Source organism: Ptychodera flava (genome assembly GCF_041260155.1).
Source record: "Ptychodera flava strain L36383 chromosome 3 unlocalized genomic scaffold, AS_Pfla_20210202 Scaffold_26__1_contigs__length_13983176_pilon, whole genome shotgun sequence".
In the NCBI taxonomy this organism is placed as follows: domain Eukaryota; kingdom Metazoa; phylum Hemichordata; class Enteropneusta; family Ptychoderidae; genus Ptychodera; species Ptychodera flava.
The window spans coordinates 12,239,347-12,367,681 of NW_027248280.1; the positions used below are offsets into that span (position 1 = coordinate 12,239,347).

General features: G+C 37.6%; 2 protein-coding genes and 1 long non-coding RNA gene across 4 annotated transcripts; all 3 read right to left on the reverse strand.

Annotated features, from left to right (window-relative positions):
* Positions 1-37,606: 37,606 nt before the first annotated feature.
* On the reverse strand, positions 37,607-42,430 carry LOC139125819 (uncharacterized). 2 transcript variants are annotated; one of them, XR_011550364.1, is made up of 5 exons: positions 42,030-42,430; positions 40,747-40,983; positions 40,152-40,293; positions 39,749-39,832; positions 37,607-37,850 (listed from the first exon to the last, which is right to left on the reverse strand). XR_011550364.1 is itself a non-coding variant. In XM_070691923.1 (4 exons), exons 1-4 carry the CDS (start codon positions 42,326-42,328, stop codon positions 37,746-37,748), a joined length of 783 nt encoding a protein of 260 aa, XP_070548024.1. In that variant the 5' UTR covers positions 42,329-42,430; the 3' UTR covers positions 37,607-37,745. The 2 variants fall into 2 exon arrangements, 1 of the variants encoding a protein (XP_070548024.1); XM_070691923.1 differs by lacking the exon at positions 39,749-39,832.
* Positions 42,431-58,105: 15,675 nt separating this feature from the next.
* LOC139126102 (uncharacterized) lies at positions 58,106-59,415 on the reverse strand. The gene is made up of 3 exons (XR_011550469.1): positions 59,277-59,415; positions 58,326-58,450; positions 58,106-58,173 (listed from the first exon to the last, which is right to left on the reverse strand). It is a non-coding gene; the product is annotated as an uncharacterized lncRNA (long non-coding RNA).
* A 3,353-nt stretch (positions 59,416-62,768) lies between these two features.
* LOC139125968 (uncharacterized) lies at positions 62,769-121,560 on the reverse strand. Its single transcript, XM_070692042.1, has 8 exons — positions 121,280-121,560; positions 119,353-119,636; positions 103,415-104,691; positions 103,016-103,093; positions 102,455-102,841; positions 101,812-101,994; positions 63,278-63,556; positions 62,769-62,977 (listed from the first exon to the last, which is right to left on the reverse strand). Exons 2-8 carry the CDS (start codon positions 119,490-119,492, stop codon positions 62,769-62,771), a joined length of 2,553 nt encoding a protein of 850 aa, XP_070548143.1. The 5' UTR covers positions 119,493-119,636; positions 121,280-121,560.
* Positions 121,561-128,335: the final 6,775 nt, after the last annotated feature.

Genomic DNA, 128,335 nt, shown 5'->3' on the forward strand with positions numbered 1-128,335 from the left:
GACTCAGTGATAACACATACAAGACGCGCTTCGCTAATCACATGCAACCGTTCCGTAATGAAAGATATCGGCACTGTACCGAGCTCTCCAAGTACGTCTGGTCCCTCAAAAAAAGAACCAGGTCTTTGACATTTCATGGTCAATTATTGACAAAGCATCAAGTTACTCTAATGTAATCTTTTTATATCGAAAAACTACACATTATCAGTGCTGACAAATCTGCGCTGTTAAACAAACGCTCGGAGTCGCCACAAGAACAAATATTATTTATCAACTTTTAACACCAACTACAAATAGAGTGGTACGCTCCAATCATAGATATATAAGACTGTCGAGCTAAGAATCTTTTCACTACTTATTCTGTCTGATGATTGCTGGGTGCATGAAACTTAAGTATATGTTATCGTGTGTGCATTCCTATATCTCAAAATCTTTTATCTATTGCCCAATCAAACACGAACAAGCAAACCATGAACTTGTTATTGATTGAAATGTTTTGTCCTACCCAATTGAAATGAATCATTTGTCCTTGGAATTTCCTTCTGTTTAATATCCCAAGCTTTAAGCAGCAGTTCCTCAGCCTTGTCGAGATCGCGATTTTCCTCTTGGATGAGATAGTTCCTGGCTAGGTTTGTGCAGCTGATAGCGATATCAACATGTACATTGGTGCCGTATTTTCTTTGCCAGTACCTTTCGCGCATATTTAAACTGTTTCGCAAGTACTTGTACGCTTTTTGAAAGTCCTGTGTATCCTGGTAAAAACGGCCGAGTTGGTGGAGAGCTGTATGGAAAGACAAGGTTAAAGTTATTGAAACGTGTTTTAAGTTTCAGCCTTATCGCACTTAATACTCTTTTGTCTATGGATGAGCGATGTTGCCAAACGTTGACTGTGCCAATATCTATGATGTTGAAAATCACCTAGTGTAAGGGTCTTAAACTTGGTTACGATGGGTAAGATCTACCAGTAGTAACTTATTATTGCTTTTTAAACACAGTGAAATTTTCCTACCTTGCGCAACACTGTAGTGATCGCTGGTGTTACCATACTTGAAGAAATCTTTTTTGACGTGTAACGTATCCATTAGTAACTTTTCAATCTTCTTCCGCTTTTCATCGTCTTGCATGTAGCTTTTATTGTTTTGTTGAACTCTGCCTATGCCCTGCATAGCTGCAATAATCAAAGAAACACAGACTTCATGACTAGAAGAATTAAAGGTTCTGAATCAAGGCGGGGATACCGGTATGTTTGTAATTTTCAAGTGCCACACGGGATACAGTCTTAGAAATTCATGAACATGTGCAAAACCTTAAAGAATTAAATACGAAAAAAAAATTACCGAAGGCTATTCTTATGTCATTGGGACCGTACAACTCCTTATATAAAGCAAGACATTCTTTAAAGCATTCTTCTGCCTCAGTAAGTTCCCCCAATTCAAAGTTTACTTTTGCCAAATAACGCAGCTCTGAAATACAAAGAAAATTAATTGTCAATGATAACATAAATAAGAACAACTTTGAAATATCTTCGCGTGTATTTGTTGTAATACGCTACGTAAAGCGCTGTTCAAATATTTTACTGGAATACCTATCACGTTTGTTCATGGAACGCCTACTAAATATCTTTAAGCGAGCTTCCTTCAGCTCCATCTTCGCACTAAACATGGCTATAATGTGTCTTATGAAATATAGGCCTACAGTAAATCTATTTACATTAAATCATAAATGGCATATTGTTACTATATAATTAGAGAATGCTTGGCAAACTGACATATTTACCGAGCTGGACAACCTACCATCGGCAAGATTGTACTTTGATCCCTTTCTCCTCCATCTGCTGAGTCGGACCATCAATTTGTATAAGAGTCGAGCATCCTTAGTACGCCCAAGCCGTCTTAAGTATGTGCCAACAGAAGAGAACAGCCTTCCAGTATTGTTTAGATCCTCTATATCATCTATTTCCAGGGATTCAATTTGTCGCCCAAGAGCTAAGGTATGGATCGCTAATATCAGATGTCGGTCACGAATGGGTTCACTGAAAAGAACTTCAAAGTTGTCAGCGGCTGCCTGCTGCACCTTTGGGAACATACCTTCCAGCATGCGCATGGCGTTGTTAAGACTTCTGATTTTATCCTCGCGGGTGACGAATTTGAGGAATACAACCTGTTGGACCAGATGGTGAACTGTGAAGGCACCGAATCTCGTCAGCTTATTATCATGATTGTGCCATTCTTCCGGATGTCCGACAACCATCGTTGCTAGAGAAACTTGCTTCAATTTCTCTATAAGTTGATGAACTTTCTGACAGACTTCGATTCCACTTCCTGACTGATAACTCGCATGTGGTACTCTTAGGTGACGCCAAAGAGCACTATGGATCAGGTATTTAGCGCCATCAACGAAAAGGGCAAGTTGTATTCGAGAAGCAAAGCAGGAACATAGAAGAATGAACTCTTTTGTTGCTGCATCTTCGCTCAGCTTGTCATAGTTCAGTTTCCAAGTAGTAAGGAAGTTCTCTTTAGTCGGGTCAAGCATCAGGGCAAAGAAATTTACATCAGTGTCTTTCTGGGCTTTAAGAAAGGAGGCAACATCATTCTCCTCCATGAGGATCGGGTGGCTTTGTAGCTGCTTCCTTGTGATATTCTTCAATTTGAGCGTGTTATTCTGCACGATCTCTCGCAAACGGAAAGCATAGTCAGGTTTTAGACCATTTGCTTTCAGCCAGGCAGCTAACGGATCGGTTTCGGCGGCGTGTTTGAAAATATCGAGGCGGCATGTCTCATATAGTTCTTTGTACTGAGTGAAAGTACATTTATATCGAGTGATATACCTACTCGCTTGTCCGAGTGCCAGAGGGAGACCGTGCAGACCACCTACATCACCGAGCCAGATGAGAGCTTCGTATTCTTCTTTGTTTGAACGTTTGATCAGTTCTAACTGCCTTTCAGCATCTTTCACGGAAACAGATCCATTGTTTCCCGACATCTTTTGTCGCAGCAGATATATTGCGGCGTCGGTACCACTCATGAGGTTGACTTCCAATAAGCAGCTGTCTTTATACCAATCATCCCAACCTACACTTACCCTGGACGTTAATAAGATGTGACCCTCACGTAATGGTGGCGTGCTAGGAAAAGCTGTCGTAATTAGTGCAACATCATCGGCGTCATCGATGATCAGGAGCCAGTTCTTATTTTTGTGTAACCATTTAAGGGCCAACCGTCGTATGTTATCAGGTGTTACATTTTCATCATGTAAGCAGACGTTCACCGTCTAGATTTGAAAAAAGTTGCAGAGAGCTTACAATATGCTCATGTTATGTACATGTTCAGATATGTTACTTTTAAAAAACAATATGATCACATTATATGCTTTGATTATGCAGTGAATTGCTCTTCTAATTTAAAAGGGATGAAAAGAAGCATTAAGTTTTTCCAAGTTAATAATTTATAACCATTTATTATGTAACAAAAAGACTCTAACCACTGTAAAATCAAATATCCCGATACATAAAATGTTTTTGGGTACTTAGATTCACCTTTTATACCGCTACTTCCATTCAAAATTCTTTTACTCCCTTTCCACCAAAAATAGTTTAAAATGTATGTGTACAACACACACTAAATGTGGCGAATACGAAGTGATAGCAGCACAATATCAGCAATATGTAAAAGATGTGTACCCTGAGGAATTGGTAGAAATACATTATTGCATGATATCACTCGGACTGTGCAATGACTTGCATGTTCTTGATAACATGGTCCCCGCTTAATAATCATTTTCACCGGCAACTTCTGATCATGGTTTTGATGTTACGGACTGGACATAAATACAGGGGGTGGGGATGGGCCGGTGTTTTTGGGGGAAGGGTCGCCATTTGTCGCTCAAGCACTTTTGAAGGGTCATAACATTTTGTGCAAGCCTATGGGGGAGGGTCACCTTTTTTCATGCATCAAAGCTGGAATTGCATGTGCACGTATTGAAGAATATGGAATACTGAAAAAAGAAAAAACACCTCCTGGCACTTTCATTTTCTGTCATTTCCATTTTTGGCGCGCCCTTCGGGCTCAAGCTTAAGGGTATAATAAACAATGTATTGATGATCCAAGCAGCCACATTGATTTAAGTTGTCATGATTTCTACTTATCCAACTCCTCTATTGTGCATAACTGTCCCCTATAATGACTCTTTCAATAACAATTTGGGAGATCACTTATTTGATATCATTCTCCCATTGACAATACATTGGGTATAGGTCGGTGTCAAACGTTCATGTCGCTGTATGTACATTTTTTATTTTTTGAGGACATTGACAGGATATTAACTATTCAGAATAGTGCATAGTGTCATCAATAACAACTGGAAGCTTCAGGTCGAACAACTTTTGAATAACAATTTAGGATCAGAAAACCTATGAGTTATTTGTAGTTTCCTCATAGCCTACAATGTATAGTGAATCGACATTTCAGTAATATGCCAAAATCAAATTTCTTGCACAACCATAGACTTGAAACCACTCTAGTCTAATCATGGACATTAATACTAGTAATAAAGGGGCACATAAATGCACAGATTTACCTAGTTTTGTATTGGAAAAAGTATTCATAGTTTCATCATAATGAATCACCGTTTCGGTGAAATTCCAAAATCAAATTTCTTCCACATACATGGACTTGTAACCACTCTAGTCTAATCAAGAAGATAAGTATCAATAATCAAGCATACATAAATACACAGATTTGCCAAGTTTTGCATTTTAAAAAAATCATTCATAGTTTCGTTATAGACTACAATGTATAATGGATCAACATTTTACGCGAAATTCCTAAAACAAAGTTCTGTGCTACACAGATGCACGTGTTACCACCCTCTTCTAATCAAGTACAATTATGTCAATTATTCAGGGTCCATATATGCACAAATAGTGCATATTTGTAATTGTGAAAAAAAAATACAGTTTTGTCATAGACTCCAATGTATAGTGGATCACCATTTTGAGTGAAATTCCAAAATCAAATATCTTGTTCACATGTGCACTTGTAAACAACCCATGCTAATCAAGTACATTTATATCAGTTATTAAACATCTATAGATGAACAGATATTGCTAGTTTTATATTGGCAAATACATGTTCATAGTTTTCTTATAGTCGACTACCATGTATAGTGAATCAACATTATCGATGAAATCTAAAAATTACATTTTTTGTACACGCATGCACTTTTTACCTGCCACTTCAAGCAAAGTACATTTACATGAATTATCACAAACGTATGATTTGATATTTTTTAGACAAAGCGTTGTATCGGTCACATTTTGCCTTCCTTATGGGAGGGGGACTTCAAAAGTAAAGCAAGTCAGAAGGGGGTCTTGAACACATTGCGGGTTTGTTTTGGGGGGAGGGGTATTGAGGAACAGGGGAGGGTCACTTATTTTCATGCACGGATAAGGGGGAGGGTCACTAATTTTGTGAATGAACTTTGGAAGGGTCACTATTTTTTATGCAGCCGTGATTCGAAAAACACCGGTCCACCCTCTGTAATTTATATCCAGTCCCTTAAAAGTTCTTTTTCTATGATTGACGAAACTTTATACTGTACGTTGTTGGAAGCGATAGTAAAAGTCACCCTAAGCTTATAGTTTGATGATGTTTGGCCAATTTCGTTTTTACATGCAGACGCTTTAAGTACGCATACCACAATCAGGCCTGTGATAGACTAAAAACCAAAGTCAGTGTATTTTATGATAAATCGATGATTTCACAACAAGTTGAAAAATTGTAATAAAATTATCACCAACAGTGTCAATATGCACATAAGCTCACTTGTGATATGACAGTATAGCTGTGCAAAATTTGAATGAATCTGATCAATTACATCCTGGTACTTGGATGTGAAAAAATATTTTAACAAAATGGCTGTTCGGCAGCCCTATTAAAAAGAGATGCACACATTCATGGAAGCTATAAGAAGTTGTCAATATACCAAATTTTAATGTGGTCTGTTAGGGTATGCCTGCATTATGGCTTTGGAACACAGTTGCTTGTGATTAATTACAGAGCATACGTCCCTTGTTAGCACAGAAGAGGGGAAGTTCGAAAACAAAATTTCAGCGATACACACATTGTCGGCAATTGTGGACACTGTTTATCGCACATAAGAAAGTTTGTTAAAATAAACAAGCATTTATGGCTTCCAATATTATCTAAATCAATACCTGCTAGCCACTTTGCCGCAAAATGGATTTCCTATGCATTTTGGGGTACCATTACAAGGCGGACATACACTCTTGATACGAAACAACCGCTTTCAGGCCGTATACCCACACACTCGTAGGCACAATCAGCATGTTTCAACTGATCGCGCCCAACAGTAGATAGCCACCACTCATTAGACCATGCCCCAAAGTGCATATAAAACCGATTTTGATCAAAAGGGGAGAGCAAGTATGAATTCAGATATCAATGAAAAGCCTCCGTGCTATTTATTTATTAAATAAATTGTTACAGTTTGTGTAGGAACTCAGACTCCAAACTCTGCAATTCTTGTGTATTTTGGCGATTTGTTTCCCGCTACTTCCTAGGCCTCCTTTCCTATCCTCACATAGACCTTTGTCCTGTTTTGTAAGTGTGCCTTTGACAATACAAAAACAACCAAATAGTTTACAAATTTAGCTGTCTTGTGGCTATATTTGATTGTATTGCAATACAAACTAACGAGAATATATTTGTCAAAATGTATTTGTTTCACTCATCAGATAGACAGCTCCAAACGCACGCACCGACAGACGGACGGATAGACCGTTTGAGTCGGTGAGAAGTTGAAATTTCAAAATCATGAAATAAGACATGCATGTGTCACACTAAAGCCGTAAATGTGGGACGGATATTAACAGAATGATACTGCAATAATAATAGGGTGAGATACATGTAATATCAAACACCAACTTACCATCAGCAATTTCTTCAAACCGAAATCAATTGACGCGTTCGAGTGTCCACTTATGAAGAAAACTCCACCAGTATACTTTCTCCATTCTTGAAACACATATTGTGTTGCTATTTCGGTCTTTCCACATCCTCCAAGGCCATTCAAAATCTTAAGTAAACCGTGAAAAATTAAAGGAAAACAAGGAATCATTATTCTTATCACATACATAGACCCAGTTATCCCTATACAATAGATATATGCCTACGATGAATCCATATTCCACATGTGGTGGATATGGAACCCGGACTACTTTCAAACGTACTTTTCAACAAACAAAATCAGCTCATTCAGAACATGCTGAACACTGCTTTCAAATTCCCGAAATGCAAAGAGTGGGAGGGTATTGAAGTATAGGGAAAAACGGGGTATTAAAAACAATTTAGTAAAATATAAAATACGGCTGTTTCAAAATTGTCATGAATTTATGTGCGGGCAGGAACAACTGAAGTCTGCTGTCACTTTTCGACGATCGGGTGGACAACACAAAATGTTGGCAACGGAGTAGCGTCACGTAGATATCAGTGGTAAAGAAATTGACCTATTCACCGCAAATAAACGACGAAAAAACACAATTAAAGCCACAAACACATCAGTCAAGTAGTTCGTAGACCTTTTGCGGGCTACCGAGTGCAGTCAAGTTGAATTTCATGTGTTGCCACCAGAAATTCTGAAACAACACCTTGCGAAGTGTTCGATCCGAGCCCGACAGAGTGATGGCATTGAGTACGAACCCGATACTTTAACCAGCTACCAACAAGGCATCGATCGTTACCTGTCAGAGAAAGGCTACCGTTACTCCATCTGTAGGGATACAGTTTTTAAGATGTCTCAAGATGCACTCAGAGCGAAGCGTTGCGATCTTAAGTTGAAGGGCAAAGGAAATAAATCTCGAGCCGCCGAGCCACTGACTGACGATTACATTAAACTTATGCAAGTACAGAAAATACTTGGTAAACTACAATCGAGAATCGGTCTTATACACGTTGTGGTGGAATAACACCAAGCTCCTTAAAACAACTACAGCGGGTCGCGAGTATCTGGAGTTTTCCCAACGTGACAACAAAACCAGGAGCGGTCAATATGGTAACGTTCGTCCGTACGCACCGAAAATGTTTGCTGTGGAAGACAAGAGTATCGTTCCCGATGAAACCTACAAGACCATCGCCCAGATGACATGTTTGAATTAAATTATTCGTTCTACCTGGCAAGAAATTATAACCCAACCACCCAGATATGATACAAACGAAAACCAATGGGCAAAACAGATAAGAGAGTATCGTGAAATTCATCACCGAACGAGCTGGATATAGGGACTTATGTTAATCACAATACACGAAAGACTTCACTCCAGAAACTAAGTGAGCAAGGTATTCCTCAAACCCAAATAATGCAACTTTCCGGTCACAGAAATGTCCAGTCTATCAATTCGTACGCCGTAAACTCTTTGAATCAACAAGAAGTAATGTCAGATATTTAACCGGCGCCGAAAATCCCAGAAATCAACTGAATGCCAATGCCGCGACGATCGTCTCCTTCTAACTTCGAGCCTCTGTCGACGTCCACCAACAACAGGATAAGAAGCGTCGACGATGACCCAAGACAGAGTACCGTGACAGCTGCAGCTGCAGGGATGTTTTTCTGGAGCAACCTTGACATGTTGAAAATTTAACATCAACATCAACATTGCTAGAGCATCTAGCAACAGTCAACGAGTCCAGGAAGGAAGCGAAGAGCGTTCGTCAGTTCAGACAGTGACGATACTTCTCCTGACTACAGACGTATCAGAAGAAACGCTGTTTTGTTCCCTCAGAGATACGATAGTTTGCAGGATTTTCAGGGAAGGTGAAGATTCAATTTATGGTATTTTGTATTTATTGTATTTTGCATTGCATGATAGTATGCGTAAATTTCCAAAATTACCTTGTCATTGTGTTGAAAATCTCCCATCCTTGTTTTTTGTATTGGTTGTTGTTTAGACCAAAACTTAATTTTGTTTATTGTTGTTTATCGTGTTTATCATGTTTCCAGAAATTTGGCAAAATAGTATGTACAACAGTTGATGTTCTGACCACTTACTGCGCATGACGTAAAAACTTTGCTCAACGGAGACTTTTCTAGAATTTGGACAGCTTTGAGAACCTTTGTGCAGGCGACGGCTGAACTTTGACCCAAATGCACATTTTCAGTACACTCATCACTGTGCATGTACTATTATTTATTTACTGTGTTAACATTGACATGTTTGTTACAAATTTTTAAGCAACAGTTTGCTTCACAATTGAATTTATTCGTGTTACTTTGTTGGGATTCTGGGGTTAAAATCTCATTACTACCAGATTGCCCATCATGCTTTTTGAAACCTGTAATGGCTACACACATGCGGCGTGCTGCTCTGTACCGTGAGTTTAAACGTAATAAACCAATGTTTTTGTTGATCGAGAACTGTGAGTTTCTCCAGTGTCACTGGGAATGATCGGCGGCCAATATTTCTATACAGTAAATATCCCCCACAATTGAAGTACTTTTGAGCGCCCGGACACTTGCAGTACTGAGTTTTTAATTCGAGCTGCTAACCGTTCTGAATAACATTTAAACTAGCTAGCTTTTATCCGTAAAATATACAATTGCTAATTTCGTGAAACAAAATTTTCAAAAGTTCATACAAAGTTTAGAAAGCTGTGTTCTTTAAATGATGTGCAAATATCGACGACACATTTTGAAATACACATTCTCGCAGTCGATAGCAATCTGTTTTCGGTGACAATGTGAAAGAGTAATGGTGCTGTCCCGCTTCACTCGCACGTCATCGCGATTATGCTTTTGATCGATGAATTTTCACTGACATTGATGTTATGGTATAAATCGGGGGATACAGCCGCGACACGGGGAATCACTCGTCCGCGACACAGCCTCACTTGTTAGGAATACTGAGGGATTATATATAAATGTCTTAGAATTGTATAGGGGATTAGGTGTCCGAAAAACACGTGTCACAGACACATGCACACAGAGACGCACTCGCTCTATGTCTCATATGCTTATACGTAGTGGTCGACTGAATCTTGTGTTCGTATATTAAGGAAAATCGCGATTACCTTAACCCATCTTGATGTAGTACTCTTTTTATTTGATGTTGTATATGATGTACTAGAGTATTTATCAATGTGAGCGGTCTTATTGAAAGCTACCACACTGTGTTGTTGTCAAAATTGCGAGAAGTTAGTTAGATTGTTCAATCTCTTTATAAGGGTATTTCGCCAAGTGTATTTTATCACTGACGTCCTCCCTAGGTGAGTACGTAGTGAATTAGATACAGAAATCGATACTTGTTAAACTCAATTCTACTTATCAATATTTGAAATACACCGCAAAAATATAGAACAAGTGACCTAATTTTCTTTCATCGTGGTGTTATCTCTGTTGTCTAAGTCGACAAATGTCCACTTGGTTATTTGTGGTATCTCAATATGTTTTGTTTCAAAATGTGTTGAACGAGGTGCATCGACTTATAAAAGTGTTGAGAAAGATGAACGCAGTGTAGATTCACAAGTAATTGGATATCGAAGGGTTGTTTCAATGAGTAATGGACGCTAACTCACCTGTACTAGCACTTCACCTCGTTTTGCATATCGACGGCAATGTTCCTTGTACTGATTGCATATCTTTTTCAAACATTCCTCATGCGCTTCACCGCCAAAAATTCTGACAGGCTGTCGCAGTTCCACTGGTAAACCTAGAGAGATTTGGCCTATGGAACATTACACTTCTGTAAGAATGTATCAATAGTTTTATGTACTGTGTTAACTGAACTCACACAAGCTGAGATTCAAAGTGAATTTTCTCATTTTCCGAATTCGCTTAGTTTTCTTTATCCATCCAATAATACCAATCTTACTTTCGAGATGGGTACAATCTGAAATTGCTATGTGCACGATGTCAATACAACGTAATCATTTTCGCTTACTATAGTACACACTCAGTGTGGATCGCCTGTATTCACTGCAGTTGTTTGTTTACTGGACTTTACCACAGAGTAAGATACACAGAGTGGCAACACCTATTGTTTAAGGCGTGAAGCGGTTACGTAAGCAATCCATGTTTGCCTCGCCTCACGAAGCTCTTGGCTCTCTTTTCCGAAGAGTGCCGACCATGCACCCTTCGGTAATTTTCGGATTTTCACCAATTGTTAAGCGAAAGTATGTTCGACAAAGTTTGTGTTGTTGTTGTCGTGTGGTGCTGATCGGAATTGATGTGCTGGCAAAAACGGGAATGTTTTGAGCTTCAGGAAAGTGGGTTTTACCGTTTTAAAAATTCCTCTCATATTTTTATGAATATATAATGAGTGTGTTTGAACCAAATTTGAAAGTCTTTTATCGATACTGTCTGGTTTTACTCAATGGCTTACGGTCAGTCATACCGTCTTTTACACGTGCGTCAAGAAAGGCATGTTTATGAAACTGCTGGCGTGTTATGTTTTGATTGGCGTGAAGCAGTGTTTCTGGCCTGAGAGCTCACAAAGTAACTATGGTTGCTACGCGACTGGCAGTACGATGCCATCTCGTCGTATGTTTCGCATAATCTCGTGTAATTATCAACCACAAACAAAGCATCCAAAAAGTTTAACACCTTTGAAGCTCATTTTAATATGAAAAGCCAATAGTCTACCGAGACGACCATGGAACAAAAGGCATGCAAGTGTTGCCACTCTGTGTATGATACTCTGTGACTTTACCTCGTAATGGATCCCCCTCAGAGGTTGCTGCGATCACAATCATTGTGAAGAGTGAGATGACAAAAATACAACAGCTAATATTTCTAATCAGTGGACCGACTTCTCCAAGGTTGCTAACTTGTGGTACGATTATGGATAACATCATGACAAGGAAAGATACCACGAGAACACCAATGCTCCATGACCAGTGCACCAGTGCTCCAGTGCCCCAAAAGGACTGTCCCGTGGTGAAGTGAAATCTCTCTGGTTGACTGTCCGGCAATGGCGAAGGAGTAGGCAATGGTTCCTGGTACCTCTGTTTCTCAGGAATTCCACCAACTGTCTCAGCTTTCGGCTTTTGGTCACCTATGGTTCCTTTTCTTTCTCGTTCTTGCATCGCCATGTCACGCGCTGTACCTATGCCAGCTTCCCCTGTTTCTTCCGTGGAGGAAGGAAAGGTGCGCTTGGCATCTGTGAAGAGTAAGAGAATAAGAAAACTGACTACACTTGTTTTTCTATTGATTTCAGATACGTTTTTCTGCCCTATATAATGTCATGTCATGTACATCTGACAAGTTTGTAAGAAGAAAAGGTGGAGAAGGGAAACAACAATAGTGTGTTGAAAAATATAAAGCTTAACTGATGAAGGGTATTGGAAAGTAAAGATATAAATCGCTGCTAAAGTCATTGCTGTTATATATACACATTCTGTCATCTGCACTTATACTGTAATTTTCTAGAATCTTGATTTTATGTCAATTTGGTCACAGGCCTGTAATCTACATTTTTATCATTTTAACTCTTTTGTGATCAATGAGCTCATCGAATATATTCTCTATTTGTCGGTGAAACCTGAACGCACTGAAAACATACGAAGACTATTGTGAGTGCAAAATTGTATCCATCTATTTGATAATATTTGATTTACCTTTTAAGAAGGCCTCGGCCGCAATGTGGAGACCAACACGTCGCAAACAGTTAGCAAACAAATAGTCAGCATTAGCCTCATTATCAGTGTTCTGAAACCACTTCCAGAGGATCTGATATTTGACTTCATTGACACCCACATCACGATAGTCGAATTCGATATTCTCTGGCTCACAGTGGTTAGCTAGGAGATATCGACCAAACTCTTTGATAGAGCGAGGGGGTAGGTTCTCTGCTGCATCGATGTATTTCTCAGGTAGGAACGAACATCCGTGCAATGATTCTGGTAAAAAAATACAAAGCACATGCTAGGACCGTAAATGTTGGTAGATGAGATGGCAGGCAGGGTTGTTCGAACTTAGAGAAAATTTGTTACAGCAGTCATTGTCATTCGTCGAGCAAAGATTAAATTTCAGCCCGTCTTAAAGTTCTGTCCCTGGTTGCGACCGGAAAGGAAATGCGAAAAGATCAGCTTAGGCTGATTTATCGAGTAGGTTAAATAGTAGGTGCTAGTACAATTCGTCCAATGATAAAGGAATTGGAGTACAGTGAAGCAAACGTAACAGCCTGTACTAAAAATTGTCTAACATTAAGGGAATGAAGAGGACCCAAATTTTAAAATATTCTACCTAAAATGAAGTGATAAGACTTTGCTTTATTGCTTTGTGTAAAAAATAGTGGAAATACTTAAAACGTCCGATTCATCGCATCGCATCGCATCGCAAGAGCAACGACAATGTCGAATGCCTTGAATAATAATTTTGATTTCGAACGCCCTTATCATTCGTAAATGAATGCTTGCCATCCTAAAATGCATAAGTGGATCGGCATGTGTTGAATTATAAATAAAGTCGAAAAGATTAATGATTATTCAAAGATCTTTATTGAAGTCCCTTATTTCGGAAAACACAAACAATTATTACATTCCATTATAAAGCATCATCAATATTATGTTCAACGTTAGGGTTATATGCAAACTTTGGTGGTACAAAATAATAAGTGACGTGAAAACGATTCTCACTTTTTAAATGTCTTTTTTTTAAGTCAACACCACTGTTTACTTGACCACCCGCAAATTTGATCTTTGAAACTTATAATTTGAAACATAAAACAAACCAGTATTTTGTTGACCCTTCTTAAGTGTTGTTGCTTTAAACTTACCAGGCGATAGCAAGTAGAGAACGACATGAACCGATGTATATTGAAGTCCGAGTGACGGAAATGGCGTTGCATAAAAGTGCTGCATATCGCGAGACAAACTACTGTGCTATTGTTTATCCATTGCACTGTAACCACTAGTCATGTTTTAAAAAGGAAACCCGTTGTTGAATCTGTTCGATCAATAGAGTCACTAAAATATAGCATTGGCCTGACTTTATTGCATCTGAGAGTCTTTAGTCGATGCTCACAAAATGTGTTGGCTGTGGTGATTTCGATAACACAGCGCCGCTGTTACTTAGAAACAACTGATATGTCAGCTGTGTTTTATATTGTGGTTGCTGCTTACTTGACAAAACACCACTAGATTTTACTACTCTTTACATTCATAAAACATGTTACTTATTAACACCTTAAGTCAACATCACATTTATGTTCGCAATCATATATTATGGTAAGGAGATGCCCTACTAAAGCCCCGTTTCTAACATGTTCCTATGCTGGATGCGACCTCCATATGACCCTATGCGATTACAAAGGTGAGGGATACACGTGCTATTTGCATAGAAGTGGCATCTGTATACAAGGCATTGCGTTTCCAGAGTAGTCCGGCCTCGAGGTTATGATTTACTTTTTTCGGGGTTACAACGGATTGAGATAACTGTAAATGGAAAATTTTAATGATGGTTAGGCCTACTAAAGAATTGCCGTAATTAATAAGTGATCATACTGCATCGTGTACGCTAATAGGTTGCTTCATTATTTTAGGGCCCGCATCAGCATAGCAAAACACTTTTCCCTGCTCCTGCAGCAACTAATAGAATTGCTAAAAATCCGTCTATAAAGTAATTTCAAGGTTTATTTAAAGATATTTTGGATATGTGTTAGAACACCACACCCACAAGTTCGATCAACTCTTTTCCCCCGGTAAAAAATCATCTTTTGGAAACTCCCCTTGAACTGTTAGTTATTTTGGCATGTCCTTTGATAAACTTCTTCTTAGCTAATAGGCGCCTTATTACATCTGAATCACTGGAACAGAAACTTTTGTTCCAATTTCGTGCTTTGCCGTTGCCAACCAGGTTGTAATTTATATACACCGGCCATTAGGGAATAAAAACACCTTCTGTACCATAATTTACTGCACTTGTCCTACTGCTTGTTTACATAAAACATTTAAGTGCCCAGTCTTAATCAGACAGGTCATCAGCTCATTGTCTTTACCATGCAGAGACAAAGACGCAAAGACCCATGAGCATAAATAGAATACAGATTGCCCATTACTACATGCCTCGATGTGAGAGCAAAGTCAGTAAATTGATTTGCACGGGAACAATTTACTGATTTGAATAGGAACGATGTACTGACCGGTTTCCATAGTTACGCGGTCCGGTGAAGTCCTTCCTCGTTTTCGACGTCAAAGTAGACGCTTAACGCTAGATGTAAAATATCCATGCGCGGACTGCTATTTTGACTGTCGTTAAAATATGTTTGATGCTGCTCGATATATGTTAAAATTGTTTGAAAATGTCCTGCATGTAACGAAATGTCATACAGCGTCACCGTGAAGGAGACAAGGTCAGTAAGTTGCAAACTGTCGTCGGGCAAATTGTCACCTGCTCTCGGGCACACAAACCCATGTATTGAGGTACAAATATGTAATATAGCCGAGATTGCAATCACTCAAGAAGAAATTTCTAAAAATTGGCAAAACGATGTATTTTCTTTGTTCATTTTGGCTGTCAGTTCTCATGCATAAATGGTTATTGGACTTAATTTCGCATTAGATATTGTCCTAATTAAACGATTACTGTGGTGAGTGTTATTTGTTGTGAGCTAATACTTGTATTAAACTGTTTCAAACTAAATTTGCACTTCAGTGTAATGTGAGATGACTAAGCAAGGGCACAATGCAAGCCAATCTTGGATAATGTGACTGCAATTTACTGACCTTGCGAACAACTTATTGTTGAAACTGCTTAATGTAAGTGATTTCATTGCTATTTTGACATAGCCCTTCGATTGTTTGGTATTAAATCATTTTAATTTAACTGACAATGACTCTGGCCGACATTTTGTGGAGTGACCGTGATTAACCCTACACGTGATACATCGTGAGAATGCTCTCCCCTTGTTGATTTACCGGACTTTTGAAGTAACCGTTGATCCTGTTTTAGCAAACCTACTGCTTAAGTCATTAGCATTGACCGGACGCTATGTTGACAGAAGTAGAGATGGGACGATCTTCCTGCATTCACATCTGCCGACTGTTTTTAGTTCATTATAGATCCATATCAAAGTCATGACAATATACAGATTTAGAGACACTTTCTGTTGTACACTTTCCAGACAGAGAAACAATTCACTTCTTGACGCATTCCTGTACGGAGATGTAGACGCTCTGAGACTGACATACCGACTTCAGTGAGAAGCCCAGTCTGTTTGACTGTGGTGGACCACGTCTTTGTAGACGATCGACCTTTCTTGATATTGTAATCATGTAAATGTATCATGATTAAAGCAAGCGAACCATGATGTACCACTCGCCTGTATGTGCGTTATTACCGGCCCCGTACACGAGTAATCGGAATAGCACCGACCACCACGAACAATATACGTACCGGAACGATTTTACCCAAACTACAACTCGACCAAGCCACGTCATACTATTATTGTGAATGACTTTTCGGTCTCACAGTGAAAATTCTATGTTGCTTTGTAAATCTCTTTCCGATTCGCCAGTTGTTCAGGCCGATACGTGGGATCTTCTGTGCAAATGATTTACAATAGTGAGATAACTCTGAGCTTACGAAAACGGTCAGATCAAGCGAAAGTTAAAACGTTGCCATCTCTACATCTGATTAAGCTACCTGCTACTTGAATTGTAAATAACACAGTACACGTAACTAAGAACAGGCTCGATGGTTACACACTGCACATTACACGACATTACATTGATCGACTTTGTAAGAAATACAGGAACAATAATTTGTGTTGCTTCTTCATCGATGAGTGTATTTTAACTGTTCATTGCGCATATAAATGGTATAAACGGATACTTCCCACCGACAAATGTTTTTAACTGTATATTAAGCTTATAAACTATATTGACAGTAAAATGTGAAACCACACAGGTTCCTCCAGTACGCCCCCTCGGACCGAATACATTTATGAGCCTTTACGATATATATATTTAAACTTGCAACGACCGATATGTTTCTGTTGCTAACGAACCAAAATACCGTTGTAAATAAATCACAACGTTGACTATTGCTTTCCCTTTTAGCTTCTACGGGCTTAATTTTTGATGTATTTTGTTACTGTTCTTGTCGTTTCTTGCAATCTATATTTTCTTCTAAAAATGCGAAACTGTTCAACTTGTCGACACGCCATACATATGTGTAGTGGCAAGTGTTATTTTTGATGACGGGGCTATCATGATCTGTGTTCACGTGTACCGAAGGAAGTCATTTTGCGATATGATTGCATAGCGTACGTATACACAGTGCCAACATGGCTAAAAACTTGAAATTTAATGTACTTTTTTCGAATAGAAGGAAAAAATCTGAAAATCGATTTGTTGTACAGACCAAATAGAGTGATTATATGTTCTCAGTATTACAGCTATAATCCCTATTGCAATATTGTGTTTTAATCGCTACAAAACCATCACTCACCTGGCGCTGGCGTCTTAACATCATCTCGGTATGTTTCTTTGGTTGGCATTCTGACTGCTATTATTGTCCTGTTGAGAACACTCTCCTTTGATTGTCTTGCTATTGCACAAACAGGTAGATTAAGTACCTGATGCTCAGTTCTGCGAACACAAGGCTTCCGCAACACCGTTACTCTTGCTAATTTGTTTAGGTTTCAGTTCCAAAAAGGTACTATTTTAACTAAATACAATCTATCACTTTTCCTGGAGTGTGACAGAAATATACAAACGACACACAGGCTGTCACAAATTGAAATAGAAAAATCTAAGTTTATGTTATTTTTAAGTCCCTGGGCTTGTTTACAACACTAAGTCCCTGGGCGTTGTTTACAACACTTATGTCGTCTCTCAGAGAGACGAAGTCCTTGTATGGAAATGAAGGGCGTGTTTGAAACTCATATGTTGCATTCGGTCGCGCCAGGAGTTTATTTGCAATGTAAATATCAACTAGCCTTTAATTGGTTATTGTGCTATGATGTTGACATGCTTGAGGCACTGATTACTTTACGACAAATCCCCAGGGTAATAGAAAATTCCAACTTTTAGCCCATGTTTTCAGTTCGCGTGTGAGCTATTGGTGTAGTGATTTCCGTCTGTGTGTCTGTGTGTCTATCTGTCTGTTAGCAGGTTATCTAAGGAATGGCTGATTGGATTTTACTCTAACTAGGTGCATGGACTCGTTGTTTGGAAATACGAATTTTTTCAGGACGCCAATTCTGTGAAAAAACGCAGTGAAAATTATTAAAACTGGTTTGATTCGTTACTGTATCTCATAAAAGCACGGTTTCTGTATAATTTTCCCAGGTCCCCTTTTTCACGACATCCTGCATAATTTTCCCTGGTTCATTACGCAAGCACAGCTTTTGAGACTACTGTGCCCTGAGAGATCCTCTACCGTCTCCCAAATACAAAAAGAACAAATTAGTAGTCTGTACATCTCCAACGACAGCCAAAGAGTGGCTAAGCAGTGTCACGTGACCCGCACTGATTTAGTTTCTTCGCGCACGTCATACACAATACTCGATTCGCAGTACCCTGTGTACTCTGGGGTAATGTTTGAAAATGTTTTTCTACTAATTATAAAAATGGTGAGCTAGTTTATACTTGCAAAAGGTTTGAACTAGGAGCACGATGAATCTGAGAGGTGGATATTAATCAGGTAACCAAGACAGGCCGGAAGAACAACAGGCAATAGCAACATGATGATAAACAGCTTTGCCTTAATTCAAGTGCAGTACAGCTGCTTTAGCACCTGCAATCAACCCTGAATGATGTAGAAAAGAAAGTTGACCAAAAACTGTTTACCCAACAACATTATTTAATAAACGTTGGGGATAAGTGTGTAAGAAATAAAGAAGACATACACAATCATATTCTATATTCACCAAATCGATGGTTGTAGTGTTTGTTCAAACGTAAATTTTAACTTAATCCGGTCCGACCTAGTTTCAGACTCTCGACCTAGCAAGCAGGTGATATTTTATGGACACGACAACAAAACGAAATTCTTGAGTGGGCTGTACCAGGTCTTTCTAATTTATACGACAGGTAGAACACGCGGTATGACTGAGGTAATATACGTCCACTTGTGTTGGTTTTTTATGACCCATCGTGAACTAATTCAATAAATTATACACTGTGATATAGGTGCTAAGGTTGACAAAGCAATCTATGGTTGTAAACTGAGGTTAATACTATCGTTGCCAAGTTTAAAGAGTCCTATCGTGACGCCATCGCACTCATAGTTTCATTAATAGAAGTCGTGCTCGTCGGACGTTCCAGTCTGTGGAATAATGTGCAAAGCAAATAACATGCATATGCGCACAGTAACTCGTTACGAAGTAAAGGCCATCATGGCGACATATTCCTATTCAGGTTCTTGTCGTTTCTCTCAATGCATATGAGCTTAAATCTGTGATAACTTGGTGTGAATGCCAATATGTTCGCACTAATTTTGAACTAGACACCAAGACTAAGCATGGTCATTGATGGCTAAATAGGCTGTTCCAACTATCACCTCAACAGCTCAATGCTCTTTATAAGACAGTTGGGATTTCGAATATAGCAAGACAAATCTGTTGGTTTTCACTAATTTCCCTACAATTACAACACTACCAGTCTTCGGACTGAGCGCGATTCCTATTGTCACAATACTGCAAAGCATGCTGGGAAATTCCTGCTCTAACGACGTAGTGTCATGGTGGCCAAGAATCAAGTGTACGTGTATAAAATACAGTTTTTATTTTTCTCAGTGTTTTCAGAGCCGATAACGGTCTTTGTTAACATTGTTAAGATCACTTGAATATATCAATAAATGAATAAAAGAAACGAATTCGAAGGGTCACGCTACAAATGAAAAACATTGAGTCACCTCTGACCCCAATTTAAGCATTCCTAAGGCATACAAGACTTTGATTTTTTGTGCATTTTCACCCAAGAAGCATTTGGGCGAGAAAAGTCTTTCTTTACACTGTACACCACAAGAACTACATGCGAAATGGCCATATTTGATGACCAGCGGCATCTTTACATAATTAAGGTTCTAAAATACAAGTTGTTATTTTAGGGATTTTGTGACAAATTGCCATATTTTGCCATGTCATACATTGCAAACTCCTGGCAAACATATCATGATTAGGGTGTCTTTACTTCATTTATCATTTGTTAAATAGAATTATTTTCCCAAAACATCTCATCTGTAAATCTTGTAAAAAATGCCAAGGTTTTCTGAACATACGCTAATTTTGGTGAAAATACACTGACATGTTTTATTTTTTGTGCATTTTCATCCAATTAGTAAAAACTATTCAAACTCGGATTTCTGAGTTTATTTATATCTTGTTTGTTAACATGAATTCCGTCTTTGGGTAAGTATGGCAAATAAAAAATTAAACAGTTTACATGAAACAGTATACATGAAACAGAGTGAAAGTGGATTTTTTGAGATTTTTCCGTTACCTAGCTTACTGACCCACCTGTCAACAATATGCGTATACAAATCTTCTTAGTGTCCGAAATATTGACGGTATGACGCTATCTTTTCGTATGCACACTTTTGGCCTGCCACTACTATCACTAGCGCGACAGATCGTTTGCTTCAAGTTATGGTTGTTTGAATTAAGATCAACTTCAGTGGAAAGTTTCACTGAAATGTGACTCAGAACTCAGGTCTAGACTGAGTAAAACGATAAATCATGTACACAGATGTAGGTACTTCTTTATATTTTAGTAACAGATCGCGAATAGAGGTACGGGCTAGCTGCTCCGAACGACAGGCAGATTTGTGTACGTGAAGTACGATGCCGAAGTCACTCTCTAACTCACAGAGATTGACGCCATATTTATGACATTCAAACAGGATGACAACGTCATTGATCGATGCATGATAGAAATACAAATTCTTGACATTCCTTAATATAAATATTCAGATATTTTTGACAGCGAGGTAAGAGGTTGCCAGTTAAATTTAAGCAAAAGCTCGGACGACCCATCCTTCCTGGCAGGAGATTGGCACATGTTATTATGTTGTCAAGGGGCAAATGACATAGTAACTCCTATTTAGCATATCACGTGCACTGAATCAAGCCTAGAGCCAAGACTGGCGCATACAAAAGGTCAAATGACATTATTCATATGCAGGTCACATTTGCCTGAGATCACTCGATGTGTTAGTGGTGCATGGTCCGCTATTTGCATTGCATGCTGCACGTGTGCGATATTTCACAAAACATTTTACAGCGACTGCGATCTTACAAAAATCGACTGTTTCTTTGTCATAACCATTTGCAGGGTAAGATCTTCGCAGGATTGCAAAAGTTTCATTTTTCACCGCGTAGAAATTCTGTTTATGTGGGATTTTGTTTTACAAGAGTCTGTCGTTCGGACATGATCATGTTGCTAAACTTAACGCAGGAAATATTGAGTGGCTGAAGTACTGACAGTCTTGGCCACAGCTGCTAACATCCTTGTTTTGATTGTCGATCGACACGCAGAGGTCCGGGATCGATGTGTGAGGCCAAAAATCGAAGGTCATATGTTAGTACCATTAAAATACCGAGTAAAGGCCTTAGGCCTCATACTTCGATCCCGGGCCTCAGATCGACCATCCAAGCAATGTTGCAAGAACATTTGGTGTTGGCAAGCTAGCAACTCAAGTAGTTCACAATCTTTCTCAGCCACTACTGTAACAACTGAACACATGCCTGTCCCACTTAGAAACTTTGCCGATAACCAAAGATATTTATGTATAGCACACGACACACCACAATGTTGAGTACAGGGTCGGTTATTTTGAATGTATAATGATGATAAGGGAGCATTCGTTTTTCACAGGGAGGGGGTGGTGGTCATGATCGATGGTGGTCATGATCGGTCATGATCGGGTTGGTGGTCATGATCGAAATACTGATGATGCCCCTCGCCTACGGCTCGGGCATCATCATATTTCGATCATGACCACCATCCCTTGGGCAAGCAATAAATCGTGATATTTTCCCTCGCTTTCCATGTGTTATTATTTAATTAATCACAACATCAGAACTGTTAGGTCTTTGCTAATATATACAATGGTTGCGGACAGACATGTTGTTACTTTATCATTAAAGGTTAAAGGTCACAGGGATGTCAAAGCGATCGAGGACCGACACACATACACCGGCATACTTATGCCAATAATACAGTGTTTCTGCTTACGGAAGGAAAAGCACTGCGGCTCCTCCGACGGATATTGCCTAAGGGAGCCTTCAGTAATTACAGAGGGGTGGGCCGGGGGAATTGGGGAGGTCACTTTTTAGAAAACAGTTCAAGGGGGAGGGTCACTTTTTATAAACCTATCTTGGGGGAGGGTCACTTTTGACAGAAGCTGATATTATGGCCAAACTTTGATTGTCCGTGTGATATTTCCTGAATAGGAATCACCAACAAAATACCACAACACTTATAGACCGCCATGCATAGTAAATTGACATTTGGTGAGATTCCAAAATCAAATTTCTTACACAACCATAGACTTGTAACCACTCTAGTCTAATCAAGAACAATAATCTTAATAATCAAGCATACATAAATGCACAGATTTATCTAATTTTGTACTGAAAAAAATTATTCATAGTTTCATCATAGACCCCTATGCATAGTGATCGACATTTCAGTGAAATTCCAAAATCAAATTTCTTGCACAACCATGGACTTGTAACCATTCTAGTCTTATCAAGAACAATAATGTGAATAATCAAGCATACATAAATGCACAGATTTATCTAATTTTGTACTGAAAAAAATTATTCATAGTTTCATCATAGACCCCAATGCATAGTGAATCGACATTTCAGGTGAAATTCCAAAATCAAATTTCTTGCACAACCATGGACTTGTTACCACTCTGTCTTATCAAGAACAATAATGTGAATAATCAAGCATGCATAAATGCACAGATTTATCTAATTTTGTACTGAAAACAATTATTCATAGTTTCGTCATAGACCCCAATGCATAGTGAATCGACATTTAGTGAAATTCCAAAATCAAATTTGTTACACAACCATGGACTTGTAACCACTGTATCTAATCAAGAACAATAATCTAAATAATCAAGCATGCATAAATGCACAGATTTATCTAATTTTGTACTGAAAAAAATTATTCATAGTTTCATCATAGACCCCAATGCATAGTGTATTGAATGACATTTGGTGAAATTCCAAAATCAAATTTCTTACACAACCATAGACTTGTAACCACTCTAGTCTAATCAAGAAAATTAATATCAATAATCAAGAGTACAGAAATGCAAAGATTTACCTATTTTTGTATTGTAAAAAAACTATTCATAATTTCATCATAAACACCATGGATAGTGAACCGACTTTTTAGATGAAATTCAGAAATCAATTTCTTGTACACAAATGTTCATTTTACTTCCCTATTCAGCAAAGTACATTTAAATACATTATCAAACATATATAAAATACAGATATAGCATGTTTTGTGGGGGAAAATTGTCAATAATTTGCCTGATAGACTCCATGTATTATGATTTGATATTTTTGGATGAAGCACTAAATCAGCTACATCTTGCCTTCTTATAGTTGCACAAAACATGGTGACCCTCCCTAAACTGTATGAAATACCATATCTCTTCAAAAATTCTTGCGTGATAAATTGCGACTGTCCCTCCAAAAACACCAGCCCTCCCCTCTGTAATTTGTCCCTAACATAACATTGAACCAATTGTTATGTAAATTAGCTGATACTGTTTTATTTCTTCCCGGGGAGAATACTGCAGTGATGGGGGGGGGGGGTCAAGCTTTAGAATGTCGGACAAGGGGGAGGGTCACATTTTAGACAGGAGGATTGGGGGAGGGTCACATTTTACGGTACAGGTGTTCGCGAAATTCCCCCGGCCCACCCCCCCCTGTAATTACTGAAGGCTCCTTAAGTATAGGGCCCGCAACCTTTATATTCATTGGCACAATGACGGCAATGATCATATAAGCAGGATTTGTTAGTTCTGATCCTATGAGTGAGAACACGCCATATTATTTGACAGCACTGTGTCATTCTGAAGACATAATAACATAGTCGATACCAGTAGAGGAGGCATCATCGATATTGCCTGAAGTGCCACATGCCTATAGACAACTGATATTTTTTATGTTAATGTTGATTTCAGGGAAAGCCTTTCCAAATTTGTTTTACACACTGATCTTTACAACTTTAGGGCACACGAAAACTCGAATATCCAATGTGAAGGAATGAAGTCTCAATATTATTATACTCGTTTGAGTATGTTGAAGATGTTGCTAGCATCTTTCTTCACTCAATATATATCCCAATTCTACTCAGATGTTAAGTTACGTGCTCTCTCTCTCTCTCTCTCTCTCTCTCTCTCTCTCTCTCTCTCATACAACATGAACATTATAACAATCAAGTGCTCAAGAAAACTGAGAGTTTTATTTATAGCAATTGTTGACACTGTTTCCTCATTTGACTCTTGATATATTCTAGCTCCTAAGTAATATTCGCAGAATGAGAATGCGACTATTTTCACACTGTTAAAGTTATCAAAGAGTCATCAATTAAACACAAAAACAAATTGAATACCAAACACAACAAACAATCAATTGTTCATAAACTATTTAGATGAAACAAAATTAGCGATATTGAAATTCCAAGCCACTCAATGAAAAGGCACAATATATGAAAACACCTGAATATAATGCCACTAAAACACCATCAAACAATCACACCTTTCGACAAAGGAAGAGGAATAATAGTTTGAATACAAACAAAAAACAAAAAAAACAGGAATACAACAAGCAAGCTTAAAAAACTTTACAGGTCGTCTCAGAATCAGCAAGTTCATGATTAAACATGTAAATTTTAAGATTAGTACATGACGACATTACCTTACACAAATTTCTGTTCATGCTACTAACTGGTAATCTGTTTATGTATGGGTTTCTTTAAATATACTCTAACTAATAGGTAAATTACAATACCGGAAAACGGCAGATAAAAAACCCTAGCTGTAGAGGATTCAAAACAGACATTTCGGGTACAACCCTTCGTCATTGACTAAAAGACACACTGGGTGTCAAGAGCTAAAGTAAAAAGCATTACGAATACTCTAAAAAAAACGACTCAAAAGAACATAAAAACCCGATAAGACGCTGAAATTAAACATATGGACACATTAAAACGAGGCAAGGACAGAGAGCCAGTCGAGGGATAGCCACAGGAAACGCATCAACTGGGCATTGATAACAGCTGGGCACTTTGTACCAGCTGGGTATGCTCAATACAGTCTGTTCATCTATATCAGCTACACCTGCAAACCATTGATACGAAATTGAGATTTTATCGATGACAATAATATTTCCTCCTCCTAGTTTTTTTTAATAGATAAATAGGTGACGGAGAAATATAATCTAAGCATGTACATCGACAAACATCAAAGTGGACAAAGCAAAATGTACAGTAGAACTAGGCATACAATAAGAAGTATAAGGAACAAAGAATGCCATTTTCTCATGAAACTGAAGAATCGAGAGCACATCGAAACAAAGATTACCTGTTTACAAGTATACTTCTTCTTGGATATCCAGGAAAGAAAGATGCTAACTCAATGATACATTTACGCACATTATATAACCGGGATAATAACCAAATCAAGCAACTGGCAAAGAGATCAAAATTAGTCTCGAAAACGTTGCCATTGCCCGTATATTAAATGTTTTCTAAACAGTAGGTCCAAGCCCTTCTCACCATACTTTTATATGCGACACATATTAGCATACATGAAAACGACTAAACACAAAACAAACATCCAAGGCGAGTGTTGTCCCTGGCACCCTTTTTGTCAGGGAAGCAGCCTTCATGTAGACAAAATATACGTAAAATTTTGATGGATTACAATACAGTTCGTTCTAATAGAAAGGAACAAGTTTGAATGACTGACAAAAATAATTTTAACACATAAAAGGTAGATCGCGACCCATTTGGATCTGAAAACGTCATGTGGCGTCTACAATAATTTATTTTAATCTCTGATACTGTTTTAAATTTTGCAACAGCCCATATCGTAGAAAAGGTAAAAGGCTCTCCTACCGAGGGAATGTCCCGGATACAGCGACTTCACGACTGAATTGCTTCACTCTTTACAGCCATATTGTCTTCTCGGGTGGAAAAACTGAGGGGAAGAAAACGGTTATGAGAAAAATATGCAGTCAATTTATTAATAACGATGATAACTCAAATTGCGTGAAGTAGCTGCAGACTTGCAATATGATTGTAATTAGAGACATTAAGACTAAACACATGTTATTCATGAAAAAATCGCCTGTATCTAAAAAATAATAAAACTAAAACAATCTACCGTCAGTGTACTCCATCGTCGTAGCCGCTGTCTTTTCTAAAAGATCAATATGTTCAAGGAATTCCATCTCATTTCGGTATTCCTGCCACTTCTTATCATTCTTCTTTTCCCGATAGAGAGCAGCCAAATAGTACAAGCCTTAAAATATGAAAAGGATAATGGTCAATTAGTCCTGGATATTAAAATTGGTGATATTCATGAGCTTTATGAAATCCAAGACATACCAAATATGTGTTTTTGCATTCAAAGTACAATAGAAGACCAATTTTTCATTATTAACTTAAACTGAAAATAATAATACCACTTCGCTTTAACTTACATAGCAATATTATGTTAACATATGCAAAAGGTGAAGACAAAAGACGCAAGCACACACGAATGTATGTATGTATGTATGTATGTATGTATATGTATGTATGTATTGTATGTATGTAATGTATTACGTATCTATCTATCTATCTATTTATCAATCAATCTATCTATCTATCCATCTATCAATCAATCCATCCTTCCATCCCTCCATCCCTCCATCCATCCATCCATCCATCCACATAAGTGTGTTTCTTACCCAATTGAAATGAATCATTTGTCTTTGGGGTTTCTTCAGTTTGATCTCCCAAGCTTTAAGCAGCAGTTCTTCCGCCTTGTCGAGATCCCGATTGTCTTCTTGGATGAGATAGTTCCTGGCAAGGTTTGTACAGCTGATAGCGATATCAACATGTACATTGGTGCCACACTTTCTTTCCCAATACCTTTCTCGCATATCTAGGCTGCCTTGTAGGTAGTCAAAGGCTTTATCAAAGTCCTTTATGTCCTGGTAAAAACGGCCAAGTTGGTGGAGTGCTACATAGAAAGGTAATTGTACGTGTTTTCAAACAAGAACATTTTACCACATCAAATACAAGTTTGTAATCTTTTGAGAAAAATAATCGATGTACCTTATGGTCGTTCTATGTTATACCAACCCGTCTATATCATAAAAACGGTACGTCAGAATTTATTTTGCACCGATCTTGATGTACTCGTCAATGTATTTCTAAACAAGCTAAATGGCGGCAGTTTTTCTCCAAAAAAAAAAATATTTGTTTGACGTGAAAATTTTGTTAAAGTCTATCATAAACATCAGAGTCTGACAAAATAAATATTGACAAATTATGAGTCCTTGTATTCAACTTTGTTGCCCGTTACTTTATTTGCACACGCATGAGCGTACTTAATGCGTATGCATACTTTCCTGTGCAACAATGATGTCAAGTGCTGTACTAAGGCCGCATGTTGAGCCTTAAAAGCCGTGTCACGAAATCAATATTTCTTAGACAATGGCAATAATGATTTGAACAATGAAAACACAAGAAAAATGTAACGCCTGTACAGTCCAAAGGGATTATTGCGCAGTGCTAGGCTTTTTTAACTTGGTCAATCGATACTTCACGTATGAATAAATTCGTCCTCTCTCGACTGGAGCAATGAGTACTTAGGATTGAAGAACTCTATACAACTCATTGGACTGGCATATTATCAAGTTATAATAAACATACATTTACACGGGCAAATATACTAACAGTTGTTCTGCTCTATATATTTTGGGCAGTTTATCGTTTGATATTCACAGGTCCTTCGGAATACTTGTATTGAAGAGAGTATGGTTGTTAGGAAAGTATTCTGTCTTTATATTGCGTAGTTTATTTAAATTCCAAGACATCAAATTCCGTGCTTGTAAAGTTGGTGACATTACTTGCCTTGTGCAACACTGTAGTGATCACTAGTGTTATCGTACTTGAAGAACTGATTTTTGATCCGCAGGGTTCCTTAAGTAAATTTTCTATCTCCTTCCTTTTATTTTCATCTTGCATATAAGTTTTGTTGTTTTGTTGCACTCTGCCAATGCCCTGCATAGCTGAAATTCAAAGAAAAACCAAAAGGTCATGATTCGCAGACATTTTCAGTCATCTGGGAATATGTTTGATAGCTGTATTGAGTGTAATATTAAATTTACCAGACATTTATTGAAATTTTAAAATTGTGCAAATTATTGAATTGAAAAGAAGTAATAGCTTTACCGAAAGCGATTCGTATGTCGTGCACTCCATACAACTTCTTATATAATTCCAGACAGTCTTTAAAACATTCTTCCGCCTCATCGAGCCACCCCAATTCAAAGTTTACTTTTCCTAAGTATCGCAACTCTGAAAAGAACAAACAAACAAACAACAGACAAACAGGCAGACAGAACAAGAGACAGACAGACAGAGGAGTAAAGATTATTTTGCGCAAAGCAGATCATTTACCGTAATGCAAGTGTTTCTTGGCTCCTTTTTTACACTGTGAATGCCTATTATGGGTTCTAGGACAGTTACCACCCAGACAAATACCCTCTGGACAATCACCACCAGACATTTACCCCGGCTAATTACCACCAACCATTTACCACCGAGACATTTACCCTAAAGACATTTACCACCGGGATATTTACCCCCTAATACCTTTTATAATGACAATATAACTTTGTCGAAAATGATGTCAAATCGGAAATGATGAAAACAGAAGATTGCCTAACAATCGCGAAGACTGCCTTTGAATCTTTTCTAATTCTGTCTTTTGTTGGGTGCCACAAGAACTACCTTTTGCTATGCCTGGCAAGTGCTACCATACATGCTAATTTTACCCTTCTAAATTTTACTCTATGCCTATCAGGGAAGCGAAACCGGACGCCTGATACTAGAGACCCTATCTCTAACCACTACACCACGCGGAGTTGTCTGCAGCTCTCAGTTGAATGTTAATCTTGAACTTGACACTATGTCTAACCATGCATAATATAATAAATAAATACTATAAACTACACATTTAAATCGATAATAAAAATACCAGCAAACAAGAACAAGAAACGTAAAGTGTATGAATATCAAATTATGTATAAAATGTACATGGTTTAAAATAATGAAAATTTTCTGCAGAGTAAAACAGTCAAAAGTAAAAAAATGATTAAAATTCTACAGAGTAAGCATCAGTAAAACGTTAAAATAAATCAAGCATCAACGGCAACTGAAAAATGGTGACCCTTCCAATTCATTAGGAATAGTGCTTTAAATAGGTGGGTCTTTAAATCGCGCTTATGAAGGTATTAAAATAACAACTCCATGGTGTTACCTGACTAAAATGATATCTCTATACGAATCATTTATTGCCTTACCCTAAACCTAAGCTTGACCCTAACACTTGGCAACTAATAATATCTGTCTGTTTTTCCACTTTTGTCTTTTCTAGTCAAAACCGGGTTGCATCGAAAGTTACACACATCTTAAGTTTCATGTTTTACGGGTAGAATGTATGTTAGAGGTTTCATAACACATTTTTTACAAATTCCTTCATCACCAACATATAAAATATACTCCATTAGGCTGTTTGAATAATATACAGTGCCTTTGCTTTGTGTCAAAACAAAGTTCAAACTGTTTTGAAAATAAGATAATGAATCAGATATCCTTTAAATTGATTTTTAAGAGAGGGGGTAATTGTCCGGGCGGTAAATGTCTTATGTGGTAAGTGTCGGAGAGGTATGTGTCAGGTGGTAAATAGCCGGGGGCAAATGGTAGGTGGCAAATGTCCCAGGACTAAATGTCCGGAGGGTAGCTGTCCTGTTACCCTATTATGCTGCGTTACTTTGCTACAGTAAATATATATTGACCTATTTAATTCATACATCTGGAGTATTTTGGCACATGACAACTGCATTGACATAAATGTGGCAAAATGTTAATATATCTGAACAACCCACCTTCGGCAAGAGCGTATTCCGAGCCATCAGTTCTCCATCTACTGAGTCGCGCCATCAACTTGTATAGGAGTCGCGCATCCTCTGTGCGCCCAAGCCGCCTTAAGTACGTGCCAACAGAAGAGAACAGCGTCCCGGTATCGTTGAGGTCTTCTATGTCATCTTTTTCCAGGGACTCAATTTGTCTTCCAAGGGCCAGGGTGTGAATCGCTATTATCAGGTGTCGGTCACGAATGGGTTCACTGAAAAGAACTTCGAAGTTATCAGCGGCAACCTGCTGCACCTTTGGGAACATACCCTCCAGAATACGCATGGCGTTGTTAAGGCTTCTTATTTTATCCTCACGGGTGACGAATTTTAAGAATACAACCTGTTGGACTAGACTGTGAACTGTGAAGGCCCCAAATCTTGTCAGCTCATTATCACTGTGCTTTCTTCAGGATGTCCGACGACCATCGTAGCCATCGAAACTTGCTTGAGTTTCTTATGAGTAGATGAACTCTCTGACGTATTTGCATCCCATTGTCGGAATCTCCATTACCATGCTTCACTTTCAGTAATCCCAAAGGGCATCATGGACCAGGTATTTAGCACCATCAACGAGAAAGGCAATTTGTATTCAAGATGCAAAGCAGGAACACAAAAGAATGAATTCTTTGGTAGCATCATCTTCACACAGCTTGTCATAGTTCAATTTCCAAGTTGTCAGGAAGTTCTCTCGACTTGGGTCAAGCATCAGGGCGAAGAAATTCGCGTCGGTGTCTCTCTGAGCTTTAAGGAAGGAGACAATATCATTTTCCTCCATTTGGATTGGAGCCTTTTCGAGCTGACCACTGGTGAAACTCTTCAACTTGAGAGTGTTGTTTTTTACGACCTCTCGAAACCCTGTAGCGTAATCAGGTTTTAAACCATTTGCAATCAACCAGGCAGCTAAAGGATCAGTTTCAGCAGCATGTTTGAAAATATCGAGGCGGCATGTCTAATATATCTCCTGTAATGGCTGAAAGTTACGTTATATTTGGTGATATATCTGCTTGCTTGTCTTAGTGCCAGGGGGAGGCCTTGCAAACCACCAACATCGCTGAGCCAGATGAGAGCTTCATATTCTTCTTGGTTTGAACGTTTCATCAATTCTAAGTATCTTTGGCATCTTCCAAGGAAACAACTGTAGCATTTCCAGACATCTTTTCTCGCAGTAGATAGATTGCCGAGTCCCTCCACTCATCAAGTTCACTTCAATAAGCGGCTGTTTCTATACCAATTATTCCAACCTATGCTAACCCTAGACTCAACAAGATGTGACCGTCACGCAACGGCGGTGTGCTGGTAACACAGCTGTAATAATGGCCTACATCATCGGCGTCATCAATGACCAGGAGCCAGTCCTTATGATTGCGTAACCATTCCAAGGCCATTCGTCGTATGTTACCAGTGTGACATTTTCATCATGTAGGAAACGTTCACCGTCTGGGAGTGAATAAGTTGATGAAAGCTTAACAATTGGACATCGTCTTTTCGTCTGATATAATGTCACGTTTGTTGTAAAAATAACAACGAATGTCACATTTTAATGATACAATCATTTGTTCTTCTAATTTTAATCCATTTAAAAAGCAAGTAAATACAGTGCATATCCAAAAATATAAGAGAAACTGACGAAAAATAGTATTTTCGTCAATTATGTAAAAGCAAGTGACCAGTGCAAATATAATCAGACATGATAAGCATATATAATGCTTTTCGGGACTTGGCTTCACTTTCTTAACTACTTCCAGGATCATTCCTCTCAGAAAGTGGCCTGTTCAACAGGCATAAGAAAAATACCATACTAAATGTTGGGGAATACTTAGTATGGCAAGACAAATTTCAGGCAATAACGAACACATTTGCCTCTTGAAGAATTGGTTATAAAAGGGCATATGCAGGACATGTCATTGGCCTGCAATATGTGGCTCTTCAGTAAGTCATTTTGGATTACATCGCTCCTACCAATCAACAGTTTATAAAGAGCCCGAAAACCAAACTACGCTTCACGTGGTAACGCTTTCTGGTCAGATTACACTGTGTGCTCTAGTGCACAGATGCGTTTTCACGGTTTGGTTTGAAAGCTTCCGAGCTGGTTTGATTCTGATGTCAAGTAGAATGATTGAGTTCCATATATTAGATTTAGAGAAAGAAATGTACGATATTCATAGGCGATGCAGTTATAGGTTGTTGCTGTCAACAATTACTTATTTCAACGCCTTAATGAACGAGTAGGTGTATAACAATGGAGCAGATCATAAATGCACATGAGTGTCTGATTGTCCATAGCTTTAAAGTTAAGAACATAATTTTGTAGTCAATACTGAAATAATTTGGTATGGCTAATAGAACTAGATAAAAACTGTCTAAAGTTTCGGAGTAAATTTAAGCTAGAATGGTAAAAGGGTTTTGAGAGAGAGAGAGAGAGAGAGAGAGAGAGAGAGAGAGAGAGAGAGAGAGAGAGAGAGAGAGAGAGAGAGAGAGAGAGAGAGACAGACAGACAGATAGACGAGAGAGAGAGAGAGAGAGAGAGAGAGAGAGAGAAGAGGAGAGAGAGAGAGAGAGAGCTTGCCGACGATACACTTCCAACCCAACTTTAAAAATATAAGCAAACATCATTATCTTTACTTAAAGGTAAGAGATACTGCATTTGTAATTTCAGAATCCGTTTCCCCCAATTGTAGACGCATGCATTAATGCTGACAGTATTGGTTGATTGTCCAAATATTTCATCGATGATTCCTATGTTATGGTTTTTCGTGTGCTCTTGTTAATATTTAACCAAATGGTGTTGTCTGTTCGAAATTATAACGAATACGCTATATCAAGCACCGTGTTTCTTCCGTACAACATCTTTAGAAACTGCGGTGTTTGGCACTAAAATGTGTTGGCAGTAACACACAGTGGACATGACCTTGCAATGGTCGAGATGGTCTGGTTCGTGTATGCACACAGTCACTCTTCTGTGTGCCTTCATCGGTGAGAATGAGAACTGTGTATTGCAATCATAATGATTTTTCAAGTGATGTTATTTTCCTGTTTTCTTTTATCTGCATTTTCCAGAACAGATACGCTTGCAAAATGTCAGCTGTTGGTAGTACCTGTACTGCCACTAGGTTACAATAATTGGGAGATGTCAGTCTTATACACATTGCAATTTGCCCACCTAATGGAAATGCCTTGCCAGTACATTCGGAATAACATTGGGTAAAAGTTCACAGTTATCATTTGTGCATTTCATAGCAAACTCCAAAATAAAAGAAAATAACAGAAATAACCACAGATATCATGTTTTTTCCTACACTTGTTGAATAATTCCTGTAACGTTTTCAGCGATGTTTCCCATACAGTTAGTACGCTCTTCATTGGATGTGCATCACATTAGAAGTTAGGTTTGTCGATGCAAAGTAATTCTAGTAATCCTCATATTTACTTGTGTTCCCAAAAACAACCTATTCATAGTCAGGAGTGTGCTTGTTAACATGAAATGTACACATTTGGAATTATTACATGCAAAGTGTTGTGTTTCAATATTGGCACGGTTCGAAGTATGTAGTCACAGCACCACAATTACCACAAGATGTTGGAAGAAAAGTGGAAAATGGGTAAAGCATCAAGATTCATTGGTAAACTAAAAGTATTCACACTCAAGAGAAAATAATTCTGGATTGCCTATGCTGGGGTGATGATGGTTACTTTTATGGATTCTACTTTATCATTATAAGTATTCATCAAATATCAAATAACTTACCTTTAGCATTTCTTTAAACCAAAATCAATTCATGAATTAGATTGCCCATTTATGAAGAAAACTCCGCTACTGTACTTTCTCCATTCTTGATAGACATAACGTGTTGCGATTTCGGTTTTTCCACACCCTCCTAGCCCATTCAAAATCTAAAGGAGATAATGTAATATTACAGGGAAACAATTCATAGTTCCACTGCTGTCAATCAAACTGAACTCTTAGCCAATCAGAATACAGAAAAGTACTGCCACCGCCCAGCCGCCATCTTGTCCCACATTGATTACGCTGCGTCACATAGGCAACTGTATGATCTGAGAGACAGGTGAGGTTTTATTTCCGTGAAAGTTACATCTGTGCGATTGTAAATACCAGCTGAAATGGTGAAGAGGTGCGCGTGGGGCACTTGTAAGTCGGATGAAAGATACCTTGACCCAGCATCAAGCGTATTTTTCATACCATTTCCTAAACCAAAAACGCAGAAGGAGAAGTGTCTTCGGTGGATTAGAGCTTGTGGCCGACCACATTATCAACTCAATGTTGAAAATATCAACAAACACAAGTATGTTTGCTCAAAGGTAAGAAATCGTCCATTGTGTTCATTTTTATGTATTTTTTGCTTACCGTGTTTCGTCTGACAGTAAAGTATTCCCTTCCGATGCCTCGATATTGCCGCGCCCGTACCCCTATCTAGTTACGTCATTGCCACCGTGACTACAAAGGCCCGGGTGTCGTCTGCTCATTCTCATTATTTCCCCAAATCTGACTTGACTTGTTTGGATGGAACCGTATTTCTCCATTTCTTGAATGGAATTTATTATACTAAAGGCTAGCCGTGGCTGTCTGCGGCCGTCGATTTACGGTCATATATTCATGGAAATGATAGTTTGTGGATCTTTTGGTTTTGAGTGTGTTGACCCGTGCACATCACATTTAAAACAAGTGATTTGGTGACAATTCTTACTCCGAGGTCATGCAGACATTTGAGAACGCTGATAAAGATTAAATGAATGCCGAAGACCGCCATGATGTCAGTTGTAACTGTTTTACCTATAAATGTGATTGACGTTCCTGTTTCTTCATTAGCACTTTCCGGTCGCCGAGGGGCCAACGCAGGGATATCCCGACCCATTACCAGCTGATGGCAGTACCTATACACCCACAAGGTTACCACCCAAGAGGTCGCAATCTGCCAAACGTGATCATTTACCGCCTAAAAGAAAGTGCCTTGCCAGTTTGTTCCAGAATGAGACGAGGTAAGTGAGGTGGTTGCTACGTTTCAGAAAAAAGAAGTACAAGATTTGAGAATATAATACATGATGGCCATGATTTCCATACTTTGTTCTCATAGTGCCCCCCCCCTCCCATTTGATTTATTTCAAGTTTTGGTGTAAAATAATTGTTAATCCTCTTGGCATTTTCGTGCAATGGAAGCTGGAGAGTTCACTGTTGATCAGTGTTAAAGCTCCACCAGTGTTCACTGTCTTCAGTATTCCGTTTGTTGTCGTTGTTGTTTTTTGTTTTGTTTGTTTTTTGGGGGTATTTTTTGTCCTGTGATAAACTGCAGTTTCTGCTACAAATCTTTGAAGCGTGATTAAAGACAGCCTATATTTTTTGTCAATATTGTTACTGTTGAAAAACTGAGTTCAAGGTTGGACTAGAATTTACTTAGCATTTCAGCATACTGTGTAAGAAGAAGAACGATGAACTGTGGTGATACAGAACTAGACTGCTGAACAAAATAAATAAAAAATTACAACTAATTTCCTTTTGACAGCTCATACATGTATCTCTTTTATATTTCAAACTTTTACCTTTAGATATTTTCATGGAGAAACATTACTATGGTATGCATTATTTTTAATTATAGCATCCAACGTACAGATGTGGGAAGGAAAGAAGATAATGAAATCATGACCATACAATCAGCATCTAGTAGACTAAGTGTAGGCACACAAACAGAACATGCATGTAAGTAGAGTGTAATTTAATGTTATCGAGTGATATGGGGACAAAGTTACATCGCTTTATTTTTCAATCATTTGTTCATTCATGCAAGAACAAAAATATTTGTTTCCAGGAAGATGCTGGCACAACAGTCAAAGCTCTAACATTTAGTTTGCCTTTGTACTACTACGGGTACTCTGATGATTAAAAATCCAGCATGCATCAGGGAGTAGAATAACTGAGTAACTCAATAATGTGAAATTCAAATGCAAAGTATTTATTATAGTAGATTGCATATTCTACAACTAATTGTGTCATAAGTTTGATTAATGGAACAGTTCTCAGGGTAAAAGCATTAATGCAAGGTTCGAAATACTCGGTGGTCATGCGTCAAAAGACCACCAATTATCTCATTTGGACCACCAGATTCTATTTTTGGTGGTCAATCTTGACCACCAAGTTTTTGGAGGTCACAATAGTGCACTGCAGAGCTGTAAATCTTACATTCCTCTCAGTTTATTGCTAGGAGTATCCAGAAACAATATATTGTCCTTGGAGATAGATATTTTAGCAGTTATGTAGTACACGTCTTGTCAATTCAATCACAGTCCCTCCACTGTGGTTCAATGTCAGTCCTTCAACCCCACTCCACTACTCAACTGAGTGTTCCTTTGGATAGATAATGTCTCTCTTTGTTTTACTGTTTACTGCTATGATTATTGTGATAAAGTCTGCAAACGTTGAATAACATCTCCAAGCAAATTTCGTCTTGTCGTGACACAGATCAATGTACAAAATGCTTACAAAACTTCATAATAGTCCAAAAAATGCAATAATTGTCATGTTATCAGCAGTAATTGTCATTTCTTTATTACACAGTAATTCTGTAAATATTTAAAGTCTGTAACTCAAGTCCTTTGCATGCAGTAGTCAAGTTGATCTGTAAATGAAAATTTTCCAGTGGATTTACTGGGCATCCATCATACATGTAAACCAACTTAACACATGTAACAGCATGGTGAAAGGGTTCCAAAACATGTACAGCCCACTATTCACCCCATGGACCCCAACCTCCACAAGAATTACACTCTGATATGGCTAATTTTTTGACCACCAAATTTTGCAATTGACCACCAAAATTTGAATCTGGTGGTCGAACTTGACCATCAAACAAAAAAATAAATTTCGAACCCTGTTATGTATTTAAAATATGAATCAAAGTTTAGACAGGTATGGTTTTGCATGATTTTGGAAAAAAAGGGAAAGCTTAGTTAACATATTCTGCATATATACAATATCTGGAAAAATACGTTGTATGAACAAATCATTTTGTGTGAAGACAACAAAATCACAGAATTCTGCACCTGACACCATTAACTGACCCTGTACTTGAGAAAAATATGAGTGATTTTTGTCCAAGAGTTTATTACCATCAGATCCATACTTGAGCATGAAATGGGGAAGTTTGTTGATAGCCTCATCAATAGTCAAATTTCGCGCACTATAAGGACACTTACACTCAATCACTCCACACCTACCATTATCACATACTCTACCATCTGGTGTTGCACCCAAAAATCCAAACTCTTTATTTACAATCAGACCACATTCATGTATGTGTCTATTTTTGAATACATCCAAATACTTAGATTTTGCTTTGATTCATTGCGTTTACCATATTCAAGAGAAATAGCTGAGATTGATTTTCTTTCAAACAAACTATCTAGAATTTATCTGATGGGACTGATTTCCGATTTAAAATTCTGCCAAAATTTGAAGCAGTCACTCGACAAGCTCTTGCATTTTGCCAACTGTTAAACCCAGCTTCACCCCTAGTCTGTAGTTCAAGGTTTTCTGGGTCGACTTGCTCAAAGGCTTCATTCAGGCTTTGAAATTCTGTTGGAAGCTTGACAGGTGCTGTATTGGAAAAAGTGATGGTCCACATTCACAACCGTTCAATGGCTTCGTGGTCTTCATATTTTTCATCTACAAGAAAAAATTAATTATACTGGGATAAATTTGAAGTACATTATATATGTAAAAGAATCTCACACCCTAAAGGATCTGGGATAAGATTTCTCTCATGACTTGGAGATATTTTATCACATACGAGCCACAGACATATGTGAGAAAAATATCATCAGTTCGTATGAGAAATCTTATCCCAAGTCCATAGTGTGTGAGATTCTTTTTTTCACATGACCAATATGTGTTAACTCATTGAATTAGTGAAACATTGACCCTATAGCAAGGTCACTTCACTATTGAAAGTCAAAGTTTTTGTAGTACACACCATGACATTGGATATTGTTTCATGCGCTAGTCATGGAACATTTATTATATCCATCAGCGCTCTTGTCACATAATCTTGAAGACATCTCAGACTGGAGTATGGGTAAATTGTTCTCACATTCCTGGTGGTTCACAGGGAGTGTGGGGCACATCAATCCCACACTCTGAGATATCTCTTAGATCATGTGACAAAAGCACTGAATGGATACTAAATGTTTCATGACCAGCAAGATGAGCAAATTACTATCCAATGTGTACTACATGTGACTTTCAAGTGACTTAGACAACACTGCTGTATTCAGTGTTTCACTCATTCAATCTTTCCAGTATGAGATATGAGCATTTTTAGTTATGTGAGTAAAAGACTCTCACATCTCATGGACTAGGAATAAGATTTCTCACATAAGTTGGTATATTTTGTCTCACATAAGCAGCAAGAAAATGTGAGACCAAATATCCAACTCATTTGAGAAATCTTATCCCAAGTCCATTGAGATGTGAGAGTCTTTTTAATCCCACACACTCTGTTTCACACTCCCAGGAACCAGGAATGTGAAAAACTAATTTTCCCTCTTTTCTTTTTTTTCAGGGATATCACCTCTTGATTTGCTAGCCCAGAGTTCTGAGATATCCAGATTGGAACAGAAACTCCAGGAGAAAGATGACATCATCAATCAACTCAATTCCAGGCTGTCAGACAAAAATAAGAAAACTGAAAAACAAGTGATCTCTAATAATAGTAAATTTGGTGTATCAGTCATACTTACGCAACAGAAGAAACTTAAAGGACTTTTCAAGTATTACACTGGACTCACTTATGTTAGATTTATTGCATTACTTACATTTCTTTTACCAAAAAATTCAGTATTAAATTATAAGAAAAAAAGAATTGATATAAGAAGCCTAACCAATAGAGATTGTCTGCTTCTGTGTCTCTGTCGTCTTCGACATAATTTTGGATTGCGAGACTTGGCAGTTAGGTTTCAGATTGGATTGCAGTCAGCTGGGGATATTTTCAACACATGGATTGATCATATGTACTGGAAGTTTGGTCAACTCAGTATTTGGCCACATAGAGATTTAATTATAAAAAATATGCCAGTAGATTTTAAGAAAGATTTTAGTTCCACAATTGTCATAGTTGATTGCACCGAGTTGAAAACACAAGCGCCAAATGCATTAGTTCTCCAAAGTCAGTTGTACAGTGACTATAAATCTAACACTACATTGAAAAGTTTAATTGGATGTGATCCTAGTGGATCATTAGTTTTTGTTTCAGAATTATTTACTGGGAGCATTTCTGATGTCCAGATTTCTACAGATAGTGGTTTCATTAATTTGTTAAAACAATTATTAGATTATGAATATTTGAAAAGGGGGGATGCCGTCATGGCAGATAAGGGATTTACAATTCATAGAGAGCTAGCTGAACTTGGATTACAGTTAAATATTCCACCTTTCATATTATCCAATTCTCATATGACTATTAGAGAAACACAAGTTACAGAGGAAATAGCCAAGCACAGAATTCACATTGAGAGACTGATAGCTAAAGTGAAAACTTTTAAAATTGTTGCTGAAACAATACCAACCTCTCTTTTTCAAAAGATTAATTCCATTTGGACTGTTTGTAGCTATTTAACTCTATTTCAGGATGTGTTTGTAAAAGGAAAAACCTGAAATAAAACATGTATTTTTTTGTTTATAATATGGTTGTCTTTTCATGTCACTAGATATGGTGTCACTACAATCTCATAATATATTATTAGGTTTTATAAATTGTGTGTTTCATGTAACAGGTCCCCCAAAAAGGGAGTGCGAGTGGGTAGGGAGAAAAAGTTTTTTTTCCTTTGTCCAAAATGCCTTTGTTTTTGTACATTTCTAAAATCTCATTGGACTTGCTTGAAAGCCATAAGTTAAGAGTCAAAGTCAAGTAGGTAAAGTTATCGGAAACACAAAATGGGAGAAATGGGGGTGAATTGACAAGTTACTTACCTGGTAGGACAAGATGGATCCCAGCTGTACTTCACCAAAAGGAGATTGAGTTACAGGTGCATCTTGTGATAGTGTGTATTCTAAGGGAGTGCCTTTGATTCCCTGCAAAACTCCAATGTCCTCTGGTGTTACATTTGGCAACCTGGAAACAAATTTTATTATCAGAATTCATTTTTTCTTAGTATATTATACTGCATAATGCATGTTCATATAATTTATCAATATGGACACAGTGTAGTCCATTCTAGAAAATGTCAACCAAATCTAATGACATATAATAAATGAACAGTACATTAATACTGTGCACTCCCTGCCTGGGCACTAAAATAAAAAAGAGTCAACAAAGGCTTGTCAGAAATCTCAAATTTTAGTCACTTTCTGTTTCACTGCTGACATCCTGTGGAAATCAGATTGAATCATGGGAAACTTAGACATACCTACATCAAGGCTGAGCTTGTGGAAAAATTCTGAGTACAAAGAGTGTGGTGACCATCAAAATTTGCTTATATGTTATTCGAAGCTCCATCACACTATTTAAAATTATCACTATCATTTATACTCCCAGTTATTGCAAGGTGTATTTATATAAACTTACTTTCTGTCAGGATCAATGTGGCACACTATAGGTCGCCGTCTCCTTGACTGTGCTACCTGCCTAGCTACAACAACATGGTTCAAGGGGACTGGTTTTATTTTTGGCCCCCTTGGAACATGCCATTGCTGTGGTATACTAGTACAACTGAGTTGGGTTGGTACTGAAGTAAAGTTGTGCAGCTTTAAACCTTGTAATGATTTCAGTAGCCCAATAACATGCGAACAGTGACCACTTAAACTAGAAAATAAGAAAAAGGACAAGATTGTTTTAAAAATTGTGTAAAAAAATACAAAAAGGTATGGTATCACATACCAAAAGATTCTTTGTGAAAACTCGAGAAACGGGTTAAACACTGATGGAATAAATCTACCCACCACAAAATATCTATTGAGAAGTGATGACTAAACACTTTTATGATAAACTGCCCTTGAAATGACCAGAGCTCCTGCAAAAATCTTATTTATTTGTATCCTTTCCCGTATTGTATGCACAAAAAAACAATCCTGCTGTAATAAAATTGGACTAATATTTCAATACTTTCAAGCCCTCGCTTTTTCCCCTACAGACTGAAATAAATCATAAACATGATGAAATATGGACGATCTAAGGGAATTTGCAGGACAGAAACTTCCTTGGGAAAAGTTTTTATTCCAATTGTTTTCTATTATTATGAACAGGGCTACAGTATACTTGACAATAAATGTGTTGCCCGCTACCCAAATAAACAACTTCCAAGTTCTGACACACTGAGGATATACTAAGCATAAATGTTTCAAATTCACGAAAGCAAAAACCGTGACTGTGCACATCAAGCTTAATTTGAGTTTGTTTGGACGACAAGGGTGATAGATAAAGGTATTACTAGCAAATGACATTGAGTGACACAAATCGGGTCACAGTGCAGTTGTCGATGCCAGCACCGGCGGTCCGGCTATGTATGAACACCGCGTCTGTCATCGATGTCGTCAACAATGCTCGTGCGAGACACATCCGTTTCTGGAATGAAGAGCTGATATCTTCTACGATAAACAGCGATTTCTTTTGTGTAAAACAAGTATCTTCTACGCAAATTACGACATCGAACCCGAAGGCCGGGCCTCACTTTGTTCATGTAGGAGTAGGCCCTCATCTCATAATATACACTGACGTGCAGCAGACGAGATACTATTAGACGTACGCGCCTTTTGTCAACTGACAGACGACACCGAGCAAAATTTGAATTTCATTTTTTTTTCGTGGAAATATGAAAAGTTTAAATAGAATGAATAAATAAAACAACTCACCCTGCTTTGCAGCTACAGTTGGCATTCGCCAGTTTCCTTTCCGCCGTCGAAATGGAGATATCGATGTTGTGCGGAAGCTCTGATTTTCTCATCGATCTCCAGCACCGCGCAATAATGTTTACTTCAGTTGCGTTATGATCGTTTATCTTAATGTCATGGACATAACCTTGAGAAAAGTAATTTAGACCCTTTTCCTGTGACTTCTTGGAAAGGTTTTGAAAATTTGGTAGATAACAGACTGAGATGTCGTCAGGAACATTGCGCAGGCTGTCGCTGAACAAATCTCGTTTCACGGCCATGTTTATTTACATTCTGTGAGGTCAACCTCCCACAAGCTCAAAGCTTGTGGGGCGTAGCAACAGTAACCAAGAGGGGCGTGGCTTATTACGGGCAGTGGAACTATGAATGAGCCATGTCCGAGAAAGTTAAAAACCACTCTCTCTCCTCTCTCTCTCTCGCTCTCTCTCCTTCTCTCTCTCTCTCTCTCTCTCTCTTGCTCTCCTGTTATCAATTGAATCCTGCGGGCATTTATTTAACCATGTTTGGCTATTTATTCAGCGCTTTATTAAAAGTTATGCGGACATATGCTGTGCTCATACATTTGTCTGTACTTGATATATACAGCTATGTGGACCAGTTAACCATTGCCGTGAAAACTTGCATTACTTGAAGTCTGTTTTCGGTTTTTGAAACGATGCTTTAGGAGGGGTTTCACCGAGCATTTGTATAACTTCTGTTTTTTTCAGTTCTTTGCCAGGTAAGTAGGTAGAGTAGGTTGTTTGTTTGAATCCATTAGGGAATAAGGGATTCTTTCACTCTAAATTTATATTAAACAACGGTTATATCTCCCGCAAGCACACAAAAGGGCGGACCTTTGCGTCTTTCATCGTAATTTAATCTCTGTTATCCGAGTCTGCATATTCTTGGGTCTTTTTGGTTTGCATTGCTGTTGTAACAGTATTTGTTCTTTCTAAGGGTCACTTGCAGTGTTTTAAGGTCACTTGGAGCATTAACCTACCTGCACTAGCACTTCTCTCGGTTCTGCATGTGTATGATGATATCCTTGTACTGGCTGCGTATCTTTACCAAACACTCTTTATGCCCTTTACCGCCAAAGATTCTGACAGGCTGCCGCAATTCACCGGTAACCTAAAGTGATTTGACCTATGGAACATTAGCACTTCCATATAGTTTATGTGTAAACTGTTGTGCAATTCTTAAACAAATTAACAACATTTATTATTCGAAGCGATTCGGGCACCAATGTTCGAATTCGTTTGCACTCATAATATCCATGCTTTTGAGATGCAAATAGAAAAGTGTCGCATTATGGTACGCCTATTTCCACCGCACGTGCTTGTTTACTGAACTTACCTCGTAATGGATCCCGCCAAAGGTTTTAATGATTACAATTAAGAAAAGACCAAGACGACAAAAATACCATAGGTGTATTTTTATCAGTAGAACAATTTCGCCACGGTTGCTAACTAGTGGCATCAGCAAAGATAATACCGCTATAAGCAAAATATATCACAAGAACCCCAGTACTCTCATCTCCAAAAGGGTTTGTCTTGTGCATAAGGGAAATCCTTCAGGTAGATTGCCAGGCAACGGCAAAGAAGTTTGCAATGGTTCCTTGTATCCACGTCTCTCAGGAACGCTATCTACTGTCCGGATTCCGGCTCGACGTCACCTGTTGTTGTCGGCTTTCTCTTCTCTGTTCTTGCATTGTTGTTGCATGGCACTGGGCCTATGCCCGCTTCTCCTGTTTCTTCCATGGAGGGAGGAAAGGTGAACCGGGTATCTGTGAAGTGTAATATGTACCGACAGCACATGTTTCCCATTGTCATTATTTTGTGTATATTTATACCTGTTGTGTATATGTGTTACATTTGTCTCTTAGTAAATGAGGTCTCATACGACTGATGAAATTTACCAAAAACTAAGGTACATAATGGTGACGAAAGTTATTCGTGTCATATACATACATGTAAGGTATGCATCTGTCGTTACATGTGCGATTTCACTGTTTATTAAGTAGCATTCTGGGCCAATATATTTGGTCACTTTGTAATACAAGCTAGTGGTAATTTCTCTCTATTTTTGGAGTCGACGATCTCATATTACGTAATTCATTGTTTGAATAATGCCCTGAACACAATGACAAAGTTCAGCGACATGACTCCTAAGAGTGGATCGTAAGATTGAATCGAATAATTTAAGTACAATCGACATACCCGATAGGAAGGACCTGGCTGCGGTGCGCAGGCCAACACGTCGTAAAGCGTTTGCAAACCAATAGTCAGCAGTAGCATCATCTTTAATGCGTTTAAACAACTCCAGATGATCTGATATCTGATTTCATTGACACCATTGATAGAATAGTCATATTCGATTCTCTCCAGTTCAGTTTGGCTAGAAAGGAGGTGCCGACCGAACTCTCTGATGCTTCTAGGGGATAAGGTCCTCTGTCGCATCGATGTACTTCGCCGGTACTTCTGAACACCCGTGCATGGTCTCTGCAGCAAAAACAATTGAAAATCATGCTCTTCAAATCTTGGTCACAAAGATCGCAACTGAGCTAAGAAAGCAAAACGACCTTAAGCAGTAAATGAGTGTTACAAAGGAATCTTTCAGCAGGTAATGTCACTTTTCTTTGAAATGATTTAATTCCAGTGATCTGAAGGTTCCTCTTTTGATTGCAACCGAAGAACACCTTAAGAAATTCAGAAAAAATACTTTCCAATGTTTCCCATACTCATTTCTACTTGGTGGATGTGCCACATTTAGGCCAGGTCAAACGCTTTGAGATTGGACGCATAGCAAACACCAGTGTCTGCAAACGCATTGTATAAAATGCTAATAGGATTTTGTTATTCCAAGAAATTGCACACGCCTCGTGTAATTCATGAACTAAAAGATGAGAAGAGATTGGATTATTAATGGGTCAGCTATTCTTTACTAAACAAAACAAAGTTGAAAAACATTCCCACTGCAGAAAACTGAGTGTAATCACAAAGTAGATCAATCCACACTTTATGAAGCCAACTACTTGGTGTTCTGATAATCTTGGTGTGGAGCATTTCACACACAAGCGGTGTGGTACTTGAGAAAAAAACCAAAAAAATATCTGTGTTGCTTATGTATACAAAGAGACGAGCAGCATGAAGTGAAAAGCGGTCAATAATATAAAAAAAATGTGAGAAGTAGCCATTTATGACTTCCGCAACCTACCGAGAAAATTCTTAATTAATTCACTATGGAGACGGATTATATGTGTGAATGCTACCATGTTTCGATTATAAGCGCGTGTGTTGTGAACGCTGTGTTCCTTGTCTTTAGATTTATTTTACCCGGCTTCTTAGTGTAATATAAACACCGATTATTTTCGTTTGGCTCTACCAGTTGAAATTACTTTGTCTTCCGTTTGATTTTTTTTTTGTTGTGTGATTACCTGTCCAAACGATACGTTAGCATAGAATAACTTCTAAGAATATTTTTGTTAATGAGAAGTGTAGTTTTGTCAAAAGATGTTCGACAATCTGTAATAGTCAGACTACATGTATACGTGTCGCTATGTGTACATACTTATACAAAAGTTATTAGGCGATTTAATAGAATATGGTTTCTTTTTGTAATATGCTCTTTCCAGATCAGCTGCGCAACATGACAAAGTGCGGTTAGCTCATTTTAAGTAGTTTTATACAGGAAACGAAATACGAGCTAATACTTTCATTATTACAAATATCAAACTATTGTTGAGATAATATTTTCACCAAAGGATTTTGAAATAAACCATATTTATTGTTATTTGGTAACAATCAAGAAAGACTCACTAGGGAAAATAGTTTGTGGACTTTCTTACCGTGTTGCATTTCAGTTGTACCCTTATTCGCTTACAACACATAAACCGTGATAACAAACAAGTTCCTCAAATACGCCGATTGGAACTAGGTTGAAATATTGTTAAATATGGTAACAACATCACATTTATGAGCATTTATGAGCAATCAACATGTATACGTATCCATGACCGTTGCATTTCTGTTGCTAACCAAAATACCACCTTGACTATAAACACATTAGAGCTTTTGAATAGGGTGTTCCTTTTTCTAATCTTTACGCTCCGTAATCCACATATTTTTGCATTTTTATTTCCAACAACTAACATCCATTCTTCTGGGATTGTTGGATTCCTACAATTAAACCTTGTTAGCCTTGAAAACGATACTTTTTCAGGGCTCGCTGACGGATCAATCACCATGTATCCGTATGACTAGCACGACCTTGTACTTCTTTTCCTAACCAAAAATACCACAATCACACCCACGATGACTTTGGTTATTGGTTTTACGAATCATCACACTGATGAAAATCACCAAATTGCTGCTATTTTCCATATAAAATCACGAAATACTAACGCCTAAGCTGACGCTCATCTGGCGTCAGCCATAAAAAGAGGGTATCGCGGCCTGTCTTCTCTTTAGTCGGCGTATTTAACAAATACACTGTTCCGAACAAATTAATTTCTTCATCTCTTTGCTTGGCCACGAACGTTCTGACCTCAACACTACATGACAACACCGTATATAGTTCACACACGCCGGTACTGTGGCTGCAATCTCCAAGTTTTTGTTTCAAATAAGCTATTTTCACCAATTTTATCCAGATCCGATTGTTTGTTTAATCGAATACTCAATTTTACATCGTACAGCGAGAATTCAGCCTTTTGACTTCTGCAAAACTACCAAGAATTTCTAATTAATTCACTATGGAGACGATTTAATTGTGTGATGTTATGAGACTTCCATTATAAGTGAGTGTATATTTACGATGTGATCTTCACATTCGGATTAAGTTTACCTTCTTTATGAGGTAAAACATAATAAACACTGCTCTCATTGCTTGGCTCTAACCAGGAGGGGTAAGTTTGACTTCCCCTTGGTTTAAACCGAAATGAACGTTACCATCGACGTAGTGTGAGTATTACTGTATGAAATTGTTACAGGTTGGAGACTCGTTGCAGTTACTTGTGCATCGCAATTCACAATGGTACATTAAACTGGTCCAATATCATTTCCATCAAGGTAATACTTACCAGGTCCATTGGACATTTGAGATTTACAAATTGAAGTAGGACCATAATGAACCATGGATAGTTAGTGGTGGTACCAGGTGTCCGGATTAGGTGAGAGTACTCAAAAATACGTCATCATTAGAATAACTCTCAATGTTTATGCACGTGGTGAGACATTGATGTTATAATGTCACACAGTCGGATTTCTCGGTCAAGATGATTATCACAATAACTTGATTTCTGACAATTCGAACAGTCCGTCGAAACTTTGGTCAATTATGAAAATGCTTGTTAACAGTAAACTCCTCGCTACCAATTAAAACTTAAAAAGTTGGTTTCCACTTCATTCTAAAACCCATCGACATTGCAAATAGATTAAACGATTTTTACCTCAATCGGACATTTTCTGGCAAAGAATTTAGTGTTTCAGAAAATTCACGTATTCCGCACTTTACATGCTCGACATTATTCAAACTAGTTTCTCATTTGCCGGACATCTCCATTGAGTATATGTTGAAATTACACTGCATAAAAACCCCTATAATACTTACTGTATTAACATGGATTATTGCCTGTATTTTAGCTGAAGGGTGCATATACAGATGAATACAGTCAAGAATCCATTTTTTGTATTCAGCAAGTCTGTTTCATGTGGATTCATGTGAATTCACGTGTATTATACTATAATACAGGCAACTCATTAATGTGAATTTATCTGATTATTGGGTTTTCATGCAGTGTTAGTCACGTAATCTTCAAACAAGTAAATCACCTATAATCAGGCTTTAATTAGAGGTATATAGGTATAGGGATGTCTCAAAACAGGGAGTGCTACTATGTAAAAGTGCCAGTTGCACTTCCAAGAAAACAACTTTCATTTTGAGACTACTAGCACTTTCATTCTACGAGAAAAAACAACACTTTGATCCTGCTGCAGTAGTGTATTCCGTCGTCACGTAAAAACGCTTCTGTGCGAAAACTTTGCTCGAATAGTCTACAATGAGATCTCAAACAGTATTTTAAGTAATCTGCTTTAGAAAAGACGCAATTTAACCAAATTAAAGCCATGCCGTCTTTCATCGACCACTGTAAAACGGGCACATCGACTGCGATATTACGGGCGCGAGTACCTTAAGTGAAACCAGCCATCAGCCATCAGCCATCTCGTACTGCAATAACTTCGCTTATCACTTCATCGACCTATTTTTTTAAAAACCCATTAAACAATGTCATGAACGTATGGTTACCCATGTTCTTTTGACAAAACAAACCGAAACGCAGCGTTACAAAGTGCCATCTCACACATAGGAAAAATAATTTCCATGACCAGCTCAATATAGGAACAAACTGCGAGACTGGAGCGAGAAGTGACGCTTTCGCGCTCGTGGTGAGAATAGCATTTTTATAATCAGCGCTATTTCTGTGAATTTATTTTATTCTCACCGTATGTACTCCTCGGAGAGAATCAAGTATGATAAGAGCTTATCACCAGTGAGACTGAAAATTCTCACCGATTTGCGAACAAAAATGCAAATGAAGGTGTCAATTTTTTCATTCTGACCGATCAACAATCATGAAAGTTGTTGGCAATAAATAGAAAAGCAATAAACTGAGTTCTTTGCAAAATGAGATCAAGTTGAGAATGTTGAAAGGATGACCATCTTGATATTTTCGCAATCATGCGACATTCTCATCTCGTCGACTCTGATAAAACTCTAGCGACTGCGTTCGGTCTCACAGGTCTGTATTAGATTCTGGAGAGCTCATCTCCCCTTTTCAAATTAGTTTGTCAGGACAGACATCAAACAATGACACCGCGTGGTGGGACGATCCGTTCGACCAACAATTTGCCTTGTTTGAAAAGGAAATATAATGTTATTGGTATAACATTTCTTCAATTTTATTAGATTTCTATTGCCAATGAAATATTGTCTTAGTTATTTTTTATGATAAGGAAAGAATCACAAGGTTTGGGTTTGTAACATAGTTTTGAAGAATTTCCTTTCAATTTTGTTTGTTTTATTCAGATCTGACTATTACTGCACCTATTTATGACTTCTTCAACCAGCTGAGAAATTTCTTAATTAATTGACTACAGAGACTGGTTCACTCGCATGCATGTGGTAAGACTTCAATTATAAATACCTTTGTTACGTACGATGTATCCTCACATTGGATTAAATTTACAGCCGTCATAAGATTTATCGCTAATAAACAGGACTGTTGTCACGTAGAAGGAATTAGTTTCACTTCCGTTTGCTTTAAACCGATATTAATCTTTACCATCGACGAAGTATTAGTATTACTATGTGAAATTGTTATAGGTTGGACACACGTTGTGGTTATTTGTGCACTGAAAATGTCGAAAGAATGCGTCAACTTAGAATGGTTTTTTGCTAATGAGAATCGTTGTTTTACGAAAGTTTAGAAGATATAACGAGCATTGTTTTTATAGTTTTGCAATGTAAAGTTGCCGCTATGAGTAAAAACTTACATGAAAGTCATCGGGACAATTGTATATGGTTCATTTTTGAATATTCTCCTTCAGAAGCATCAGGCGCAAAGGGGCCAGGACGTTTGCCGATTAGTCTGTTTTTATATGACAAACGAATGCATTCATTATAAGAATTTAAACATTTGTTGAACTACTAGTGATAATAATACAAAACGTTGACTTTTTTCCAACAAAACCATATTCTCACTAATGTAATCAGCATTAAATAATGAAGATAAAAACACAAGGAAAAATAGTTCATGAATTTTCTTACCAGTGTTGTACTCAAATTGTACATTGGGGTTAACTTACATACACACAAACACATTGACCACACACATTGAAGTATTGCTAAATATTGCAATAACATCATATTTATGAGAATTTTATGAACAGTTCAAATGCATACGTGTACCTTCCACAACCTTTAAACCATTTGCATTTCTTTTGATAACCATATGGGCACATTGCAGCTTTGGTTCTTTCTTTTTCTGAATCTTAACGGCCCGTTACCAGCATATTTTTCTTTTCTATTTCCTCAACCTAATATCTAGTCCCCTGGGATTTGTTTTGAGTTCCACTATTAAACCTATAATTGTCCTTGAAAACGATACCTTTTCAGGGCTTGGTGATGGAGTTAATCGATTGTGCACATTTACTCCTTTCTCTCCATCGGCAGTCACACAGCACTGCTTTACACATGACGTAAGAATAGAAAATCATTAAATTTTACTAATTAATATCTGGTACCATGATCAAAAGATTGCCGAATATTGTAACAAAATCGCAATTTTTACTATTAACACTATTGGAAATAATTTGGGATAATTGGATGGTGAACTATTGTCGGCTTAATCAGCAAATGTAAGCCCATCTGTTTTTCTGTTGAAGCAATGCACTTTTTTATGAGTAATGGACAATATTGCGATACCCAGCTATATAGCATCCAACACTTTTAAGAATTAAGAAAATTATAAAGATCCAATTCTCCGAAATTAGTTCCAATCTTTTTATACTAGTATATGGGCAATCAACATGTAGACATGTACGTAAAACTCCGACGACTTTGTATTTCTGTTGCTAACCAAAATACTACTGTAATTACACAACCTTGCTGATTGCTGTTACAGAGTAACCACACTTAATATATCATCAAAATTACAGTCATTATTATTCTTATACAAATTTTGACTTAAGACTAAACTAGGGCTTACCTGGCTCAGCCGACATAACGGTATCACGGTCTGTCTCTACAGCAAGCTTTTAGAATGATCGCACTGCTGCTTGGGCACTAACGGCCTGACTTATCGCTAGCTGCCAACGAGTTCTTGTAAACACAAGTCCTCCACAATGTTACTGTGTCTGAACGCTTCTCAGGTTTTCGTTCCAAATAAGCTTTTCCTGACGTAAGTACGATCTTTTGTGCGGCCGGGGGGTCTGTTATGAAATGATGCTCGTTACGATAAAGAAGTAGTAAAACCACAAACAGAGAGTCGAGAAGGCAAATACAAGTATTTGGGCAAAAGTTCCTTTTTTGACATCCTGGATATTGTTAAAACATATCATTGCTTGAACAGACGTTTCCCATGGAAATTGTACTATTGCGCGGGCGGTGCTTTAAACGTCTGATGAAACCCGCCATTACGGTATCAAGGTCTGTCATTTTAGTCGGCTTTTTGCACTTTTACAAACGGATCTCCTTGCCTGTATGCAAACGTTCTGACCTATCGCTAACTGACAACCAGTTCTTCCAGTTCAACCAGTTCTGAAAACAAGATCTAGCACACTGTTACTGTGGTTGAAAGTCTCTTAGGTTTTAGTTCAAATGGCTTAAGATCTTTCGCCCCAACGGATGTTTGTAACTTTAAATGGAAGCTTCTTTATGAAATAGAATTCGCAACAAAACCACGCAGGATGTCGAAACCCCAAAATATAAGTATCGAAGCAATGATTCCCGTTTTGAGTGCCACACAGTATGTCGGACAGACAAAATACAAGTATTGAATCACTGGTTCCCTTTTTTAGTGCCTGGGTGTTGTTTACAGAGTTTATATCATAGCTTGGAAACAAAGTATTTTTAGAAAGTGAATCATTGGTGCTGTTGGTACTTAAATCGTGCATTGCAAATTATTCCATGATGAACCGTCCTAATTTGCAATGCAAAAATCAAATACTAACCTTTGATTGGTTAATATGCCATAATTGTGTGAGGTTTTTTGATAATAGGCTTTTCGAGAAAAGTGATTGCATTGAGGTGAATACCTTTTATTGTAGTTTAGAAACAGTAATTTGTTCATCAGAACTTTGTTATTGCTTTGTCAGTGAAGCGCACATATTCGTTTGTGTTTGTTTCAATCTCCGTATATTTTCTTTATGTAGAAACTACAAATATTTACACACGCGCATATAATTGCTCTCTCTCTGTCTTTTCTCTGTCTCTCTCTCTCATTATTTCAAACTTCGTAACTTGATGAAGAAGCCGAGTCGAAGTCAAATAACAAAACTTAGAAAATTTTATTACCTACTATTAAGAATTACAATATTATTCGTGACATCATTTGGTCACAAATTCCTCTGTTTACTCTCTACATATTTTAACACAGCAAATAAAAAACAACAAAAACAGCAAAAACCAAAACCAAAAACAAACAAACAAACAAACAAACAAACAAACAAAAAACAAAAACAAAAAAAAACTACAGGCAGATTCCAGTGCACGCCTGTAACAGAGTCTCATCAGTACCTACAACAGACCCTAAGAAATAACCTACGGTACTGCACCGGTAAATTTATCAGGTATCAGTGAGTGTACGAACAGGTCTACACCAGGCTTGGTATTGAAGAAATGTATATTGTGATGTAAGATCTGAGTTTATCCAGAGCTGTGACCACATGACTGGTGTATAAACAGTGATGTGTCAGTTTTAATTTGTAGGGCCTGTTACAGGGGTTGAAATTTTTTTCAGATTTCAGGGGTGTATATTTTTAGAAAATTGGGCCAATTTTGATTACAGAAATGAATACAGGCATAATTGTGTACACATTTAATAAACAAATTATTGACCCTGTTCCAGGTCTGTATTCGTATTTCTGTGTACAGTGCTCTAAATACAGTGATGGAACGGGCAGAAATTTCAGGCATTGTCGCATCACTGTGTCTACAGCACTGCACATAGTCCATGTCATCACACACTGGCCACAGACCTGTACATCAGCCCCTGCCACAGCAAAGGGACATCTATGCTAACTCAAACCTGTACCACAGGATTGTTTCAGGGTCTGTGCAGGGCCTGTTAGAGGGGCAAGACTTAATGTTTTGCTGTGATATAAAGTGATGTAAGTCTTAGTATCTGTTTATTTTACCTCTGATAGATGCAAAGCAAGCATAATGTTGAAGGCGGCGTCAATTATGTCAGTTGAATACTTAATCCCGTGTGTTTCATCCCTTATTTTGGCGTCCATGATTAAGAGTTGTCAACGAGAAGTTTCTAACTAGCAAATCGATTTCAAGTATTTAATTTTGGCCTTTCTTTGCCCAATAATTTTATGTTGATACATTTCTAGATCCGCTGAACACAAATAACATGTTCTAAGTTAAACGAATCTTGAACAGAATTCAATTCTGAGGAGGACAACCGGAGTTTTTTGCAAAAAACGATTCCGTCACTATTTGAAGTGCGGAGTGACCAAATAGACAAATATTGTTCGAAATACTCTTTCAAGAACCCGACCTTAAGCCTTTCAGGTTCAACATGGACTCCACACAGGAAAACTACCGTTTCACATTTACGGTCGCAAGGCCATGCCACATCAAATAACAGAACGAGGTAAATCCACAAATCTAAGGAAATTGTACATTCACACATTATGGAAGGAGAAACTACAAACGCATAAACCTTAAAACAGCACATAAAACCCACACACAAACGAAGAAATAAAAGGTAATCTCCAGAAATTTAAAATTCTTCAAAACTCTCTAAGTTCGGGAATACACACTATATATCGATCTACAAGATATATGAATAACTGTACTTGGAAAAGAATTGATATTTATCCCATCACCAAAACGCCGAGTATATCATAAAAGAGGTCTTGAAAGACACAAATGACTACATTCATACAATGTCGATGCGACTCACCACACAGAAACTGACAGAATATATTGGCATCATAACATTGTCAAATATTGACAAAACAAGTATCTAACCTTTCGCCTAAGGAGTGAAGTAGCGATATAGAAAACAAGGATAACTAATTACAGCACAGAGTGAAAGAGAAACGTAAGCACAATAATCTGATAAAGCAACTAAGATTTATAAAGTACACAAATTTGCCACATTGATGTACAAAAAAGCAAATAGACATTAAACTTAAAAAAATTCTCCATTTCCTTAATACAATTTCGCTACTTCAAAGTATTATACGACAGCTGTTACAAGTTAATCTAAAAATCTGATTCATACACACTGTTTCATAATTCGGTCGTCTACAAACACATTAAAGACACCTGCTTTAATCAATAAGTTTGGTACTGTTCAAATACAAATAAGTAACGTCTAGCAATATAAGTTTTATAATTACATACTAACACTCTAGCAATCAGATAAAAATGTAGTCATTAATATCAGTACAAAGTATTAGAACCATGAGCTCATGACATAAAACGCTTACTAGTGGACTTCGACGGTAATGTCTGTAAAACATACGGTAGCAGTATGGTTCACGAGCATTACCTGAAAACGCTGGCATTAAAAGTACACCTTCAAAATAGATTACAGAGTTACATAAACCAAAATACAAGATTTGTAACAAATATGAATTACATGGAATCTTCAAATATTCATAAAAGACAGCTAGAATACTGGATATCGTACCTTGATCTTCTTACAACAAAATGTCAAAGTTTCTAAACAGATAAAAGTAGGATAGAGCTATGTAAAATAATATAACATATACCGCCAGACACATTTAAGGTTCCAAGACAGAATTGACCATTTTAAACTAACAATTCTCTAGTGTTTAATAAGCTCAGAACCCCCGTAAATTATATATTTTCAGAAAGCGTAGATATAGGGGAACATTTTGAGTACCATAGTGTCACCATTGTTGACATAGATATCACGTGACAGTAATTTGCATAACCTTTCAAAATCGGTTTTCCCTGTGTTTTGTTTCAATGCTTTGAGATATGTGGCTGAAATTTGTGTGAGTGCAAGCTGTTCTAAGGGTCTTTAAAAGTGTGTCTCAGAATATTTTTAAACCTTCTAAAACAGTTTTATGCCAGAAAAACTTCCAGAGCAGTGAATTAACCGTAGTTGATTTCTTTAAAATTGTGCTCCAAACAAACTAGCAAGATATAAAAATCTGAGACACACTTTGGAAGAGCGTTGTGACAGCTTGCATTCCAGCAAGTTTGAGTAAGATATTTTGAAAGTATTGAGACAAAACATAGGGAAAACCGATTTTGAAAGGTTATGCAAAATTACCTTGTCACGTGATAGTTATGTAAACAATGGTGACACTGTGGTTACCAAAATGTTCCCGTATATCTAGGCTTTCAGAAAATGTATACATTAGGGGGGTTCTGAGCTTATTAACTGTTAGAGAATTGTTAGATTAAAAAGGTCAAATTTCTTGTCTTGGAACCTTAAATACATTTTGTATACCTAATGCTGCCTAAAACACGTTTCTATGCCTCATCAAAGTTAGCTTCTTAATCTCAGAACATACTTTAGTCAGAATTTCACAACTTAATCATAATTCTTTATACGAAAGCTACAAGAAAGAGGCTGAAAAAGTAGCGAGTCGCCTGATAGGTATATAATATTAAGCGAGAAACCTGTCTTTAAACTATATCAGAAACAATTAAGAACAATACAAAATAGTTTACAACATCTAATGCAGTCTATTCCTTGTGTAACGATAAATTGGTCAATAAAAGAGAATGAAGTTCAAACAAAACGATAGAAAAGACACTAAAAAAGCAAGGGACAGAATCAGGTAAAAGGAACGCATGATGGATATTATCTTTAAAAAAGCAAGAGAACCAAAAACACAACCGTACAGAGCTTAACGTTATTGGAGTACATTAAATCTTATCTCTACAGTATAAGACAAGAAAACAGCAAAAACCGATGTATATTATTAATAAAACTAGGACAATATGAAAATTCACGAACTATTGCAGACAGCATATTCAGAGTCCCGAAAGGGTCGCAAAATTGCTAACAATCAACAATTTTTATACAAAATAGGTCTATTGACTTATCACCGTAGTATATCAAATATCGATATCTTGATGATGCAAATACAATTGGTCGAGACGTGAAAAGAACCGTTTTATATTGACGATATTGCACGGTTGGCACATATGCAAGCTCTTGGCAAGAGCAGAAATCATTTTTGACGCTCCAGGCCAGAATTTCGATATACTGCTATGATATACTAGCAATAAATCACACCAAGCGACGGTATACTATCCGGTTTTGAACAGTTCACTTCATATTCTGCATTCGCTATCGGTCCTGAATATATGTCGTAAGCTGGTCAAAAACTTGTGGTATGCAGTCGCTGGTGTCGTTTATTGCTTACTGCACAGATACGTCGAAACAAACACTTTAACACTTAAATTGATGTGTAAAATGAGAATATAAATGAACACAAAGGTAGTTTTTTGAGTTGTTGCCTCCCTATACTCAACGAAAACGAAAAGCACATAGTGTATAATATGATTCACAGTAAGGTATAATTTTGAAACAAATGATTTAACTAATAAAAAATATACCAATGATGGATGGTTGGGTACAAGTCGAGTTGTCTGAAAGTGCCTTTTTGATAGTTTTAAAGCATAACATTATTTCAAAGATTTTTTTCCTTTAAAATTAAACGCAAAGAAACTGCATCGTCTAATTACAACTCTAATGGACAGTAAAATGCTCTCTGGACTTGCAGAGTGTATCTCCAGATTAATGTGCCACAACCGTCACTTTACGATAGACTGTCTTCGCAAATTACATCCAAATCGTTTTCTCTGGCGGAAAAACTAAGAAAAAAAGCAATGTTAGTGAGAAGAATATGCAGAAAATCCAATATACAGTTGACAAAATCTCAAATTACACGAACAGGTGCCAGTATTACATTTTGTTTGATCCGACAATGTGCTCTCAAATAAGTATATTGTCGTTCTAAAAACGCTGGACCTTAATTATGCTGAAACAAACTACCTTCAGTATAGTCCTCCTGCTGATTATGAGTCTGTTTCACATGTCAATATGCTCATGAAACTGTATCTGATCTTCATATTTTCGATATTTTTCTTCATTGTTCTTTTCCCGGTAGAGGCAGCCAAATAGTACAAACCTGAAATGAGAATTTGAAAAGGTAAGAATGATTTTGTAGGAGATATTTAAAAATGCGGTGACATAATAAACTTTATAAAATTGAAAGGGACTACGATTTAAGGATTAGGCAGGTATAAATGCTCGTATCGATGCATATATGTAACAAACTTTGATTTGTGCCTGTGTGCACGTTTTATGCATTTATGGGCGTTTTCATGCATGATCTTAAATGCATGCATGCGCACGTCAATGACGTCCAACCTTTTTATTAGTTAGTTGATTCGATAAAAAACGAAAGATCCTAATATATTTCTTACCCAATTGAAATGAATCATTTGTCGGTGGGATTACTTTCTCTTTAATATCCAAAGCTTTAAGCAGCAACTTCTCAGCTTTGTCGAGATCCCGATTGTCCTCTTGGATGAGATAGTTCCTTGCCAGGTTTGTGCAGCTGATGGCGATGTCAATGTGAACGTTGGTACCGTACTTACTATCCCAATACTTCTGTCGCATATCTAGACTTTTCGTAGATACTCAAAGGCTTTATCAAAGTCCTTTGTATCTTGGTAAAAGCGGCCGAGTTGATGGAGCGCTACAAGGAGAGTTAATGCCATGGCTTATGAAATGATGCCTTACAAGTCTGATAAATCATACAAAGTACTCACAGGACGAGAAATGATATTTTTGTCAATATTTGTCATGACAGCCCAATAGAAGCAGTGCAAGAGTATTTATCTTGGCTATGCTGGCTAAGAATATAACGCAGTGATTAATAATTCACGTCAGAATTTGTCTACCATACTTGGTTTAAGTACAGATTAATATGATCTAGCTTTAAACCAGTAACAGTAACTGAAACCAAAACGAAATTTAAAACGCTAACCATTAGTCTAATGGATGTGATTTTTAATTAATGATTTGGCATTCCGTATTTCCTTGGCCATTTGCATAATTTCCTGAAGGAGTATGACTGATGGGTAGCTGATGGATCATAACACTGGTTTTTGTGTACATCGGCAAGCTGCCTTGCAGTCAAAATTTAGCAGCATTCTTTAAACCAAGTGACATGTACTTACAATGCGCAATACAGTGCTGGCCATTGTTAGTATCATCTTTGTATGTTCCCTTTTAATCTCAAGGGTTTCCAGCAGCAATTTTCAATCTTCTGCCTCTTTTCCTTGTCTTGCATATACCTTGGATTGTTTTGTTGGGCTCTGCCTACGCCTTGCATGGCTGCAAGGCCGAAGAATAAACAAATGAGTTATAACAAGGAGACGTTTAGAATGAGTCTCCTTATCGAGTGTGGGTAAGTTCATATCTAAGAACTTTTTGAATATTTGAGACATTGCAAATTGATGGAATAGTAATAGTAATAGTAGGTTTACCGAAGGCGATTCTCATGTCAGTTGGATCACACAATCTCTTATACACATCGAGACATTCTTCAAAGCATTCCTCGGCCTCGGGAATCTCTCCAACTCAAAGTTGACCTTTCCCAAGAAACGCAACTCTGAAGGAAAAAAACATGAGAAATGAGTGTTAAGAGATGATTATAACTGAAATTTTTATTATAAATATTCCATTCAGGTAGGGACATACCAATGAGTAACGAAGTATCATCCAAATCTGTTCGTGTTCACGTAGACGTGCAAGAACGCACCCTTGTAGTATTTTCATTTACGTGAAGACTTGGGATTAGACTTCAATTCGAAAATTATATTCAAAAAGCGGTGTAAAGTGCTTGATTTCCAGACAAAAGGACAAGATTATTACTTTCTATATAAAGTCCTTTTTCTGTATATATTTATTGATATAATTAATTGCGCACAATAAATGAAAAAAAAGAAAACAATGCGTTACTTTATTGCAATTTTTAGTGTATGTATTTGAAATTAGAATAAAATGAATATAATAAGCCTGCTTATAACAGAAAAACCTTGGGTAGAGGTACTTCAGGACCATGCATCTAACTCAAAAGTTGTTTGTTTTAATTTTTGTTATTACTATAGTCATTTATCGGAGCAAAACATAACACATCTTAAAAAATATGGCAATTTATAGTTCATTTCAACAAGCCAATAACAATAACATAAAATTTTGTAAGAAATTACGTAAGATGAACATGAAATGTTATGACTACATGATACGATAATTAATGTGACTTTCGGCAATGCCAATCTACCTTTATGTCTTTCCGTAACTTCTGTTATAAAGGATGTATTTTGACATATTATGATGTCTTACAATTGACGTATTTCAACGCTAAGTGATTCTCACCTCTATGAACATTACTGAGAAAATAGCGACAAATTTAGAATAATATTGGAACAACGTACCATCGGCAAGTTCGCACTCTGGAATATTAGTTCTCCATCTGCTGAGTCTGACCATCAAACTGTATAAGAGTCGAGCATCCTTCGGGCGTCCAAGCCGTCTTAAGTACGTACCAACAGACGAGAATAGCCCCGCAGTATTATCGAGATCTCCGACTTCGTTCTTTTCAAGGGACTCAATTTCGTCCCAGAGCCAGGGTATGGATCGCTATTATCAAATGTCGGTCGTGAGTAGGTTCGTTGAAAAGAACTTCATAGTTGTCTGTGGCTTCCTGCTTCACCTTAGGGAACATACCTTCCAGTATACGCATGGCGTTATTGAGCGTGATGATTCTGTCCTTGAGGGTAAACGAATTTCAGGAATACAACCTGTTGGCACAAGATGGTAAACCGCAAATGTGCCAAGTCTTGCCAGTTCATTATCACCGTGTTCTTCTTCAGGAATGCCCAACAACCGTTGTAGCCAGAGAAACTTGCTTGAGTTTTTCTATGAGTTGATGAACTCTCTGACATATTTAATTTCACTCCAGAATCTCCACCGATATGCTGCACTTTCAGGAAATCCCTCAGAGCACCATGAAGCAGGTATTGTGCGCCATCTACCAGAAGTGCAATTTGTATTCGAGATGCAAAACAAGAACACAGAAGAATGAATTCTTTTGTAGCATCGTCTTCGGACAGCCTGTCATAGTTCAGTTTCCATGTCGTAAGGAAGTTCTCTCTACTGGGGTCAAGCATCAAGGCGAAGAAATTCGCGTCAGTGTCTCTCTGAGCTTTAAGGAAGGATACAATATCACTTTCAGCCATGAGGATCGGAGCCTTTTCAAGTTCATCTCTTGTGAACTCTTCAACTTGAGAGTGTTAGATTGTACGACCTCTCGAACCGGGAAGCATAATCCGGATTTAGACCGCTTGCTTTCAGCCAGGCGAGCCAGCGGATCAGTTTGAGCAGCGTGTTTGAAAATATCGAGGCGGCATGTCTCATATAATTTTCTGTACTGAGTGAAAGTTATGTTGTATTGAGTGATGTATCTGCTTGCTTGTCTTAGTGCCAGAGGTAGGCCACCCAAACCACCAACATCACCGAGCCAGACGAGCGCTTCGTATTCGCCTCTATTTGAACGTTCAATATGTTCTAACTCCCGTTCAGCATCTTCTAGGGAAACACTTTCATCATTACCAAACATCTTTTCTCGCAGTAGATAGATTGCCGAGTCCCTACCACTCATGAGGTTGACTTCCATTAAACGGCTGCTCCTATACCAACTATCCCAGCCTATGCTAACTCTGGATGTTATCAAGATGTGACCATCATGAAATGGTTGCGTACTAGGAAAAACCGCTGCGATGAGTGCGACATCATCGGCATCATCGATAACCAGAAGCCAGTCCTTATTATTGTGCAACCACTGCCAGAGCCAACCGTCGTATGTTACCAGGTGTAACATTATCACTAGGTAAGCGACCGTTCACCGTCTGGATTAAATGTAATTAGAGCTAATTAAGAGCTCACAATCGTGGCTGGTTGAGCGCTTGTCATAAATGTTTATCAAGTCTATTTTAGATACAAGTTTTAGAGCGACATCAAGGTACTAAAAATAAATATCATATTTCCAGGAACTAGTTTTTGTTCTCGTAATATAAATGCATTAAAGTCCACTGAGTTTCGTACATATCAGATAAAAGAAGCGACGACGAAAAATGTTTCAAATTAATTATTATCTATTATCATGTAATGTACAACAAGACACTCTTGTCAACGGAAAAATATAATTAACGTTATGGTTCAATTCATCGACCCATTATTTCAATGACAAAGTATTTATCCCTTTTGCCGAAAGTACAACAGGCATGTGTAAAATCGAAATATAAACAATGTCGAGTACTGAGTGATAGGCAGACATAAAGTAACATTACATTTCAAAACCCTAAAGAAGTGCTGTTGATAAAAGTTTACATATTTCAACTTATATTTATCATTAATTACCTGTAACACAATAGCATCGAATTGCAGTATGGTATTTACATAATAATTTGACGTAAAAGAAAGGATTCACCAATCAGTGGGCATTGTAAAAGGAAACATTCCTTAAACGCATAGACGTACATGTTTACACACATATACAGTGGTGAAAGAGTTTTGACAATTGACAGATGAAGTTAGTAGTGAGATAATTATCAAACCACGACGTACCATAAGCAATTTCTTCAAACCCAAATCAACTGACAAGTTAGACTTCCCACTAATGTAGAAAACACCCTCAGTATACTTTTTCCATCCTTGATATATATAATGCGTTGCTGTTTCTGTTTTTCCACATCCGCCGAGACCATGTAAAATCTTAAGGAAAGTGTTAAGTAAAATTACAGATTATGATTCCTGTATAAACATTAGTAAGGGTAACCAAATATCTAGATTAATATTCTCTCTCCACTCTGTCTTTCTGTCTGTCTGTCTGTCTGTCTGTCTGTCTGTCTGTCTGTCCGTTTGTTCGCTCTCTTCGCGCGCGCCATGCGATGTTATACTGCTCTTTGACAATGGCTACCGTAGAAAAGTAGCTTGATGTATTATTACCATATTACCAGAACTAAAAGAAAACTCATATAGTCGATAGGTCTAGAAATCAGAAAACCTTGGTAGCTTACAAACATTCTTTTCTGTCCACATAGATACATCGCTGCTCTCTTAATCAGTGTGTATTGATCAACACTCTCAAACTAAGTGTATTACATCCTAACTTGTAATTCGGTAAATGACATAATATAGGAGGAGACGTAGATGAATGTTGTGTAGCCACGACTAACAGTCATCGGATTGTTAACGGCTATCTCCAACAATTATGTCATAGCGTTGACTGACCTGTACAAGCACTTCTTCCCGTTTCTGAACGGTGACGACGATGCTCCTTGTACTGGCTACGTATCTTTGCCAAAACACTCCTTATGCTCTTTACCACTGAAAACTCTGACAGGCTGTCGCAAGTCCACCGGAAAACCTAGAGAGGTGTGGCAGAGTAAAATATTGCTCTTACATTAAAACGAAAGCAATATTCTACACTATCATAACAAATGTTACACAAACTTATAATATTCATAATTCGATGTGATTGTTTGTTCATTACTTGATTTCGTTAACCTAACAATATTCCCGACGTATTGCTATTCCTGCACTGACATGCTTATACTTTGAGACTCACACCATCTGACACTCAACATCATAGATCTGAAACGTGTTGCTCTGTTAATAGGCACCCAGCATTCATAGCCTATATACACCATACAAGATTTTCCACTTAAACTTACCTCTCAATGGCTTTCTTGATAGGTCAATACGTTCCAAAGTAATGCACAGAGCGCGATTAGGAAAATGCCGCCCTTGACAACTTGTACTTCTTTAAGGTTGGGAAGTTGTTGTGCCATTAATGATGATACCATCACAGCTAAACTCATTACGAGCCCCCAATCCTCAATGGTCTCCAAAGCACTCGTCCCTTGTTAAGTAAAATCTTCCAGGAAAGGGCAAAATGGTCGCAACGGGTCCAGGTATCCATGATCCTCAGACAATGTACGTATTGTCTCAGGTCTGGGCTCCACGGTATCTTGGGTGTGGTGGCTTTCACACTCTTGCATTGCAAGTGTGCTGATTATTTCTCTGACTGCTTCCCCTGTCCCTTGCCATGAGGAAGGAACGCTTTGTTTTCTGCCTGTCAAGCGTAAATGTACAGACAAAGGTTTTTCTCTAACAGGTCTTAGATTTTTATATGAATTATTACCTTAATTTACATACAATTGCACATGATATGTCTGACAAAGATGTGATGGGGAAAGGGGTAAAGACGGTTAAGAATGATTATGGCATTTAACGTGTCATTGATGATAATCAAAAGGAAAACATAATTGTTTTTGAGTACGTAATTTATAATACAGATGACGTATAAGTTAGTACAATACCACTGTCATTTTACAGACTAACGAGTCGGAAGATTTCATTACAATCAACCTACCCGACAAGAAGGCATCAGCTGCAGTGTGCAGACCAACACGACGCAAAGCGTTTGCAAACCAATAATCATTTGCTTTATCACCATTCCTTAGAATCCACTTCCACACGATCTGATATTTGACTTCGTTGTAACCTCTATCCTTACAGTCGAACTCGATAGTCTCCAGCTCACTCTCGCTGCGAAGGAGATGCCGACCGAATTCTTTGATATTGTTAGAAGATAAGTTCTTGGTAGCAACTATGTATTTGTCTGGCACTGAAGAACATTCTTGCAACGACCCTGCGGTGAACCCAAGAACAAATGTCAGTGAGTGTAAGTAATGAATTGGTTATAGTAGCAGCTATAACCACTTTTCAGGAACGAATTTATTTTCAGGTTGTCATATATTTCTAACATTGTTGACATCTTTGTAGAAGAGAAGCAGAAACCTAAAAGCGTGTACTACACTGATTAAGCGAGTGGGATATAAATCTTATTAAGCTATGTGACCCAAGAGACAGTACTGACAAAAAGATACGGTTATACAATATCATGTACATTTGTAAGCAGTCATTGAAATCACGCTGAGCATTTTGAATGTACAAAGGCTGAAACAAACAATATCCTGAGGAAGACGTTCACAAAGTTCGGCTAGGATGCTATTGGGAATGATTGTGCAATGTCAGTATAGTAACAAGCTCACGTGACAACAATGAATATTGCAAGAGAGCTACGATAATTTAACAGACTCTGTATGTCGTACATCTTGTCAGTGTATATACATTAACTATTGAAAGTGCGTCTAGAATGCGTTAAACATGTTCAATAATGAATGAGGTTAAAAGATAGACGGTTTTAGGAATGAAAAAGGCTTTAAACAGCTTCCCGATTCTGGTCTGAATATCCATTTTATTTCGGACACCCATCTGGTTTTATAACTTTTACTGTGTATTCTATCACTCCCTATTATATGCTGTAATATATGCAAAAATAATTATTTGATGCTTTCACTTTTGAAATAAATTTAGTTTTAAATAGCGCTCATGACCACGTAAATGGCCATTATTGGCTCACTAGGCGCATTAACAGCCATTATCTGTTCACTGTTTACAAATCTGACCAGTATCAATTTACCTATTACATAACTAGCCAGTTTTGTTCACCCTTGCCAGAATTTTCGTCAGTGCATTTCTCAACATCATATTAATGGCCATAGGCTGCACATTTTTTTACCTCTAGCAATATTGCCATTAATATTATGAACTTGACCTCTACCAATATTTTTGACAAGATGATTTTCACATTTTTAACTCAGAATATCTCTAACTAAAAACGCATAGATGACATAAAATGTACACAAGAACCGTTATTTAATAAAATTGAACGTTAATTTTGTGAAACGAAATCACAATTCAGTCTCTCGTCATGGGTTACTCAAGACTTACATTTAGGGCCACTGATCAAAATAACTATTTGGGTGGATAACACATATTTTATAGGAGTGATTGAACTCAGTGCCTTGCATAGATAAACTGGCGGATATTTTTCTCTTTTGACTCCCACTATAACTTTACTGCTGGTACAAATGAATGTGCTGACAGTACCATATTTATTAGTTGCATTTCTTTCAAGAATATATCACTTGTCACCATTGTCAAAATGCTAATTCCGTAATAAGATTTGCTCGGAAACATGTGCTTATTTGATGCCTTCGTGTTGATGTAATTACATGTGACTGTAGTAAATAGAGCTATGTTCTCGTAGTCAATGCAAAAATTCGTAGTGCTGTAGCCAAGAAAACATTCACACACATATTTATATGGCGATTCAATTTTATTTTTTTATTTTCTATCAAAAAATGAAATTGCACAGTGTACATCTCATGTAACGGTTACTACAATTGCACCTGCAAAACACCTTTCTTTTCACCTAAGGTTTCCTCGTATGGTTGATCATTATGGACACTAACCAAACCAGATATAAACTGAAAATGCTCACGTCTTTCATTATATATTGCAGTTTGTGTACATTTACATTTATGCCATATGTTTGCAACTTCATCGAAAGTGTTCATGATCAACATCATCAACAATGTAACCACATCATCATCAGATATGCAAATTATAAATTACCTGACATGGAAATGCGAAATGACATTCAATATTGTTTTACCCGGTATCACAAATGTACATAGCATGTTTCACCAATTTTTATCAAGTAAATCCTGGAATATATCCTAATTAGGAAAATTCATTAAATATGCAAATTGGGAATCGGCTGAAAGAAATGCTACATGACTTTGAATAATGTAATCATAACGTCTTTAATGTGCATAGCGAGTTTCGTCATCTTCGTCGAGTCAATCAAGATATATATCCTTAATTAGGAATGATCATTAAATATGCAAATTAGAAATTTTTTGACGTAAACTGTTTAACGACTTTCAATAATGTTATACCATATTATCTTCAATGTACATAGCAAGTTTCATCAACGTTGGTGCAGTAAATTCATATAAATATTCCTAATTAGGGAAATTCATTGAATATGCAAATTTGGAGCTGGCCGAAATAAAAATGCTTAATGACATTGAATATTGGTGTAACATAATATCTTCTATGTACATAGCAAGTTTTGTCAACTTTGGTCAAGTCAATCCAGATAATAATCCTAATTAGCAAAGTTCATTAAATATGCAAAGTAGGAATTGCCTGAAGTAAAAATGCTTAATAACTTCCAATAATATTAAATCATAGTATCTTCATTGTAAACACCAAGTTTCGTCAACTTTGGTCAAGTCAATTCAGATAAATATCCCTAATGTAATTCATTAAATATGCAAATTAGGAAGTATCATTTAATGTCATCCCTTAATACCTTTCACAGCTGATATATGTTGATGTGATCAACATTTGTAGCAAATCTCATCAAATTGTGTGCAGTCGTTCTCAATGTATATCCGTTTTTTCTAAATCATTAATTATGCAAATGAGCAAAAAAGTATGCAAGCCACACCCACCAAAAACTAATCAGTTCTTGCCATTTACTAACTAAATTAATCTACCAGATTTGATGTTGATCTGATCAGCCGATTTTGAGATATCAGACCAACAGACAAACAGACAAACAGACACACGGACACACAGACAGACAGACAGAAAGACAGACAGACAGACATCGCTACGACATATGCCCACGTGTGTGAACACGTGAGCAAAAAACTGAAATGAATTTTCATAGCGTATACATTGCTTACTTTGCATATTTAGCGTTGTCTTTCATGGACAATAACGTATTTGTTTGTGTGATTGCATTTTGATATTTTGGCAGCAAAATTGCGCTTTGAAATTAAATTGCCAAGAACTCCTAGATACACGTTAAATTTACCTATATTTCGAACAAACGCCATAACTGACCAGCTGCATCACACTACCTTCAAAAAATACCTTGGCAAATAAATTGCCCATGAACAGCAACGTGACAAAACAAAGATCCCTCTACTACCCTTCTCCGGAGTCATTGTCCAAGAATGCCAAATAGGTGTACCTCTGCCGTATTATTTATCCCGAATACGGTCTCTTTCATACGTACCCCTCGACTGTATTTACAATGTGGCTACATAAGACTATATAAGACCGAAGTAGTTCTGACGCCAACATAGCGTTAAAATACCGTTAAGAGTGAACTGCAGCTTTGATTATCGGGTCCATCTAATGACTTATAGGGTGATAATATGGCCGATGAATCAACCTTGTAAGACCTTCTTTACTTTCACCAAGTGAAACCATCACCCTAAATATGTAATGCGCAATCTAAAAATCAATTGTTTCGAGAGATGCGGTGTTTTGTCATTCGTCAGAGATTTTAATTTTTTGCCCTGCAATGTATTTGTTATACTTTAGAAAAAGTGAATTGCCTGTTCCAATACTCATTTTCTAACCTATGTAAAAGAAGTTTTGCTAGCAGTAAAACCCTTAAACCAATACGGCAATATTTTCACTTATTAAAACCTAATCTGTTTTAACTAATTCTAACCTTAATAGGCTGTAGATTTTAATCGTTCGACGTTGACAACGACTAAATAAATATAATTTTTTGTATTCGTAAGCGACGTGTCGGCGGTAGGATTGACCCAAATGTCACTTTATATGCCTTTCTTTTGAACGCTACTTGTTTCGATAATGACAACATCACAGGTAATAATGGCCGATAAACCGATTGGCAATAAACAAAATAATGATTACATTCAAAATCAATTCAAAAGCTTTTGTGTAACAAAAGATTTAAGCAATAACCCCCGCCGCAGTAGGGTATACACGAGACTTTGGTATTATGCGCGACGATAGGCGAGTGCTGTACGGAGCGAATGTACCAAAATCGAGTGTATACCCGACTGCGAAGGGGGTTATTGCTATTATATTATATCAACTTGCGTGTATTTGTTGTCTTACCTGGGTATTTTCATCATCTAAACGCCAAATGCAGAAAACCGACGTCTGAGAGATCGAACGGCGGAAATTCTGCGCCGAGACCGAGCATTTTATAAGTTGGGCTACGTCAGGCACACAGTATCCTAAGATACATACCCATTACGTTCATATCGACATTGCATTTTATTCGCATGCAACACGAACACTATACTGTCAAAAAATACTGCTGCGTCACACAAAAAATGGGTCGAATTCTTACGGCATACCGTCGCGACATTCAGAGGTGGCACAGTGAAGTTACAGGATCTATTTTGATGGATAATTTGGACGTTAATTGTACCAGAAAACAAGCAGTTTTGAAATAATCCAGACTTGCGATGACTGCAACTGTGATGAACAGTTGTGCAGAGTGTGTTGCCCGATGCAGGGAGAGCTGGACGCTGACACTGCTCGTTGCATTTGATGTCAAATTTCGTCGCAGTCGCCAGGAGTCATCCCATTGTTATTTTGAACTTCTTGGTCTACATCGTTAGGACATCCCGGTCAGCCCAAACTTTGGTAAAGAATATCTGACATACCGTTACTGTGAGGAAGTGTCAATTTATTTGTGTATGAACGAATACTATCTTCATTTTAAAGAGCGGTACTGGGATATATCGCGTCTCGACTCCCGCAAAGTGCACGGTGCGCTGTCGCCCTAATATTTGTGTGCATCATACCCCAAACGTGCTGCTTCAGAGATGTCTTTCATCATCGATCCCAACTTATCTACACCAAGAGGTGAGTTACAGACCCACAATTTATCTGTGTATCAAAATTCGGTCTTCAGTCTTTGAAATAAAGTGGACTGTTTCGGTCTTTTTCGAGGGTCTATTGTTTAGATAGGTACGTTGAAAATGCACAGACCGGGCAATTTTCGAAAATGCTGGTTTAGGGGCCCGTTTTAGCACTGCTATCAGTGCTAAAACAGTATTTTAGCATCGGTGGAATGAGCTCTCGTCCAATCAGAATGGCGCATGGTAGCATGATATAATATAATTTGCATTTGACTTCAACCACTACAACTGTATTTTAACTGCAAATATGGCACATAAATTATTCCATTATGAACATACGGGTCGCTGCGAAAACTCCGCAAAATAATGCTTTAACAGTATATTTGACATAGAAAATATCCAAACCTGTTACGTGACAAAACACACTATCCCTCTGCTCGCCAGTCTGGATTTTTGTTACAAATTACCAGATTGGGTACCTTATTTGTGCCTTTGGTATGTAAATACTCGAGAAAAACGTGTCAAAACACACGGTCCCTGTGAACTCTAACTATACCTATGACATATGGAGTATTCACACAGAGAAACACGATTAAAACACACGGTGCCTCTTTATTTCTGAATCGTTGTCAAACAATTACTGCCTTACGAGTGAACTTTTATTTCCATATTTAGCATGTAAATTCCCCTACAGAGAAACATGACAGCCTATACAGGCGCTCCAATACACCCCTCTAGACTTTTGTCACACAGTGGTTGTATATTCATTTGCTCTATCAGTCGCGACGCAGCTCCGCGATTTGGCGGTTAATTTGAACTGCGCACTTTTTCTGCGCAGGTTGCCAGGATTGCTCATGGCGGATTGAGCTGTACGATTATATAAGTGGTATGAGTTAGGAATCGTTGGAATTCTCGAACATCTGTTAATCTGTCTGTCTAATTCAGGAAGTATGTATTAAAGGAAGACGTTGCCTTTGTGTGGACGATTGCATGATATTTGTACATACGACATCGACCTATTTTATATGTCTTCGAATGTAATACGTTGATTTCCAACTACTCGTTACGTACCGATTCTTTTCGAAATTGGCAAAACCGTCCTAGACAGCGATTTACCTAACCATTAACAGAAATGTCTTTTATCATCCTTATGCTACGAAAACTGAGGAATATGGGACCGGTACATCCATTAAGACTTGTAAAATTTTGCAGTAAAACTCTGCCTGTACGGTGACTGGTTTCACCTATAGAGCTGCAGGGCGTGTGGACGGAAATGTTGGGCGACAGTTGATTTAGCGCCAGCGCTCCGTTTTCCATATCGGCGATTGTTCCTCTTTAGGCCCACTAAATTCCAAAATTTTCTTGCCAGACCCGGGTTCGGACCTTAGGGACTGGACATAAATTACAGGGGGGGTGGGCCGGTGTTTTTCGAAAAACCGCTGCGTAAAAATAGTGACCCTTCAAAAGTTCATGCACAAAAATTAGTGACCCTCCCCCTTATCCGTGCATGAAAATAAGTGACCCTCCCCTGTTACTCAATACCCCCCAAAAAAACCCGCAATGTGTTAAAGACCCCCTTCTGACTTGCTATACTTTTTAAGTCGCCCTCTCGAAAGGAAGGCAAAATGTGGCCGATATAACGCGTTGTCCAAAAATATCAAATCATATGTGTGTTATTCATGTAAATGTACTTTGCTTGATGTGGCAGGTAAAAAGTGCATGCCTGTACAAAAATGTAATTTTTAGATTTTATCGATAATGTTGATTCACTATACATGTAGTCGACTATAAGAAAACTACGAACGTGTATTTTCCAGTATAAAACTAGCTATATCTGTTCATATACAGATGTTTAATAACTGATATAGATATACTTGATTAGCATGGGTTGTTTACAAGTGCACATGTGAACAAGATATTTGATTTTGGAATTTCTGTCAAAATGTTGATCCACTATACATGGGAGTCTATGACAAAACTATACATGGGAGTCTATGACAAAACTGTCAAAAAATTTTCAGAATTAAAATTTGCACTATTTGTGCATATATGGACCCTGAATAATTGACATAATTGTGCTTGATTAGAAGAGGGTGGTAAAATGTGCATCTGTGTACAATAACTTTGTTTTTGGAATTTCGCATAAAATGTTGATCCACTATACATGGGAGTCTATGACAAAACTGTAAAAAAATTTTTTCAGAATTAAAAATATGCACTATTTGTGTATATATGACCCTGAATAATTGACATAATTGTGCTTGATTAGAAGAGGGTGGTAACACGTGCATCTGTGTACAATAACTTTGTTTTTGGAATTTCGCATGAAATGTGGATCCATTATACATTGTAGTCTATGAAGAAACTATGAATAATTTTTTTTAAATACAAAACTTGGCAAATCTGTGATTTATGTATGCTTGATTATTGATATTTATGTTCTTGATTAGACTAGAGTGGTTACAAGTCCATGTGTGTGCAAGAAATTTGATTTTGGAATTTCACCGAAATGTTGATTCACTATACATGGCAGTCTATGGTGAAACCCTATGAATAATTTTTTTCCAATACAAAATAGGTAAATCTGTGCATTTATGTACACTCAATTATTGGTACTAATGTTCATGATTAGACTAGAGTGGTTTCAAGTCAATGGTTGTGCAAGAAATTTGATTTTGGCATATCACTTAAATGTCGATTTACTATACATGGCAGTCTATGATGAAACTATGAATAATTTTTTTCCAATACAAAAATAGGAAAATCTGTGCATTTATGTACACTTGATTATTGGTATTAATGTTCATGATTAGACTAGAGTAGTTTCAAGTCAATGGGTGTGCAAGAAATTTGATTTTGGAATTTCACTGAAATGTCCATTCACTATACATAGCAGTCTATGATGAAACTATGAATAATTTTTTTCCAATACAAAACTTGGTAAACCTGTGCATTTATGTACACCTAATTATTAGTATTAATGTTCATGATTAGACTAGAGTGGTTCAAGTCCATGGTTGTGCAAGAAATTTGATTTTGGAATTTCACCAAAATGTTGATTCACTATACATTGTAGGCTATGAGGAAACTACAAATAACTCATAGGTTATCTGATCCTAAATTGTTATTCAAAAGTTGTTCGACCTGAAGCTTCCAGTTGTTATTGATGACACTATGCACTATTCTGAACAGTTTGTATTCTGTCAATGTCCTCAAAAAATTAAAAAATGTACATACAGCGACATGAACGTTTGACACCGACCTATACCCAATGTATTGTCAATGGAAGAATGATGTCAAATAGTAATCTCCCAAATTGTTATTGAAGAGTCATTATAGGGGACAGTTATGCACAATAGTGTTGAATAAGTAGAAATCATGACAACTTAAATCAATGTGGCTGCTTGGATCATCAATACATTGTTTATTATACCTGAAATTTGCGCCCGAAGGGCGCGCCGAAAATGGTAATGGCAGAAAATGAAAGTGCCAGGAGGTATTTTTTCTTTTTTCAGTATTCCATAACGTGCACATGCAATTTCAGCTTTGATGCATGAAAAAGGTGACCCTCCCCCATAGGCTTGCACAAAATTTTATGACCCTTCAAAAATGCTTGCGCGAAAAATGGCGACCCACCCCCAAAAAACACCGGCCCACCCCCCCCTGTAATTTGTGTCCTTCCCTTATTTCGCACCTACTCGCCAAAGGATGTCCGATGTTTGTTATTTTCGCTGATAAAACTCTATTTCGATTGACATGTGGTAGTGTCTGCCGTGTTCAGCTGAGTTGCCACGTCCATGCTCATATTGTCTTTTTTATGAGCCACAAAGGTGAAAAAATCTTGTAATTGTTAGATTCAGATCATAAAGCAGATCATAAAGCAGCACGATTTTCAAAAATAGTGTGCGACCTTCATCTGAGTTTGTCCAGCTCAAATCCGAAGTAAGGTATGTTTGATCTTTGACCATTGAGGGCGCTTCTTGGCTGCATCGGTAGGTGAACTGAGTGCGGGAACTGTTTTGACGAATTGGCATAGCCGTCCTAGAAAAAGAATGCGGTAAGGAAGTGGATTATTTGGTCAAAACATAATCTGTTATGGTTCAGTGCATTTTCGACTCTGGACACAAACGTTTTGCTGCTTTTTACTGTCGATGAATAGATTATATCGCATCGATACAATCGCCAGTTGTCTCCCATGCCTGCCGATTTTGGGGGTTCTTGATGAGGTAACTATTGATTTGACCAATGTAGTTATTAATAATGTTCTGTTTTCGGACTGTGTTGATTTAGAACGCGAAATGAAATCATTTAAGGTGAAAAATTCCACGACAAACGAGGACATGTTGAGTGCGAAAATGTCCGCCATATATTTGAACTAAATGTATGCAGACCCCCCCCCCCCCCCCCCCCCCCCCACGAACGGCAAATGGATTATATTGTTCTCGCGGAGCTGCATCGCGACTGTATCGCTCAGTTCAATGCAGTGCTTCTTTGCGACAAAAAACACGTCAGCGCGCCAAACCACAAAAATCCTTAAAGTAGTTCACGCCCTGAATTAAAATGTCAATCATAAGTCTGGGGCCTAAAACTGACCGCTATTTCCCGTCAACAGATTATAATTGAAACAATCATTTTATTTCATAAGGATTGAACTTCCATTCTGCTTTACACTACGTTTTAAATCACTGAACACTTGAGTGTACATAGCTCCCACTCACTCCAGTAGACCTAGTTACCGTATCTTCATCGTAGGAATGACAGGTGGTAACTGGGCGGAGAAATATGCCTTGTTCAACCTTTGTTCTAGCCTTGATAAGGCAGCCTACGGCGCTTCAATATATAATCTCTCTATACATGTCAGTAAAAAACTTCTCATTTGCTCATTATCATAAATTTATTCGCCGTATCTCTAAGTACGTACTGATTGTGAAGATATGGTCGATGAGTCTACATTGTTTTGCCTATCTTGAAAGTCGCCCTCTGAAGCTATTGGTCTCCAAAAGTAATGTTAAGTCTACACCCTAGAATTTTCCGTAACCGAGTACCCTTTTTTCCTATTGCCTTTGGTTTATTGACATTAACCACGAATGTCGATATCATATCGCGGTCAACCATCAGGGTTTAGCTTTTGACTGGCGTTTTTCAATGCTGACTTTACAAGTGTAGACGGCGGAGCTGTTTGTATCCGCCCACCCTTTAGGTGGTGCTTCAACGTCCGCCTACCTACAAGTATTCTCGAACCAATCAGAAACACATACACGGATAAATGCTGTAACCGATACCGCAATATGTTCAGTATTTATAAAAACCTAATCTGTCTATTGGTTTTACAACTTAATTAATTTTAAATATTAATCACTCCATGTTGACACAGACTGGTGCAAAAGCTGAACATCTTCTGAGAGACAAGTCGCATGTGAGATTAACCACAAAGTCACCCGATACAGCTTATTGCTTGAAGTTCTCAAAACTCATCTCGGGACCATATGCAGTTTGTTACTACACGGTCCCTCCGAAAGCTACTTAAATTAGTATTATTGAGTATCAAAACAAAGACGATGACACATCACACGGAGGGGCAAATGAATTTACTCTTAAGAAGGAGAGGTTAACTGTATATTTTAAACATAAATAATTCTTATGGAGAAATGTGACATAAGATATGTCTACTCTAATAAGCTCAGTAATCTCTGAATATTGTTAAATATTGAAAATTTGTATACCCTACGTGAATATTAGGCATGTGAATTCTTTCAGCAGAGATACGTGACAAAATACACTGTCCCTGTAATGCGATCGTCGTCAAACGTTGCCGTGATACTTTTTATTGACCCTATTTCCATCTGAATTCATCATGCACACTGTAAAGTTCAGTATAGTCCGAAGTTTCGAAGTATAATATGTCCTGTGAGAAAAATTGTGTTAACCTGGAATGTCATCCGCGGTTGTGCAATGAGTTTAGATAAAACAATATTACGGCCGTACAAAACAGTAAAATACCTGTACGTAAAACTACAAATAGCAAAGTATTTGAAAAAATGCGCCAAGTAACTATAATTAAATATCGACAATTTCACTGACCCGGCGTGCTACGGCACAAGGATAGTCATTGTATAGTATCGTCTGGTATCGATATTGGAGTCAGGAAATCGTCGATAAATATTGAGTACAATAGGCGATTTCACTGACCTAACGTGCCAAGGCACAAGGCAGTTATTCTAGTATTATCCAGTATTGATCGGCGATTTCACTTACGCGGCGTGCCACGGCACAAAGCAATTTATTCTAGTAACCCCGAAATTGTCGATATGTTATACTTTGATACTACAGTAGATAGTAAATATCCGATTTTTAAAAATTGTGCAAAGTCGCACCGTCATGAACAAGTCATCGTTGATGACACAGTCCCCACTTGTTAATGGATGCTTTGATTACAGGTCCTCAGAGAGGATAGAGTCCTCTTCATTAGTCTGTGATAAAAATACTTTTGAATAAATTCGCTTGATACATGTCTGAGTTGTAGTTCAGGACATGAAAAAATCGTAATAAAATGGCCACATGGTTGCCATATTGGATCGCATTACAAAACATTCAATGCGCATATTTATGACATAGGTCAATGTCCTTGTACAACTTTGATTAAAATCGGTTGAAATATGCCTGAGTTATGGCTTTGTACATAAAAAAATCATAACAAAATGGCCGCACAGCAGCCATATTGGATCGTATCACAAAACAAATTAAGATGCATATGTATGACATTGGTCAATCTCCTTGTACCAACTTTGAATAAATTTGCTTGATACACGTCTGAGTTATGGTTCTGGGCATGAAAAAACGTTATAAAATGGTCACACGGTGGCCATATTGGATTGTATCATAAAACAAGTCAATGTGCATGTGTATGACACAGGCCAATGTCCTTGTACCAACTTTGAATAAAATTGGTTGAGATATGCCTGAGTTATGGCTCTGTACATGAAAGAAACGTAACAAAATGGCCGCACGGCGACCATATTGGATCATATCACAAAACAAATTATTGTGCATAGCTATGACATTGGTCAATGTCTTGTACCAGCTTTGAATAAAATCTGTAGAAACATGCCTGAGTAATGGCTCTGTACATAAAAAAATGGTAACAAAATGGCCGCACGGCGGCCATATTGGATTGTATCACAAAACAAATTGACGTGCATATGTATGACATATGTCAATGTCCTTGTACCAATTTTGAATAAAATCGGTTGAGATATGCCTGAGTTATGGCTCTGTACATGAAAAAATTCGTAACAAAATGGCCGCACGGCGGCCATATTGGATCGTATCACAAAAAGAATTGACTTGCATATCTATGACATTGGTCAATGTCCTTGTACCAACTTTGAATAGAATCAGTTGAAACATGCCTGAATTATGGCTCTGTACATGAAAAAATCGTAATAAAATGGCCGCCTGGCAGCCATATTGGAACGCATCACAAAACAAATCGACGTGCAGTAATCCTTGTACTAAGTTTGAATGAAATTGCTTTGGGCATCTCTGAGATATCTGCGTGAACGGACGAGGGACGGAGGGACGGACGCACAGACGCACGCACGCACACACGCACGGACATGACTAAACCTATAAGTCCCCCCGGACGGTGTCCGTGGGACTAACAAGCTAAGAATGCCGTTTTGGCAACCCACTTCAACCCATTGTACAACCATATATATGGCATAATTATAACCTGAACTGAGAAACGTAACAGAATATCTGATACGCCTCTCGACGACCACAGTCAAAAGAGGTGTTTGTGTATGGTTAAATGAGACTGCATTACATACACATCAAGATATTCGTAGAATGACCTCGGTTAATTTTGTGTTGCTATGCAAGTGTTAACGCATTGAATTATCAGTTTATTGCTATTCACATGTTTTAGGATTTTAATTTTAGGGGAAATACGCCTCGGGACAAATATTTGGACTCTCAGACGTTTACAATTCTTTTCTGATCTACCACTTGTGAAGGTTCATTTTAAAGCTCTTGATGTAAAAAAACTTTTCACCATCTTAGTTTTTAGAAATTTCTTTTTTTCTCAATAGAGTTAGCACATGGATGGTGGCCAGTTTGAATTTCAAAAATCTGCAAATCTTGGGTAATTTGTATCTCTAGTGCAAATTTTGCATTTTTATTCTTGATTTCGAAAGACAATGGTTTAATATTCCTTTAGGTAAGTTCGAGTATTTCACTGTCGGGGCGCTTACTATTTATGAAGTATTCACCGTATGGAATTTGATGAAAGTGAGTATAAAAATTGACTATGGTGGCGTATAAATGGGAAACCAGAAACACATCTCAGTTTAAATAGATTAATGTCAAATAATGGGTAATTTTCTCCTAAATGAACTTTCACTATTAGGGCGTATGTCTTTATTGACTTGACCAAAGTTCACGAAATTTGCCGCCTAACACTAAACCTGTGCCTATAAGGTCACACAGCCTTGCAGAGGATTTCAAGTACCATTTAAATTGAAAGTGGCAGTTTAACGTTTGTATAACATGCCTTTGATGATAAAAATAATCAGTCTTCTTTCTCACAAGTGTTTATTGCCTTGCTGGATATGCAAACGGTAGTTGGTTGAGCTCTGCTACTCATTATCCTTTGTGCAAAGAAGAATATTTGGCGCCTTTTTAATGTATTATAAAAAAATGACAGTAAGTTACGGTAATAATTAATTTTTTTCGCTTGCGACTTTGGATTAAATTAAACAAAATAAACTTTCCATGAAATTTTGCAGTTTAGCTGATTATTTATTTGAGTTTACTTATATTTACATGACAATAATAATCGAGCGTGGTTGCGATAGATATTATGAAACTGTACTAATATTATTTTAGCAAGCTGAAAGAAGTACCCTAGTTCTAATTGGGTGGGTGAGAGGGGGTAGGGGAGGTAGTTAGGTAGGTAGGTTTTGACAGTCCCGCCGTTAGTCTGACCAATAAGGAGAACGCATGCTAAATGTAGCCATTATTGTGCTAAGCCACTCATACATCGAGTACGATACGCACTGAGCAAGTATATGGCATTTAGTTCGTACATTGACCGTGTTTTAAAACTGATCGAATGACCATCGCTAATCATGGGAGATTACCGAAAAAAGTAGTTGAGGGGTAAATTCAGGGAAAATAAGTCGTCTGTGCACTAACTGGCAGCGGTAAATCGCTGACGTACGAAGTCGCCCCACATTATTCGGATTTCCATGGCGTCGGACAACTTGATACTCTGATGATGGAGCAAGTCCAAAAATTGAACGAAAAAGACTGGAAGCTGAGTACATCAGCGACCAGAGAGTTTGATATGACTGGAGCGAAGTAAAAGTAGAAGGACGGTTCAATTACGTTTTCTGTAGCCCTGAGCATTCCCTCATGCAAAATCGATCACTTTTGCCACTTTGCACTTACAAACAACCAAGATATTTCCACGCATTTTTCGGTGATACAGCACAAGTCGTGCTGGCTTTGGTAAGAGTGTTCGAATTTGACATAAGGGGATCGAAAACTATGCAGAATACGATGATATCATCTTATGAATAATATATATCAGTAAATACAAACGTCATCTCGTTATAACTTATAGCGATTCAGATCTTGCGAGAAAACCAAGTTTTTATATTCCGGGTGAAAAACCCGTGTGTAGCGTACACCTCACTCATCGGGGCTTACCACGCTAACACGTTTCATATGAAAACTGAACACAAATCATCGCGTTCACAAATCATTCACGAATCATAGACTTAAACAAAGTTTACAATTAGCCCTACAAGTTCGAATATAATGTGCGTTTAGCCGTTTTTGAGTATTAGGCCAACAAAGAAATGGAAGAAGAAGAAGAAGATTTTTTTTCAAATGAACGTTTATTACTAAAATCAAACTGCTGTACAGAAAAGTACATACCAAATTAATTCAAATTTTGAGAAAAAAGCAAAAATGAAATCAGAAAAATGCGTTATAGCAAATGACGGTCAATTACTAAAAAATAAGCAAAGTTGGACTCTATAAAGATCAGCAAATACTCCAAAATAGCTATGACAATGAAGCTGGAGCGAAAAGAAAAAGAAGAATAAGAAGAATATTTGATTTTTCAAATAAACGTTAATTACTAAAATTAAACTCCTTTACAGAAAGTACGTATCAAATCAATTCAAATTTTGAGACGAAAAGCAAAAATGAAATCTGAAAAATGCGTTATAGCACATGAGGTCAATTACTGAAAATACTAAACACGTTTGACTATATAAAGATCAGTAAAAACTGCAAAATGGCTATGACACTGAAGCTGAAGCGAGACGGAGAAAACTGGTGAAAAGGCAAACAGGTAGCTATATCACTTGCAACATAGAAAGGATACCATGTAATCTGAAAAAACACAATTTTGTCATTGACAGAAGGGAAGATGCAAGGTGCATGAAATTTCTCCACTAAATAGGAGAAAGCAAACAAAGTTCCGAACAAGAAAACGGCAACAGAAATTTGCAAAGAATAGAACAAGAAACACCTTACATCTTTCAGAAAAATGCCGCCTAACCGCCAATGAGGAGGGACATACCAACCTTAAATTTTCTCAATTGACTACCCCTCTCAATCCGAGGAGTACGGTGCCAAGGACGAGCTAGATTTGGCAAAAGGGAAAGTGTGCTTAGAGGTGAAAGCACACAAAGAAAGAAGTGTTCACAACAAAATTGAATCAATAATTATTCCATCAATGTCTACGGAAGCCATGATGTCATTAATACACCAAATGTTTCTGAAAGCACCTATGTTTGTATTAAGCGCGAAGTAATTATATTCTTCTAAAATGCGAGAACAAACTCACCTTTTAAAAACAGAAACAAGCATTTTACCGTTTGATGGATCATGATCATTAATTGCATTTCGTCTCGTCAGATACATTGCAATTTTAACTGTCATAAAAAGAAAATTTAAAAGCACAAAAGTATTCTCGTCCGTGTACGATTTATCAAAGGGTGTGCCTTTAACAAACCACCAGTAAAAATTCTTGCATTCCTGACCAAAAAAACGGTGACAGTGTTTACGACTTCAAGGAAAATGAACAAAGGAGAAAGACGAGGGCATTCTAAAAATGTGTAAAAGGTCATCTCTGGCACTAAAGAAGACAAAATCAGAGGAGGAGCTATAGCCAGAATGGAACATAAATGAGCCAGCTGCGTAAGCACCATGGAGAATTCGGATAGTTTTCAATCGGATTCGAACCCACAACATACGGCATCAGTCGCCTAGCTGGGAGGCCACAGACAGAACCAGTCGGCTAAATCTCCACTCCCAAAAAGAGTGGTTCAATAGCCGGCTAAGTTGTTACATTTTTCTGACTGAGGCCGCTCAACACGTTGTAGAGTTCGTGAAGCACTCACGCACGCATGCTCACTATCATACATCGCACATACACACTTTATCGAAGCGAAGAAACGAATTTCATCGCTTTAACTGGGCGAACGATAACCTCGGGGACAATTCTGTCCACCAGCAGTGTTACCTACCCAGGGTAGAAAATTCGGATAGTTTTCAATCGGATTCGAACCCACAACATACGGCATCAGTCGCCTAGCTGGGAGGCCACAGACAGAACCAGTCGGCTAAATCTCCACTCCCAAAAAAGAGTGGTTCAATAGCCGGCTAAGTTGTTACATTTTTCTGACTGAGACCGCTCAACACGTTGTAGAGTTCGTGAAGCACTCACGCACGCATGCTCACTATCATACATCGCACATACACACTTTATCGAAGCGAAGAAACGAATTTCATCGCTTTAACTGGGCGAACGATAACCTCGGGGACATTTCTGTCCACCAGCAGTGTTACCTACCCAGGGTAGAAAATTCGGATAGTTTTCAATCGGATTCGAACCCACAACATACGGCATCAGTCGCCTAGCTGGGAGGCCACAGACAGAACCAGTCGCTAAATCTCCACTCCCAAAAAAGAGTGGTTAAATAGCCGGCTAAGTTGTTACATTTTTCTGACTGAGACCGCTCAACACGTTGTAGAGTTCGTGAAGCACTCACGCACGCATGCTCACTATCATACATCGCACATACACACTTTATCGAAGCGAAGAAACGAATTTCATCGCTTTAACTGGGTGAACGATAACCTCGGGGACAATTCTGTCCACAAGCAGTGTTACCTACCCAGGGTAGAAAATTCGGATAGTTTTCAATCGGATTCGAACCCACAACATACGGCATCAGTCGCCTAGCTGGAGGCCACAGACAGAACCAGTCGGCTAAATCTCCACTCCCAAAAAGAGTGGTTAAATAGCCGGCTAAGTTGTTACATTTTTCTGACTGAGACCGCTCAACACGTTGTAGAGTTGGTGAAGCACTCACGCACGCATGCTCACTATCATACATCGCACATACACACTTTATTGAAGCGAAGAAACGAATTTCATCGCTTTAACTGGGTGAACGATAACCTCGGGGACAATTCTGTCCACCAGCAGTGTTACCTACCCAGGGTAGAAAATTCGGATAGTTTTCAATCGGATTCGAACCCAAAACATACGGCATCAGTCGCCTAGCTGAGAGGCCACAGACAGAACCAGTCGGCTAAATCTCCACTCCCAAAAAAGAGTGGTTAAATAGCCGGCTAAGTTGTTACATTTTTCTGACTGAGACCGCTCAACACGTTGTAGAGTTCGTGAAGCACTCACGCACGCATGCTCACTATCATACATCGCACATACACACTTTATCGAAGCGAAGAAACGAATTTCATCGCTTTAACTGGAGAAGAAGAGAAGAAGAAGATGATGACGGTGATGATGATGATGATGATAATAAGTATAATGATGATGATGATAATGATGATGATAATGATTATTAAGAAGTCGAATTCGAACTTAGACCTACAAGAATTTATCTTTCCACTGTTGCAGATATTACTGATGAGCTTAAAAAGTTTTTAAGAGATGTCGGGGTTACCGTAGTAAGTTCAACAAGAAAGTCACCCGATATTATATCTTTGTTTGAAGTTCTTGAAACATCTTAAGGGTCATAATACTGTTGTTTTTACAATTAAAGCTAACATGTTGGTCATAGTTACCTAACTAACTGAAACCAAAAGAATGACGTTTACACATCCCCCGTTATTTACAAGAGCCTGTTCTAATCCTACGGGAAATTTGCATTCTTTGTCACTGAGGAATGAAACTTGACTTATAAATGAGCCAAGCAGAGAAACCTGACACCTGATACGGCCCGTCTGATACGCTTCTCTGCAGCATTGTCAAAAATAGAGAATGGATTGTCGTAAGTATAAATTAGGTGTGTAAATTTTCCCATCACAGAAACGAGGCAGAAAGCACGGCCCCTCTAATACGCCCACCTCGATCGCTGTCAACAGTTACCGTGAACGGTACTTCGATTGTACATGTGGCATATTTATAATCCCACCAAAGAAACGTTATAAAGCGCATGGTCCCTCTAATACCCAATCTCAATCTTTCGCAAAAGCTACAGTGACACTGTACTTTGACTGTACCTGTGGCATATTTATCATCCCACCAGAGAAACATGATAAAGCGCATGGTCCTTCTAATACGCCCACCTCAATCTTTCTCAAAGCTACAGTGATACTGTACTTTGACTGTACCTGTGGCATATTTATCATTCCACCAGAGAAACGTGATAAAGCGCATGGTCCTTCTAATACGCCCACCTCAATCTTTCTCAAAGCTACAGTGATACTGTACTTTGACTGTACCTGTGGCATATTTATAATCTCACCAGAGAAACATGATAAAGCGCATGGTCCTTCTAATACGCCCACCTCAATCTTTCTTAAAAGCTACAGTGATACTGTACTTTGACTGTACCTGTGGCATATTTATAATCTCACCAGAGAAACATGATAAAGCGCATGGTCCTTCTAATACGCCCACCTCAATCTTTCTCAAAGCTACAGTGATACTGTACTTTGACTGTACCTGTGGCATATTTATAATCCCATCAGAGAATGTGATAAAGCGCATGGTTCCTCTAATATGCCTACCTCGATCTTTCTCAAAAGCTACAGTGATACTGTACTTTGACTGTACCTGTGGCATTTTTATAATCCCACCAGAGAAACGTGATAAAGCGTATGGTCCCTCTAATACGCCCACCTGTTAGACCACCTGGAAAAACATAATGTGCTAACGTCATTGAATCATGGTTTCCGTTCTGGGTACTTATGTGAAACTCAACTTGCGATCACAATAGATGACCTCTTAAGGTCGTACGATAAAGGCCAACAGATAGATATTGCCATACTGGATTTTTCGAAAGCCTTCGACACTGTCCCTCATCGTAAATTGTTGCATAAATTAGATCACTATGGTATCCGTGGTCCACTGCATAGATGGCTGTCATCATTTCTGTGCAAACGTCAGATGCGGGTTGTCGTTGGCGGAGAATATTCAAGATGTGCTACTGTGGATTCAGGTGTTCCTCAGGGCACGGTTTTAGGACCGTTATTGTTTTTGTGTCATATAAACGATCTCCCAGACTGTGTAAAATCCCAAGTCAGATTATTTGCCGATGATTGCCTGTTATATAGAACCATAAAAACTCAGAAAGACCATTTAATCTTGCAGAATGATTTAAGTGAGCTGGACAAATGGGCTACATCTTGGGGGATGCGCTTTAATGCAAAGAAATGTTATATCTTAAGTGTACGAAACAAAAGCTCCTACTTCTACAACCTAAATGGTCATATATTGAAATATGTACAAAACAATCCATACCTCGGCCTGATTGTATCAGACGACCTAAAGTGGAATACTCACATTACAAGTATATCAAAAAAAGCCAGTTCAATGCTTGGTTTCCTCAGGAGGAACCTGAAACACTGCAATTAATCCTGTCGTAAAAATGCATATATATATATATATATATATATATATATATATATATATATATATAATATATATATATATAATATATATATATATATATATATATATCGCTAGTTTGTTCTACATTGGAGTATGGAGCAATTATATGGGATCTATTTCAGCAGTGGAACATTGACAAACTTGAACGTACACAAAATAGAGCAGTCCGATTTATATCCAATAATTACAAAGATAGAGAACCCGAACGATCACAAACTTGCTTAGGGAAAATCACATCTCTCTGCTTAAAGATAGAAGGAAAAATCTCCGTCTTTTATTCTTGTTCAAAATTGCAGAGGGTTTAAAACCGGCTAGATGTTCTGACACTTACCTTGCTCCTGAAAGACTAAAGAGATCAATTAAGCCAAAAAATAAAGGACTTTACTCGCAATAACATAGATGAAAGATATGCATCAATGAATACTCGTTGTTTCAAGATACCACATTGTCATACAGATATATACAAATACTCGTTCTTTCCAAGAACTGTTGTTGATTGGAACAACCTGGATGAAGATATTGTAAACGCTAGGACGGTTGATGCCTTTAAAGTATAGCTTGCCTCTTCGCGCCCTCTTTTCCCGTTGCTGATATACCAGAAATCTGGTCATTCAAAGTATTCTTTCAGATTCAGATTAAGATTCACCTCGATCGTTCTCAAAAGCTACAGTGATACTGTACTTTGACTGTACATCTGGCATATTTATTACCCCAACGGAAAAAACGCAACAAACGCTTCTTCCATCTGATACCCTTATCCACGAGTGAGTTCAAAAGATTACTGCATATGGTAGATTGACACTACATTATTTACACATCAAGGTGTATGTAAAGAATTACCAAGTTTTATAGTTGCTACTTAAGGATTGATACATCATTATAATAATATAAATAAACTCAAGTCAAAATAGGGTTAGATCCTCCGCAAATTTTAACAATTTTCTCCACAATGCATTTTGGAGAGGTACCCAAACATCATTCTAAAAATTTACTCGATCTACCTAGGCAAAATATGTCTAATTTGCATAAATCAAATATGACTGCCAGCCGCCCGACAGAATTACATAATTGGCTACATACCACATGGTAAACAACTATTCAAGTAATTTAAAAGTCTGGCATTACTGATTTGGCAGGGGAATCATATTGCAATTTAATTATAGAAACATAAAGGGTTTACCATCATGCCACTTTTCAAACTAGGTGGAGAATTAATTTCAGAAAGTAAAGCAAGGTCAAGTCTTGTTAAACGCAGAGTGCGGGTCGACAATGCATGGGAATACCCCTCCCCCCGAAAAAAAAAGAAAAAAAACTGAAAAAAATATCGGCGAAGAGCTCCTAAATTATGTCGGGAATGAGTATACGAATAGTGTACTCGATAAACGGCCATTTGATTCCTTTGATAGATCATTTATCAGTCAAGTATTTAAAGCTTTTGTCGAACACGCAAGCGGCAAAGTCCTGAAGCTTTACAGTAGGATGTAATTCTCACTATTTGCCCTGCTTTTATGTTTCTGTTTACCCCTAAAACAGTGTTCAAAATGATAATGCTCAACTTGTCGCCACGGAATGCATGCGAGTAACGGTCATGCATTGTTGATGACATAATGACATGGCACATTGTACGTAATATGACAGAACCCAATGGCCTGTGAGTATCCTGTGAGTGTATTCGGCGGCAGTCCTTTCACTAGCGAAGCGAGTGAAAAGACAGCCGAATACACCGCAGCACTCGTGCAAATGCCGCTAGTACGGCGCGCTTGCACTCTCAGGCCATGGGTTTTGTTACTATTACATATGTTCTACCTTTTATTTGCACTATTTATCGAGAGAATCGACGATTAGTCGTGCGTACTACTTGTCTGTCAAAGCTTCAGGGCGACCCTGCGGAGTTATTTAACATTGACATCACTGTTATGAGGCATCGAATCAGCTTTCACTTTTCTTTGGTCAACGCCGCCACAGCCTCTATTTTGATTGCCAAACTATTGTTTACTTGTTTATCAATGATTACGTAAGAGGAACGACAGTGGGCTCGAACTCTGCTTGTGATCGCTCACCCCATACGTAGCAACATGCCATAGATAGCCAAACGGAGAGAACTTTGAAAATGGAGCGCTTTTGATTTTTTCACATTTTGAGCTCGAAATTCTTCTAAATGATCGATACAAACACCAGTTCAAAGATGTTTACGGGAATTTTAAGAGTAAGATACGGCAAACGTAACTTGTCGAACGATCAAATTTTAGTGTTCACCGTAGCACACTGGCGCTCACTGTTTGATGTTATCACAGAGTAAACTGCACGCCAAAATGACTTGAAAACAGAGTATATCCGGTGACAAAACTACTGGCTAAAACTAATGTTAATAATTGCTTAATTGGCTCCGCTCCGCTCATGCTTAAGTGTGCTTCGATACATGATAGCCGCCGTGGCCATGCATTGCCACGGCGGCCACTGTGTATGCAACCACACGTACGTGTAACCGTGGCTGCGCCGACGTCGCCCGTTGTCAAGTTTTTTGCTTCGCTGACGTCAAACTGCTCTTCCGGATATTAAAATCATCCTCACACTACGAAAAGTACATGCAATTTTCTTTGTCGTAGTTTTTGATCGGTAATGTCATCCATTTTACGATAAATACATCGAAACAAAGTGAAATGAAATCTTGTGGACGACAATTTTTTTGTGTTTACAAACAAAATAGTTCCGGGTCAAAATCGGTAAATACTCATTAACATAAAGGAATGGCATAATGTTTTTGGTATTGCACTGCAGTGCAAATACCGGTAGTACGCGCGCGCTTCGATGCAAGTAAACTGTGGTACATATGTATTAATACTAACAACGTGGTATTCCAATATCATTTAGATAGAAGGATAAGAAAATATGTAAAATAAAACAAAATAAACTTCATGAAATAATTGTAATAAACTTGCCACTCACTTGGTCCATGAGGAGTCTCATCATGGTCTGTCGATTCAGTCGGCATTTTATGATTATCGTCCTATTGCGACCACACAGTGAAATGCCAGATGCCCTATTCTTTTTAACACAAAGCTTCCACTAGGAACGACTCTCTCATACAAATTTTCACTACACCAGCGTCATCGCTAAGAGGCGGTGTCTGTTCACGTGGAAATTAGGTTTTTGGAATGTGCGGGTGTTTGACAAACTCATATTGCAATATGTTTCGTTAGATATTATTTGCAATACAAATATCACAGAGATTTTGATTGGTCGTCATGTCGTAATGTTGATATAAAGGATACAATTCCGAGAATGCCCTAAACAAAATTTTATGATCTATTTTCCACAAACTGTGTGCTTATCATAACCTTATTACTAAGTCCATAAAACATAAATACTTTTGCGGCTCTAACCCTCACCGTTATTGGGTTTGTTAGATATGGTATGCCTGTTAGAGTGACTTCACCTTTTCCAACATTTAAGCATTTTACTCGTATGTGCTTTGCATGCTGTCATCAACGCTGACATTGTCTTCCATGGCCCTTACTTCAGTGAATGCTTACATGCGTTACATGATAAGTATGTTGTTGTGTCCGCTGATAAAGTTCCAAAATAATGTCATTTTTGTACAAGTGTTAATGTCAAGTGGAGAGGGTATAGAATGTCTGTATGCACTCTTAGGTAGACCATCAGACAAGAACTGACACCAACAGACACACAGTATGCTCCAAGTCATCGTATTGTGTTGCTCAGTGACAAACCAGTTAAATACACTGTACAACTTTATTGACTATTCCCAAGCTACGGCCGGCCACGGTCAGCCTACAAATTTATACATTATACTGAGCTTACATAACTGAAAAATATCTTGGTCATCTCTTGCAAATTTTCCTTCCGTCTTTGATTGATTGACATACCCGTACTAGATTGTTCACATCACTGAAGTTTACTTGTAATTGATGAGACGTGTTGCGTCATCTCGTAAGATCTATCTTATCGGTCAGCATTGCATCATAGGCCAGAAAAATTTTGTGATCACAGGTAAGGGAAATTTAGACTACTGTAAGTCAAAGTCGTTATCAGGTTCCAGTTGCTTAATTCTTGCAGATCAATCAGGCGATATCACATAATTACTATCGATGGTATATGGAATGAAAATTAATTTGGCTGATAACAATAACACAAAGTATGTCTTGTATCCTATAGTCTCCCCACTTATTGCTCAGATGAAGGACCAAGTAAAGTAGTTGAACGAAAAAGACTGAAGGCTGTCTACATCAGCAACCAGAGAAAAGTAGTTGAGAGTTACATACAGGTTGTGTTCATCAGCACATCAACTTGCAGTGGTAAAACACTGACGTACAAAGTCTCCCCATATTGTTTGAATTTTCGTCACTTCGGACAAGTAAGAAAATAGGCTCAAACTGTAATATTTATAGTCCCCCACTTATCATTCTGATGAAAGAGCGATTGTAGAAGAAGTACTGAACGCTGAGTAGATCAGCGACCAAAAAGTTAATAAGACTAGCAAAGTAGAAGGCCACCTCAATTACATTGTCTGAAGTCCTGAAGCATTCCTTACGCAAGTTCGGTCACATTTTGCAAGTTAGCCTCACAAACAACTAATACATTTTCACTCATTTTCGGTGATACAACAGAAGTCGTGCTGGCTTTTGTAAGAGTATTCGCAGTTGACATTAGGTGATCGAGAGGTAAGTCCCCGAATATGCAGAATAACATATCAGCAAATACAAAAGTTATCTCATTATTAATTTATAGCTATTCAGATCGTGTGAGAAAACCAAGTCAGTGATTCCGGGTGAAACTCTCTGTAAAGCATAAACCACCTCAGTCGCGTTCATCCTATTCCCCGTTTCATGTTGAAACAGAACACAAATCATCGCGTCTACCCCATTCAAATCTTTTACAAATCATGGACTGGAATCCAGTCTACAATTAGTCCTGTAAGTTTGAGAAGTTTATGTAGTGCTGGTTTAGAGTTTAGGCCAACAAAAATGGAAAAAGAAGAAAAAATAAGAAGAAGAAGAATTGGAAGAAAAATTTGAAGAAGAAGAAGAAGATGATGATGATGAAGATGATGATGATGATGATGATGATGATGATGTCGAACTCGGGCAAAAATAGTATGGGTACAATGTCGATTGGCTTTGACCCTAAATATTAATCATTCCGCCCTTGCCCATATTACACAAAACGCTGATGAGCTTGTAGGAGATATGTAGGTAGTAAGACAAACAAGAAAGTCCTCCGATATATCTCCTTGCTTGAAGTTCTTAAATCGCAGGAACATCATGCAGCATTATTTGTCACCGATTGGTGTATTTTGTATATTTACTTACAGTGATCCAAGCAAAGAAACCTGACATCACACACTGCCCGTCTGATACGCGTCTCTCTGGAGCATTGTAAAAAATTGCCGAATGGATTTATGCGTTGTAAAAAATTGCCGAATGGATGTATATTAGGTATATAAATTATTCCATCAGAGAATCGTGACAAAAAACACGGTCCCTCTAATACGCCTATCACGATCGTTGTGAAAAGTTACCGTAAACTGTACTTTGACTGTACATGTGGCATATTTATAATCCCACTAGAGAACGTGATAAAGCACACGGTCTCTCTAATACGCCGACCTCGATCTTTCTCAAAAGTTACAGTGATACTGTATATCGAATGTACAGATGGCATATTTATTACCCCAACGGAAAAAACGCAACAAAACGCTTGGTCCATCTGATATACTTATCCAGGAGTGAGGTCAAAAGATGACTGCATACTGTTGATTGACACTACATTATTTACAAACCAAGGTGTATGCGGAGAACTACCAAGGTTTTTCTGTTGCTAGGCAATAATTAAAACACTATTATAGATAAACTGCATATTCAGTCATACTGTTTTCTTACTGCTCCAACCTTTGCTTCGACGTAAAATGGCGTCGTCCCGGACGTCGAACACAACTGCCTTCTCTGAAAGTAACGACGCATGAGACCAAATATACTTTGAATTTCAGTTGAAAAATGTTGAAAGCCGCAATTCCAGGTTTCAATCCCAGGTTCTCGCATTAGTAGAGTATCCTCCCAGTCAACACTTGGCAAGTACGATGTTTGATTTCTATAATATTACTACACAAACTGATCTCAACCTTTTGGCACCGTTTGCTAATCCTGCAAACAGAGTTTTTACGAGCGTTTGATTGACAGTCGGTTCAAAACGCCAACGGTCATTGATTCCCCACCACAAACGCTCGAATTTTCTAAAAAATCGTCTTCCAGTCGCGTTAGAGTTTGAATATAACCACAGAGATCGATCGGCAGCAGCTTAGCACTGACCGCTCTGCGGTCTGTCTGCGTTTGTTCGACCGGAAAAAAAGTGGCATTTTCTGGAGCGTGTGCCCGCGTGTTGCCTGTTTGATGTCCACTTAAACAATGAACGTCACCATAACTTCAGGCCCTTTTAAGGGGAGGCCCCGCCGTTAAAATCGCAAATGCTTGACTACGGAAACAGAAAAGGATTAACTATCATGCCTCTTATCAAACTAGTCGGATTAATAGTGCGAGATTGGAATGTAAGTCAAGGTCAAGTCGTGTAAAACACAGAGTACGGGTCGACAATGCGGGGGATTACCTCAACAAGACAGAAAAAAACTGAAAATATCGACGAAGAGCTCCTAAATTATGTCGGGAATGAGGACACGAATAGTGTACGCCAAAAGCGGCATTTCGATTTCTTTGAAAAAATCATGTCTTAATTATTGTCAGGCGAGAGCACTTTCATGCAACAGTTTTTACGAATCCCACGCTGTTATTCTGATTGTTTGATTGATAGTGAGCGTTTAACTTTCCAGAAACATTAATGAAGCTCAATACCAGCATAGTTTAATTTTACTATTACATTATTTGTGTAATCATTTCCTAGATTACATTACGTCAACATTGGGAGGACGGGATTAATAAGATACATGGACTTCGTAAATGCACCATGCGAAGTGCCAAAATACGGGCGTCGAAGCTATGAGGTAACAGTCAGTTGGCAAACTTTGATCGGAAAAAAACGTTGACATTTTTCTTTTTTATGTCCCGTTTGTGGTTTTAGTGGCTAAAACTTTAGCTTCTTGCATTCATGCTTGCTGTTAAAATGTGAACTGATATGTATTCAATCAAAGCTTTTGCCAAACACGCTGGCGGCAAAGTTTTACTTTCATTTGTTTAAGCAGTATAGCTCCTGAAGCTTTACAGTTGGATCTAGTTCTCACTATTTGCCATGCTTCTGTTTCTGTTTACTCCTAAAAACCATGTAAAAATAACAATCGCTCAACCTGTCGCTCGATGTATTGTTGATGACAAAATAAAGCAGCACATTGTACGTAATGCTAACAAAAGCGGTATTCCAAAATCATTTAGACAGCAGAATAAAAAGATGTAAAATGAAACAAATACTCAATGAAATAATTACAAAAAACTTGCCACTCACTTGGTTCATGAGGAGTCCCACCGTGATCTGTCGATTCTGTCTGCATTTCGTTACTACCGTCCTATTGCGATCACACAGTGGAAATCCAGATGCCTTGAAATCCTGATGCCTTACTCTTGTCAACACAATGCTTCCCCTTGGAACGACTCTGTGACACGATTTTTTACTACACTGGCGTCTTCGCCAAGAGATTGTGTCTGTTGACGTGGAAATTAGGTTTTTTGAGGGTGCGGGCGTTTGAAAACCTTATATTGCAATATCATGAGAAATAATTTGCAATACAAATATCACAGAGACTTTGATTGGTTGTCATATTGTAATGTTGATATAAAGGATACGATTCCAAGAATGCCTTTACAAAAAAATTATATGATGTTTTTCACAAACTGTTTGCTTATTATAACTTATTACTACTTCTACAGAAACGAATAGTTTGGCGGCTCTGAACCCTCACCGTTATTTGGTTTGTCAGACACGGAATGCCTGTTAGAGTGACTACGCCCTTTCCGACATTTTAAGCATTTTACCCGTTTGTTCTTTACAGGCCGTCATCAACATTGCAATTGTCTTCCATGACCCTTACTTAAAGAGGCACTCCCACTTGGTAACATTTTAAAACACTTTATTACAATGCCAACGGTTGATATTTGACGTGGCGACTCCGCGCGGATCGCGAGATATCGATAAAAACATGCCATTTCCCGAGCGTATTTTTCACATCCCGAAGTTTTACGATCGTTTCTGGTTATGACCCGAAATCCCCCGAAAGTGTGTTGTTGTGCTGATTGACGATATTCTAAGGAGTCCAAAAACGTTCGAATGACGCAATTAATTTACCTCCTACTGCGATGACTTTATATACATCATTATCAATGCCTTTACCTCTGGTAATTATTTTTTAAAACTTCTCCTTAGTTTTTGTCGTTTTCATTATTCTCAATCAGCTGTATTAAATTTTTAAACAATACCACATAGATATCAGTTTTTACGTGTAAAATATTAGTTGCCTCTGATGACTACATTTTGTCGTCTGCCACATAGTTACGCGTGGTTCGATACATAGCGGCCGCCGCGTGTGGTATGCGCGCATACCACGCGGCGGCCACTATGCATACTATGTATCAACCGCACCTATCTGTGCTAGTCACCTATGCGAATTCTGGTGGAATCAGCAAACTTTGTTTTTCGGGTTTTTTTGCCGAGTCAGTAGGACTCGGCTTTCTCCCATGGGACATGACCGCTCACCGACGCGAGTGGTACTGCTGTGGCGTACAGCAGCGTCAGCGTAGACTCGTACTCCATAGCTTAGTTGACAATGGCCCCAGTGCCGAACGTTCTATGTTCGGAAGCTGAATTCAGGTGGGCCATCGGAATTCAAACTGTAACTTTTTTTGAGGACATGTTTTTATCGATATCTGGCGATCCGCGCGCAGTCGCCATGTCAAATATTGACCGTTGGCACTAAAAATTTGTGTTTTAAAAATGTTACCAAGTGGGAGTGCCTCTTTAAGTGAATACTTACATGCAGTATATGATAAGTGTATGTTGTTGTGTCTACTGATAAAGCTTCAAAATAATGTCATTTTGTGCACAGGCTGTAATGTCAAGTGGAGAGGGTATAGAATGTCTGTATGTACTCTTAGGTAGACCATTAGACCAGAACTGACACCAACCATCACACAGTATTCTCTTAAAATCGCCGTGTTTTTTTGCTGACTGACAAACTGAGTTAAATACACTGTACAACTTCATTGACTTTTTCTTTATTTCGGGTCACGGTCGTTGCCGTCAGCCTACACATTTATACACTATACTGAGCTTACATAATGGTAAAATATCTTCGTCATCTCATGGCAATTTCCTCTCGTCTTTAATTGATTAACACACCCATTCTAGACTATTGCGTTCTCATTATTTTAGTTTACTTGTACTTGATTAGACGTGTTGCGTCATCTCCTCGTAAGATCATATCTTATCGGTCGGCATTGCATCATAGGCCAGAAGAATGTCATGATCACAGGTCAGGGAAATCTAGACTACTAGGTTCCAGTTGATTAATTCATACAGATCAATCAGGCGATATCACAGAATTACTATTGATGGTTTATTGAGTAGTTAAAAATAATTCGGCTAATTATCGGAGTGAGGATAATAGGAAAAGGAAAAGTAAACGCATATTAAATAGATGCAGAGAACAAATTAACAAATACTGATTATCACAATTTCCATCATGGCAAATGCCACATCGCTTTACACGTTTTTTGTCTGTATAAAGGTCATCGATCAGGTTGGATCTTGGTAGAATAATACATCTGCACAGAAATGGAACAGGTTATTAAATTTCCTGCTGTTTACTGTCGTTGTTGGTGAGGAACATTGAGAATTTAGTATGTTTTCAGTCCTAAATAGCTGCCTTGCCGGAGACACTACTGAAAATATATGAATGTTTTGTATTTCCCACGAATGGATATTTGTCTTTCTCTTAGAAAATTTGACATTTATGATTATTCTGACTCGATGTTTTCCAAAATCAACGTAAATACAAGTCTTTTAATATACGGATCAGGCTAATTATTCCGGGGGACCATCAACGACTACGCAAAAGCGACATCGACAAGTGAAGACAAGGTCTCTACTATTTATCTCTATCTCTTTATCAGGTCCCTGGATTCGTCTGCATCAGGTGGACTGACTGTTTTTATTTGGATAAGGAATAGGTGCAGGGACAAGGACGTTTGTTTTTATGAGAGTGCGCAGATCAGCAGAACACGACTGTGAAATTGCAAATAGCAAAATAGAAATAGCAAATTGGGCATATTTAAGTTATATCAAAAGTTCGCTGGAGCATAATCATGTCTAATGATGCCGGAGACAATGTTGAATTTTGAGGGCATCAAACACTCCTTAACAACATCTCACCTTTTTCATGATGTTTTTTAATTTATGAAAGCCAAGTAAACTATTTAGAGGTTTCGCAGTGTGGCAATTTTCTATCTTTGACATTCCAAGCAAGGTGTAGCCAAGCTCAGCGTAAACTTGGTTTCGCTACGTGTCGGTCTCGGGCTTGGTTTAGTTACAGCATTTCATGTGTACAGTGTAGAGTGTAAAGACTTGCTTTCCGGCAAGAAAGGTCAACTTTGTCTGAAACTGTACGTAGGTTGGCACAGATGATAATTTACCACCTGCATACGATATTTGCCAATGTTCGCGAGGCAGACAGGATACTAATATTGTGATTTATCGACTTTGCTTGGTAATACAGTCATAGGACGCGTAATCTTCCGGATTTAACCACGCGCACACTGAAGAATTTGGGTGCTATGAAATAATAATTTTACCATCAGACTGAAACATAAATGTTTGTTATTGTCGCACCAGCGGCTACTGACTACGCATGTGCAGATTCATAATATACTATGGGAGTAAACGGAAGTATACCCGGCTAAATCTAGGGCGCCGCCATGTGTTTTTGAGTGCTGTCAACAAATACGAAACGTGCAAAATATTATTTTATAACATGCCATAATAAAATATATACCCCTTATTAGCCAAGAAGTATTGTTATCCACCTAGTCACTGATACCAAATATCGTTACTATCACGCCTAAAAATAGAAAAAAAGGGAGAAAGCTGTCGTGCAAATGAACGAGGATATACGCAAAGAATGTTTGAGTTGAATTTTAAAAAAAGTGTCCCCTGTGTCAACAGCTTTTAGACGGAACGCTAGTTTTCAGCTTTCCATTTGACTTGCTCCAATTCTATTTCCACATAAGTATCAAAACACATAATAAATTGAATGACTAAACATCAGCAGATCGACGCGCTAATGGTAGGCTTTTGCGTAGATCGTGGGATGAACGCCTTGGCCAGCTAGTAACTCAGCTTCCGAGAAAAGCCAGAGTAACTTGGCAAGTCTACTTGCAAGAAGAAGTTGGGCAGTGCTCTTACTATTGCAACGACAATGATGGCACAATATATCCCTTGATAAACACAATAGGTTGTTATCATGGTAAAAATTGCCAATTTATGTCAAACATTTTTACACATTGAACAGAAAATCTATACCTGCAGGATCTGATATCGTGTACGTGAACTGTTTTCATCAGAGGGTAAACTGGGCATAATTGTCGTACAAACGTATGTAGCAAGTAAAAATTAATACTATTTAATCATGAATCCAATGCAAATAACTTGAATAGTCTTAACCCCTGACTCTACACTAAGGGCTGAGCCCCATAAAATATAAATTTATATGCTATTATGAAAAAGCAAACATGGAAAACAACTGCTGCAAAAGACAGAGACAAAGTATTCGAAAATGAGTACCCATAGAACTTACATTCGTCATCATTCACGTAACGCATCGCATGGCTACATTTGAAACATTACGCTTGCCTTTAGGTAAAATAAACGACAAAATTGGCCTTTAGTATGATTTACAGGGGAAGGGTAATTCAAATGATTGGTTCTATAAAAACGAGAATAAAGAGTCGTGGAAATGTTCATATATTTTTTACGTTGTTAGAGGATGTATTTTGGTTTTAAGGTGGCGAAAATTGACAATTTTATGTGGTTATTCTTAGTTATAGGGACAAAAATAAAGGGAAGTCAAAGTTGAAGGCCACAATTTTGTTTTGACAGTAATCAACCATTATCTCAAGAAGGTAACAAGTGATTGAAGTACAAATGAAGATATACATAGTCACAATATTACTGAAACAGTAGCAACAAAACAAACTTTTCCCCGAAGCTACCTACGCAAAGGTATGACTATGGCCAGGTAATATACTGGATTTTTTGACGTATAGTGGCAATCGATTTTCTACAGTCGTCAAGGCCCCGACCTATTCTTTATACCCTGTATTTTTTTAATTTAAAATATATTCCAAAATGGAAACCTAAATACAAAGCAGTGTATTCCTTGGAATGAATGTCAAGTCTACAGAACTGCAAAATAAAGAATAGTGGAATCATACAATATTAAAGAATGGTTTTCCTGGATTAATGGAATATAATTAAGATGCAATATTTTTGGCTTAAAATTACAAGTTATAAATGTGAGCCTTTGACTCTGATGTCACTTACAGTCTATGGTTTGTATTCTAAAGTCTGATAATTTGTCTAGAAAACGAGTACAAGGTAATCCGAAAAGACGCACTTCATTTCATTTTGCATATTACGAGGATTGAATGTTGTCTGTTGTATGGACAATTATTTATTAGACGTTTCAGTAGTTGCTTCAGTGACTAGCAGTGAATGGCGCCCCTACGGCTAACTCCGCTTCTAAACTGTGTGCGAAAAGTACAAACTTTTGCAAAGCGTTAACTCGTTCAAACGTGGTGTCTATCTCAGGGCATGTCCTTGCAAACTCTGAAAAGGAGGCTACCACCATTGTTAAACACTAGAATCTGTCTTAAGAAGATTGCATTTTCTCAATGCAGAGCAGTAAGTTATTGTCGTCAGCTTGCTAGAGAACTGCGCTAGGGAAATGTCACATTATCTCTCCTTCCGTAGAAATCTTTCTTTTCTCTCGCCCGGATTTGAGTGTTACACCTGTTCAACTTACAAGTAACAGTAAAACTGAATCATTATGACATGACCTCCATAACACTTAGAAGAGATAGAAATGATGCTCAGGATAAAGGATGCAGGATGATCTGTTCGAATTTTCGGGCATGTGAAAACAAAAGAAGTATAACCTTAATCATTGTCTTTATGATTTCAATAAGGTATAAGATTTCAAAATATAGTTATCCTCTTCACCCGTTTGGGTGATAAATCATTCAAATGATAAAGCATGTTAAACTGACTGGATACCGAATACGATCAAATAAGCAGTTTTTTCATTGCTCGTTGTTAACAAAGGTTGATCCCATTTGGAAGTGGCGGCAAACTAGTCACATCTAAATAGAATCTTTGTAAATATAGTAAACCACAAATATCACATAATGCACCTAAAAATCTCAAAATGAATTAGTAGGCTATTTGCAAAATACTATAAAACGTGAAGTGTGAAAAAATCAATTTTCCAATAATAAATATTCCTGCTATTCTGTTGATAAATTTTAAAAGTTAATTAAATATTTTAAGAAGGATTTCAAACAGTTTTCTATGAAATTTATTGTGTTTTAACAATGCAGTTCATGTCCGTTCACGGGACAAATGTCAGAAGAGGCAAATGCGTGTACACAGCAATTTGATCCCTAAATGACATCTATCGTTACAGCCATATTGTCTTCTTCGGAGGAAAAACTGCATAAAAACAAAGTAAAGATTATCTTAAGTGAAGAGCACAAAACATGCAATAATATGGCGACTAAAGTTCAAAATTATACGATTGAGACCTAATCTTCCCCTCAGCTTGACGCATGCGTAAGAGTGTCAACTAGCTGAATACAAGTCGTCTCCAAAAGTAACCAACAAACTTGAGTTGAAATCTAAAAAAACCTACCTTCAGTGTAGTCCATCTCCTGACTCTCTGTCTTTTTAAACATATCAATGTATTCAGGAAACTCTATCTTATCTCTATATTCTAGATATTTTCTGAAATTCTTCTTTTCCCGGTATAGGGCAGCCAAATAGTACAGGCCTGTAAATATCAATTAGCTATGTTAACGATAGGTTGATATTGCTTCAGATATATTCGAAGTTGATATATCCGTAAATTTATGATAACAAATTAATAAACAGTTTGAGCTGTTGCATAGAAAACATGTTCTCTTCATTAAATCGAATGGTTTGTTCCTTTCTCTTCAAATTCACTAAACAAGCTTGTGCATGTTTACAACGTATGGCATGAATAAAATGTATGACTAATTGTGATTAGTCTTCTGTGCGTGCGTCAGTGCGCATGTATGTATGTATGTATGTATTATTAATTATTTATTTCGGACAATGAGCATGTATAAAATATATGTATGTATGTATGTATGTATGTATGTTATGTGTGTGTGTGTGTGTGTGTGTGTGTGTGTGTGTGTGTGTGTGTGTATGTATGTATGTATGTATGTATGTACGTACGTACGTACGTACGTACGTACGTACGTACGTACGTACGTACGTATGTATGTATGTATGTATGTATGTATGTATGTATGTATGTATGTATGTATGTATGTATGTTTGTATGTATGTATGTATGTATGTATGTATGTTTGTGGCTGTGTATGTATTTATGCGTATAGGTTTGAATGTAGGTTAGTAGTTAAGTACGTTTGTAAGTAATGATACTCCGCATTATGCTTGCAAGCGATTTTTGTGCGAATGGTTACATGGATCCATCCAGATCCATCCAGAATAGTATAAGTTTAATAAATGCATTCACACAAATTTCCGGCTTAGACATAAATTTGAATAAAACAGAACTGCTATTTCTTGGCTCTTCCAAACGGCTCTGGAAATTCTCAGGTGACCTACCACCTCTCCTCAAAGAAACCAAAACCCCAATTAAATTTTTAGGAATTTATATAGGAAGAAATAAAAGTGAATGTGATAAATTAAATTTTTGGAATAATTTACGAAACCTTAAGGATAAACTTGATATATGGAAATCAAGAAATTTGACCATAAGAGGGCGAGTCACCTTAACAAAATGTTTTGGTATTTCCAAGTTTATTCATATTATGAACTCTATTTCAGTCCCTAAGTGTATGGTCCAAGAACTGAGTGCAATCCTTTTTAACTTTTTATGGAACAAAAAGAGACACCACATTCGAAATAGTACATTAATTGGAGAACTTGATATGGGAGGCCAGAAAATGGTAGATGCAACCTTGATGAACAAAGCCCTTAAGTTGTCACACCTACAGCAATTACTACAAAGTAAATCCTCATGGACCCTCATACCGGCCTTTTATTTCAAAAAGGCTGGAGGTTTAGAATTTCTTTTAAAATGTAATTTTGATGTAAACAAACTCCATGTACAACTTCCACCCTTTTACTGTAATATGCTTCAATATTTCAATGAATTCCGTTCAAGTCCAGAAACTCCCGAAGAAGTTGCGTCAGAAATAATTTGGAACAATCGAAATATATTGAGTAATAGAAAATCCTTGTATAATGAAAAGTGGCTCCAAAAACACGTGAAATATGTAGGTGATTTCTTTAACGAAAAAGGAGAACTACTTTCTTGGCAAAATTTTAAAGAAAAATATGATGTTGGGCAAGATTTTTTATTGTACTATAGAATTCTATCTGCAATACCTTCGAAGTGGAAAAATTTATTGAAAAGCGAAGGAAACGTAAAGATAATAGAGGAAAACTCACATAGACATGTACAACATATGCTTCAAGGAAAACAGACGACCACTGGGCAAAATGCTTGATATACAACAATATATACACATATACTGATTCTGTACATGTGTCAAATACATTCAGTATACAGTACGTATGCTAATAAAATGCAAAACTACAGTGTACACTTAGTGTGCAAACATCTGCATTACGTATACTCATGATCTGCATAGAAATACGCTACGCATATCAACGTATTGGAATGTTCCATATACAAAGATATACGCTGCATATGCAATTAGTATTTTGTTCCATATACATCAATATACGTAAATATGCTAAGCGCATATCAAGCATTTTGTCTAGTGAAAATTTAAGACAGACTGCATACGCAGGGCGTCGCACATCGAAATGCAAATGTTTAAGTTATGCTGCCTTTTTGGGGGCCCTGAAGGTTTTTTACAGAGCACGGCAAGCGTCCTCAAATTTTACGTATCACGCCCGGGCCCGGTGCCCAAATACTGGACAATCGCGTGCATTTCTGAACATCCTCAATTCTGGTTGCTACGCGTGTTGCTATCCGCAAACGTTCCATTCGTACACAAAGCCAGAACGAGATAAGGAAAACGTCTGCTCGCTCGGATCGTAGTTGAGCGTGGCGACATTGGAGCCGCGACGGTGACATCGGCTTACATTGCTAAAGTGTAGTGAAATCCTGTGTATGAGTATAGTGATAAGTGAGTTAAATTCTGTGCATACTAAGTGCGTACCTGTTCAGTATAAATCATAATAAATTGACATCACGTTTTTGTCCTCCTTACACCTTGATATCAGCCTTGATTTCTCTTGATCACGTATTAGTACGCATGTTGCTTAGGGCGTTTTAGAATTCTGCACATAAACAAATGACGTCATTATGTATGTCAATCCGCGACGAGAAGCGGCCATGGCATTTTTGAAAACTTGACAAAAATGGCGATGAATATTTGATATCGCACGGATTTTGTGGCCCCTGGTCGTACCACAAACAAAAAGAGAAAATCAAATATCGCGGCGTGCAATATGATCGGTTCCTTTGCAGGAAAAAAGCTCCGGTTGATGACGTATACCCATATATATATAATATATATATATATATATATATATATATATATATATATAATATATATATATATATATATATATATATACATATACTGATTTGCCGTTATCGATACCGTGCTCTCATGACATTTTTACAAAAGGTGACCAGATGTGTATATATATATATATATATATATATATATATATATATATATATATATATATATATATAGACTGATTTGCTGTTATCGATACCGTGCTCTCATGACATTTTTACAAAAAGGTGACCAGACAAATCCACACACGGAAACATGAAAGGCATATCCATCGAAAATCGAGTCGCTAAAACTATAGCTATTCCCGAGAATCGAACGGGGTTACCGTCGATCGTTTTATTTTAGTGGCTCATTAGCGGCGCGTCTGGGCTCCAGTCGAGTCGTAAGGCTAGGTCTAATGTTGACGTTGTACCTTGCGATCCCGGTTGGCGATAAACCTGAAATCTACACCTCAACGTAAGTTGAACTGAACAAAAGAGTACCGTTTAATGTTCCGGAAAGCGAATAGGAGGCAAAAACATAAAGTCATTCGACTAACAACGATAAATGTCCTTCATTACACAAAAAAATTCAGTAATTTTTGGCTCGGAATCGCACCTGCAGCATAAGGTTGTAGCGAAGACATAAGCTGTCTATATTAGCAGTGCGCTGTAGAATGCGATTCATTTCGAAAGTTGATATTGACAACACTCCGAACAGAACAGAGTTTTGGTCAAGTAACAAAATTAGGATGTATCTACGTGTGAGATATGTGTCATCAAAGTCCGTTAAACGAAAACATTGACGACCGAGATAGGGATCCGAGTTGACACCGGCGTAGACCGGTGACGGCAGCGCTGTGGCCACAAACAATTATGCAATTTGGCCTACTATGTGTCATCGAACTGAATCTTTCGCGGTCGCCAAGGTCGAAAACTAGTGTGATATTTTCAAAAGCCACGACATCTCTAAGATTGTTTCGATCATATCGTTGCATTTTACTTCATAAATCTATTCGTAAATATTCTAAATAACTATGGCTAGCCGTCGCTAGCGCGGCGAAATCTATGTCCGCCGATGGACAACTTGCCATTGCATCGACAGCGCGAGACAATGATTGACACATTCAAGTGACCGAATCCGTATGTCTGATTGTTAGAGATACCGATCGGTGTATCAAAATTTCAACTTAATGAGATTTATCTGAATGAAAGTGTCTCCTGAGTGAGGGGCCGCCTTACCCGTTAAATGAAAGTAATCCGCGTAAATAAAACACAAATCGCGACGCAATCCATGCAATTGTTACAATAATGTTGATCCATCTACGTCAAAGAAAAATAAGAAGACTGTTCATGAGATAAACACTCGTGTTTTCGCGGAGCCGCATAACTTCTCGCCTTTGGCTCAAAGTTGTACGGCTCATTGAAAAACACTCGTCTATGATGACGTCAAACAGTGAAAAATACCATGGGATTATATATATATATATATATATATATATATATATATATATATATATATATATATATATATATATATATATATATATATATATATATATATATATATAAAATGAATTTCGTCATACCTTTGACGCAATGTTCTGCCTCTCTTTGCTGTTCAGACTTCTGATTCTCAGAGACTCTTATGGATTGTTGTTGTTGCTCATCAATCATAGGTATCTTGCTCTTTGTCATCTGATCACCCTCTCCTTTTAATTCTTGTTGGTCTCTGGCTCTTTTAAGATTTTTTGACGAACTTTTGGTCATGCCTGCATTTGTATCATAAAAACCACAAACAAGCATGTGATTGCACTATTATGGTCCAACAGGCACTGCACAGGCTTGAGTATACTATAATTAAAGTGTGGACACAAATACATTTTAGACAGTTGAAACGGTGTAATTAAATGTGCCGTTGTTCTCATTGACAGAGAATAATGATTAGTCATGTTGTAGAGTCTATTTTTGTTTTTATAAGATAACATTGCTGGAAGTACGTGCACGACAATCAAGTCTTTACTTCATTTCACAGATTATACCATAGTGTCCAAAAGTTATACTTCTGGTAGCAATCTGAGGCTATTTAGTAATTTGGTACAATGTGCATGCAACAATAATGCCGATTGAAATTTTAAATCATGTATATAAACGAATAGCAAACGAAAGTCAAATGTGTCACATTACGAGTACCAGGAATGCCAGATATTTCAAGACGTGGACTCAAGTTACCGTATTTTTCGATCAGCTCCTCTCTGCACAAGAAATATTCTTCGTAGTCAATGGTTGTGTCGATTGCTAAGTGAAATGCTCCGATTTTATCTAAGAGCTCCTCAGATAGGAATTTATTTTCCATCATATCCTGTAGTTTGCCCTTCTCATATTCTGACCTTAGAAAGTCAAGTGAATCTAATGACAGACAGTTCATAGTGTAGGAAATACTTTCATGACCAATGTCCTTCACTTTCATTTCGTCATGTTGCGTATCAAGTTCCTGGCGAATTTCTTCAGACTTCTCCTTGACCTCGTCACTTTCATAAAAATCTCTCTCTACTTCCTCAACTGTTCTTCCACTTTCTGGCACGACTTCGCTAACTATTACCTTTACTTTCATGTCACCTACAAAGGCAGAATGTCTTGTGAATACGCTAAAAATCGCTTAGTAAGATTATCTTTTTCTAAAAGAAGCCAAAGGTACATTCACATCTATAACTTGCATTTGGATTTGTTTGTGAACACAAAGAGACGCAAAATTGGTTCACATTTAGGACAAATGATCGAGATGACACATACCTGGATCACGTTCCTGACTGTTCCTGCTTCGTGAATTCTTTGAAAGCGTTGCAGGCATTCTCTTTATTTGCTGGAAAGCTAATGAATAAAAAAATGTGAATGATTAAATAAATAATAAAAAATAATAAAATATGTTTATAAATTTATTTAATTAAATACATTAACGATGCGCTTCCCATGAACAAGCGTAGGAGAAGGAATAAGCTGTTCAATTACCAAGGTTTCCTTCTTATATTTTACAAGACAAAGTCATTTAAAATATGTTAATTGAAAATAAGTAGTGGTGATAGTAAAAGAGAAATTAATGAATAGGAAGAAAGTTTAGATCACTAGTGCTCCAATATTTGTTTGTTTTGCATGAAAAAGCAAAATCCAATCAACTATTTATACAGGTAATACCTTGTGTTGCGAAGGCAAGCTGCTTTTCTCGCTTTAAGATGATGCCATGTTTACTCTTTGCATCATCCTCCACCACTCTAAAAAAATCATCGTTAATTCTCTCCAGCTCCGGCTTCACCTTTTCCTTTATGGCGGTTCTGATTTCTTTTGCAATTGTCAGGGTAGTGTCGTATGAACACAGAAATTTACTGATACGGTCCTGCAACTTATCAGAATCGCTCATATCAACGACAAGGCTTTCTTCATATTTAGGCAGATGCACCTCGATCAGTTCATGGCTTTGAGATCCCTCTGGAATAATGATAGGAACAGCAGCACACATAGCTGCTAGTGTCAGATTGACATAATGTACGGAAAAGTTATGAAGGAGGACAAGATTTGTTCGTCCAAGTTCATTGTAGAAGTGTTTAGCTGATGACATTCGGCACGGGAGAACATGTAATTTTGAATTTCGATCCCTACATTTCAGAAGAGTGGATTCACATAGCTTTGGTACCCCAAGAATCTTCCATTTCAGAGGCGATTTCTTGCTTTCGTGAAAGGAGTCTGCCACCGAGTTCAAGGCCTTAACGATTGCACTGTCACCTGTCAAAGAAGCCAGTTCATGTTCTTGAAACAAAGACAGAATTTGAAATTTTCCACTTTTGTCAACAGGTTGTGGCGAACGAATCTGGAAATAATGTTCGTCTATCATCGTTGAGAGCCTCGAATGTTTTATGCTTTTACATTCACGGTATATCCCTTCGTACTCTGCGAAGATACTACCTTCACTTGAAAAAACCCAGCTTGAATCTTGGCCTTCTTTAGTTAAACACTCAAGGCGAAACTCGAGTTCTCGATCACCACAATTGGCAATAACCGGCGTAATAAAGTCACTCTCGTATAGATTTATAAGGTAAAATGTCAATCCCTCGAAGACACTTTTTTCAATTTCGAAAGCGGCCTCCGAGGTTATCATTCCAAATCCTAAGAGAAATCGGATATTAACCAACGTTTTCAAATTCGGAAAGTAATCTTTGTGGTGATACAGCCAGTCAGGGTTGGGCTTTTCATCCCTGCTCTTGAATTTTCGAACCGGTGATGGTGGTATGAGCTCAACTCCATATCTTCTCGCCTCTTTTATTTCTTCTTCAGTTGCTGTCAGGGTAGTGCAGTAAACAGATATTCCGAACTCACGAAGAAGACGGACTAATATATGAACTGCATCGCTTACACCTCCTTGGATTGGACCTCCCCATTTATAGCTCGCTATCAAGGCCTTGTTTTCCATTTGTTTACTATATATATCAAGAAAGTAAAAGAACAGGAACTAATTTTAATTAATTCACCGTTAACAATTTGAAATAAAGAATGTCTAGAAAGAAGAACTTTGTGGTTCAAATGATTTGTTGATCCAATATCAATTTTAAACCCACTTTAAAGACCTACAAGGTTTTTGAGAATAAATCTTCATTACTCATTATAAAGTGTCATTTTTAGCTAATGTGTTCCCAAAAGCTATTGATGGATGTCTGTCTTCCTGTCTGTCTGTCTGTCTGTTTGTTTTTCTATGAGACTATCTGTCAACACGAAATTTCTAGATCCCATATTCAAATGCTAAACAATCTCCATACGTTGATGTGTTTGAAATTGGCAAAAAACTGATACGATTGTAGTGGGTATGGATTCCATGTTATATACTCATTTACTCAAGAAAAAACTCATCAACAGTAAAAACGTCTTCAATGTATTTGCTACAAATGTTGATCACTGACAGATATATAAGCCATGAAATGTGTTAAAGGGTGACATGAAATTGAATTCCTTATGAACATATTTTATGAACATGAATAAAACATAGCTTGATACACCTAACAAAAGTTGACAAAACTTGCTGTGCATATTAAAAAAATATAATTATACTAGTATAAAATTAATAAAAATCCTTAACAGTTTGAGATCAGCCAATATCGAATTTGCCTATCTAACAAACTTTTCTTATCAGGGATACTAATCTGAATTTACTTGCAAAATTGACGAAATTTGCAATGCATATTGAAGATGCAATGATATAATTTTCACAATAGTTGTTTGGCATTTCAAGATAAGTCAATTACTAATAAATTGCATATCTGACAAAATTTCTTAATTAGCGATATATGTCTGACTATACTTGATCAAAATTGACGAAATTTGTTATATATTGCACTTACGATGATGTAACAGGAATGAACGATTTTAAGTATTTTAATATAGATAAATTACTAATTTAAATATCTAAAAAACGTTCCTATTTATGGATAGTTTCCTGATGTTAATTGATTAAACAATGACCATTCTTTGAAGTTACTGCGATTATTGAAAGTTTTTTTTATAATTTATACTTCGACAAATTTCTTATTTATATACTTTGATGAACTTTCCTAGTTACAGATAGCTCAACAGTTTAGATCAAAGATGACAAAACTTGCTTAGTATATTAAAAAAGGCTATAATTAATGTTATTGAAAGTCCTTTTTCGGGTTTACGTCAGTAAGTTGCTAACTTGCATATTATCAAACTTTCCCAGTTAGGGTAATGAGACTTGGAGGGTTTTACCAAAGTCTATGAAAGTAACCATGGATATTGATAAAACAACAAGTTGTATTATTTAAAGACATTTTAACAATATAATGTAAAAACTAATGTCGGCTGATCGGTTATTTGTATATTTGATGAAATTTTGAAAGCTAGTGATAACTGGAGGCACTTGACCAAAGTTGATGGAAGTGAAGTGGTTTACATTGACGATCCAAATATATACTAGTAGTTACAGGCTTTTTGCATTTCTGAAATATATGAACAATAGATATGATATTTGAATATATTACCCAAACTATCGACGCAATATACATGTTAGTATACCGTACACACCATGATAAAGATATTTTTCAAACATAACTAGTTGTCTCTTTTAATTTGCCTAGTGAGCCTGAGCAAATTTGTGCACATCACATTGTGTGACTTTTTAGTAAGTCAAATGACAGCTAACGTTGGTGTTGTTTAGCATGCCACATTTTGAAAGTCACCGTTTGTGCTCAGAAGCACAAGTAGTTACGTACAAAACAGCAATTTTGAAATAAGTAGAAATATTCGATAGGTAATCATCGAAAATATTATTTACTGCATAACCTCGGAAAAAAGGTTGAGTAATAAACAGATTTCTGCCTCATTTCAAATGAAATGGATCAAATTTGCTATCGGTAGAGATAAGGGTAGTGATACAATCTGCTGCTCATTAGCATATTTTTCTTTGAATGAGAACTTCATTTGAATAAATTCCTTTTTATCGTTGAGCATGCATCTGCATTCAAAATACACAGATGAAATGTGTAGCGGTTTTAAAAAAAAAGGCCCGACCAAAGTTGTCCTTAAGAATAGGAATGTCAAGTTTCAAAGCAATTCTACAAGGGTGTTCAGAAAATGTGATGTTTTGACCAACAAAGTTAAAATTTGCATAAAAATACCCATATATAATGTCACCGCTATTTGACCTAATCTGGCAAAGATCAACCCTAGGATCATACATACCATGTGCCAAAATCTGCGAAGATCTGTTCCAGAGAAGACAATTTTTGACCAACAAAAACATTAATAGTAATAGTGGTAGTAGTTTGTTTTATTATAGTGACCTGAGGAAAAAAACCTCCCAGCCCAATTGGCTTATAAGTCACCTTATAATTCATTATACAGTACAGGAATGTGAGGAACAGGGTATACAATAGTTGAAACAAAACTTGTTAGAGTATGAAAAGGAAAAATACTTTGCTATTCTTATACAAGTGTTCTTTACTTTTTATTAACGCTTTTTCAATATATTTCGCCGTATTCCGGATTCTTAATGGATTTGTTAATAAATACCTTAACCTATCGTCTGTAGACAAATTATCATAATCACCATCCATGTCTATATAAGTAGTACGATAATCATTATAAAAACTACAATGTAGAAGGAAATAAACTTCATTTTCGATAACATTTTAGTTACAAAAAATACATTATCTGTCAGTTACTACTTCGCCCACGGGCTTCCTGGGACAATGAAAAGCAAGAGATGGCATATGCGACGCCCTCAACGACCATCTGAAGTGTACGTTTCGTCTTTAGGTGTAACTATGGACGCGCGTGCGTTCGTACGACGATAATCTGAAGTGTACGTTTCGTCTTTAGGTGTAACTATGGTCCTCGCGCGCGTTCGTTCGACTTGTCTCACGGAAGCGAGTGAGAAGGTTATAGATATACCAGGGTATGAAACACATTTTCAGCCTTCTACCGTGGCCGAAAACGACACAGACCCTCTTCAGTTTGTAATTGCGTCGTTCTGTTAGAGCTGCGTCGTTCTGTTTTGATCTGCGCTCTTCAGTTTGTAATTGCGTCGTTCTGTTTAAGCTGCGACGTTCTGTTTTGACCTGCGCTCTTCAGTTTGTAATAGGCCAAACCCGGAATTCGAATCGACCACGGTACAAACAAAGCCATGTGCGCAAACGCGCACAGACGTACGTGTATTTCCATACGCGTTCAGTACACATGTGGGTTTGTTTGTACCGGCATCACGTGATTATTTGGGCGTACTGAGTATGTAGAACGGCGTACGCATCGCGTCCTTTTTATTCCGGAGTAGAACCATTGCGTCGTTCTGTTTGAGCTGCGTCGTTCTGTTTTGACCTGCGCTCTTCAGTTTGTAATTGCGTCGTTCTGTTTGAGCTGCGTCGTTCTGTTTTGACCTGCGCTCTTCAGTTTGTAATTGCGTCGTTCTGTTTGAGCTGCGTCGTTCTGTTTTGACCTGCGCTCTTCAGTTTGCATCGTTCTGTTTGATCGTCGCTCTTCAGTTTGTTTTGTTGTAATAAAGGGAAAGCAACTCCACACATCGGTCATATCTGAGTTGTTTGCATTTTGTGTATGATATTGTGTATATTGTGAGTGTGTATCATGTTTGATTGTTTTATGTGAGTATTGGTTAGCCATGGCGAATGTAATAAAGGGAAAGCAACTCCTCACATCGTTCATATGTGAATTCTTTGCGTTTTGTGTATGATTCTATGTGTGTGTATATAATGTTTAGCTGTTTTATGTAAAGGGTTGATTAGCCATGGCGAGACGTACCCGTAATTTACGTGTCTTGCTGTTAACCCACATTGGAGCGGAGAGACTAGCGTTACACTGCAATCCTTTGAAGCTACGTTTCGAAAACAGAGTTTTCTTCATCAGTCACTTAAAATTCATTTTTGATTGGTGAGACATGTTGAATGATTGATTGATTTTATGTGTTAATATGTTGTTCCACTGAAGTTTGTTGTTCAATTACGGAAGCTATGTCTACGGTTTGATCTTGTTGTGTTTGTGTATGCTCATGTGAATCGGAGTGCCATCTATTGTAGCTTTTGTGAAGTCTGGCATTTATAAGTATATCGCATACTTCTGTTCCTTCTGTATGCGATTATTGGTCGCTCGAAGGTTTGCAGCATGAAAAAAATATTTTGGACAAGATTTCACTGACGTTCTTGATCCAAGGCTTAAATAGTATAAAATCATGGACTTTTGTATAAAATACAGCAAAAACGGGCTAAGTGTCAAAGACACAAGGAAAAAAAGCTGGAGCAACAAAAAAGGACCTCGAAATTAAGAAAGTGAAATAGAAAAACATGAAAAGACATTGATGAAGTTCAGAGAGCTTTAGATGATATTTACGAAGTCAAAACACAAGGTATTATTCAACGTGCTAGAGTAAGATGACATGAACTTGGTGAAAAAAAGAAAAATCATTACAAAAATCACATTCGTAAACTTCAAGCATCTACAGATTTAAATGAAATTTTAAACACGCAGAAAAAAATTTATCGAAATTTATACCAGACTACACATTGTTTTCCTGAAGAAAAACCAGAAGAGTTCACTGGCGCGATTTGCATATTCCTTTACTGTCAGAATTACAGAACAAATATTTGTGAGGGTTATTTGAGTCTCGAAGAGTGCTACCAAGCTTCGAAAAACATGTCCAGTAATAAAAGCCGGGGAATTGCGTTTCTGGCCCTTGTATGGGAATTTAATTGTACTAAGTTTCAACTATATGAACACGTCCATATGTAGCTGTGATATCGCAGCGGGACTTGTGGCGTGTATTGAACGCGCTCGGGTCATTGGGGTCATCGCCCACAGTCCCGCTGCGAGCCAACGCATAGGCTTCGTTGGCAGTTTACTATGAGACCGACCGTATCGTAGATTTAGCTCGCAAAATAATAAAATAGATAAAGCATGCAAAAAATAAAATTATACCTACTGTATCACTGACTATCTGAGACTCATCTTCTACTCCTGCTAACGAGCCCGACCATGACAACATGTATTTTCAACCGTTTTTCGGTGAGTCGTCGATGGTTCCTGCTTGAATTTGAACTTTTGACCTCCAACGTATTCAATGCGTTGTACGCGCGATCGAGCAAACATCGTAGAACCGTTGACGGCTCACGGGAAAATGGTCGAAAATACGTGTTCTTATCTTCAAGAAAGTTAGCAGGCGCACAGAATGAGTCTCAGATAGTCAATGATAAAGATGATATAAGTTTATTTATTCAAAGGCTAATATAGTTCATTATTTTGCAAGCTAAATCTTCGACACCGGTCGGTGTCGTCGTAAACTGCCAACGAAGCCTATGCGTTGGCTCGCATCTGGACTGTGGCGATGACCTCAATGACCCGATCGCGTTCAATACACGCCACAAGTCCCGCTGCGATATCACAGCTAGTCCATATGGAGAGTTGTCAGTGTCAGTTTCCCAAAGACCAGCTACCATTACTTTGATTGTAAAAAAGAAAAAGATCGTCTGTAGCTGAAAAATTGGGGACCTATTTCTCTTTTAAACTTTTATTATAAAAATTGTTGCCAAGGCCCTTTTAATTCGAATTTCAAAGTTTTATCGGAAATAATTTACCCAAATCAAGCTGGTTAATATGTGAAAGGTCGCTACATCGGTGACGTTGTTTGCAAGATTTTAGACTCCATACACTTTACAAAAGAAAACGATATTCCTGGTATTCTACTTTGTATTGATTTTGCCAAGGCATTTGACTCTATTGAGTGGCCTTTCCTTTACTTTGCTTTAAAGAAATTTAATTTTGGTGAATCTTTTATTCTATGGGTCAAAGTTTTATACTGCGATATTTCTAGTCATTAATAATGGTGTCACCTCTGGTTAATTTTAAGTTAGCAGCGGTTCAAGACAAGGTGATACTCTTTCACCTTATTTGTTTTTAGTTTAGAAAATTTGTCCATCGCCATTCGTCACATTCGCATTCAAATCGAACAAAATGAGTTAAAATTGCACAATATGCAGATGACATCACTCGAATGTTATCAGATGTGAAATCTGCCGAAGAATTTCTCAGAATAGTTGACTCATTCGGCAACATCCCCGGCCAGAAGATCAATAAGGAAAAGAGTGACGCACTATGGTTAGGTAGTAAGAGAGATTGTATATACACACATTAATCGACTCAATGTACCGCATCATTTAACAAAGGTAAAAACGATGTGTGAAGTTGCTCTCCCTCTACTACCTATGACTCCACGGGAACCCATGCCAAGTTGCAATGGTATTCTCCAAGTGACCGTTCAATGTTTGTTACAAAATGTTTACTCCAGTACTTCCGTGTTATGCTGAAAACAAACTGAAGAGCACAGATCAAACAGAACGATGCAGTTCAAACAGAACGACGCAGGTCTAACAGAACGACGCAATTACAAACTGAAGAGCGCAGGTCAAAACAGAACGACGCAGCTCAAACAGAACGACGCAATTACAAACTGAAGAGCGCAGGTCAAAACAGAACGACGCAGCTCAAACAGAAGGACGCAATTACAAACTGAAGAGCGCAGGTCAAAACAGAACGACGCAGCTCAACAGAACGACGCAATTACAAACTGAAGAGCGCAGGTCGAAACAGAACGACGAAGCTCAACAGAACGACGCAATTACAAACTGAAGAGCGCAGGTCAAACAGAACGACGCAGGTCAAACAGAACGACGCAATTACAAACTGAAAGAGCGCAGGTCAAACAGAACGATACAGCTCAACAGAACGACGCAATTACAAACTGAAGAGGGTCTGTGTCGTTTTCGGCCACGGTAGCCTTCTCCCATATAGCCTATATAGACCTCGAAATACGCCACCCCAATCACAGTTTACGTTTTAGAACACAAAGAAAACTAACGTGCAGCTGTTTATTTTTCACTAGTTAGGCGAACATTCGAGAGAATGGTGAAACAATGTGTGTCACTTTTTCTCGGTACGTGCGTTACCAAACTTCGTTTTACGGTAAATCGGACTGTCGCAAAATTAACTGCAAAACGTCATCAAATTTTGCCTTGAAGAACGGCGTCGTTCAATTTCGCGCGACTTCATCAGTGTGTGGCATGGTCTACCGTTTTCGTCCGGTACTCGGAATATACAGCTAAGTAGATTTATTGTTAGTCTATTAGATAATGTACCATTGTTATTTATCAAGTTTCCGGTAGCTGGATTAGGTTTATCAGTCATTTTTATCGCATTTTTCAACTTCGATTAGTTGGGTGATGAACAGTCTCATGCGATGGCATGGTTCTGCTGACTGCTGTACAGTGTCGATGTGTCATTTTCCCTTTGGTATTGTAGCCGAGCACTTTTTTAATGCCGGGTAACCTTATTCGTTAGGGTTTCCATTGTATCTAAGCTTCTGGATTTTTATATTTTCTTTCATCCTGTCAACACACGTTGCATAGTATTTGGTCTGCACATTTTCTATCAGCTGGTTTTTCTCCTTCAATGCCTGCATCAACTGTTTTCTTGTCATGTAGCCTCCGGACACTGGATGTTGTTGGTTGGCCAGATGCATCTGTCTCGCAGTTGAAACGTCTCCTATTCCGTGCTGACTTCAGACAGTTGTACAGTGTTCTGCAAGCCTCGCATCTGTTCGAGAAATTTTGGACCATACTGCAACAACTTTTTGAGTATATGTGACAGTCGTCTATGCCGTGTTTTTCAGCCTTGCATATTGCATCATTTCTCAATTGTATAGCGGTACACGATTCTCCAAATAACCCTTCACAGGGTTGTGAATCAAGATCTCTGAATCCTCCCTCACCATTCGGTGTGATTTCATCACTTTCTCTAAGTGACAGATTGAGGTAACAGTATGTGATATAAGTAAGGGAACTGTATGTGTACAACTTTCTGATGTATACCAGTTTTACCCTTAAGGTGTATGAATTGTGAGTTTTTGTATCAATTTAAGAAGTAGAGAATTTTCTATTCAACAGTAACACTATTGTGTGTTATATATGGATCTCCAGGTTTTATTAAAATGGAAGGCACACTGTTACAAACACATTATCAAAGTCTGTTGTAGACATGTAGTAAAATTGATCTGTATTCAGCAATCTGTAGGTAAGTGAAGCAGCTATATACATGTATAGTGTCCATTGAAAGGCACAAGCTATGTGATTTATTTACACACATTTTACGATAATTTGATAATCCAATAGTATTGTCAATGTCATAGTGCAGCTATGACTAGGCCACCTTTAAAATGACTAGGCCACCTTTAAATTCATCATGTATTTTGTAGAAATTTTTCCATTGTTGGTTAAATTTTGCTTTACAAAATATGTTAATGTAAGAGTTAGGCCTAATCTAATAACTTTCATTTTAGGGGGGGAGGTCCTTCGGGTATTCTCATTTTATCAAGTAAAATTTTAAATTACTTTACATGTACATGCTGTTAAAACAATAGTTACTGGCTACCGGTAATATTTAATCAGGTGGCCAGCTGTGAACTTTGTTTACACAATTCCTGCACAATGACCTGAGATGTAATGTAAACATAAATTATTGTTTCATTTTTGATGAAGAAAATCTTGAAAGATGTCATTGCTCTACTTAAAAAGTAGTACACAGAGTTGATATTGAAATTTGCAGTCATTAGCTGGAACAGATAATTGACACCAAGCAAAGTTTAGCATAAGTTGGGAATAAGTTTTGTTCTGCACACTAAAATGGGCAAAATCTCCAACACAGCTGAACTTTTGCACCATGTACATAGAGAAAATTCATGATTGGTTCCACCCAGCTATTGGTTCATAACAAAAATGGTGCTATAGGAGAATTCATGCTCTATGAAATTCCTTCACCTGCACTGCACTGCACTGCACTGACACTTTTATAAACATAAATCCTTCATTTTAAATAAAGACAATCTTTGGGAAAATCTTTTAATTGCTTCACTTGAAAAGGAGTTCATGTTGCCAGTTAAGTGAGATGTGCAGTCATTAGCTGGGTCAGCTCAACTCACCTAGCAAAATTTAGCATGAGATGGAGTTACTTCACTGTACATATTTTAAGGTGGTGTAAAGGGTATTTTTTGGACCAAAACTTAATTCAGATTCAAAAACACGTTAGAATCTAGACTCTGCCAAAATTACACCTTGTTGACCTTTGGTGAGCTAAACACCATGAAAATGTATTTTGATTTTAAATGAAAATCATCACAATACCATGAAAAACAAAAAAATGTAGAACTGTTGTACCTTTCATAAGCCTGAATTTTCAAAAGAACAACCCAAGACTGGGTTAAGTTACACAAACTACGATTTATCTAGAAGAGGCATGGACCATCACCGCTCTGTTCATTCTGCCAAAACAGCAACGAGACACTAGATCATCTTTTCTACACCTGTAAATTCACTGAGACCTTCTGGAACGAGTTTCACACATTTTTCGAGGAATCTCTCAGTTTGTTCATGAGACATAACTTAAATGAAGTGCTCTTTGGCGTTGACGGTTACTCTGACATTCATAATCACTTGCTACTGTTAGCCAAAAGACACATCTATGCCATGAAAATGAAACAGAGTAAACCACACTTTGCAGCTTTTATGTTGCAAGTGAAATTCAACTACCATCTAGAGTACGAAATAGCTCTGGAAAAAGACAAATTAGAGAGACATTGCAACAAATGGATTTCAATTTTACACAAAATTGTAGATAACTAAGCACTGTACTTCATTTTTATCTTAAGTTCATGTTACTAAAAAATGTTACCAATAAAACAATTTTAAATACAAAAAAAAAAAAGTTGAACAAATTGATTGTTAGTAGGGTTTGACTCTTGCGTTTATGACTTTGAACTTTTTTGTATGAATTTTTTCAATACTCTTAATGTTAAACATGTTTCACAGATTATCTACAACTCGAATACTGCACATGTGTGTGTTATACCTTTATGCCATTAGAGAGTTCACGTTATCAAGATAACTGCAAATAATTGGGGAGGTACTGGTTAGACAGACAATTCCTTGCTTCATCATTTATTGATATATTTTAACACTGATATAACATGTAAGGAAATAGGATTTTTCTGTTCCTGTTATTCATAACATGGCCTCTGTAAATGTCAGATTTCTATGTCTGGTTCTGGAACTGACAATGAACACAATGTACAAGTTTTTACTTAACTGTTTCTTTGATTTCCTGAAATATTCATCTCATGTCATAATTGTTTAATTTTACATTGTCTTTCATCCTGTCAACACAAGTGGCATAATATTTGCTCTATGCAATTGTCTGGAGATTTTACTGCCTGTGAAGCTTCACAAAAATGAGTATTTAAATAATTGATTTTTCTCTGTTTGATAAATAATTTTCAATTGCATATAGCCTGACAAAAATTGTTATGAATGTAATCAAAATGATTGTCCTCTTGTGACCTAGTGTAATGTATAGACTGGTAGCTACAGAATTCAGTCATTCCTATTTGTGTTGGACACCATTAATTCAGTATGTTTGCAACAAAAACAGAAAAAAGGTCAGTTAAGCACGTACAAGCATTATACAGGTGGAATTTATCCTTTCCCATAGGTTTACATTGAGAATCGCTGGAAAAGCAGTTCCTATTGCCATTTTCATGAAAATTTGCACATTGCTAAGTCAAAAGAAACAAATAATAGTGATAAAATGATATTAAATGGTCACAATGGTTAATGTGGAGATAAATGGCATTGGAAGATTTCACCCATAGAAAAGGCATTGGTGAAAAATTCATGGTCTTGTCTCTCACAACAGAGCACAGTGACCCCCATATTTTAAAATTACACATTTAATACAGTAAAGAATCCAAAAATCGACAATTTAGGGAAATGACAATACTATCAGTTTTATCGCTTGTACATCCTTAATATGTCCTGTGTATGTACATCAAATTTTCATTATGGTATGTGACAAGGACTCGCTCAAAATTGTTTTATGAACAAAACAGGATACCGTCGTGAACCATCAAATCTTCTTTGTATCCTTTGCACTTGTGGGAAGGTAGACATTATGCACCTGCCAAACTGATCTTTTGTGATGCCATGATTATGGCTGCAGCAGTCGACATTGTATGCCTCTGATACTGTGACCATTTTACCTGACACTACTGCAAATGTTTGATGAAATCTGAGATGAAAATAAAGTCAATACATGTTATTTGTCATAGCAATATTTTTTGTCTCCACAAACACTCACACCAACATATGGAAGCTGTATTAAAAATTTCCATTAGGAAAAAATAACCTGTTCCTCAGATCCACCCCTTCTCCCTCCCTTATCTGATATAGAATTTTACAGTACATTTTCTTGAAATTAAAGAGACAAAGTTGCTCATTTCCAAGTTTTAGTTGATTTTTAAATATTGCTTTTCTTGTTCAGAACAGTGAAATGGGCTCAATCACTGGTTGTCACAGCTCAACCCTGTACATTGACATAATGCATGATTTCTTCCATCATTTAATTTTTGGTTTGTAATAAAAAAATGTATCATAGAAGAAGAATACATGTGTTATAACCATGTACAGAGTGAGAGTTTACTTGTATCATCTGGTGATTGGGCATATTTCAGTCACAGAATTGAATAAATGATGTTTCAAGAGAACCTAACTAAAATAATGTCAAAAATGAGTGACTTTGTCCCTTTAAACTGGATATTGTTAAAACTGTTCTTTAGGTTTTCCTTCAAACTAAATGTTTAAACTATTACTTTGCTTCAATAGTGGTTCAGTGGTTTTGCATTACCAAATTTATAAAAGCCTCAAAATATTGTGCTTGCCTATAGCTTGTTCTAAGAGTTTCGAGTCCTTTATAATAAAATTATTTGGTATTCCAAGTATGTTGGAAGGAAAAAAAAATCAGTCCTTGATTTCACTGCCAAAAAAAATCAGGATCAGTTAAAAAACGTTTTTTCTTGATAATTAAAAATGACTGTACATCAGCAGAACTTTATGCATGAACTGCAAGTGTTCCACTATGATTTTTTTAAGCCTAAAAATGCACAAGGTATATCCTAACTGTACATAAACAAGACAATAAAAAAATAAAGGTGAATCATGTTTAGTAGTCTTGCTCTTGTGATGACGTAAATATATATGCAAATGAGTGTGCCATCGCATTTTTCACCTTTTTCATTTTTTTTCCCTTGTTTGAGCTTACAGTGTTCAAAACATTTGTTAAATTAAAAAAAAATGGAGTTTTACTAACCTTTTGGTGACGGTGACTGCCGTGGAAAAAAGTGTCCCCCCTGTCCCCCCTTTTTGGTAACGCACGTCCTGGGAACTCATATGAGCGGTTGCATACCCATCCTAATACATACAGTGTACAAACGCGTCTTGGCCCTAGTAACCAGAGATCGTCTGCTGGTCCGTCGCGTGCCCGTCGCGTGCGGCGGTGTGCGTTCAGTTGTGGTTGAAATTACGTCATTTCAGCCTCAGGTGTAGTCGATCGACCCCGGCCGTGACGTTCGTGGGCAAATGCCTGCTTGTGCGGATGTACACAAGCATGGATCGTGTTTACGTACTGAATAAAGAGATTATTATGCTAACTTTATTTTGGGTTTCTTTAGGAAAGGCGTCTGCGCAAGGTTGATGTTCCGGAATCTTCCTTCTTGACGGGAGGTCAGGGTTCACGGGATAAAACGAATGTATAACGCAAATTTGATCGGTGAGGGCGTACTGCTAAAATCGCTTCATTGTGCCATGAAGCCCATGCTTCGCCTCTGTATCTGCCAGTTTCTAAACGCAGAGGCAACACTCCAGATCGAAATTGCGCCAACAATGACCGCTGACTACGAGAAAGAGTCATGTAAACGTATGGTTCTATTTTATATACATTTTTGAATAACATATATGTACGGAGCTTCGTTTTATCCCTAGCATTTTCAAGCCACGTCAATTCCTGTTGGAGGCGTAATCGTTCCTGTATTATGGAGAGATCAAAAGGCAAAAGAATATCCAGATACATATCAAGGTTTAAATCATCAAAAAGTTTACACATTTCAAACGACCAATTACAGTGATTCAGTGTGAAATCCCAAAGAAATATTTTCTTAGTCAACCTGTTCTCATCTAACTGAACAAGGCGGTTCCAATATCTGATCATGGAAATGTGTCTACGAACTGCGCACGAGTTCCGTCCTGTATCTCCTGTAATAGCATGATGGGTGTATATCTGTGCACTCCAAGAAAAAAACGAAGAGCTCGATTCTGTACCATATCACATTTTTCATGTTTACTAAAGCCCAGACTCCTGAGCAATAATCAAGGATGGGAGCCACACATGATTCATACAATTTTGTATAGGTAGTGAATCCCATGTTTTTCAGTGTTTTAAATTTACGATTTATAGCTCCTAATGCTCTATTCGCAGATTCGGCTAGGGTCTTAGACGTAATAGTAAAGTTTAGAAATTCGTTCAATACAATCCTAAGGTATTTATACATGTCAACATAATGCAAAACGTTTCTGCCAATGTGAAACTCAAATGCACTCCTAGGAATGTCTTCTTTACGAAAATGAACAACTATCGATTTGAGATCATTGACGGCAAGTCGCCATTTTTCGCACCACTCATTTACATAATCAAGCATTGATTGCATGTCTGTAATAATAACTAATATGATTATATTAAATTAATTATTAATAATTATTCCAACACAAAATATAATTAAGATTAATTTGAACAAATCTAACTAAAGTGACCCAAGGAAACCTACAAACTAATTTTAAAACAAATTTGACCTATTAAGTGATTTTCGCAATTTGCAAGATTTTGCCATTTAACATAATTCATTTGATAAAATTCACATCTGCCATGACCCAGGGACAATCTGTATAGCAAACACATGACGCTAATTTTGAGGTTTTTATACATACATACATACATACATACATACATACATACATACATACATACATACATACATACATACATACATACATACATACATACATACATACATACATACATACATACATACATACATACATACATACATACATACATACATACATACATACAAACATACGTACATACATACATACATACATACATACATACATACATACATACATACACACACACATACATACATACATACATACATACATACATACATACATACATACATACATACATACATACATACATACATACATACATACATACATACATACATACATACATACATACATACATACATACATACATACATACATACATACATACATACATACAGACAGACATACATACAGACAGACAGTTAGAAGACAAAAAGACAGAAAGACAGACATACATCTATACAGACGCAATGGACTTACCACGTAAGCTCTCTTTTGTATATAAAAATATACCCATTCTTAGCTTGAAATTGATCATGAGAGAAATCGTTATCATACCAGAGCCTGTGAAGGGGCTTCAATGTAACATAACAAGATCATGTTCGTACGCGTCAATGACCTCTACCACATCAAGCTGCAAACTGCATTCAAAATTTGTTGGTCGGCATAATTTGTCTGACGATAACAGCTAAGCCCTGTGCTAAAGTTTACTTATCTTAGTATATGTGATAGCAGTGTACCTACCTTGTTTTCTCGTTTTTCTTTCCAACCGTCTTTGAATTTATCGAAGGAGTACTTGCACTTGAAGAAGCGGTATCTGGCTTTATAGCTTTATCATGCTTGTCGTCGGGCAGGTGACCCGTGGCAAATGCAGAGTGACTCATGGCGTCGGTGTCAGCATCAATGGCGCCTACTGGTAATTTGCGTACTCAACATGATGCTATTGAATTCTAACAGACGATTTGGGTGCTACTATGCACAGCAGTGTTCCGGGCCGTAAGGAGCTGGATGTCTTCGTGACAGTCAACCTAAAGGTGAATATTTACACAAAACATATTATGTCAAAGGCTTCACGTAATTACCAACTTTGCCGACATAACGGAAATAATTACACTAGGCCGTACTGCGTGTGTTTTCTAATAAGGCAGCGAAGGGGCAGAAATATACCAGCTATAGAGAGTACAAATTGCAAGTTGCCTTTATCAGGTCATTCGATTTTTTTCCGGTTTTGTGAACATACCTCTGTACTGAAAGGTTGGCGAACAGAATAGCTAGGTTTATCGCCATATAAGCAGAGTTGGATCCTGGGCTGTAGCTGTTGATCATTACTTTTACTTTAGTGTTTTAAATGATATCCAACTTTAACTGTGATGACTCAGCAAATACTCTTAATAGCGGTACGAATGTTTTGTGCACAACTTCGTTATCTAGCTAAGTGTAAAACCATTGAAAAAAATCTCTACATTTAATGCTTTTACTCAAATTATAGACTCCTGAACAACGCTGTTTCTTGGTGAGAGAGGAATTCACGGCTGCAATTTTATGTCTGCCAATGAGTGCCATTGAGTAAATGCCACTGGTCATGTGAGGTCATGATATAATGTGTGTTTGCATTGTGACCATTGTGAGTGATACAAACTCTGCTTCAAGTCAATTGAGCCGTGGTTTCGCGACAGCATGTATAAACATGTTGAACAGCGCTTCTTTGTTTATAAGGATTCCACTGTGTTTACTGGCGTACGTAAACATCTTTCAGGACACGTGATCGCAGTTTGGTTCTCGTACCTTGTATGTAGTTTGCGTCCAATGTCCCTCTTCGAGACAAAACTCAGAGTACTGTTCCCGAGGTCATTCACGTTGACATTTGACAAAGCGTGCTATTATTATAAAACGTATAAAAATGTTTGACAATTGTCACCTTTACCAACAAAAAGCATGTACTTCATCGTGGCAACTTTTCCCCGCACAGATTTAGGCGGGTTGGTAGGGCTGATTTGGGGTGAAAATGAATGAGTTTATCTTTTTGTTTACGCACACATGTAAAGGATATCGCGACATTGGCACTTTAAGCATTATCGGATAATATTATCCAAATTCTCTAATTTAGAGTGTCATATTATACTAGTGGAGAAGTGGCCGATGTCCGATATGGTGTTTTATAGGATAATATCAGACAAAATCGATGATATCGTCTAACATCTACGTTAGAGTCTAATATTAGACGAGTGGGAAAGTGGCCGATGTCCGACATGTTTTTTTATCGGATAATATCGGATAAAATTGATAATATCGTCCAACATCTAAGTTAGAGCCTAATACCCTCCACGGGGCAAAGGTCAACACTGTCTTGTAGTTGCATTACTAAGCACAATTTACGATCCATGACGGTGTATACCCATGACCACCTCTGTGCGTCTGTTGCCATGCAATAGTGAGAACACAACAGTGCGCAAATGGCAACTGTAGTTATTGCTGTCTTAAAGCGCTCACAGCTCTAACTGTTGCTTCTTTCTTTTGTCTTTTGTCTTCAAAGCTGTATTTTCAAGTCTGTCACTTCCAATCTCATGTCGAAATGCCAATTGTTTAACTTGTTTATACTAGATTTATCTGTGTATTATAAAATGTAACAGTTGACAATTAATGAAATGACTACGACAGTACTGTTACTCACCTCCCGTCTCACCGCCATCTTGAGTTGTCTCTTGATTATCGTCCTTTTTCGAACTCTCCGGCGATTGCCATGATTTCGCGCAAGCCAGCAACGTAACAGAAATACCTGGCACGTTATTCTTGTCTACAAAATGCTTCCACCAAGAGGGACGCTCTGACTCGTACTGAACTCAGTATTCACTCAGGGCTGCGTTCCCGGTGAGCTCTTTCTGATCCAAATAAAATATCTTTCATATCTGTGAATATGTTCCTTGAAGTGACCGTCGTGGCAGAAAAAAAAAAACAATTTAAGACAGACTGCATACGCAGGGCGTCGCACATCGAAATGCAAATATTTAAGTTATGGTTCCCTTTTAGGGGCCCTGGACGTTATTTACACAGCAACTGTCCTCAATGAGAAGCAAGGTCTTTGTTATTTAAAATGTGTTGTATGAGGCTGTGTTTGGAATATGCACGGTTGGCTGACGAAGTATACAGTGACTGTAAGTAAGCTGCCATCAGGCTGTCTGCATCAGCGTTGAAGACAGGGTCTCAGGGAGGGTGGCGGTTTGTCTCGCATTGGTGTACAGAGCAGGAACTTTACGAGTTTCAGATAAATGCGCTTTTTTTGAAGACTACTTTAGGTTTTGTTAAAAGTTCTTATCATTTTTGGCAGAATACTTATATCCAAACTTGAACCTGAAATACCTTGTTTTTTTTGAGGTTGGAAAGTGTGCTAGAGTAAGAAATCCAAGGATCGAAAACTCACATTTTATCATCCCTTCCGCGGTAATAAGTCTACATTTGGCGAATGAAATGTGTTAAGTATACCTCCTTTGATGAAATTTCTTGTTCCTAAACTGCGACATCGAGCAACAGAACAATAGAATACGATTTTCTCAACTACAAACAATGTAAATGAATTATATTTAATGGAATTAGAAATTTATTAGGTTCAGTTCCTTAAATACACCTTACATTCTCAGTAATCAAACTTGCGTTACATTTTAAGCCGCGGATAAATAAGGTAACTCTCCACAAAAACCGAACATTGGCGCGTCTTCATAGGACAGATATACCTCTTTTTCGATAAACGTTGAAAAATTCACTTTAACTACATTCAAAAAATGTTACATAGAAAGAAATTATCTCCATACTTCTAAATAGTTGCAGGAATGTTTCTTTAAAATTAAATTTAGCATAAACTTTTCAGCAGTTTGAAACTCCAGCGGCTTATAGTATAACATTTCTCGCAGTTCGAAGAGGAGATCGTCAGATTTTGACACCCCGACAAAGATAATTGCTCTGACAATGAGATCGAAGTAGAGATACTTCTAGAAAATGCCGCAACTTTAAGATAAAATGACAGAGGACGGGGAAAAGGTTTGATGTCTAGCGCAGTAAGTTCCAGTTTACCATATTTTAAAGAGGCACTCCCACTTGGTAACATTTTTAAAACACATTTTTTAATGCCAACGGTCGATATTTGACATGGCGACTGCTCTCGGATCGCGAGATATCGATAAAAACATGTCCTCAAAAAAGTTAAAGTTTGAATTCCGGTGGCCCACCCGAATTCAGCTTCCGAACATAGAACGTTCGGCACTGGGGCCATTGTCAACTAAGCCATGGAGTACGAGTCTACGCTGACGCTGCTGTATGCCACAGCAGTACCACTCGCGTCGGTGAGCGGTCATGTCCCGTGGGAGAAAGCTGAGTCCTACTGACTCGGCAAAAAAACGAAAAACAAAGTTACTTTGCTGATTCCACCAGAATTCGCATAGGTGACTAGTACAGATAGGTGCGGTTGATACATAGTATGCATAGTGGCCGCCGCGTGGTATGCGCGCATACCACGCGGCGGACACTATGTATCGAACCACGCGTAACTGTGTGGCAGACGACAAAATGTAGTCATAAGAGGTTACTAATATTTTACACGTAAAAACTGATATCTACGTGGTATTTTTTTAAAAATTTAATACAACTGATTGAGAATAATGAGAACGACAAAAACTAAGGAGAAGTTTTAAAAAATAATTACCAGCGGTAAGGGCATTGATAATGATGTTTATAAAGTCATCGCAGTAGGAGGTAAATTAATTGCGTCATTCGAACGCTTTTGGACTCCTTAGAATATCGTCAATCAGCACAACAATACACTTTCGGTGGATTTCGGGTCATAACCAGAAACGATCGTAAAACTTCGGGATGTGAAAAATACGCCCGGGAAATGACATGTTTTTATCGATATCTCGCGATCCGCGCGGAGTCGCCACGTCAAATATCGACCGTTGGCATTAAAAATATGTGTTTTAAAAACGTTACCAAGTGGGAGTGCCTCTTTAATCATCAAGAGCCACTTACAGCAAATTTAGCTTCGTTGTCTCAACTCATGTCCCATACCATTGTGACTGAAAGACAGGGCGAATGTAAGCAAATAGCGAAGTACCTGTGAAAGCTCCTAAACACTTGACGTATAAAAAGACTCTAAATAAGGGAATATTTGCATGAAATCTTAAGGCATTTAAAAAGTGCGACATTCCGTAGGTTAACTGTAACATCGTTAATGTCCTTGTCAGCTATTGTATTTCCAGTTAATATAGTTTATCACGTCGAGTTAGCATTTGTATGAATTTAAGGTAGCTGGACATACTTTCAGATTTTAATTTTTCTTCTCAGTAATAGAAGTCCCAAACTCCAATAAAGTATATATTTTCCGAAAGCCCTGATATTGCGAAATCTGACCGGGCACAGCACATCAAGTTATTATTTGCATAATAGTCACGTGACAAGCGTTTTGCTGAACCTTCTGAAAATCGGCTTTTACTCCCTTCAGCGAACATACTCACATATTCTACCTTTTGTTTCGGGTTTGGGTTGTAGAGCACTTTTTGTTCGCCGGCCCTCCCGTTCTTGCATTGCTATGGCGCACATCGTTCCTATGCCACTTTCCCCCGTTTTTTCCGTTGACGAAGATACCCTGGATCGGATACCTGTGAGTGTAATTGTACCGATAAAAACGTAGTTGCTTGGACGGTTTTCTATGTCTTATTCGATATCAGTACGGCCTGTGATTCATTTGTCGATTTTTATATTATGTATACCATACATTTACATACAGATCACGTCTGTTATGATGAAATCAGGAAGCAACTGTAACAAAAAGGGTGCCCGTGACACATGACATAGCAGGCTTCTCGAAAGTGAAACAAAAAATATTCTTCTTTCCTCAAGGATATGTCCAAGCAATCTCTTTCAAGATCAAAATTCAAATCAGACGTCATCCTACTCTTAGGCACCAGAGAAAAAACTGCTCAAAGTTTACCTACATCTGAAATTCTAATTGCCGGATATCCGTGTCTTAACTTTATAAGAAAAATAATAAAAGTTCGATTTTCACAAAATAGGATGGTGAAAACTTCACTTCCTCTAAGTAAGCCCCCATAAATGGTAGAATTGAATACTGTAAACCTTTAGAGTCCAAAACTATGTCCCAAAGACACATTCAACTTTACAGATGTAAATCATCCAAACGCAAAGGAAACAATTCCGTCGAGACACATTCCTTCCTCTATATACACTACCCGCTGTTGTCATATTTTGTTCGATATCATTTAGCCGAATCACCATGCAATTATTGAATGTGTTTGAATTTATATAATAATGAACACATGTAAGCAAATTCTATTTTTTTGCGAACAAATACATCACATACACACATACAAACATACATACAAACATACATACATACATACATACATACATACAAACATACATACATACATACATAGATACATACATACATACATACATACATACATATATATATATATATATATATATATATATATATATATATATATATATATATATATATATATATATATATATATATATATGACCAAGAAAACACTGACAATGTAAGACACATATTCCACAACTTTGGGGGAGTATCAACTAGTAATTTTGTCGTATTTCCCCAACTCGATAAGAAGGAATCAGCTGCAGTGTGCAGATCAACATATCTGAAGACGTTAGAGAACCAATGGTCGGTTGCATCATCACTATTCTTTACAATCCACCTCCATACGATCTGATATTTGCGTTCGTTGTAAACTCTGCCCTGACAGTCCAACTCGATAGTCTGCAGCTTACTCTCGCTGGATTGCAGATGCCGACTGAACTCTCTGATACTGGTATATGGTAAGTTCTCGGTCGCATTTTCCGTGCATTTTCTCTGCGGCAGAACATTTTTAAGTATGTTTGTGTCCGTAGTATAAAGAATCATTCGTCACAAAAGCATTTAATATTATTTATCATGCAATACCTTCAGTTGCTTCAATGTGAAATAGGAGGGTTTATTGTGGACCTCAAATTGTCGATCAAAATGAACGCCACTGTACTATCAACATGGCTTGTATTCTGCCATTGTAGACCAAGTAAAGACTGATATTTCAAAGGATTCGAGAGATACATAAGACTGGTTGCTAAACGGAAGTCTGACTTATATATGAAACTGACAGGACACACAAAAGGCAGGCACATATGGTCCTATAGATAAGAAATGAATACTCACAAGTAGTAACTGTAACAGTCAAATTTGCAAGTTAGGTTAAATTATTTGATAGATTTAGCGGAGACGAAAGTCTAGATAACCAGTCCGCTTTGTAAGACAATATGTGATACAGTCATCCAACCAAAGAAGAATGTGCCAAGTTCACTATGATAAATAAATATAACATCTTAGGCTTCGTTTAGGTATTACCTGCCTATGTCTTCCCTTGAACCACGTAAGGATTTTGTGGGGAACAAGAAATGGGCACAGGGACGGGATACTTTTTCCGAAATACGAATGGTCAGTTAACAGCTGTCAAAATTAACGGGACTGAGCGTCCTTATTATGAAATTGTTAATATTGTGGTATACAGGCCAGCCTTATTTATTTTCACATTGTTGTTCATTGTATGATGGATTGCAAGTGGACCATGTGACCATACATAAGACGGCAACAAACCGTAATCTAGTTCTGGCTTTAATGTGTTATTATTTCAATCGAATAGAGTCAACTGCAACTCCTTAGAGGCTAGGCAAGTTGACTATTCCCAACTCGTCCGTTTTTCTTGTACCTCCCAACCATGATAGTAATCTTTCTTCTACGCAGTCTCTATAGGACTTATTCTTCGGCTTGAAAGATTTTGCCACTGCTTTAGTTTAGATTTTGCGTATCCAAAAGCATATTAATCTTCCGTACGTTTCGACTTGTCTTAATTTAAATTGGTCTTCAACGAAGGTTTTACACCAAAGGTGACTAACTTTCATCACATAATAGGAATCTCAATGGGAAAATACTTACCCGAAACTTACCTTTACTTTTGTCAGCAATCAAAGCTCTCTAGGCTTGTCCTTTAATTTTGCAGGCTGGCGATGATCGGTTTTGCTCCTAAAACATATGGAGTATTTGATACTTGGTCGCGCACGCTTTCCGATTAGATTTCTTATAACATGTCCACTTTACCCGCACAAGAGATACTCTTTCCGCTGAAATGCTTCATCCCTCTGTTTGGTTGCTTTGTCGAGTATAATAAAATGATGCTAGTTCTACTACATATAGTCTCTGCAGGACATCGTTATCACCCCAAAGTTTAAGACTTATTTCTTACTTGACCGATGTCATTTCACCTGTTGTTGGTACTTGTGTAGAGTAGGAGGGGAAGTTCGACATTTCATGTCATCATTAAAACAACGAGGCGTTATAGCTTGATCCTCGATGATGACTGGCAGATCAGCAGTGTATGACAGGTACCTTTCTATAATGTATTGGGTCTGTTCTACCGCCAAACCTATTCTGGCAAAGACTAACATCGAAATTCCGGTTGAACGTCTCAGTAGAGATTGAACCCTTTTCTTCAAATCATGAGCTAATTACGTTGCTTTGAAAGAAATTTCGACGAGCTGATCTTTAACATAATCGCTGTTGGCGAAAAATACTGCTGCAACTGACACTAATGATTGTTTATTACTGTATAATTCTAGACTACTATTACGCTGCTCAGAATGATTACAACCTACTAATCAGTTATAACAGCCACTGTTAGCATGTTTTGTATACCTCACACATTTGTGAGTGTATCATAGTTGCATGATTTGGTAATGTCATGTATATCAGCAAGTGTTTTGCAGATTCATCCAGAGGTATTTTACACTTTTATAAATACACTGTCGGAAATACAATTTAGCAGGAAAAACGCAATCCGTGCGAAACTGTTATTTATTCATTTATTTGTTTTACACTTTTACAGAGCGAGGCTCAAATATATAGAAAAAAGCAGCAGAATATCAATACAAAGAGCTCAAATCTCAATACAAAGAACAAAAATAATTATATGATAAAATACAATAATTGCTATTCCTCTAAGATTCGAAAATTGACCCATTTCTGTCCGCTAGTCTTTTCGTACCCCCCAAATAAAATAATCCGCACTGCCCTCTCCTACTTGCATGATTAGGCCATACACATCGACAACAATCCGTCCAATAATCGAAACCTATGCTGTACTAGCCGTAATGTGAAATTGTCCCCGCATGCTGATAATAAAAATTACTCCGGCCAAGAAACTGCTGTAAGTACTATCCCTTTCAAAAACACTTTTGGTGCCACCGTGTGTCACCTTTATCTTTCAACTTCACAAAAGTAAAATGGTGGAGTACACTGCTAGCATTTAGGGCGAGTGTTAGAATTATTGATCGGATTCAGCTAGTCTCCTCATGCACGAGAGCATCCTACTGACGATTTTCAAACACAAATATAGAAGTTTATGGACATAAATCTTGAAAGCAGTTTAAGAAGAGAAACGCTGTCTTCTTTCAATGTTACATTTCTTATACATGCGTTGATTTTACTAATAATTATTGTTTGTTTTTGTTTGATTACAGATATTACCGTTCTTGTCACTCTCAATCCTAATCAAGGATAGGGTGTTATCGTCATGTTCGCCGTAGACCGAGTATTACGGTTTACTCAATATATTATCCAAACCAAATTATAAGTTTAGTATAAGGGGATACATAGGGAATG

Coding starts and splice junctions, on each gene's coding strand:
- LOC139125819 (XM_070691923.1), bottom strand. CDS start 42,328: ATGGCCGTGAAACGAGATTTGTTCAGCGACAGCCTGCGCAATGTTCCT. Junction 40,984..42,029: donor AACTGTAGCTGCAAAGCAGG/GTGAGTTGTTTT, acceptor CTTATTTTCTAG/TTTAAGTGGTCACTGTTCGC. Junction 40,294..40,746: donor CACATTGATCCTGACAGAAA/GTAAGTTTATAT, acceptor ATTTGTTTCCAG/GTTGCCAAATGTAACACCAG.
- LOC139125968 (XM_070692042.1), bottom strand. CDS start 119,492: ATGAGTCACTCTGCATTTGCCACGGGTCACCTGCCCGACGACAAGCAT. Junction 103,094..103,414: donor GCTTGCCTTCGCAACACAAG/GTATTACCTGTA, acceptor TTTATTCATTAG/CTTTCCAGCAAATAAAGAGA. Junction 62,978..63,277: donor AGCTGATGCCTTCTTGTCGG/GTAGGTTGATTG, acceptor TACGCTTGACAG/GCAGAAAACAAAGCGTTCCT.